Here is a 118178-nt window from a genome sequence, read left to right on the forward strand (position 1 = left end):
TGAGGAGAATGTGAAAGGAAATGTCCTATCTCCCCCTTCCACTCTAGGCATTTCAATCTCATCTCCAGATCATTTCTCTCTCCTTATCCACCGACCTCTTAGTTCTCGAACTTTTTAGTTGCCTGGATTTGGTTGCTCTCTGTTTATTGGTTTATGCAGTCAGGGAGCTCAGAGCCTAGTTTGTAGAAGGAAGACGTCGGCGACCCAATGAAGGTTGCAAGCACTCCTTATTTTTCATTTTTCTTTCACATTTTAATCCGTTCATCAATCCAAACTGATTGCGATGCTCCCAGGTAAATGAAAAGGTCTCGAAAGTGGGTGGTAAGAGAAAGTCAATTGCCTTGAGATTAGTACTATTTAATTGGAGAGAAAAAGAAAACAGACAGAATTTCACTAAGATGCCTGGCATTGCGGAACGCACGTAGTGAGTGCTTCAGAAACCTGCGTGACTCGCATAGGAACACTGAATCATCTTTCACGAACTGCCCAAGCGTTTGCCAAACAGGTTCCAGGCAGCGTTTGGAACCGAGGTGTGGCCTTTCCAGGACGCGGGTCGCAGGGACTCTGCAAACGCTGCCCCTGGGGCTGACCAGAGGACTCCGGCCTCCAGGGACCCAACCGCTCGGTCGCCCAATAGCAAACATTGACAGCCAGCCAGATCTGAAACATTTCCGCAAGTGTGTAACGCGTTTACCTAGGGGACCCCAATCCTGGATGACGGGAACCCGCACCCCCGCTTGTCCCTGTGTTCGGCTGCGCGCCGAGCTGGTCTCTGGAAGGGACCAGGACCGTGCTTCTCTTCTCTTCTTGGTTGGGAAAAGTGAGACGGAAGAATCATTACTTGAATAAAGCAAAGAAAAATGCGGAACTGGGGTTAATTATTGATGGAACACAGGCGGGACAACTAGACATGAAGTACTCAGGGATAGTATACTCGAGGGGAAGCAAGCACGCCGCCGAAATAGCTCAGTTGGGAGAGCGTTAGACTGAAGATCTAAAGGTCCCTGGTTCGATCCCGGGTTTCGGCAGTTAGCTTTTAATTTTAATCTGACAAGATTCAGCTTCCTAACATCCGTCCATCCAAGGGCTTTCACGAATTCGTCTCAAACACGCAGAAGTGGGGTTGTAGAGGGACGTGTGTGCGACTTTCACGACCACCCGCGGCCACAGGCACGCCGCAAACCACTTGCCACTTCCGGGTGTCGTCGGAGGCGCTGCTGCGCGTGCGCAACGCGGAGCCCTGCCCCACGAGGCGTCTCTGCGGCACTAGACTGGGGAGGTGGACCAGGGTGGGAGTCCGGGACGCGCGCCGGCCGTCGGGGATCCCTGGCGTGAGAAAGCAGGGTCCTCTCCTGTTGGGGAACAAGCCAGGTCTGCCCTGGAGGCGAGAAGGACATGCCCAAATCTCATTCGACTCCCCACATTTTAATGCGGCTCTATTGCGCACCCAGGTGGCTCTCATCAGGATTTTGCTAGAGATGCAAGAAAGCAGGCGCTGGGGTGGCCCAGGCAGGTTCACTTGCCTAATGCTAAAGGCGTGGTAGCTTTATAGCGCCTAACATTTAACTAAGCACACGTGCTTCTGGAAGTGTGTCCTGGGGACCGGAAGCCCAGCCTGTCCGCATCACTCTGGAGTTAGTTCGTAATGCCCTACACCAGGCTGCTCAATGGAGCCCAGCACAAGAGGAATAAACACCCTCCCTCCCAGGTGGGTCCCATGTAACTCAGATTTGAGCTCCACTGGGCTGGACATTCCCTGCAGAATTCTGATGTTATATATGGTCTGACCATCGTCCACTTCTAATGTTAGTCTCTCCGTATGTATTTTCCCATAAAAACCAAAGTCTGAAACCGTAGCCTGATAACTTTTCTTGTTTTTCCCTGAGGTGCTGCGTCCCCTCATAGATCAAACTATGAGCTGTCACTTCCTCGGAGTGGGGTGTTTTCCTGGAAGCCCTGCTGAAGCCCTCCGGACAGCGTTTGTATCTAAGGACTGGAGGGTAAAGGGTGGACCGGAGACTAGGCCCTTACTTTACAAAAGGCATGCTTTCAGAGGGATGCACTCCACCATCATTAAATATCCGTGAGAGTGGGTGCTCAGTCCTGTCCTTCTGTTAGTTAGCTCCTAGGCTGTGACTGTCTCCTCATGCTTTGAGGGGTTGATGAGAGGAAGGGGAGTTTCCTCACAGCTCCTCAGAGAACTGTTTGGAGAGAAAGCTGGGGCAGCTGTAGAATGTCCGAAGATTAAATATTTCTTTAATTGTTCTGTATACTCTATTCACTTGGGGCCAGAATTATGATAAAAAAAAGAAGCTATTATAGTTGTTACACTCAGTGAAACTAGATGAGCATTGAATATTTAATTATAGCCTTTCACCAATGAATATATACATGTATCATGCCCTTTTTATTAGTCTAGGACCATACTTTCACTTTTTCAATGGATCATGCTATAATATTATCATATCTCAATTTGTTTGATGTTTAAAACTTGACCAGAAATACACTTACTTGAATTTGTCTCAATTTATAAGTCGACATGGATCTCCCACCATCATCCTTAATACATGTTGTGACAGTGGATTGCCCTACTATGAGTTCCTCACTGAGGGGTCTCTAAACAGTGTTTGTAGAGTGCTGTTGGAGACTGCCATTTGGAAGAAGGCCAGCAGGTGGCCCAGAGAGTGACATCAGAATGCCAAGTAAGAACTGAGGTCCAACCAAATTAGTACCACACAGTCCAATGTTATTGTGAACAGTCTAAAGCTTGGTTCATAGGCCCCGGTATATTATACACAGCACAGTGAGCAAACCCATCCCGGACGTACCCCAGTTCAAAGCACCAAGAACAACGATTGTCACCAGTTATAGGGTCCTCTCTAGTTTCCAAGCATGCTGCTGAACACTCTTTGTGCATAATCTCATTTTGCTTGTCAACAGTCCTCCAAAGTTGAAAACAGAGCTGAGTAAATAAATAAATGAATGCAAGTTACAAATGCTTTGCTTGCTCTTGAGAAAAGCCAGCATGAGACACAAGCCTGAGGCAAACAAGTAAAGTAGTGCTTCTATTACATACACCACGGAGTCTTGGCTGGCTTGATCATGAGTAGGCAACTGCCAGTGCTGCAGCTTTATGAGTCCATTGGTCCTGTCACCTTCAGAATCCCCCCAGCTCGTGGTTCCTGCAGTCTTCCTACACATTCTTCCGTAAGAAGGACCAATCTGGCAAGACATACGTGGGTACAATGGTGGTGGACAACCAACTGTTTTCTGATTGGATCTAATGTCTGACTTGCAGGAGGAAACACGTGCCTAGGATAGAGAAATTTGATCAAACACCCATAGCTGGGGAGCCTTGCAGGCCTCCAGAGTGAACCTACTGCTATCATTTTGTAAATGAACAGAGTAGCCAACTACCTTCTAAATCACATCTCTGTAACCAAAGATTAGTGCAGCTCTCAGTCCCCACCAGAGAAACTTTTTTGGGTACTGAGTGGTGGGAAATGTAGAAACATATAATTGGTCAGAGTGCAGAGAATAAGTGTCTGTGGCACGTTCACCCGTAAATGAGCATCTTTATCACATGGAGGATTTTATTCAGGTTTGACTAATTCAGCTGTCATAGCTAGGGTTTTATTGCTGTGAAGAGACACCATGACTACAGCAACTCTTATAAAGGGAAGCATTTAACTGGGGCTGGCTTACAGTTTCAGAGGTTCAGTGCATTGTCGTCGTGACAGGAAACACGGCGGTGCCCAGGCAGACACGGTGCTGGAGAAGGAGCTGAGAGTTCTGTGTCTTAACCCAGAGGCAGCAGGAAACTGTGTGCCATACTGGGCATAGCTGAGTATAGGAGACCTCAAAGCCTGCCCCTACAGTGACACACTTCCTCCGACAAGGCCACGCCTACTCCAACAAGGCCATACCACCTAATAGTGCCACTCCTTAGGGGCAAGCATTCAAACACATGAGCCATTTCTAGTCAAACCACCACATCAGCCTAAAGAGGTTATACAGGTTAAAGAAGAGGAGATTCATTTTGAAATGTCACACTGAATGGGTATGAAGTAGATGACCCAGTTTTCGACAGAAAATATGTTTAAAATTGGGTAGAAAATTATGGCTGAATATATTTGATTATATTGAACAGGACTGCTATCTTATAGTATTTAAAAAATTTAAGTGTGATCTCTTTGTGGTCTTTCTTGCTGATGGGCAAGTTCTGGAAGGGAAGGGCTGGGGTAGCAGGATGTGTAAAGACTGAGGAGATGAAAATGGTATCAGCTCACTGGAATGACTCTTATTGTTGCATTAGGTCTTAATGCTAAGTACTACCATATGCTGTTGTATTAATTTGATAAAACATTGACCGTATAAAATGTGGAGAGGAATATGTTTATTTGGCTTACAAGTTATTTAGAGTCTATCACCAAGGGAAACCAGTGCAGGAGCTTAAGACTGAAATCCGACCCAGAATTCTAAAGGGAGTGTCCAGCCAGTGGAGCTCAAATCTGAGCCTCTCAGCTCTCACCCTTGCATTGGACAGACAAAGGGACCAAGCCCTAAAGCTTGAAATAAAGGCTCTTTGCTTTTACATGTGGGATTCTGTCGCGTCCGCCTCGACCAGCAAGGAAGACGCAACACCAGGCTCTTCTCCAAGCAGTTTATTCAGGAACCTTGAACAATCTTCTGACCCCGGGGAAAGCCATCTTCTTCTTCTCCCCTTGGGGAAAGCCAGCCCACGCCCTTTATAGCCACTGGGCAATCAACCCCATAGTGCCACGTGGACAATGCCGATAGGGTCAGACATACGCAAGCAAGCCAGATTAGGTCCAGGTGCGCGGAAGCAAGCCAGATCCTAGCCTTAGCCAAATAAGGAGCACCTGCCATCGGGAAGGCAGAAGCAGGACACCGGCGCCATCTTTGAGGCGCGGCCGTGCACGGCTCTCTACAGGATTCGGTGTCTATGGTGGTCTTTTGGGGGTCTCCAAAATCTGGGCATAACAACACACACACACACACACACACACACACACACACACACACACACACACACACACACACATTTTGTATCCTGGTGAAAATCAAAAGGATTCTCTGCAGGGCCATTCTGTGTGATTAGTCTCTATAATAGGGGAAGCCAAACAATTTTTATCTATGTTCACCGTTGATGTCTGAAGATAGGTGATGCTTGGCATGGACCGCATGGGGACCATTGCTGCTTGACAAAGTTCCAGCATTTCGACTTTGCAATCACATTTCTCCAGCACCCTTTTACTTTCATTTTTAATGGTTCTTACTATTATGCCTTTCCCTTTGGAATATTTTGTGTGGGCTTTGGTGAAGGATGAAAATGTGTACAATGGTAGCCTCTTTAAACAAAACAATTCTTTGGAAAAAATCCCCACCACCGTGGAACCATAGAGTGTGATAACTCTGCCTACTCCCATACGAGTTAACATCAATCTGCTAGAAAATTTAGATAAGTAACATATGCTTGATAAATAAGATATAATTTATAATCAGGCTTTATAAATTCCTGAGGTTTACTCAGGTTCACAGTAATGTTTGTCTATCTTCATCTTTGCACACTCAAAGTTTTAGCTATTTGGATTAACTAAGCCACACAAAAAAACTGCAATATTCTATAACAGAGTGACTGATCCCCCAAGAAAGTCATTTTCCCAAGGTCAGGCATTTAGACAATGTCTGCATTCCCTCAGGGGCTTGTAGAAAGTTCCTGCTTGCTAAAAAAGGAGAAATTTTTATCTCTGGCAAGAGAAACTTGTGGCCCTCCATTAACATATGACTGGTGCCTGTTAATTTGTCAAGGTCAATAGATTCCTCAGCCCTGATCTCAGGCCACACCCCAGCTCACATGCCTCCTTTTTCCCATTTAATCCTATGTGCAGCTGTAGAGTATAGAAGGTGTATTCTTTGTTCAATAAATTTGAAGGCAGCCATCAGAGTCTCCTCCTACCCTCGTGACTCCACACATCCTCTTTGGGACCTGGACCCCACCAAAACAGATCTCCTGAAGATACCATTGGAGATAAGATGCCATGACAAAAATTGCCCTTTTCCCATCACAAAGCAGACTGTGAACTTGATAACATTTCCTCATCTGTGTGTAGATGCCTTTGTGTTTGGTGTTGCATTTATTTATTTCAGGGATTTCTCTTTGTTTTTGTTTTGTGTTTAAACTAGTCTTTCAAAGGCTGGTGATCGAGGAGACACATGGGAACTTCCAGTAATAAGAGAATTAAAAACTGAGACAGAGAAAAGGACACCCAGGCTTTAATGGAGGCTAATTTTCAAGAAGAGAGGGCGAGTGTTTACAAAGGAGACAGCTTGGACAGAGGGAGGGATTAGTCTGTCCCACATCAGAGGTAGGAGTAACCCTCTTACAAGCTTGCTGGAACTGTGCAGGGTCCAGTAATTTTCCACTAGTCATGAGAACAGCATTTTTAAAGAAGTTGCTTCTCTCATGTTTTAAGGGGTTCTTTGTCATGTAAGATTAAAAATCACTGGCTGCTTTGTCCCTGGAGACATTGTTAATCTCACCAGTCAAGAATAAGACTACTACCACAATTTAAAGCCAAATTTGAAGCAAGCTTTAATTAAATACTGGCCAGGTGGATAGGCTCTGGCTAGGTCTATCTATTTGTGGTTCCCCCACAAAAATGGCCCTGAATCACAATTGCATAGGCTTAAGTATTTCCTATCATGTCCAATCAGGGGCAAGCATACATCCTGAGGTATTTCCTACCTGTGAAACTCTCACCCACATGTGATCAAGCACGTCTGGTGCAGATGGGTCAAACTGTTGTACCTGTTTCACAAAACCCCCGAGACCACCAAGGAGCCGGTTTCTGATGCAAGCACATAAGGGTCCTTTTATTCAGGTTCAACCTGGGCCACCGCACGACAGATAGAAGGAAATGTGGTGGTTGCCACGAGCCCAGGTGTAGAGAGTTTTTATATGGAAAAACCACAAGCCCGAAATTGTCAACCTAGGATTGGGTAGAAGGGGTATGGGGCTGTTGTGCCCAGATCGTGACCCCCAGAGAGACCACCAAGGACGAGCATGCCGGAATGCAAAAGCAAGGTTTAATTCTGGATATCCAAAAGCAATACAAATCTAGGCAGGGACTTCGTCCAATACATCCAACGCAGTTGTGGTTGGAGGAAGTGCCCGCCTGTCTGCAAGCTGTTTTTAAAGGGAAAAATCACAAGGTTACATCATTTAGGGGTTATAGTACGGGTACAATTCTGATTGGCTCGCTTCTAGGGCCTTTCTAGAAATCATGGCTTAATCTTACTTCTAAGGGAGTGGTTGCCCACCACCATTTCTCATTGGCTGCCCTTAGGTGGGGGCATTTTTATTGTCAGTTACCCTGGAAACCATAGTCCTGCAGGCATTACCTCGTGACTACCTTGTGACTCTGTACTTTTACACTTCCTGGTTTCTGGAATCTGAACTGACTGGTTTCAGTAACTAATGGCCTATTCCCAAAAGGAGAAATCTTAGGCCTTAGTTTTAGGGTGAAAGCATTTTGGTCTTATTTCTAAGATGGCTCATTTTGGTCTCACAGGGCAAGGTGATTTTTTGAAACTATTGGTCTAGACTTTGGGCACAAAATCACATATGAAACCATTGGGTTTGACTTTTGCGGGGAACCACAACCCACTGAACAGGATTATCTGGACTGCTCAGCAGGATCATCTAGATATCTTCAAAGGCCATGAACTGCAGACAGGACGTCTGCAGGAGGATACTGCCCTGTATCTGTTTCAGTTGTCATGGCACATTCTTGAGGTCCTTCCTGGAACTGAGAATAGCAGGTGGTCTGAGATGGTGGCCCTTTCCCTAAGATGCAGCCTGTAAAGTCAAGTCTAGGCCTTCACAAAACAAACTAGTTTAGGGGAGTGAAAACATGTAACTTGTTATTTCCCATAAACAATAGCCTCCAGCATTTCAGGAACTATTTTTCCTCAGGCAAGGGGCTTGCAGATCAGAGACAGTTTTGTTTCATGAATCTCTATGGCATAGTAAAAAAAACCCAAAAGTTAAAATGTAACTTTGGCTCTCACAACATCATGTGCCAACCCACACCAGCAAATTTTGTTGCTGTGGCATAAATAAGGGGACAAAGATAAGAAATTCCATGACAAGGGAGGGAAGGGACATATTTTATTTTTAAAGAATACGTACCTGTTGATTCTGTCCTTTTGTTGGCCCTTTAGTGACACCCCAATTTCAGAGAAAGACCACATGAATAGAGCATTGGTGTGGGAGTCTGTCGGAGTCCAGCTCCAACCTGTTGAAGGGTTCTTGGGGGGAGGAGAGAGGAATGAGGAAGTATTAGATAGAAAGATAGAAAGAGATGATAAGAATGACAGAGACACAGGATAGCTTCAGGAGGGCCCTGGGTCAATACCCAGCTGCCTCGAGACTTATTCCAAAGGGATTTTTATCCATTGCCCAGGGGAGAGGCAAAAGACCTCCCCCTTTCAAGATCAAAGCACAATGTACAGCCAAGTGTAGACACTTCAAAAACACCTGGTAACCACACTCATGGCCAAATCATCCCATTATGCAGCCCTGCTGGGTAAAGCTGGCCCAGATTCTCTGACCCTGAGTGGGGTCTCGCTAGGAAGCCTCTGTGGGCTCCACACACTGGTTCACCTTTGCTTCCCACAGCAGAGCTTCCAACCCACAATTTCTCCTCTGTTTCTTCGTCCTACCTACCTATCTTCTTCAGTTACTGTCTTTCAATTTAGAGAGTACATTCTCACATCTGAGAGTTAGAAAATTTTTAAAAATTAGTTTTGAAAAATTTACATTTTTAGAATTGACAGTTGAAGTACGTGGTGAAAATTCCATCAGAAAAGATGCTGTAAAATGAAAGAAAACTCTCCTCTTAGCTGTTTTGTGGAGACCACCTTTGTTCTTAGCATGCAGTATTTGTCAATGAATCTATCTATGTATGTATCTATGTATGTATGTACCCATCAATCATCTATCATCTATTTTTCTAATATTCCCTGGACTCTGATGTTGAAATAAAGATGATGATGAACCAACACCATTTACTTTTTTCACTAAAGCTGATGTCGGGGAGGTGTGATCCAGAGGAGGCAGAAGGGAGGTTGAAAATAACATGTCACAGCCATGTGCACACAGATGGCATGAGGAGAGGTCAAGAGCAGGGATTCTACAGGCAGGCAACCTTGGCCTGAGCTCAGCCTTCACTTAGTGCCTTCACAATTTCCTTAAGATCTATAGCTCTCTTCCTTGCCATTTCCTCATTTCTAGAGTAGAGAAAAATAAATGGGAAATTCCCATAGAAGCACTTAGCCGGTAGCCCTGGGCAAGCATTACCTGCTCAGAAAGAACTTTTCTGAACACTTCTCTTTTCCATCATCACCAACTGCCATTCCTCCAACCTCCATTGTGCACCTGCTGTGGTTTGGATGCTGCCTATCCCCCAAAGGCCTATGTGTTAAAATCTTAGCACCCAGGAGGGTTCCATTGTGAGATAGTAGAAGCTCTAAGAGATGGGGCATAACAACCTTAGCTGAAGGAAACCATTCTGATGGGGCTTATGAGTACCCAGATGCTTCCTCTGCTTCAGCTTCCTGGCTATGATTTGCACAGCTTTCTCTGCCATAAATCCCTGAGACTGACACCCAGCACCTCTACCACAGCCCTCAAAGGAAGAGATCCATTTGATTTCATCTGGAACCTTCAAACTGTAAGCCAAAACAAACCTGCTCTGTGGTGATATTTTCTTTGTGTACCCCAGTAAAGCTTATCTGAGTATCAGAGGAAAAAGCCAGCCACTATATTAGACATAGAGGTCAGGCAATGGTAGCACACATCTTTAATCCTAGCATTCGGGAGGCAGAGATTCATCTGGATCTCTGTGAGTTCAAGGCCACACTGGGAACAGAGCCAGGAGTGGTGGCACAAGTCTTTAATCCCAGCACTAACCATGGAGTTCTGGAAGTCTGTACAGACAGACAGGAAGTGATGTAGCTGGGCGGAGAGAGGAAGTAAGAGGGCAGCGACAGAAAGGCATATAGTTGTGGTTATACAGGAGGTAGGTCTCTCTTTGGCTGAGGATTTCTAGTGGTAAGAACGTGGCTGGCTTCTTTCTGCTTCCCTGATCTCTCAGTTTTTAGCCCAATATGTGGCTCTGGGTTTTTTATTAATTAGACCATTTAGCAATTCATCTTACACTTTTCTCTAAAAGTTAGTTACCATGTGTTTTGTTATAGTAAAGGAAAGCTGGTTGATATAGTCATGCTTATGCTTACAGGTCTAGGTATTTTTTTGTTGGTTGTCTTTTTTTTTTTTTCCAAGACAGGGTTTCTCTGCGTAGCTTTGCGCCTTTCCTGGAACTCATTCTGAAGCCCAGGCTGGCCTTGAACTCACAGAGTTCAGTCTGCCTCTGCCTCCTGAGTGCTGAGATTAAAGGCATGCACCACCACCACCCGGCTTGTTGGTTGTCTTTGACTGGTTACTATTATCCCTTAAAGATCAAGACCTGTGTACAGACCAGAAAACACAGATCAAACACTGAGTGTGTGTTTGTCAGTGATAATGCATCTGCTCAAATAGTGGCTCACCTCAGGCTGTCGTTCCTTTGCTGCGGCTGCTTTATTGTATCCCCAACGAGAGAATACAGTTTTCCCAGAATCTAAATGGAGGGTCCTGGTCTTTCTGCGTCTGATGCCACCTAACCTGTGCCACGCACTATCAAGAGTTGCTGTCTGCTGATAAGCATCTCTTTTCAGAACAACAAAGCTGCTTCTACATTTAACATCACGAAAGATCTTCAGCATTTTCTCTTTTTGTGTATATCTGCATCACTTTTTTTCCATTTGCCTAATAACAAAGAGGGGAGGAAAAACAGGTTCTATACTTTCTTCAACATTGCAAGAGGCAAACAGTAGTGCTAAATTCTTTGCTAGTCTTGAAAAAAACCCAAAAAAACAAAACAACAACAACAACAAAAAAAAACAACCATGGGTTTGTTTTAATCTAACAGACAAGTTGCGGCATTTTGGGGATCTTGAGCTGTCAGGACACTGACTAAGGTTAATTTAGGTCATGAACTTGTGAACCAGGATTGTAGCTACACATGACATGGTAGCTAGTCAATAAATATCCTAGTAACAGGAGAATTCTTTCCACCTGTCAAGCTACTTGCCATGTTTTGACTTCTATTTTTAAAATGTAAAGTTTAAAGAGCTTTCTAGAAAAACAAGTTTAAGAAAAGTTTTCAGCTGTAACTGAGAGATAAAGAACTAATAAAAGTTTTGGGTTCAGGGAATTAAAAACCTAACAGTCCAACACAAATAGAAACATGATGACATGGCGAACATTGTACCTAATCCCCCAATTATCCATTCAATTATTCTTGTGGAGTTATCCATTTACACAGGTGCTGCCCTTCTGCAGGTGTGCTGTGGTGGTGGAGAGTCCCCTTTGAAGAGCAGCTGTTGGCTGTCACAGGCCCTGGAAGCTCCCAGAACACTCAATATTCCATCTTCTGCCAATGCCAAGCCATCAGATCTAGAACTTTGTTGGATGGCATTCTTATGGTTGGACCCATCAGTCCTGAATACCACACTGTTGCTGCTGTCAGAGTGACCAGGGCCAGAGCCCAAGTCCTAATGTCCCCTTAGTAGGCTGAGTGTAGCCATCCATTCTCAGTAAGCCAATTGAGTAAACAAATAGCAGTGAAAAGCAGAAAAAGGAATGTGCTCACACTGAGAAGAGGGACCCAGTGGCACACACACACACACACACACACACACACACACACACACACACTCACACACACACACTGCCACCTCCCAAATCTATCTTTCAGGTCCCGAGTTGAGGTTTAGGTTTAAGCAGAGCGTTAGAGGAATGCGTAGCTGAGCAGTCCCAGTCACTCTGTGGTCCCATCCACCACAGACTCTTTGTTGTTGCAGTGCCAGTCTGTCCTGCAGGGTGTGCAGTATGCCATTACACTATGAGAATATATGTTGCCGTGATTGGCTTCATGAAGAAGCTGACTGGTCCATACTGGACAGGATAGCATTAGGCCGGAGAACCAGACTAAGGATACTGGGAAGAAGGACAGATTCAGAGGAGTCGCCAGCCAGACAGAGAGGAAAGAGGAGGTGAGAGATGAAAGAGAGGTAATCCCACATGGCAGAGTGTAGATTAGTATAAATGGGCTAATTTAAGTTGTAAGAGCTAATTAGTAATAAGACTGAGCCATCGACTGAACATTTATAATTAATATTAAGTCTCTATGTGATTATTTGGAAGAGGGCAAGATGGACAGAAAAGTCCCCCTACAGCAAAGTGGCCTGATGACTTGTCAGAACTGTGTGAAATGTCTTTCGAGGGAAACAAATTCCTCCTCTGGCTGCCACCAGGCTCCAGTTTTCTCCCAGAGTGAGATTCCCTTTCTTGGGAACCATCGTTTCAATAGCCTGACAGCTAAGAGAGGGGAAAGGCACTGGAGTTGGAGTTTTCTCCAGTCCTGCCGGGGCCTGCAGCCACTCAGACTCAAGTAAACACACAGAGACTTATATTACTTATAAACTGTATGACCATGGCAGGCTTCTTGCGATCTAGTTCTTATATCTTATATTAACCCATTTCTATTAATCTATAAGTTGCCACATGGCTCATGGATTACCGGTACTTTACATTTTACTTCTCACGGCGGCGGCAGCTGGCAGCGTCTCCTGACTCAGCCTGCCACTTCCCAGCATTCTCCTCTCTGCCTATCCTGCCTATACTATACTTCCTGCCTGGCTACTGACCAATCAGCATTTTATTTATCAATCAATCAGAGCAACACATTCACAGCATACAGAAAGACATCTCCAACAGGACACAAGTGTCAATTTAGGATATTCTCATTCCAAATTCTCAACAGAGGAATCTCAAATGGCTGAGAAACACTTTAAGAAATGTTCAATATCCTTAGCCATCAGGGAAATGCAAATCAAAACTACTTTGAGATTCCATCTTACACCTGTCAGAATGGCAAAGATCAATAAGACAAATGACAACTCATGCTATCGAGGATGTGGAGCAAGAGGAACACTCCTCCATTGCTGGTCACAGTGCAAACTTGTACAGCCACTATGGAAATCAATATGGTGGTATTAGGGGTCATTCAAGGGGACCAAGAGGCAGCATTGGAACTCATGGAACATGGCTGGGTGGTTGGCAAGGCTACACCTGAGTGAGCCTTTGAGAGGCAAAGCCCGAGGTCTATATGTCCTGAGACTTCATGCTGTTGTTGATCATAGCTCTGATTGTTGCCTTTGTGGTCACCACATCCCTCATAATCTATGGGTTGTATGAAAACTCTCAGGGAGTTTCTAGACCTTCAGTGGGCAGTGTTACTGGTGTTTACAATAATAGTGCTTGACTTTTTCCAAGCATTGCTGCTGGAGAAGATTAATGATTCAACCATCACCCTTAGAAAGAATTTAGACATGTAGATTATTATTGAGATTAGGTTAAGATGTTTTTGTTAATGGCTTTGAGGTAGAAAATCTTGGGGAACAATTTAAAGTTTAGAAAGACATATTCTTAATAGTTGAATGAGAGACTCATTGAGATCAGGGAACAAAACAATGTCAGCCTGGCTACTGCTGGCTGATGTTCCTTTCTTGGTAGGATGGGTTGGTGATCAAAGGTGATGATTAATTACTTGTACCCATTTCTGCCCTCAGCTTCTTGATATAAAAACTGTTGATGAGTGGGTATCATGATGGGAGTGGCACCCTGAGGATTTAAAGTAGAGATGACTGATTGTTTTTCATATATAAAAGTTTAGATTTGTGATTCTTTTAAGATTTTTTTATAAGATTACTTTTTGAGGTAAATAATAAAGTGGTTGATCCTTTCTTTGTAACCACAAAATGTAGCCTGCCAGTAAAAGAACTGGCTGAGAAGAATACATTGCTTGCTTACACTCTGTTCATCTATAACAAGTTGTTTGAACATGAATGCATGAGGGTTCTTGGAGATAATTTGTTTTTCACCTGTAATACATTTAAAAAATTAAACACTAAATTAATGTTTAATTAAATGAATTAAAAATTAAAACTTTAAAATTTTTTTAATCATTTAAGGGACATGGAAAACATGATGTTTTTTACTTGTACTCATTGTAATCATTCACTTAAAAAATAGAATGTAACCACATTATAATTTTTATACTGCTTGAAAGATTTTGCTGGGGTATATAAGCTATAAGGGGAAAATTAAGAATACACAGAAGGGGTACATCTAGATAGAAGTAAGACAAGAAATAAAGAGATGAGAGAGAGAGAGGATAAAAAGACCCTAAAAGAGTCAGAGGGGATGGAGGACACCAGGAGAACAAGACCCTCTGAGTCAACTAGGCCAGGCTCATCTGAGCTTACAGAGACCGAGGCAGCAGGCACAGGCCTCCCTGGGTCTGCACAGGTCCTCTGTGTATATTACAGCTTAGTATTTTTATGGGACTCCTGACTGTGAGAACGAGTGGGTCTCTGACATTTTTGCTTGCTTTTGGGATTCTTTCCTCCTGTTGGGTTGCCATGTCCAACTGTGATAAGGCAATTTTTGCTTGATCTTCTTGTATTTTATGTTGTCATGTTGATTGTTATCTCTTTTGTAAATGTATGTTTTTTTGGTTCTTTGGGTATTAAACATCATGCACACCAATCGCATTCATTTCCCAGTCCTTCCATATCCACACCTCGTCCCCATCTCGTCCTCCACCAAAGAAAATTAAAAACTTATTAATCAAAAACAGAAAACAAACAAACAAAAAAACCCCACCTCTCTCCTCCATCTTTCCTGTCTCTCCAACACCTCTTCATTAGTCCTAGCGGCATTGGGATCTCTGATGTGTCACGCAGTATATACCCTTTTATCCACTCAGCTTTACTTGCAAATGTTCGTTGAAGTGAGTTGTTGGTCTGGTTCAAGACCTCTGGCTTCTGGTACGCTATCAATGCTGGACCCTCACCGAAACTCCCCTCAGATATTCAGCAGTTGACTCGAGTCTTGGAGATCCTGCAGCTATGGTTCCAAAGGACCAGTCCCTTCAAGGTCATAGATGGGACAGATGTTGGGGTGGGCCTACTCAAAGCCCCAGATGTGGGTCTGGTTGGTAGCTCATTTGGGCAGTCCAGACTGCTGGGACTATCACCTTTAGGTGGGGGGTGGAGCCACCTCTTCTATGCCCATGCCATCAGGACCAGTTCTCCCATGCCAGTGCTGAGGGGTGGGACCATCTCTTCTGAGTGTTGTGTCAGCTCTCCTGTGAGGGGCAGGATCAGTGACTTTGCTGCAGAGGCCAGTGGGGGGCAGAGCCAGCAAAGGGCAGTGCTGGTTCAGGATTTCAACATACGTTGTTCCTATGACCTCCTGTGGTTAACATGAGCCACAGAGATCAACACAGACCTCAGCTGCCCCAGGACCATGGACCCAGACATGGCCCTTGGCAGCAGCTTGGGCCTAGACATCACCATGACCCTGGTGGCAGCATAGGCCACCCAGATCAGTATTGCTGCCACAGCACCATGGCCCTCGGATACCAACATGGGCTCAGGTGGCAGAAAAGACCCTGGGCATTGGTACAGTCCTTGGTGGTAACAGGAGACATGGACATCAACACAGACCCTGGCTGGTATAGGGCTATAGACCCGGACATGGCCCTTGGCAGCAATTCAGGACCAAATGACACCACAGCCCTGGGGTGATAGCACTTAGATTGGCATGGCCATGGCAGTGGCATGGCCCTTGGACACCGACATGGCCACAGGTGGAGGCCCAGACCTCAGGCATCCGTGTGGCCTTTGGTGGCAACACAGGCCACAGACATCAACATAGACCCCAGTTGAGGCAGGACCATTGACCAGACATGGTCCTCAGCAGCAGACTAGACCTGGATGTCACCTTGGCCCCAAGTGGTAGCTCAGACTCCTCAGATCAGCGTGGCCCCAGCAGCAGCAAGGCCCTCGGACAGCAACATGGCCCCATGTGGTGCCCTGATCCCAGGCATCCCTACAGCCTTCGATGGTCATAGGAGATACAAACATCAACACAGGCCACGGCAGTGGTAGAGTCATGGACCAGACATGGCCCTGGACTGCAGCTCAGGCTAGATGATGTCATGGCCCCAGGTGGACTTGGGCCCAGATGCCGTTGGCCCTGGGTGGGCTCTGGTCGGATGTCACCACTGCCCTGGTGTTAGCCCCCCAGAGCTGGTGCTTGGGAGTATTTTAGAAGCACAGACAAGCTGCTTGGAGTTGGAGTGTGGGATATTTCCAGCTAAAGTTTTCCTGACATTCCAATGAGGAGTTGGATGAACTTTAGTTTGTCCATATAGCCTCTGTGGGAGTGACAGGAGGTGTGTTTTCCCCCACCAAAGAAGGCAACACAGACCATGTTGTGCCATTTAAAATACTGACATATCAGCAGTGCTTATATGCAACACAACATACTTTAGTGGACTGAGGGAGTGGATGGGTCAGCTTGCTGGGAATAATTCAAGAGTTTTCTGGCTTTGGGCCCAGCATTTACTGAGGCCCTCTGGTCTGTCAGGGTTCCTCATCTGCTTGATCTCATGGACCCTGTCAAATTTCTGGGGTTGTCCCCAAACAACCTCTGACACTAGACCAAGATATGATCCTATTATTTTTAGGGCAAGAAAAAAAAATTGTACAAAAATCTCAAAATGCAGCAAATCTCATTCCTCATTGAAAGAGTCACCAAGCAGCCAGTAGCTCAACGTGGTCTCTGCTTGCACATTCTGACCTTGTATAAAACTTTGAGCCGGCCTGACTGTAGGGTCCCAAGGCAGTGGCTGGGCTGCTTCCACATAGCTGAGGTCAGGGACACCTGTCTCAAGGGGTAAAGCTGCCACCATAGCTGTGTGGTCTCGCTCTCATCCAGCGCAGCCAGAATCAGCTTACACAGCCAGTTCCTGAGATCCCTGCCAGGCTTTGTGCTGTGTAACCATTGGAAGGCGCTAGAGCGATTCCCTGCGCCATGTTAACCACAGCGTCTATTGAGAACTCTTTGTTGTAGATGCCAATTGTATCACTTTCTTTCTTGTTGCTGAACATACAACCCATTGCTGTGGGATGGTCTGTATGTCAAATGTGTTGCTGATTGGTCAATGAATAAATCACTGATTGGCAGTGGCCAGGCAGGAAGTATAGGCGGGACTAACAGAGAGGAAAATTGAGAGAACAGGAAGCTGGGAGGGGAGACACCGCCAGCCGCCATGATGAGAAACAGCATGTAAAGATGCCGGTAAGCCACGAGCCATGTGGCAGGGTATAGATTAATGGAAATGGATTAATTTAAGCTGTAAGAACAGTTAGCAAGAAGCCTGTCGCAGCCATACAGTTTGTAACCAATATAAGTCTCTGTGTTTACTTGGTCGGGTTTGAGCGGCTTGGGACTGGCGGGTGAGAGAGAGATTTGTCCTGACTGTGGGCCAGGCAGAAAAACTCTAGCTACAACCCATAAAAGCCACTTAAGGCAGGGAATATTTTCTCTGACTCACAGCCATGGACTAGAAACATGGAAGATATAACAAAGGAGTGGTTTGCTTCTCCGAGGAGTAAGTCGCCCCTGGCAGCAGCTGTGACACACTTGAAGCTGAAGAGTTAGGTCTTGGCAACAGCGTGTTGGGGGCAAATGGCAGTAATGGGAAGTGGCTTTTGTCACTTTCACTTTCTCACAGACAAAAACAGTGTCTCTGTATGCTTCATACGGTCACCCACGGGCAGGCAGTTTTGCAGTCACTGCAGTTCAAATGTAACAAGGAAAAGATGTGCTGGACTCAGATGCCGTGTTTGAGTCCCGAATCTCCAAACCACACACCGTCCCTCCTTTGCTAACACTTCTGACTCCTTTGGGGCCTCATTGATGGGGTATAAATATCAGCCACTCACAACTATTGTGGCATAGAAATGAAGTCACTTATGTTTAAATGTCAACACACAGTATGAGTTAGACAAAAGCTCTAGGCAGATGGGAATTGGTATGGTGTTCTTTCCTTTTTATTGTTTAGCATTGAATTTATATTTTATCAAAAAGCAAAAGATAGTTTATCTACATGATAGTAATGAAATCTTGATACATGTATGACTCTTTTTTAGTTGAAGATTTATTGTTACTTTATGTGTATGAGTGTTTTGCCTGCATGTATACCTGTGCACTGGGTGTCTCTGGTCAGAAGAGAGCATCAGATCCCCTGGAATTGAGTTTAAAAATGGTTATTAGCCACTGCGTGGGTACTGGGACTTGAACTTGGGACTTCTGGAAGAGCAGCTGGTGCTCTTAACTGCTGAGCCATCTCTCCAGCCCCATATGAATGAATCTTGAAGACGTTGTGCTAAGTGAAAGAAGCCAGCAGAGAAGACCATTTTGTACATGGTTTTCTTTCTATGAAATAATCCTGAATAGATAAACCTATAGAGATAGAAGTAACGACAAAGGGTACTGGACTTTTTTGGCAGTACACAACAGATTGTGCTTACTGTTGCAATGCTTTGAATATACTAAAATCATTGACTTGCAGTTTGAATGGCCGGTGTGTGTGTGTGTGTGTGTGTGTGTGTGTGTGTGTGTGTGTGTGTGTGTGTGATACCTCAATAGAGCCATTGGAGTTCTTTAGCCTGCCCTTTCTTATTAGTAGTTGGAATTCCTAAATGATTGATTTTCAACACAAAGCAGTCTTTCTTTTGAATCTGTTAAGGAACTTAGGTTCTAATATTGACAGAATAGCAGGTGTCTTAGTCCATGGCGCTACTCTACCTGAATACTGAAGACAAGAAAATTGATAATGACCATTTACTGGTTCATAATTCTAAATGCTGGGATTCAAGATCAATGAGCCAGTGACTGGTGAGGACCCTCTGACTGCATCGTCCCATGGTGGAAGAGAACTCATGGTGAAGAGAGAAAGCATGAGAGACAGCAAGCGCCTGACCATGTGCCCTTGAGCCCCTTTATTCAATATTAGTCCATATATGAGGGGGAAGCCTCATGACCTAAACACCTCTCCTTAGGGCCTGGGGGTTGATTCCAGCACATGCTTAGGGGATGAAAACTTACATCATAAGATTAGCTCATCTTATCAGGTGCTCACGAAGTACCAGGTGATGAGTCAATTTCTGCTTCGCCCTCACAACACAGGCCCTTATTCCATTTTAGAGGCACACAGAAGAAGCTCAAGGAGGCTCAGTACCTTTTCCTGTAGCACACAGCCAGTGAATCTCCCCTCCTTGTTGGTGAGGCTTGAAACCAGGCAGACAGACTTCATTCTAACATTATCTCAGAGTGACTTACTTCCCTGACAGTCTGTCTTGAAATGGCTTCACCTTCTAAGGAATGGGCTTGATTCTGCCCTGTGAGTTTTCAACTAAGTTGAAGGGGAAGTGGCTAATTCCCTTTAAATATTTATCATGTAATTTGCTCTGAAGAATTAAAAAAACGGGGCCTGTCTTCCTGGGAGAATGACTGTTAGAGAAAGACTTGAAATTGGTGCCACCAACTCCGTCTGACTTTAGAGCCAGCATCAGCTTTGCTTTGGAGAGCACACCAGGAAGGTGTGGGCTTCCCACCCCTTTCCTTCTCTACCCACATTTCCAGAGAATGAGCGCGTTAATGCAGTCCAAAGCCTAACGTGCCCGCTTTCAGAGAGAAAAGAAAGCCGAGTTAGGTGATTTATTCTGTGGACTCATTAAACATTTTCATTAGATAGCAGGGGCCCAATGTTTGTGATATAACTTGTCGAGAGTATAAAAGGCAGGAGAAATGCATGGTTCCCGACACACTAGACATCGCTGACCCCTTTGATGCAGGAGCTGATGCTGTTTCCTGCCCTATGGCAGGCCTCGCCACCAGAATAGATTAATTTTGTCATTACCCTTTCTCAATTTCTGCCTTTGACCAGAAAAAAGAGGTTAATTGTGTGCCATTTCTCAGGAGAATGAGGTATCAGCATTTTAATTCTTGATAGTTTATGAATTGTGGGCAGCTAATTAAAACTTAAAGATTAGAGGAGCTATTTTGGCTAAGAGGCCATTTGCAGGGTTGTGAAATGAACAGAACAAAGGGTTGTCTGTTCTTTTCATTCCCCCAGTTTAAATGGAACTCCGTGCTGAAAGAGTCCTGAATTGCTTTGCATGGCGAGTATTCATTGTATTGATTCTAATTATAATTTTGCAGCAAATGGCACACTATCTGAAAGCTGTTCAGGGGTTAACATGGAGATTATTGGGAATGTTAAATAGGAAGGTTTGGGTATTAAGGCTCCTTTGGACCCTTTCTGACCTCCACGAGGCATCATAAAGTCAGATAGGGAACATGTAAAGATTCTATTAGATGTCCTTCATTGTGTCTCAGGGTGCTCTGTGTATTTAGACCTTTCCTCTCACAGCTAACTGTTCAGTTTTTGTCTAGTAGATAATGGGCTTTGTCAGTGGACTTTTTCTAGGTTCTTCTACAACATGGTTGCTTTCAGACAATTGCATTTCCTTGGGCATATAAAACAAGGTGACCATTAGACCCCACCATGCCTTTGCAAAAACTCTGAAAGGGACATCGTTCAGCCCGTGTAGTCCTCATAGATTTGAAGCTAGGAAAGTTGAGCGGAGCTGGACTTCAGCTCCTAACTGCCTCCAGGCAATGTGGACCCCGCATAGCAGTAGCCGTGACTCAAAGAACAATTTCCATTTTAAATTGCTTAGACATTCATCTCACCATTGTGTGTGTGTGTGTGTGAATGTGGGCATACACACGCCATGGCATGCATGTGGAGGTATCAGGACACCTCCTGGTAGACAGTTCTCTCCTTCCACCATGTGTGTTCTGGGGATTATACTCAGGTTATCAGACACAGTGCCAAGCACCTTTACTCATCAATCCATCTCACCAGCCCTCATGTGAATCATTTAGAGTCCATCTGGACAGTCCATAATTGTCCTCATTTCAAGATTATTGATTAAAAATCTTATAAAAGATAGCATTTTCAGGATTCAGGGCATAAAACCTGATACTTTGAGCATCATCATTCAGTTGACATCAGGGTAATTTAAACAAGAATGCTGGGCAGATGGAAGGGTGTCATCACAGAGTTGGGTATTTATATGTCACAAATTTTGAAAGTGTCAGTTTTGGAAGTAAAATGGTTTCAGAGGGTATAATCAGCGATAGGACTGTAAAGTTAGTATTTAAGGTAGAAAGAGTAATTTCTCCAGCAATAGAATAGTGTGTGGGTGTCAACAAAGACCCCCAAGCCACATTAGATAGAAACCAGTTGTCAAAATCTTTAGAGAATGGGGAAAAGTAATTAGATAGGAGAAGAGTAATTAGAGGTGTTGTTTGGGGTGGAATTAAACAGTAGAAATGGAAGACAAATTATCTGGAAGCTGTTTTGAACCTACACTATTCTCTTTAGCTTTCCATACTGCTTACCCCATTATAACTTAGCATATGATCACACTGTGATGGGGGAGGGGTTTACAAGTGAAATAACTACTGTACCTTGAAGCACATTGTTTTAATTTTAAATATTTAGGCTTTTCATTTCATGTGTGTGTGCATACATCTGTATAAGTGTATCAGCACATGTGTGTACAGGTGCCTATAGAGGTCAGAAGAAGGCACAAGATCTAATGGAGTGGAGTTACAGATAGTTGTGAATCGCCTGGTGTGGGTGTCGGGATGTGAACTCAGGTCCTTATGGCTGAGCAGCAAGTGTTCTTAACTGCTGTGCCATCACCCCATTATTTCACATGTATCATTGTGCAAACTTTATTTCAGAATAAACTTTTGAAATTGGTTCATTTTGTCTTTCTTTTACTGACCTCAGAAATTACTTGGCTGGTGAACATGAGTTGCTTCTTAAAGATTTACTCTCTTAAAACTCCTCCCTCTCAAGTACACATCAACAAACCATGAGCTCATTAGCACAAAAGGTACTGTTGAGTTCCCTTCTCTTGAACCTTGTGAATTCTACTGGACATCCTCTCTTCTGGGTGGCAGCTCTACCTAGCTTAGACTAAACAGAGGAAAACGCTTACCCAGTTGTCCCTCATACCCTTATTTGGTCACTTCTTAGCCATCATCTCTTCCTACTTGAGCTAACCCAGGCTTGTAGTACCTGCCAAGCACATTCATCAAGTGGGGATCAGTTATACAGACCTGATTGATAAATTAGAGCCCGGCGCCAGCAGAACAAATGAATGCAGCTTCTACACTCCTCCTGGGAGAGGAAGGAGTTCTCAGGTTAGGGAACAGAGAGGAAGGAGTCCTCAGGTTAGGGAATGGAGAGGAAGGAGTCCTCAGGTTAGGGAATGGAGAGGAAGGAGTCCTCAGGTTAGGGAATGGAGAGGAAGCATCAAGAACCTGGGATCCGGATTATTGTTCCCTCGTCTGTTCTCCTCTACTGTTGACACTGTCTCCTGTTTGTCTGCAGTCTGAGGAACCTCAGTTTTGAGTCCCAGAATCCTTAAATTTTCAGAGATCTTCCTCATGATCTGGATGCATATCTTAAACACCCCACTTGGAGGTTACACAGCACACCCCAATACCACTCTCCACTCTCCAGCTACACTCTCAGGTGAAGACATTTGACAATACCATGGAAGTCTAAACAGCTAACATTAGGAATGACCTAAGCCCAGAGGTAATTTAAAACCTCCTAATGACTGCATTAAAAAGCACAAAGAAATAGGTAAATTTGATTTTAATGATGTATTACTCAAAATAACATACCCAAGTATCAATTAATCATTTTTCCAATATAAAAATCATGAAAATTATTTTACAATCTCTTCTTCAAAATCTGGCATGTATTTAATTCTTAAGAGTATATCTCCATGTGGACTCATCACAATGCAGTGCTACATAGCTGCACATGGCAAGTGGCCACAGACTAGAATACTTTTATACTTTGGCTGATCAGACGATGAGCTACTGAATATTCTGGTGTTTGGGATACATCTAAGCAAATATGCTAATTACCAAGGACTCCTATCATGTGGAGAAGAGCAAATATCATCATATCATCACCATGACAAACATCAGAAACAGGAGTCGAACGACCTCTGCCCAGTTGTATCCTAGGCCACTGTTAAGGTACATCATGGATTGCTTACTTGTTTGACTAAGTTTGGGGGGACAGATCACATCACACACACACACACACACACACACAGACACACACACACACACACACACACACACACACATGCACACACATACCTGTCATGCAAAGCATGTTTATTACTTGCAGATAGGTAGATCAAACATACACACACCCCTGTCATGCAAAGCATGTTTTATTACTTGAAGATAGGTCGCTAGAAGCCTAGGATCCACTGTGACCCAGTGGCCAAAGGCTCCAGAGAGCTGCTCAGGAGAATGGAGTCTTTACTGCTATGGCCAGCTTGTAACACTGTAGCAGCACAGGCGAGGGCCTTGCACAGGGGGCAATCTCATTAACGTATGTTCTGTCCTCTGGGGCTCACTGTTGCTTAGGGGTAGTTTTGGTCCTTTGTCATAAAATGTTTACCAATTAGATCTGTAATTCCAGGAATCCAATGAAACGATGCAAGAAAACAGCTAAAAAAGAAAAAAAAAAATTGAAAGAAGGAACACAGAGCCAGAAGGGGACAAAATCAAGTGAGATTTTGGTTGGTCTTTCTTTCACAGCCTTCCCTAATAGATGATGCCTGGCTGCTGTGAATGCTGCTCTCATTGGTAGATAATAAAGCTGTTTAGCCAATGGCTAGGTAGAATAAGGTTAGGCAATACAATCAAACTGAAGACAGAGATAAGAAGGGCAGAGTTGGATGAGATGCCAGCCAGCTGCCAGCTAGCCGCTGAGGAAGTAAGACATGTAAAAAATGAGGTAACAAGTCACAAACCATGTGACAAAGCATAGATAAGAAATGTGGGTTAATTTAAATGTAAGAGTTAGCTAGTAATAAGCCTGAGCCATCAGCCAAGCATTTATAATTAATATAAGCCTCTGTGTAATAACTTGGAAGTGACTGTGGGATGGGGCAGAACAGAGAAAAGCCTCCATTTACAACTGGCCATGGCCTTGAAATAGATGTATGTGTTCAGGAAAGTGAATACCTTCCACATTTCATATCTCATATTGGCCTCTGCTGGCCCTGAAGGACATTGACAGCAACCTAACAGATGGTGTGTGAGTCACCCTCTAATCCAAACAGCCATCAGATTTGCTTATCTACATTCTAAGCAGTCTATGACCATGGCACCAGGGAGTAAGGTCTGCATAGGATGTGTGTACAGGTCTGAGCCAGTGGCAAAGCAGAAGCCAGAAAGGCCCTTCGGGCTATTTTTCTTATCCTCAGCCTTTATCCTTCTTGAAGAGCTGATGGTCTATTCTCTTCAGCACTCCTTGGAACAGGAGTTCCCCATGTGTTTATGCAGCCAGTGCACTACCTGGCTAGACTGTGAACTTCTACCACAGGTCTTCCATGTTCCTTCTGAGAGTTTTTCTTCCATGTTGGAATGCCCTTAATTTAAAGCACTTCAAACTGATGACCCCATACTAATTGAGGCATTTCTTTCCTTTCTTTTTTAAATTTATTTTTATTTTCAAGTGTGTGTGTGTGTGTGTGTGTGTGTGTGTGTGTGTGTGTGTGTGTGTTCATGCAAGTGCAGGTGCCTATCAAAGCCAGAGGTGTTGATCTCCCTGAAACCAGAGTTATAGTCAGTTGTGAGCCACCTGATGTGGATGGTAGAATCCAACTTGGGTCCTCCACAAGAGCAGTATGTGCTTATGCACTCTTAATGGCTGAGCCTTCTCTCCGGTCATGTTCCTTCATTTCTTTCTTCTCTATGCTTCCCTACATCCTGTAGGTAGGTCGCAAGAATGCCAACTGAATTACATCAAACAAACTAGATAAACGAAATTAAAATATGTAAATAGAAGGAATTGAAGCAACAGATGTTGCTGTAACTAGTTGGTCACTTCTCTAGCACAGAACTTTCCCCGGGTTCAGCATATCACTGATCTTTCTCTGAAGCTGGATATATCTAGTGAATGTGTGCTGAGGTCTTACCTGCCCTCAGCTTATAGAATTATTGAAGGAATAAAAAATTCATACAATGGTCTGTTCAATGACTGATATGCAAGAAGAAGCTATTTGTAATCATGATAGATGTTAGAGCAACAAAAACAGCTTCTAGCACCAGAATACACAGTGATCTGTAGAAGTTGTTTTCTTAATGTCATAGAGTACAGCATGCTATGTGTGTTCTGGACCTATTTGCAGACTTGTGTGCTATGTGAAAACATGGTTAAGGAGCAGTATGGAAGAGCCCTTAATGTGACCTTTTTCTCCTCTGCTATTGATTCAAGATGAGCAATTTCTACTGTCAGTCATGATGTGAAGAATGGAGACTAAAACTTGTAGGCTCTCAACTCTTCAGATGAAGAAGGGTTGAATTAAAACTGAGCTGATGGCTTATGAGAGTTTTATATTAAAAAAGTCAACACAGCAGAGGTGCAGACTCTACTGTTGTTCAAAAGCAGTGCACCCTTTGATATGGGTTGACAGAAATCTACTAAGGAGACACTCTTTTGTAGCTTACATCAAAGGTTGGGTGTGAGGCTCAAAAGCCATTGGAGCTCCATTCTTGTTATAATGGTTTTCATTTCTAAACTTTAAAGTTTGAAATAACTTTTTATTTGCAGAAAATTCCCCCTCCAAAGAAAGCAATAAAATGTAGAGAGAATTCCCATCTGCTTCTCAATCCCCGTTTCCCTTATGTCAATATTTTCATAACCATGGTATTACTACCAAACCTTGGAATTAACATTGACCCAATGATAAGTTCATCTAGGGATTTTGTTTGAATCCCACCAACTTTCCTTTTAATGTCTCTTCTGGTTCCAGATTGCACTGAGTTGTTAGATCTCTGAATTTCCTCTTGTCTTTGTAGCCTGTAGTCTTTTATTTTTTTCTATGACTCTGATACCATTGAAGAATACTGACCATTCCAATCGTCTATTGTCCAGATAAACGATGTTCCAAGAGCACTTGACGGTATGACAGTAGTAAAATTCTAGTATCCAAATTAATGGATATTAAGTATTTTTGGCCAAGACATAGTGTGGCATTGTGCTCTGTTAGTGCATGGTGTCAGGTCATATATGATATTACAACATTGAATTCCGTTATTGGTTATGTTAATCACTTGTTTAAGGTAGTGTTTGATAGTTTTCCCCCATTTTAAAAAACCATCTTTCCCCTTCCAGTGGACAAGTGTCTTCTAAGAAGGCATTTTGAGACAGAGCTACTGTAATGTCTGTCATCGTACAACGACGATTACTGCAGAATTTGTCCGCAGTCTCTGTATTTAGTAATTACATTCTGTAGCCTCTTCCTCCGTGCTTACCTATAATTTCTTAATATCGGTTTAGACTGTGGAGTATTTGTTTTGTTGTCTGGTTTCTAATCTGTTACTATCATTATTTATTTTATTGCTCATATTATTTCAGATTTGGCCATGAGGGCTTCCTTCAGGCTGTTCCTATGCCCACTGGAATTGTCTCATGAATTTCACTCCTTATCTTCTGAAACCACAAGATATTTCCAATCCCGCTCCCCCTAATCAGCCAATCTTGAAATCAACTGTTTCTTCAACTGCTGTAGTTTGTTTTAATGGTGAATAATATCTAGAAACGAAGAGCCAAGGCTGGAGAGATGACTCGGTGGTTAAGAGCACTTGATGCTCTAGCGGAGGACCCACATTTGGTTCCCAGAACCCACATGGCAGCTTACACCTATGTATACCTCCAGTTCCAGGTGACACAACACCCTCTTTTTGCTTCCACGGGCACTAGCCATGCATGCAGTGCACATAAATACACACAGGCACCACACATACACATAAAACAAAATAGAACTTTGAAAAAGAAAAAAAAATCTGACACTAGGTGGCCAGATAGAGTTTTATGTGACATGGTACAGAAGACTCAACTTTCAAAAGACAGTTTAATAATGCAAATGAAGTATTAATGATCCTTACTTTTTAGGTGAGAAAAGCAGGACGTGGTAAAGTTCACAAGCCAAGAATTCAAAGCCTACGCTCTTCCTCTAAGACTAGACCAGAGCCCACAGAATAGCAAAGAGTATTTCTGTAAGAAAATGGATAATTTTGGGTACAGATTTTCTAAATCCTTTGGTATAACATGCACAACAAGCTTTTGTTTTTTTACTCTCCAAATCTGCCAGAGCAACCACTGTGTTCCTGACCCAGTACCTGGGATATGCTGATGGGTAAAGTGTCCCAGTGTAACATAGAGACTACAGAATGACAGACATAAGAAGTAATGCAGCTCAGCGACTTCAAGATCATAGAGAGCTGTTTATCAAGCTTTACACCTTGAGTGTGTAAAGAAGCCAGGTGCAAGCCGATGTAGCAAGAATCTTAAAGAGTCTTATTAACAAAATCAAACCTGAGGCCAGTTATTGGGGTGAACACTGGAAGATCAGAGGGATAGAACAAGCCACAGCTAACCTCACTTGGCCAACTTCTCAGCTGATCCTGTCTCCTCAGACTGGAAGCCTCTGAGTCCTCATCCAAATGGCTCTCAGCTGAACTGCTGCTCAAAAGCCTGAAAGCTTAACCAGCCAAATGCTTAACCATCCAAATGCTGCTAGTTCCTGGTCCTCACGCCTTATATACTTTTCTGCTATCTGCCATCACTTCCTGGGATTAAAGGCGTGAGTCACCATGCCTCCCTTCTTCCTCCACAACAGAACGTTAACAGCTGTTATCTCCCAGTATGTCTCTCCCAGGGTTTCCCCCTGCTCCTTTGCTTCATGAACAACCTGAAGGAAACAGCTGCCCCGAAGTCACACTCACAGACACTGGTGCAGTCACACTCACACACATTGGTGCAGTCACACTTACAGACACTGGTGCAGTCACACTCACAGACACTGGTGCAGTCACACTCACACACATTGGTGCAGTCACACTCACAGACACTGGTGCAGTCACACGCACAGACACTGGTGCAGTCACACTTACAGACACTGGTGCAGTCCCTTGCATCTGTCAGCTCTCATAGCTGAGTGTTTGAAGTGAAGTTTGAAGCTGGAGGCGGAAGGTGATGGAGTGAACGGGAAGAGAGCGCGTGGAGGGTTACAAGGCCTGACTGGGAGAGTGTGCCAGGAATATGGTTGTATCTGAGAGAGGGAGTCAACTCCTGCCCTCTCTGTACCCACACTAGGGCAAGCTGAGAACTCCAGGGACAAGAGAGGAGCGTGGGGAGAGAAAGGGCAGAGTTCACGGAGCAGAGGGAGAGTGGGGAGGACTGTCAGATGGCAGTACCACAGTGCAAGTCCTAACAGGAACATGGTGAGCGACAGTCACAGAGCCCGTGAGTCACCCTGGTGACTGCTCTGATCTTATTAGACCCGAACTGAAAACACGGTAAGTAAAGGGACAGCGGAAAGCAGGACCCACGGCCTCACCGTCGTCGTCCACGCTGGTAAAGGGTAAATGAATGTGGCTCTACAGCTAAGCGGCCAGTTAGACGCTTCCAATAGTACCACGTGACTTCTGGCCACATCGAAGGAACTACCATTGAAGTGTTGGGTAGTGATGGGTGACAGGGGAGTTCAGGAGGAAGGGGGGTGGGAAAGCAGCATTTCTCAGTAAAGGTGAGGAAGAGAAAACGTGGGCGAATGCCTGAATTCCTCAACAAAGGCCAATCTCAGGAGTGTGGGTGTAAATCTATGCTCCGGCTGAGGGAAGGAATGGAGCACAGTGGGGCCAGGATGATGGTGTGGGGGAAGGGCATCATTTAAGACTAAAGAAAGAACCCCGGGATGCAGGCTATCCCCCTGTGCCCATCAGCAGTCCCCGAGGCCCAAACCCTCTGTCTACTCTAATAAGTCACTAAGAAGCCGGAGGAGTGTGACAGGGGACAGAGGCAGCGGGATAGAGAGAAGGCTGACTCTGGCTATGCAATCAGCAGCAAGGTGACGGCGGGGCATATCTGCTGTCAGTCACAGACGTGCCTGACCACTCCTGACAAGAACTGACTCATATGTGCCTTCCTCATCTCGGAAGATCGGCTATGACAACCGTGCTTCCAACTGACAGGGTGACGTGGATAAGAGTTAGATCAGTTCCAGTATCTTAAGAGAGATTACCTCTGAGTGGGAGCTTCCTTTTCAGTACTTGGGATGCTACATGATGTATCTAGAAAATTTACTACTGTGGAAGATGAAGACTACTTAAATTGAACGAGTGTGGGGTGGTGGAGAGCATGTGATTTTTCTTCTTGATAGATTGCTGTTACACTGTCCTTCAGACAGCTGAGCGAGTTTCTTTCCTCTAGACATCAAGTGGCTGTCTCTGACTCCGTTCTAGTCTTTGAGTTCCTACAAATGTAAGAAATTGTGAGAGAATTTTGCTCTATCATTTGAGGGACAGTGCCTCGTCCCTCCCTCCCTCAATCCATCCCTCCTTCTCCTTTTCCCTCCCTGCCTCTGTCCATCCCTCCTTCTCCTCTTCCCTCCCTCCCTCTGTCCATCCCTCCTTCCCTCTTTCCCTCCTTAATTTTTTCCTTCTCTCTTTTATTTCATTCCTTGCCACACAGCCCAGGCTGGCCTAAAACTCAGAATCCTCCTGCTACATCCTCAATGGGATTACACCTGTCCACCACCATACCTAGCTTCTGTGTGATTTAAAAAGTGAAAACAATTTAAAAAGACAGCCAGTGTTTACTGCAACATTATTATTCACAATAAGCAAGGTGTGAACAGATGAGGATATGAAAACTGTAATATTTATGTCTAATGGATGTTATTCAGACTTTAAACCTGGGGAAATCCTGTTGTCTGAAGCAGCATGGGTAAAGTGGAAGACATGGTTGTTGGTGGTGTTTTCTTTGCTCTTTGGCTCTCAGCTCTTTGGAGGCCCACCACCCAGCTCCCAGGTAAATCACACAGAGGCTTCTTCTTTCAAATTAATGCCTGGCCTTAGCTTGGCTTGTTTCTTGTCAGCTTTTCTTAACCTAAATTAGTCCACCTACCTTTTGCCTTTGGGCTTTTACCTTTCTCTATTTCTGTATCCCTTTCTTTACTTATTTTTCTGTGGTTTGTTGTGTAGCTGGGTGGCTGGCGCCTGGAGTCCTCCTCCTTCCCTCTTCCTTCTTCTTCTCCCAGATTTTTCCTTCTAATTATTCTCTCTACCTGCCAGCCCAGCCTATCCTTTCTTCTGCCTTGAAATTGGCCATTCAGCTCTTTATTAGATCATCAGGTATTTTAGACAGACAAGGTTCACAGCTTCACAGAGTTAAACAAATGCAACATAAAAGAATACAATACATCTTTGCATCATTAAAGCAAATGTTTCACAACATCAACAAATGTAACACACCTTAAAATCATATTCCACAAGACAAGGTGCCGAGTCAAATGCCAGGCACAGAAAGAATAGAACTGCATGATTTCACTCATACCAAGCCTATAAGCATAGTGTTCTTGAAAGAAGCAGAGAGTAGAATGGTAGTAGAAGCAGAGAGTGGGAGAAATGGAGGAACGTTGATCAAAGTGTGCAAGGTTGAAATGTGCAGAGGAACAAGTTCTAGCGATCCCATGTACAGCATGGTGACAATAGTCAATGACACTGTATCATGTACATGGAACTTGCTAAGAAAATACATCTTAATTGTTCTTGCAAAAATGGTATATTAATTAGCTTGATTTGGGTACCCATTTCACCCCCATGTCCCATCAGTTGTGCATTGCACCATTCCATGGGCTAGGATCCTGGAGAAGTACAAAGAGAGCAGTGTTCACCTCTCTGTGGATCCCAGACTCCGGATGCAATGTGCCCAGTGCCTCATGCTCTTGCTGCCACCCTTCCCCACCGTGACACTATGACTGACCCTCAAACTGTGGCCCGAACAAATCTTCTTTAAGTTGCTTTTGTGAGATAGTCGGTCACAACATCAAGAAAAGGCCACCAATGCAGGGAGTGAGCACTTTGGTAGGACACTTACACAATGGCTTGCTTCACCATAGAAAGAACAACAAACAACTTCAGTATTAGCAGCCACAGACTTAGGCTACCACACCAGCTTTCTCCTAGAAAAGAGTCTGTTTTGTCCACAGAAATATAGTGACAGCATGCGGGGTCATGCTCCAGTAGACAGCAACGCATTGTCTATCCAAGACTTGAGAATATCATACTCCACAGAACTGGGATACTGTCCTCAAAAACTCTAGTACACTCTCTGATCGTGTTGGCAATATCTCATAGGCCTGGCACAAAAAGCCAGAAAGACCTTAGTAGTTTGCAGAAGAAAATATTATGCTTCAGATAGGTAAATAGCTCAATGTTTCAGTTGGCTGAACATGGAAAGGTAAAACAAAGTTTGTAGATGTTGCTTTGAATCTAAATGCACCTAAATCCAGCTTATGGATAGGGAAGGTAATTTTTCCATAAACTAACTTAATTTAAGATTCCTTTTTGGTAAAGCATTTTAAACTAGACAAATTGGGTTACTCATAGGAGACGACCACAGGAAGGGAGAACAGTGAACCACAGGGAGGTTGGCTGCACTTCCGGTGCTTCCCCAAGCTGCTCCTGAAGATTTTGCGGTCTCACTTTCTCTATCCTTCACATGTCTTTCTCTGTAGTCCCACAGGACAGCACAGAGCCGGGTGCATATTAACTTTTGTCATTTGAACGCATCAATGATAGCCTCAGAGTACCCAGAAAATGTCCATATTGCATCAAGGAAAATAAATGAAAAAGCACTTCCCCATGGTGTAACTTAACCAAGAGTGAACCCAGACTTGAATTCTCCACTTCTCTCTCCTTGTGGCTGCTGTCCTTCCTTGCCTGCTGCTGTGTGAGTCTGAATCTGTAGCTGCCCAAACACTGTGAGTCTGTCTATCCATGTGTCATTTGCTCTGTATTATTGAATGGCTCAGAAAGCATCCATGGGGAAGGAACGAGGGGAACGAGGGACATTTTACAGAACATTTTAACAGAGTTTTATAAAGGTTTAAATCCCTGACTCCACCCTCCCCCCAACTGACCCAGATAACAAACAATACAGCAAACATCACTGCAAACAGACCCATCAATCTGTATCCATCATGTATGGTGGCTATTCGCTTTATACGGTCGCTTTCAATCTATTTATTGTGTCCAGCATTTATTATCGTAATATATGTATTACTTGTGGGTTGGGACATGGAAGAGTACATAGCTTAAGGCTACAGCTATGCATTAGCTTAGTCTTTAAAACTTGATGACATGGGAAATTCAAAGCAAGTAAAGGTGGTAGTGACATTGTTCTCTTGAACAAATAGGCTGAGAAAAAAGTAGGATATGTCTTAACTCTTCACTGACTTCAAGTTGTATTACTAGTTTCTGTCAAGTCCAGGAAGAGTTCCAGTCACTTAGAATGTAAGAGACAGTTTTGTAATATTGTATTGCCACAGTACTTGAGTGAACAAGTGAGTCTTCAGTCACAATGGCAAGAGTCAATCATTCTCAGGAGGCATGGGATATTATTTTTAAAGTTTGAGAATCTGAATGTGACTGGTCTGCCCATATTTTGTTTATTGACACCAAAACACAATTCTTCCCTCAAAAGAGGATAGGAGACAGCTTGTTCTGAAACCAAAGGTGAGTAACTATGGCCCGGGAACACAGATTCAGGATACCCCAGCTTTCATGTTCTACTACTGTTACAGTATGATAAGTTTTATAGTAACAGAACAAAGAAAGCTATAAGTCAAGGCTCTTTTAAAATCAAAAATTGGTGAAAACATTAGGTGGGTGATTTTGGCAATGTGAGAAAATCTCTGATATGCGCTTTGTGGAAAACTGTTTACTGGGTGTGATGTTTTGAAAGAAAATGGCCCCAAAAGGGAGTGATATCATTAGGAGGAGTGGTCTTTTTAGAGGAAATGTACCACTGTGGAGGTGGGCTTTGAGGTCTCATATATGCTCAAGCTAAACCCAATGAGACAGACCACTTCCTGTTGCCTGTGAGTCAAGATGTAAGAACTCTCAGCTCCTTCTCTAGCACCATGTCTGTCTGCACACTGCCATGCTTCCTGCCATGAAGATAATGGACTGAACCTCTGAACTGTAAGCCACCCAATTAAATGTTTTCCTTTGTAAGAGTTGCCATGGTCATGGTGTCTCTTCACAGCAATAGAAACCCTAATTAAGACAGAAGTTAGTAGCAAGGACTGAGGTATTGGTGTGATAGGCCTGACCATGTTTTTTGTTTGAAGGAATATGGACCTTGAGACTGTGAATTAGAAAAGCAGTTGAGCTCTTTAAGTGCTACTTAGTGGGTCATTCTAGTAGGAGCATGGAAGACAGTGGAGCTGAATGTGATTTGAACTGTGAGTGCCTGACTCAAGAGGTTTCAGAGGAGAAGAACTTTAGTACGTTGCCTAGAGATTATTCTTGTGATATTTTGGTGAAGCAGCCACTGCTGCTTTTTGCCATTGTCCGAAGAGTCGATGCCTGAGGATAAAATGAAGAGGTTTGGATTAATTCCAGTGGCAGAGGAAATCTCAAAACAGCCTAGTATAGATTCTGTCATATGGTTGTTACTGGTAACTCTAATGAAGATTTATATGAAAAGGAGCAAGCTGAGGAGAATTGGAGCACCAGGAAGTGGAATGATGCTAAGTCCTGTGTTCAAAGAGATAAATAGATTAAGAAATGAAATAAAGGGAGTGGTGACCTCAGGGCAAGATCCCACCCAACTAAGTTTACAACTTGTGAAAAGGAGTTAAAGAGAAGCTTAGAGCCAGGTGTGGTGGTGCAAGCCTTTAATCCCAGCACTGGGAAGACAAAGGCAGGCAGATCTCTGAGTATGAGGTCAGTCTAGCCTACAGATCCAGTTTCCGGCAGTGAAGGGAACCATAGAAACCAGAAAGCTGGTGAAGATATAATTGAATGAGGGGACCATGTTCCAGCCTGAACAAGCAGCAGAACTTGGCAGCTGTGGCCACATGGCTCTGGCTTTAGAGTCAAGGGTAGAAAAAAGGGGCTGTGAAACTTGTCTCCATGACTAAGGAAAGCTGCTGAGGCCAGGCATGTATTGGGGTTGTCTCTGAATGGAGGCCTAGAGAGGCCATTGCTTAAAGCTGTGAAGTTGAAGCCTGATTGCCTTGGAGACCCCAAGATGTTGGAGATACCAGAGTCATGGGATACCTGCTGAGGAGAGCTGCTAACAGGGAGTGGAACCAGCCCAAGAGAAAGAAGTAACTTGCAGTCAACAAAGCTGAAAGAAGTTCAATATCTGAAGAGTGTTTTGACATCAGACATGGAGATGCAGAGTCTGGAGTTTGCCCAGCTAATTTCCAGTCTTGCTTTGGTCCGGTACTTCCTCACTATGCTCCTTTCCCTACAGTTTGGAGGGGTAATGTATATCCTGTGTAGTTATATTTAGGAAGTATGTAATCTGCCTTTTTATTTTTTTTATTTGATTTTGCAGGTGATTACAGTTAAGAGACTGCATGAATCTCAGAAGAGACTTTAAACTTTATATTTTTAAATAAGTTTGAGACTGTTACAGAAAATGGGGACTTTTGAAGTTGGCTTGAATGCATTAGGATACAGCTATAAGCCTTTGGGGGCCAGGGAGTGGAATGTGGTGGTTTGAAAGAAAATGGCCCCCCATATGGAGTGGCACTATTGGGAGGTGTGGCCTTGTAGGAGGAAGTGTGGCACTGACACTACGGAAGTGGGCTTTGAGGTCTCACATATGCTCAAGCCACTCCCAGTGAGACAGACCACTTCCTGTTGCCTGTGAGTCAAGATGTAAGAACTCTCAGCTCCTTCTCTAGCATGTCAACCTGCCTGCTTTCCACCAAGATAATAAAGGACTAAAGCTCTGAAACTGTAAGCCAGCCCCAGTTAAATGTTTTCCTTCATAAGAGTTGCTGTGGTCATGGTGTCTCTTCACAGCAATAGAAACCCTAACTAAGACACTGGGATATGGCCCGGAACCAGGACTCCAGGAGGCCCAACCCCAGGAGAAAGTCCTTCTATGTGATTTCAGGAACCAGGTAGAGGCTGAGGCCCAGAAACACATACACACACACACACACACACACACACACACACACACACACACACACACACACACACTATAGCCATGAGACTTAGGTTTTTGGGTATGGATTTGTGACAGAGTTGTTGGAGCTTCTGACCTTTTTGGGCAAATGAGATTGGAAATTTTAGATGGAATCCCCTGGGTTTAGCAGTGTTTCATCTTCAATCTTCAATAAAGAGCCTCCTGATATTGCCCAGTCTGGCTTTAAACTTGAGATCTTCCTTCCTCATCCTCCTGAGAAGCTGCTATTACAGGCGTTCACTGTAGTATCTGACTTTGCAGCGATTTTAAGATTATAGAAACTCTGAGTGGCAGGCAGAGACAGTTCCTATACAAGATCTCACCATCTCTAGCCCCAGTTTCCTGTCATTGCCAGGGATCTAACTCAGGTCTTCAGGTGGTGGGAAGCACTACACCACCAAGCTACATCCTTAGTGCAGTTGTCTCCATCATTGACTTTTTGACATGGTTCACTTACTACAGTGGATGAGCCAGTGTTGATACACTGTATGTGTGGTACTTACATTTGTGTATATTCTCCATGTTGTATAGTCTGTAGGTTTTGACAACTGCGTAATATGTATCTATTGTTACGATCTGGTGTAGAACTACTGTGAAAATGTCCCATGGGGCACCACTTCAGTCTTTACTTTTTCTCTGAGCTCTTGGCAACCATTGATTTTTTTACTGTCCCCATAGTTTTGACCTTTCTAGAATGTCGTGGAGTTGGAATTGTTCACTAGCACTCAGATTTTCATGAGTTAGAACTTAAATTCAGGACCTCACACTTGCAAGTTCTTTACCCACTGAACTACCTCTTTAGCCTAGGTGTTCAAACTTTCTGACATGCTTGTGTCTCTTGTTATTAGGACCAAGACAAAAGAAATTATATTAGATCATAAATTTCAGCTTGCTGAAGAGTTGCTGGTCTTCTAGAGTACCTGAGTTCAGTTCCCAGCATCCTGAGCCACCTGTAACTCAGGGATGCTTCTGCTGAAAAGCCTTTAGTTCCTGTCTCCTCGGGCCTTACATACCTTTCTCCACCCAGCCATTAAAGGAATGTGTGCTTCCTAGTACTGGGATTAAAGGTGTGTGCCACCACTGTCTGGCTCTATTTCTCTCCTAGACTGAGTCAATCTCATGTAGTCCAGGGTGGCTTTGAACTCATAGAGATCCAGACGGATCTCTGCCTCTGGAGTGCTGGGATTAAAGGTGTGTGCCACCACTGCCTGGCCTCTAGGTTTAATCTAATGTCTTGTTCTGTTCTCTGATCTTCAGGCAAATTTTATTAGAGTACAAAATATATCAGCACAATGGAGTAGTCCTTTCCCAGAACTTTCTCAGGCAGACCAATTTAAACACAATGCCTGGCACGTACTATAGATTATATCTGGGAAGCATGAGAGCAAGGCAGAAGGCCACAACCAGATTCAGTGTACACTGACCAGATTCAGTTTTATAGCTGTGTTCTGACATCCAACAAGAACAAACATATCTTATAAATTAAATGTAAATGTTTGTCACAGGAGGCATGAAATCACATCCAAGAACAATCCAAGGAACAAAATGCACCTGAGGTAAAGGCCCTCTGCCTTTTTTCATGGAGTCGCTCTCACAGTTCCCTCAGGCATTGTTCACCATGCATCACCCTTCTGACTATGTTCAAACAGTCTGTTACACTGTGTCTCATACCTCAAATCCAATCAGAAAGTGGTTGGTTACTTGATAACAGTCATGCCTCTGTTGCATCAGTGGGAACTTCTCACCTGGCAAGTCAGTATTGTATACTGTAGTGTTTAGGATCCAGTCCTGGGTAAGAAGACCACTGATGTCTTTTCTCCCACAGATGCCTGCACAACACTTTCTGGGAGTAGCAAAGCTAGCAGAGGGAGGAAGATTCCTGGTCATTTCAGACTGATTTCTCTCTGTCCCACAACAATGTAGTGCCATCAGCAATAGGGTCCTAAAACCTAGTTATACTGGGCAACCAAAAACAATAGCAGCAGCCTGTGTTGTTTGGGGGCCTCCGGGGATATCCTTGACCAATAACTCATAGGAAAATACCGCATACCACACTGGGTTTATTGAAGAATGGGCCAAGAGGGGAGTTCTCTCTCCCTCCCACAGATCTGTATTTTGGAGCAGAAGTCACTCAATTGCTTATCCAAATCACTTATTAAATTGTAGAGGTGCATGTAAGGAACCCCCAACCTAATACCCACGGACCAGGTGAAGGGTCAAACTCGGCGACAGACAGAATGAGCACCAGAGGGCCCGGAGTGGGGGTGCACCGAGAGAGGGTCGGGGGACGGGGTGCACTGAGAGAGAGGGTTCAGGAGGGGTGCGTCTAGAGACGACCCAGGAGAGTGCACCAGGGACTGAGGAGGGGGGGGTGTACCGGGGACTGAGGTGGGGGGTGCACCAGGGACTGGGGTGGGGGTGGGTGCACCGAGGACTGAGGTGGGGGGGTGCACCGGGGACTAAGGTCGGGAACATGAGCTGTGCCAAATTTGAAAGTAGAAGGTGCTCCATCACAGTCTCAGGATAGACTATCAAAATCACACTGTAAAAATTTACTTAACAGAAGCCACATAGCCCTTTCCTAACCCTTAATTTCTCTGGAAACAAAACAAAACACCTCACATCGCCAGGAAAAGAAAAGAGTTTAGACAGACAAAGCAAAACCATGTGAGGACAGATGTCCAGCATTTAGGAAACAATTTGGATACAGGAGGCAAAAGAATCTAATCTCACGTCCCCATGACACGGCAGTAGAGAATAGATTAAAAGACATCAGACAGAGAAGTCCAGCAGGGGCCTAAAAAATGGGAGGATTTTCGCATTCAGAGGCCTTTGAGCCAGGAGCAGGCAGCTTGCTGGCAGCCAGAAGAAAGACACGTATGTTTTCTCTGTGTTAATCTTAGCAACAACTCTAAGACGTTGACTGTCCTAGTCAAGGGCTCTCCCAGCTTCGAGCTATCTTTTCCTGTTTCAAATGTGAAGGCATGCCCTGTCATCCCAGCTGCCAAAGGTTCGCACCCTACCCGAACCATCTGTGTTCAAACGTGCTCGTCCTCTAACTCCCTCCCTTTGGCGTGGATTCAGTCCTCAGGCGGTGCGGTGCTAAGTGCTGGCAGCAAAAGGAGTGTGTCCACAGAACGTCTTTTTAAATGCACTCCTGCCTCAACTGTGAAAAGAAGCTACAATGGGTGGAATTCTCTAGAAAAGAGTTCTCCTCCTCTGAGATTACTTAGCTCTCTGATACACAATGGCCTCTCTTCACAGGGTTCCTTTATTTTCTTTCTTAAACAACTTTTAAGTTTGGAGAGGACAGAATTTGCCAGACTAAGCTTCTAGAAGAAAATATAACCAAAAGCACAAAAGAAACCCGTGTTCAAACATTGGCAAGTTTCACTGGGTTTCAGAACACTCTTTATAGGAATCCTTGGTTTTTATAGTTTTTATTGACAACAAATAGTTTCAGTACATCTCGTGCTATGTCCTCCTGGATTCTGGTATTCAATGCCCGGCAAACTTATCCTTTCGAAATGTCGTGGAGTTGTTGATTGCAATCACACTAGATTCTTTTGTCTTACATCTGCAATGTGAGATCACCTCCACTCACCTCTCAGTGATCTTTTTGAATTCTTTCCTAAGTCCTGTCTTGCTAAAAAATAACTCCGTTGTGTGTTTATCACACTTTGGTTTACACAGAAATCTCTCTCTCTCTCTCTCTCTCTCTCTCTCTCTCTCTCTCTCTCTCTCTCTGTATGTGTGTGTGTGTGTGTGTGTACGTACAGCTTATCTTTCTGTCTCATTTCCCAAAGAGTCTGAGACTGCTCCCACAATACACACATTTACAAAATGACAAAATAAGAATCTCTGAATAACAGACTAGATTCTGTCTGAGTTGGCTGTGCATTGTGAGGTCTATAGATTTGGAACTATCATCCCTGGCCAAGGCAAAGGAAGAAACATCATGTGGAGATTCACAAGGCTGTAAGTTCAGGACAGGCTGGCACCTATGAGGTAACACAGCTTTTCTGGGTACTAGGCTGGCAGAAAATTTCCTCCAATGAGAGAGAGGCGTATTTAATGATTTCATAAATATCAGTGCCACATGATACTTAATTATAACAGACTTTAGTGTAGGCTGACACTGTGACACCAAGGGTAGTTTAATTTATGCCAAGCTGGAGTGACTGATTCCTTATTCTCAAACTCATGAGCCTCCTGCTTCTGCTTCCTTCAGCAAATCCTACCAGCGTGTGCCACCACAACTGGCAAGACCCCTTATTTTCCATTGCAATCAGCCTCCTCCATTGGGGTAGCAATGTCAAAACCATGAATTTCTAGTAGAAACACTTACATATCAAAGAGGAATGTATTTGTATTTGACTTGCTATTTGTATTTGACTTGCTCTCCAGCTGAGGATGACTGTGAATCCTGCTACCTCCACACCCCAAGTGCTGGGTGGTGTGCACCACCACACCTGGGTTATGAGGTGCTGAGTATTGAACTCAAGGCTTCACACATGCCAGGGAAGCTCTCTACCAATGGAACTACACCCCAGGCCCCATTTTGTGGTTTAAATGAGTTAATGGAAGGTAGAGAAGCAAGCTTATTTCTGTACCTGGCATAGGTAGGGGATTAAGAACTCTGAGTTTTCATAGGGCTGGAAAGATGGTTCAATGGTTAAGATCACCTGCTACTCCTGCATAGAACCTGGGGATATCAAAACGGCGAGTCACAATTGTCTGTGACTCCAGTCTCAGGGCGTCTGATGCCCTCTTCTGGCCTCCATGGGCTCCTGCATGGAAGCAGTGCATATACGTTCACAGAGGCTCACACACATACACATAAAAATAAAATCTTAAGAAGAAATGTTTCCTTCTTTTCCTTTTTTTGGGGGTATTGCAACAAATTCTTTAGGGAAGATAAATGTAGCAACAAAGCCCATCGAGAAGATCAGGACCTTGAATCAGGGAAACACAGTTCTCCTACCGCCTTGTTAATTGAGGTCTCACAGCCTCCATTTCCTTTTCTGTAACGTTGGGATAATAATGAATGAGTAGATGATCTCTATGAAGAAAATGAAACGATGCACTGTGATAGTAAGGTGTCCAGGTTATGAAGTGGTAAAGCAAACGGCAAAGGACGGGTCCTCTCAGGAGTTGACACTCAGGCGATGGGAAGAAGAAACAGCAGTACAATGGCCAGGACAGAAAGAATGGGTCTGTCTGTGTGACAGTGACGCAGTGCTCCACCACCACAGAGGAAGAGAGAGGCAGGTAGGGGCAGATCCAGCAGGATCTTCTAGTCCGGTTCTTCCCAAGCTATCTAGGGTACAGAAGTTCTGAAAAACAGTTTGAAGGCCAACATGAGGTCAAAATCACATGGTCTCTGTGCAAACGACCCTCCACACTTGCACCTGACTGATCATGTACTTTAGCGTGTAGCAATGACAAGCCTTTAAGTATTGGGTCCCACATTATTGTGTTCATCTTAATGCAGGCCAGGAACACATGGGCTGTGATCTGCTGACCACTCTGTGAGTAGCATGTGGGGGAGATGTTTGATTTCACTCCAAGTGCTTCAGAAAGCATTGATCAGGAAGGAAGAAAGAGAGGAATCAAAGATTCAAAGACTGTGGTGTGGTCTGGTTCTAGGACTAGGGGAGCACAAATGTGATAAGACAGCAAAATTTGCTTTGAAGGGGTCTAGACCTTTGAGAGGACTGGTCTAGGAGGAAGTTGGATATGGGTCTGAGGTTCACAATTCAGAGCAGGGCCAGGGAAGTGATTCTGGGTTGTCGTAACAACCATCACGAAAAGCTTCAGATTACCTGGGTTATGTGGCATGTGTTGCAAAGAAAAGGAGACTGGACAATCTGATGTGATTGGTCCTGGTTTGACTTATCATCCTCCAAAAGACATGAATCCTGCAAATGTGGTCCAGTTTGGAAAAAAAATCTTTTTGTGGGTATAAGCATCTCAAGCTGGGAGCATCCTGAGCTAATCCCAGGTGGCTCATTATCCCATGATGGGGAGATACAGAAATGAAGAAGGGAAATGCTTGGAGACTGTGGCAGGAGTTGTAGTGTGGTACACTCAAGTCACAGATGGACAGGACTGTCAGCAGCTACCAGAAGCCGGAAGGGATAGGGTTATCACAGAATTGCAGATTGTTGATTGTGCTACCTTGTCAATGCCTGGATTTCAGACCCCGGGTCCCCAAAACTGCAAGGGAACAAATGTCTCTGTGTTAGCTTCCCAGTTTGTGGAACCTGACAGCAGCGTAGGAAAGGAATATACCTGGTCTCTTAGCTGGCACTTTGGCAAGCCTTCATCTGGAGCTATGTTTTATTCTCACATTGTGGTCTGCAGCTCTGGCTGTGCAGTAGAATCAGGAAGAGTTTAGACAGTGCTGATGTGAGTGTGAAAAGGTGGCTTAGTCAGTAACATGCTTCTGTGTAAGTGTGGCGGCCTGAGTTCAGATCCCCAGCATCCATGTAAGGAGCCAGGAATGGTAGCACATGCCTGTAATCCCGGTGCTGGGGAGACAGAAAGAGGTGGATCTCTGAAGCTTTCTGGTCAGCTAGTCTACCAAATCGTTCAGTGGGGACTCTGTCTCAAAAAACGAAGTGGAAAGTGATTGGGAAAAATAGTTTATGATAGTCTTTGGCCTCCACTTGCACACACAAACATGTATACATGAATGCCTTCCAAAACATACATACTGTAAGTGCACACACCTGCTTGCAGACATGCATGTACACTCACACACACACACACACACACACACACACACTTATACTGCTGATGCTCTGTGATATCATCAAGACTCTGATTCAATGTCCAGAACCCAGAGGCACACACTGCCATTGAGTTAGTACAGCTTGATATCATAGGGGTAGAACAGAACACACAGGGGAAGCTGTGTACTTTTCCTTCCTTTCTTTTCTTCTTTTTTTTGAGACAATGTCTCTCTACATAGTCACGGCTGTCCTGAAACTCACTATGTAGATTAGGCTGGCCTTGAACTCACACAGATCCACCTGCCTCTGCTTCCCGAATGCTGGGATTAAAATCATGGGACATGAGCTCAGCTCCTGAATACTTTTCTCAACCTTAAGAATTTCTCTGAAATTTAATACTAGGTACTTTATGTCCATGCATCAGGCATTCTTAGCCTCCAGCTGGGGCAATTTCAAGTCTGTAACTTGTATAGATCTCACAGCACCAAGACAGTCCTTTCTCCACCGTGAAGGAACAAGCACTCTGACAAACGGCCATCATTGCCCATCTGCACACTCCCATGCTGCCCCCAGAAGCAGCACGTAGGATCATTGCTTCCTAAATTTAAGCTTGATTGTGCCAAACTTTAATGCAATCAAAAGATTCCCTTGCAAACCTCATTCTGGTTTGTCCCATTGCCTTCCTTACAGCAAGATGATGATAATTGTGAATCGTTGGTAGCATATTCTTCCATGTAAGTTAAAAAAAAAAAAGCTCCTGTACGGATGTGCTAAACAAGAGAAGAAGAGGTTATTATCTGGAGGCAAGAGGATTCCTAATTGTACAACAAAGCAGTTCCTTGTACACGGCCTTAAATAAACGTTTCTTTATTTCAGGGGCTGCATGATCTCCTGTGGCGGTCTCTCTCCCATGTCAGTAAGCAGTCATGAGGGAGACGTGCTTAGCGATGCACAGGTCTGTAAAGGGCCTTTGACGGAATGCTCACTGCTTCTATTGACGCACTGGGAAGTCTGAGGTCACAAGCTTGGCTGGGACACATGAGCCCAATAAAGAGGCTGATTTTGCCCTCCTGACACAAAGCCAGACACTTTATCAGCTTCATTGTGCACTTAGGGTCATGTGCTAACAAAGAGGATTTCTCTAGTTATAATCCCCCTAATGACGGCTTCTCCCAGCCTTCCCCCAAACCCTACCAGGCCCCGTGGCTTGGCAAGCCAGAGAGAATAAAGGCAGAACGGTGCTTGGCTTTTGAACTGAGTTCAAGGCAATTAAAGTCAAGGGCTAAGGAGAGAAGGAGGGGGCTTAGGAAGGCAGCATAATAAGCAGTATGGCTGGAGCACTCTAAATTAACTCAATTAGACAGAGCCTGATTTAACGGGGAGAGCTGGCGAGAAGCGCTCCCCTCATTAAATTTGATGTTAGAGGAGCTTCTGCTGAAATTAAATTTGTGTTAGTTGTCTGAGTCACATAAAATAGCATGTGCATGGGCATGTACGCATGTGCACACGTGCAGGTTCTGTGATTCAGGTGGGAATTTTGAGAGGGTATTGGAAAGAGTTAGCACTAAAAAACGAAACAAAATAAAAGAAAAGGAGGTTTGAGTGAGCGAATGCTCCAGAACCCAGCAGTGAAAGACAAGGAGAAAAACTGGACAGAAAACAGGTGGGAAGCTTAGCCAGGTCTCCCAGTTAAGAAGACATGGGTCTTGCACAGTGGGGGCTTCTGCTGGGTTTCCTGGGTTGTGGAATTCTGCTTGGAGTTCGGGCTCAGTTTCCCCGAGTCTGCATGACCTTGGATGGTGTACTGAACAAAGAGTGCTGCCCGCCTCTGGGCCCCGAGCCGGCCAACATCTGTGGGTCTCAAGAGGGCCGGGGCCAGTGCACAGAGGTGCAGACAGACACCAGGCCCTGGAGTGGCCCGTATGTCCTTCGAAACCAGGATGACCGTGAGCAGTGGCCAAGAAAATTCTTCAACCGGACGTGCAAATGCGCAGGTGAGGCCCTGGGGCAGCGCCGCTTCACTCTGAATCTGCGTTGGTGGAGAATCCTCGCTGGGAAAGCAGTCCCTTCTGAGGGAGAGATGTCGGGTAACAAACTGCTAGGCTAGCTGTTTCCGTGGCCAGTCTGTTCGGTAAGGCTGATGGACTGCTTACATCTTTCACACCCCGTACAGGTGCTTATGAAAACTAAATCAACATTATGTGGGCCAAGCCTGAATTTCTGAACACTTGCCAACATACCTTTGGCTTGTTTGTTGGGAGGGGAGGCTACAGAGATGGAGAGCCTGCTTTGAAACTAGAACAAGTCCTTTCAAGATGGTTCGGGGCCTCTCCTGCAATGGGTTCACACTTGCTGAGGCGCTGGGTGCGGCTTGGCATCCGCAGGCAGCAGAGGAGGCAGGTGCTGCGGAGTCCTGGCCTCAGCAGTTCTCATGATGTGAAGAGACCACTAACAGGGTCCATCTGCCTTGTTCAAGCCAGGACTGGACTGTAGTTTTGGCAAAGTTGGGGAGACGGGGCAAAGCAGCTTCTTCAGTGAGGCGTTATGAGGGATCGGTGGCTTCCTTCTACCTGAATTCCCCCTGAGTTCACTGTCCTTTCTTTACAACCCTGTCTCTCCCGATACTTGTTTCTTTGAGATCTTCATTTTCTCTGCCTTTCTTAAATCTTCCTCTGTCTCACCTCTTCTGGTTTCCAGAAACCAGGCACAACTGTGATGAACTCTCAATGTCTGACAGGGTGTCTGAAAAACCAAAATCCTGCGAGCCGCAGCTCCACCAAGGCCCGCGGCCACTGTCCCTCAGTGGCCCGCTGCACACAGCCTTCCCTCCCGGCATATTTCCGCTTCCTCACGTGCTGCTAACACATAGGAGAGTACGGACAGCCCAGCTTTTTGTTTTGTTATGATGTACTTAGTGTTATGGTAGAAGAGAGATCGAACGTAGGACCTTGTGTACGCCAGGAGAGTGCTCTAACACTGAACTACATGCACAGTCCTTGTAATTATTTTAAATTATGTGAGTCAATGGCATTTTCAGGTCCTAGTTTGCCTTACATACCAATTGTGACAAGTTATGATAGCATATTGAATATGTATCATCCATTTTTTGAGCCATCGAAGCATTTGCTTCAATAGACATCGCTTCATAGGTTTTCAGTCCCATGGGGGGACACTTGTGGTATTGGAAACCACACTAACATGGGTAACCTTTGCTCCGAACCTCCAGAGCATCTATGGCAATCATTCCCTGTCAATAGATGACAAAATGCCATGTCTTTCAAACCCTGAGCATCTCTGTTTCAGAGCGGCAGAATGCTTTAGCAGGTCAGGTAGAACAGGTCGCTTATCTTACCCCATCTGTATAGTTTTCTCTTGGATAGTGAAGCACATTTGCTTTTAGAAAGTGGACGTGGAAACCACAGGACACAGCAGAATAGAAAGCACATTTGCTGTTTTTTTTGTTGAGGAAGTATTCTGAATATTCATCAAGAAGGGATAGCAGCTGGGGTCAGAGCAACATACTTTCAGAATGAAACAGGAACTACTGTTCCAAGAGGCAATGGGTCAGGAGTAGGGCCTAGCCTCAAGTTTCAGATTCACGAAAGACTTCACATTTCCAGAGGCCAATCCCTAGCAGCAGGGCTTCCTCAAGGTGCTCAGCCCCCATCTCCCACCACTGATTACCGGGACTACCCTTGAGGGCCCATCCTCTGCCTGTGACTTACCTCCTTTCTAGGATTCATTTGCCTCCAACTCCCTCACCACTGTCGCTCATTCTGTACTGCGTGCGCATGGGTTAAGGTAGCTTAAGATCTGCAGCTCCTAATATTTAGTTTGATAGATTATTCCTTTCATCTACCTTTAAGAAGTATAATTGCTGGGGGCTGAAGAGATGGCTCAGCGGTTAAGAGCACTGGGTGTTCTACCAGAAGTTCTGAGTTCAATTCCCAGCAACCTCATGGTGGCCCACAGCCATCTATAACTAGTCCCATGGGATCTGATGCCCTCTTCAGGTGTGCAGATGTACTCTCAGACGAAACACCCAAATACATACATACATAAAGATAAAAAAGCACAGTTGCCATACAGAGTTCTGCACACAATCAATATGTACAATTTAATAAGCTGTATGCTTTTCTGTTCCTCTTACAGTAATCAAGGTAAGGAACATATCCACCACTTCCAAGAGGTTTCCTCATCTTTCTTGACTTTGTGGGTTTGCAGGAATACATAACACGAGCTTTAGCCGGCTAGCATGTTCTTACGTGTACAAAACCTTTTCTTTAACCATGCTCTAGAGTGGATGTCCAAAACGTAGTCACCATGTGTCACTGTAACGGTTCTCATCAAATGAGCCTCTACGTTTCCTCCTCCGCCCTCGTCCCTGGGGACCACCATGCTTCTGTCCTTTCTGGTTAGCTGACCGCTTTATAGACTCCTCACTTAGGAGGAGCCTGGCATTATTGTACAGTGGGGGATTGTTTCACTGAGCACAGTGTCTTCAGGTCCATGCACAGGTTGTAAGAGGTAGATGATGGTCCCAACACCTCTTCCTCCTCCTTTTCCAACTTACTTAAAAAAAAACAAAACTTTTTTTTTTTGAAATTCTGGAAGTTGAACCCAGGGCTTACATACAGTAAGCAGACAATCTGCCACTGAGCTGCATTGACAGCCCCTTTGGCTCTGTTTTTGTCAGTTGGATGGTCTGTTTCCCTGAGTCTTGGGACACAAGACTAAGTCTTAGAGACTTTCGACAGAAAGCTGCTTTGTGTATGTGCTTGTCGTTCTGTGACATGTCAGATGTTTCAAAGACAGACACCTGATCTTCTATGTTTCCTCCTTAAAGAGTGAGTGATTTGCCTTCTTTGGGTAGCGTTTTCGTATGTTTCAGATACTCTGTGGAGTTTATATCTGACTTTGAGCATCCCAAAGGCCCTTGGCTCTGGGAGCCTTCAAAACCACTTGCAAATGGAGCACCTGGGACTCTCCTGGCCATCCTGAAGTTTCTAAGGCAGAGATGGAAATTAGCATCTGGCCAGCAGAGTGTTAGTGACTTTGCATTTGCTGATTCATTGAGAAAATTAATGACTCCAAACTTGCTACTATAGACTGGTAACGGAACCTTTTAGCCTCATAAGGGAAAACTAAAAAACTAAACTAAAATAAACAAATTCTGTGCCCCAATTCTCTACAGAGCATTTTTCTATTCTTTATTGTGAAACATTGGGAAAAAAATTGCTGAGTGCAATCGCAAGGAACTCAATGTAGAAGTCAGGAGACTTCAGCACTGGCCGTCACGATCTGGGGCTCACCTGACAGTTAGCATTGATGAGCAGATGCCAGTTGCAGCTGGATCTTTGGGCTTTTGAAATCCTGGGGCACCAAATAGTTTTTGAACAGTTGGCTGAGAACTTCTTGTTTGTACAAGTGACTAAACGCCTCATTTTCCAATCTCTGAAATGGGGATAATGATGAACCCACACTTGTAAAATCTTTTTGAGCTCTGCAGATGAAAGAGTCTGTGTGAGTATAAAGTATTGTTATTAAAATAATAGAATCTCTAATTAAAAGGAATAGGCTATTTAGACTTCCTTGTAAACTCACTAATCGGTCGGTCGTCGTTAAGCTTAGTTAGTCTAATAGCGTTTTGAGTTTGAGCCGTGCAGTGCATGTAGGGACATGTGGTGTGTGGATGTTTTCTCTCTCCTCATCTTAGTTTTAAGTCAGGAGAGGGTTTTGATTCTTTTAATGGAATTTTTGCTCAAGAACACACTCAATGTGAGATAGATTGGAATCATCCCCCCTTCCCTGTTCCCCAACAGCAACAACAAAAAAACCATAATTTTTTTCTTAATGTGTTCCATTTGTGTTTCTTATGACTGATGCATGAAAGAAAGGAGTGACTCGTATTAAGCTGGTGCAAGATACAACCAGAAAATCTGAAGAAATACGCACCGTGTGTGCCAGGCTGGTACATTATATTTTTCTAATTTTTAGTATTTTGATAAATTCTATAGGCCAGGTCTGTAAGCCAAAAAATGGAAGGGACCTGATGTACATATAGAAAAGGAATTTTTTTAACTGAGTAAACTTCTGAATTATACATGTCAAGTAGCAAGTGCTTTCTGGTAAGTGGTTGACCGTGTGTGCGTGTGTGCGTGCATGTGTGTGTGTCTGCTTCCCTTACAGTTCTGTGCTCACCTTGTCTGTGTAGCAGTGTTGTGTTCTCCTAAGTCAGGAACATTGTTTTGTCTTCTGTCAGATCACAACACTCAGTTTTCCGTTTTGACTTCTGCAGTTCCGGTTGTGTTGATGTCTCATGGTGCACACCTCTCCCATTTCCTCTACTCTGCAGTGTAGCCTTATTTGTATCTGTATTCCCCAGTGCCTAAAAAATGGCCTTTTCCAATTTTCAGTGCTCCCTCCATCCCTCAAGTGGCATTTGTTAGCACTGTGTCATCCCGTTTGGGGTAGAAAGAGGACAATGGACACAATGTTCAAGGGTTAGCAATAGGGATAAGTGAAGACAAGTTATTGCTCTGATATTTGAAAAGAGGAATTTCCCAAGACTATCAACATAACACTTAGAATGGAGCTTGTTGGGCCCCAGACACCATTCTCTGTGGTCTATAACAATACACTTATTTTTCACAAGATAAAATATAAAAATATAAAAAGCGGTGGGGACAGAGGAAGGCATATTGAAACTTGGTTTTTTTTTTTTTTTTTTTTTTTTTTTTGGTTTTTCAAGACAGGGTTTCTCTGTGTAGCTTTGCGCCTTTCCTGGAACTCACTTGGTAGTCCAGGCTGGCCTCGAACTCACAGAGATCCACCTGGCTCTGCCTCCCAAGTGCTGGGATTAAAGGCGTGCGCCACCACTGCCTGGCCAGAAACTTGTTTTAAGACTATTTTTAAAAGTAGAATATCTTTTATTTATTATTTGGCAACATCATACAAGTGAAAAATGCATGTTAAGCTTACATACCCCAACTTCCAGAAACCCCAACTCTCCATTTTTGCTCCCCCCAGGAAAGACTGTGTTTTAGAACAGTTTTAAGTTCAGATAAAAATTAGGTCAAAAGTATAGAGATTTCTGATATATCCCCTGCCATGTATGACCCACCTTCATGTCATGATCCCTTGTTTAGCATTGATGGGAATTAGGTTGTAGATGTTCAGTAAATTATTTGTTGCATAAATAAATGAGGAAGACAGTTGTTGATGATAGTATTTCCACCAACCAGGAGAATCATAAACAACATTGTGTAGATATCATAGCACAAGCTATGAATAATTCAAGTTCAGACCTCAAGAGTCAAAAGTATTTTTAGGTCTTTTAATATAAGAGTGCTATAAAATTTAAGTGTCTTTTTTCTTACTATTTAAAATATTTTTAGGATTGTTTTTAGTCCACAGAAATAACAGAATGGAAGGAATTGTGGGGATGACTCAGCTGTTAAAGCGTGTGCCATGCTGCCATGAGGACCTGAGGTGGGATCCCCAGCAACCACGCAGAAAGCCAGGCTCAATGTGTACTTAACAAAACCTTTGTATACCTAATTTTTAACTTTTTAATGATTTAATTTTAATATTTGCAGGAAAGTATTAGTGAGATAAACAGAACTTTGTTGACCTTCTGTTTTGACTTTATTGATTTATTTTATGAAAGAGACTGTTTTATTTAAGATAACATAATGCCAACTATCAACTTTGAAGTGTTAAAACTTTCAAGTTTTGATCCTAGTGCTTATCATTTGGGTCTCTGTCTGATTCATTAAGGTCCAGTAAGCATGATGAGCCAGGCAGTGTCTTCAGACAACCGGACTAACTGCCTTCCATTTCCCTCAGGGCTCCCCAAAAACTTCATTACTTCAAAAAATATTTATTTATTTTTATTTTATGTCTATGAGTGCTTGCTTGCATGTAGATGTGTGCACCAGGTATGTGCATGCCTGGTGCCCGGAAGACTGTGGAGGCAGAGGAGGACATCAGATCCCTTGGAGCAGGAGTGACTGACAGTTGTGAACTCCCATGTGCATGCTTGGAACTAAACCTGGGTCCTCTGAACCGTCTCTCCAGCTTCCATGTGCACTTGCAATTCCAGTGCTGGGGAGGTAGAGGCAGATGAGCTCTTGGAGCTAGTTGGCCAGACAGACAGTCTAGCTGAATTGCTGAGCCCTAGGTTCAGTGAGAGAGTGTTTCAAAAATAAAGTGGAGAGTAAGAGGGGACACTTGATGTCGACCTCTGCACATATGCACACAAGTACACAAACCCACATAAACATGTATGAACACAACAACATCAACAACAACAACAACACACATACACACACACTGAGAGCAAAAGGCACATGTATCCTTTGCCTTTGTGCATCCCTCCCTGTCGACCACTGCTGCCATCCCGCCCCACGCTGGTCTTGGGTTTTCCCGTTGAAGTGGTCCCATAGATGACTGTGCACTTTCTGAGCAGACTTTAAAAACAGCTGCAAGTGTGACTGAGAGCTCAACTGAGTAGTGAGTATTCTTCAGACATAAAATTTTATCCTATCACTTCTCAAAAAAAGAAGCTACTCCTGTAAAAGCTACCCCAGTGGGTGATACATATTTTCTTTCTCTCTTTTTGTCCTGATGATGCTGGGCTTAGAAACCAAGAGCTCCACCACTGAGCCGGGTCTCCTTGATGCTTAAAAATAAATAATTAAATAAAGGGAGTCCAAGTGGCTGATGAACACAGCTCAGGTCCTTCTGTCTTGCTGGGACTCAGGCTGGGAGTGCCGCTCAGTGGCAGAGCACATGCCCAGCATGTGCTAAGCTCTGGCTTCCACACCTCTTCAACCAGTTCTGCCAGAACATGGTACAGAGAAGATCTATCATGATGTTAAAAGGAGGGGTAGGTAACTCACACAGGGAAGGATTTAGGAAGGTTAGGAAAAGAGTTTCAGGCACAAGAAAGAACAGGTAATAGTTGTGGGGGTGTGAGATGGAGGCAGAGGCTGAGCAGGGAACTGGTCATCAGCATTACGTACTTGGAATCACTTTAATGTTCTGGAGATAAGCACCTTTATCTTCTTGTGGGAATAATAGCTAAACTTTCCCTCTCAGATGTATCAGCACCTAAGGAATGAGGAGCTGGTTATGTCCAAAGTAAACGGACAGGTACGAGACAGAAAAGGCAGATAAAGAACTTAGACTTAGCCCCCAGTCCTCAGGGATGTCTTAGAGCTTGCTCACTGGTTCTTGTCCCTCGGGTATGGGGAAGCACAGGTGTTCTGTTGCAGACAGCAGATTCTAAAGGATTTGCACCTCTTGACACCACGATCTTTAATTCACTTTTATGATCTGCCAGGCACCATTGATTTTTGTCTTAGTGCTTTCTCCTTTGTGAAATAAACCAGCATTTTTAAAGTTAGATGCCACTCAAATGCTGGACGTCAGCTTGTTTGTGATTATTATTATTTTCAAGACAGGGTTTCTAAGTATATCCCTGGCTGTCTTATTCTGGAACTCACTAGTAGACCAGGCTGGCCTCGAACTCACAGAGATCCACCTGTTTCTGCCTCCTGCATTATTAAGTCAATGGATCAGTCTGTGCTGGCCCAGTGGTGTGGGCTGCATGGACAGTAGAGCTTAGCAAGATCATGGCAGGTTGGGGTGCAGAGAGGGTGTTAGAAGAGAGAGGTCCAGGACACAAGAGGCAGGAGAGTGCCTTCGCTGGGGCTACTGCAACAAGTCATTGCAAACGGTCTGGCAGAAGGAACAGCAGTTGTTTCCTACGAGTTCTGGAGGTGGAAGCCTGAGAACAAGGTGTGAGCGGGGCTGGTGTCCTCTGACATTTCTTCCGTTGGCCTGGGTCTGCGTGCGGTCCTCCCTCTGTGAGCATGGTGACAGCAGTCATACTGGGTAGCGGCTGCTCCAGTACTCTCATTTTGCCTTAATTGCCATCTTGAAAACGTGATTTCCAAAACTAGACACACACTGAGGTCCTGGGGATGAGATCTTCCGCCTCTTTTTCTTCTTTCTCCTCCTCCTCCTCCTCTTTTGCTTTAAAGATAAGAAAGATTGGCATGTAGTAACGGAGGCCGCAAGTCCAAGAACAAGGCAGCAGCCCGGGGCCCGGGTTCTTGGAGGCCCTGTCCTGTCCTGCGCTTTCTCTCTGTGGTGGCATGGTCTTCCCTCATGCCTCAGGGCTCTTCTTGGCCCGTTGTAACATCTATTCTCTTCCCTTCTACCTGGAATTAAACTGAAAAGTTTCTTCCATAGTATATAACCTCACCCCACTCCCCATTTTCCCCCTTTTACAAATCAGGAAACTTTGCTGGTTATAATTGCGGAGGTTGCAAGTTTGGCTGGACCGGCCCCAGTTGTGACCAGAAGAAGCCTCCTGTCCTACGGCGGAATATTCATTCCCTGACTCCTCGGGAGAGGGAGCAGTTCCTGAACGCCTTAGACCTGGCGAAGAAGAGTGTACATCCAGACTACGTCATCACCACACAGCACTGGCTGGGCCTGCTTGGACCCAACGGAACCCAGCCACAGGTCGCCAACTGCAGCGTGTATGACTTTTTTGTCTGGCTCCATTATTATTCTGTTCGAGACACATTATTAGGTGGGTTTTCCCCATTGACTTAACATCCATTATTAGAGGTTTGCAACTGGGTTGGGTATGGGGTGGAAGTCATTTGATACAAGTTAATTAACGGGGAAGCAACCTCAAGCGAGGTTCCTTTTCGGACTGGCAGAAATACCAAACACCGCCTGTACTTCAAATGGGGCCGTTTCTTCCTTGTTCTGCAGACACTTCAAACCTCTCCTAGCTTATATTCCTGGTTCAAAGCCTAATCCTAGCTCTTTGTGAAACTTAATCCTCAAAGGCATGAGCTGGTAAAGTGGAGGCAAATTCCTTTTGATTCCAGAAAAAAAAAAAATCAACTTTGGCTTGAAAGCTGGCTCTGGCCTTTTCTTCAAATTAGAGAATTAACTGAACATATGCCAGGCTCACAGCATTTCCTTGTTCAGAGCTGCAGTGTCTGCGCTAGAATCGCGGGGGCTCCTTCAACTCATACATCTTCAGACTATCAGTTGGAAGCTCCCCCGAAGTTGCTTCCTGGTAGGACAGGCGGCTTCTGCCTACGACCACAGTTCTCCCCGTCCACTTTGATGTGGGTTTCGGGGCGCCTTCTTGCTGGCCATAAGCGTCCAGCATAGGCATGCTTATACACAAGGCTAAGCAAGAAGAACTCTATGTTGCTATGGCTTGGCGTAAACTTTTCCTTGACGACACAATTCCAAAATGCTGGGAGGCTCCTTGGGTTCCACAAAGTTGTCCTTTGACACCCACACTGACGCTGTAGCGCACGTGTTCCCCCGCTTCCGCAACAATAACAAAAAAAAATGCTGAATTGAGGACTCCCCCAGAACCTGAAACTTGGGGACTGGGTGGATTATGGCACAGGAGGTGGATGGTCATGTGCTTCATTAATCAAATAGCGACAGACCATCCCCTGTTACCGATGGATTGTGGAGAAGCCATTGGTTTGTTCCTGGAGAGTGGAAATCCGTTCCAGATTCTTCTCATAACTTCTCCTAACAGTCTGCACACTTGGCTGTCTCTGCAGCTGTCCCTACTTCTAGGCACCCCCTGGGGTCAGGGTGGACAAAATCAACGAGCATACTTGGGCTGGTGCAATTCTCACTTGGTGTCTCGCTCTTTCACGCCCATCACCAGTTCCCACCCTTTGATGTCTTTCTCACAATTTTGTGTAGAAAACTTGAAACTTCTCTTTAGTCAAAAGACATTTTTTAAAAAGGCTCTGTGGCTGAGAGCAGGGGTAGGGGCTCTGCTGTCAGTGTGAGCGTTGTTAAAACCTGCCTCGCAGGAAAGCATCCATCTTCCTTTATCGATAGCTGAGGGGCTCCTCTGGCTATAAGCTTTATCGCTTTCCTGTCCTTACTCTGAGGAATTTTTGCTTTATGAGAGGGTAGCCTCTCAGGAGGAAAGGCAAGCTGTAGTTTCTGGTCTTATCTAGGAACTAAATTTATATTCATATCTGTTCAGCTCTCTGAAGTTATTACAGGTACTTTGAAAGAACTAAGGAGCTGAAGCTTCCGCGTGCCATCAAAAGCTGCTCTGAAAGGCAGAAGAAGGATGGGGCAGCCACCAAGAAGGGCGTGAAATTGCCCAAAGCGCTTCGCTAAAATTCGCAGTTCCAGTGGCCAGCTAAATTGGTTCCAGCATATTTTTTTCTCTTCTGGTCTCAGTGACCACGCTTGTCAGCTGGTGGTTCTAAGTGATTGATGGGTGAGGCAGAATCCGTAAAAGTTCTTCTTGCTTGTATAAAGGCTGCATTAGCACGAAGTGTGGTTGAAGTTGCTACATTATTAAGTAATCTCTCTGTTGTAAATTTATTCAATTATAAAGAACAAGTCTGAAAATATCTTTAAAATACACTTAATTTAGGTCTTAATGATTGACACTTTTAGACAGCATTTTATTTTAATGTATTATTGTGAGAGAATTAAAGCATGTAACAGGACACTGACTCTTGGAAATGACTTGAGTTTCTGGATTCTCTGCTAAAAACTCAGACTTTTGAGAAATGAAAGCAACTATTTTGTGAAAGTGCTAATTGCTTGTGAAACTCTTTTATCATTATTCTTATTGTTGCTTTTTAATAGACAAATGTTTTTAAACTAAGACACCGTGGACTTCTTGGACACAGACATGCAGCTGATAAGGTTTAACATCTTAAATATCCCACTCTCTGATCTCCATTTCCCACTGTTTTAGGTCCAGGACGCCCCTATAAGGCCATAGATTTCTCACACCAAGGGCCTGCGTTTGTCACTTGGCACAGATACCACTTGCTGTGGCTGGAAAGAGATCTCCAGGTTGGTCAAAACCATGCACTCAGTATCTAAAAAGTGTTTGCATTTAAGGAATACATGATGTTTGAAATACTTATTTCTGTGATAACCAGTCAAGAAAAATTAATGCACGCAGCATTTCAGATAGCTTTCCTTTCTGTGTGTGTTGAGTAAACTATGCTCTCTTGACAAACTACCTAAGTTTGAGGATGCTGTAAATTTTGCCCCCTGTTGTACGTTAGATCTTTAGACTTTTTCATCTTCCCAGTTCTCCCTACGTTCTATGCATTTGATATTGTTCCTTTTTCAGATGTCACATGTGCATGAGATTGCGCATTATTTTTCTTTTTAAATGTGGTTTATTTCACTTAGCATAATGTCCTCTAGGTTCAGCTACTTTGTTGCAAATGGTAGGATTTCCTTCTGTATTAAATCAGAACAAATGCATATGTGAGATTTGCATATTTATGTGGACATATACGAATATATTTTTATATATTGACTTTTAAAAAATGTGTCTGATTGGTATTCCTAGTTTTATTATAAAATTGGCCAAGAAGCATGCCAGGCTTTGCCTTACACGCCTTTGGGTAGCATCTGACACATACATAAAGTGATGGGACCTACCTTTGCTTTTAGAGACTCATTGGCAATGAGTCCTTTGCTCTGCCGTACTGGAACTTTGCAACTGGGAAGACTGAATGTGATGTATGCACAGATGAGCTCCTTGGAGGAGCAAGACAAGATGACCCAACCCTGATTAGTCAGAATTCAAGATTCTCCACCTGGGAGATTGTGTGTGACAGGTAATACAATGGAGCTCTCGAGAGCTCTCTGTTTTTCCTTAGTTCTGGGAGATAGACACTATATTTCTTTATATTTCTCTCTCTATGGTACATAGAGTTATGTTTACATGATCTTGAAAGCAGTTTTTCCACAGGAGGCAGGAATTTAAACATTCAAAGCTCGCAAATTAAAAAGTGAAAGTATGGAAATCATGTTAGTAGGTTGAGTGTGCTTGGGCATCATTTTGAGACCAGGAGCGTGAGTTCACAATCAGGAGCAGTTCTGCATCCTGCCAGTGTGTGCTGAGCATCAAGCATGTTCTTGGTGATGCCACAGTGCTGGGAACACAAGGTGTGAATGATCCAGCCATTCTGTATTTACAGAGATCGATTTGTGGTAAATGAATTACCCAGCAGTCTGAGGACTTCTGTAATAGGTGTGTGGTGTGTGTGTGTGTGTGTGTGTGTGTGTGTGTGTGTGTGTGTGTGTGAAGCTGAGAACAGAGTCAGGACAAGTCCACAAGGGTATGGAGCTGATGGTTCTGAGACAGAAGGTGGTATAGACCCCAGCTAGAAGTGGGGAAGGCTAGGAAGCTGTGGGTAGATGATAGGTTCTAGGTGATGGGGCACCACACATGATTCTAGAGAAGCTTCTGGAAGTAAGCTGGTGTGCCTGGGTCACAGGTCCCTGAGGAGTTGTACGGGACAGAAGCACAGACCTTGGGATGTGGGAGGCTCAAAAATATATCTTAATCCTTGAAAGCCACATGAGCGAGTAGGTGGCCCAGAGTCCTGGAAGAATTCTTTCTTCAAAGCGTGCTTTCAGGTGCGGTTCACCAGCCCGTCTGACCTGTGGGGACCTGTTCCAAGACACCGCAGACGGTGCCAAACCTATGCACTCTGAGTCTTCTTACTTACGATCCAATTCAATTTATGAGCTAGGTACAGTAAGAGATAAACAATAATATCTAATGATAAAATAGTGCAATCTTAATAGTGTTCTGAGGTAAGATCGATGTGAGCATGGCCTTTCTTTTTCTTTCAAAATACTGTAGTTTCTCAGCACATTGTAGGAATATTTTAGACCAGTGTTGACAGCAGGTAACTAACCATGAAAAACAAAATTGTGGATAAGGGATAACAACTATGTCTCAGAAAAAGATTCTCCAAGAGGCTACTCCGCCTTCCTTTCATTTATTTATTTTCTCCCAAATTCCCACATTTTGATTGCACTCCTGGGCTTCCCTACCCTCCGTTATCCAATTACCTCCCTGGCCAGCACTGCTCCTGGACATGTGGCCATCTTGAGGGCCCAGTCCTGCCCCAGGGATCCATCCTTTGTGTTCTGCACCTCCTGAAGCTCTCAGGCCAGGCCTTCGCTAGCAGGATATTCTAGATACCTTTGCACAGTTTCACTCCGTCCCATAGAACACCATTTCTCACCATGCTTTTGTCTGTTCATAAGTGATGTGAAAAGAATCTCTGTCATCATGTAAGTCTGGAGAATACTGAGTTCAAAATGTGTGTGTGTGTGTGTGTGTGTGTGTGTGTGTGTTAAACTACTTGGAACATCTTGTAGCCTCCATACATCTATTATTCGTCTAGGGGAACCTAAACATGTCTGAATCTGGAACTCGTTTCACAGACTGTCTCACTGGAACACACTTCGGAATGATGCCCGGGAGGCTTTTTGTTAGCTGGTGTCTGGGTCCTGGTGTCCTCCATCTTTGCTTGTGTGGTTAGTCTGTCACCACTTGCCAACTATTCTCCCTCACTGTTTGAAACCCACGCAGCACTGCCTTTAAAATCTGCCTCTGTCCATGAATTAATACTCTGATGGTGAGATTTCAGGATACCAGAAGCATGTGTTGTGAACCCTCTCTCTCAGCCTCACATGTACCACCTAACTATTAATATCCAACCGTGTTCACATAGTTCCCAATATGACATTTATTTTTCACTTTAAAAAATTTTTATTTCATGACCTACAGAGGAGACACACTGGTTAAGGTACTTGATGACAAGCCATGAAAACTGGAGTTCCAATCCCGGCAGCCACATAGTAAGCTGGGCATCCCAGGCAGGTCTGCAAACCCAGATTCAAGGAGGTGGGACTTAAGAGGCCTCATGGTGCTTGATGGCTTCTCGCCAAGGAAACATAACCCCCAGATTTGTGGACCCCTACACACATGTGTGCTTACACTCACATAAATAAGTCTATGAACTAAAAATTATTTACACATTATAGCTAATTTATAAAAATTATAAAATTATTATTTTAAATAATTATTACAACAATTTTAACTGCATAAATTATGGGATATAATATTGATAACTTTATATGTGTGTGGGGGCATGTGTGCATGCATATGTGTGTATACATGTATGTATTCAAGGTAGGACACTCAAATCGAGGTGCTTGAGACTTTATCACTTTAAATATTAAAAAGTGTTTCAATACTGCATTTTATCTGTAGAATTTTATCTGTTTTTCTGGCTTCTCGTTTGTCTCCAGTTGACCTAAATGCTTTCCCCAGCTCTACACATCCATTCCTCCTCCCACACTGGCTTGGCGCAGTGGACCAAGGCTACTGTCCCACCTCTTTAACATTTTCAGCCTCAGTTATAGTTACAGTTGCCGTCATCTTGCTTGTCCAGCCTGTCACAGTCTTTTGAATAGAATGGTAATTATTATCACATTGCCCCTGTACTCATGTTTTGGACACTCACGTTTTTGAAATGTCTCTATCCATGGTAACTCTGAAGGGTAATGTTTTTACACCTATTTTTGACCATGTAAAGTAACTAATGACCATGACTCTCACTGATTTGCTTGGAACAAATTCGTGATACCATCCACAAAGTTAAGGCATATTGTTTTGAATCCGATAAATCTTAGCTTGGATGACTACAACCGCCGAGTCACACTGTGTAATGGAACCTACGAAGGTTTGCTAAGAAGAAACCAAGTAGGAAGAAATAGTGAGAAACTGCCGACCTTAAAGAATGTGCAAGATTGCTTGTCTCTCCAGAAGTTTGACAATCCACCTTTCTTCCAGAACTCTACCTTCAGCTTCAGGTGGGCACTGACCTCTTCTACCTTAGAGCAGTGGTTCTCAACTTTCCTGGTGCTGTGACCCTTTAATAAAGTTCCTCATGTTGTGGTGACCTCCCCCACCATAAAATTATATTTGTTGCTACTTCATAACTGTAATTTTGCTACTGTTATGAATTGAAATGTGAATATTTTTGAAGACAGAGCTTTACCAACAGGGTCACGACCCATTGGTTGAGAACCCCTGCACTGGACTATCATGCTTGTAGTTGTATGGGGCCAAAAGGAATCCAGGTATTGGCAGACACCTACAAATCTAAATATTGGAGAAAGGCATAAAAACATAGGCTAAGAGGGGTTGATGGTGGAAATACACTCTTACCAGCACTGTAGTTTCATTAGCTTCTAAATGCCATCCTAACTTCTGATTTCTGTATACATATAGGATTTGCCTTGGGAACCAAGGCACCTCATTAACTACCATACTTTAACAGTGTTTGTACTATTTATTATTGGCATTAGAAGCTTATCAGCCACAGATCCTGATACTGGGCCTGACTCTCAGGGGAGTTTTTCAGATTCACCTCAAAGTGTGCACAGATAATAACCTAACACTTGAACTTAAAGACCAACCGTCAGTTTTATCTCACCCCAAAAGAATTAGGAGTGTGTGTGCAAATAAGGTGCTAACAGAGACTCATGAGGCAGCCAAGCAAGGGAATGTGGCCGCCTCCAAAACCAGATTTCTTTCTCCACAATCCACCACACCCCACATACATTTCCTAACTTATATGGGGCTAGGGGCAGGGTAGACCAAACTTAGTTTCAGGAATTTTGCTGAATGTTGCAGGGTTTTGGAGCTGGTGCTAGAGTGGACATGGCTCTGCAACTGGTGTCAAAAGTAGGCAAAGGGCTGGCCACGGTGGTGCACACCTTTAATCCCAGCACTTAGGAGGCAGAGACAGGCAGATTTCGATGAGTTTGAGGCCAACTTGCTCTACATAGTGACGTTCAGACCAGCCAAGACTACATGAGACCCTGCCTGAAATAAACAAAGAAAAATAGGTCAAGGATAACATTTAAGAGTGTTTTTAAAAAGAAGCATTCATTTATTTTTCCTTATGACAAAAAATGCTATTAAGCCAGACTGCATTTTCTCTAGATTTGAGCTGAGAATGTTTCCCTAAAATGTGATTCTTGGATCATAATCACTAGCATCTTTAGAAGTTGGTAAGGAACATACATTGTTAGGACCCCACCTATCCTTACTGGGTGGGAAACTCTAAGAAAAGACCACGAAAAATTTCTTCAGTGGTTCCAAGATAATCTTACTTTTTATTATCACTGTGCCAGGATGTAGACATGTAGAATTTACTAAAAATATAGATGGAAAAGAGAGAAGAATAAGGGAAATGCTGGGGTATGCTTAGAAGGATAAGTGTCTTCCAGCCAAGCCAACAGTCTTTTTCACTGAGAAATATGAATATAAGATTCTATGTTGATTCAAAATTCATTTATTGAATACAGCCCATGTGTTGAGCAGGATAAAAAAAAACCTGTCAATAAAAATATAAAGGAAACATAGTCCCTGTCTTTCAAGAATGTAGAAAAGAAGAATAAAGATAAATAGCTATACTGTGCACAAAGAGAGCAATGTAACCAGCAGGTGCAGGGGCAGCATCCGTTGCATTCCTTCCCCTTCTAGAAGATCATTACAAAAGGTTGAAGTGAAAGAGCTCTCAGCAGAGCCTCTCCTATCCTTATCCAAAGTTGGAAGATGGTTGGATAACGCAGAGACCTTTGCCAATCTTCACTGAAGTCCCTGACACTCTGCTTTCTCTCAGGAATGCTCTGGAAGGTTTTGATAAAGCAGATGGCACACTGGACTCTCAAGTCATGAGCCTTCATAATTTGGTTCACTCCTTCCTGAACGGAACGAATGCTTTGCCACACTCGGCTGCCAATGATCCTGTTTTTGTGGTATGTTCAGAGACTCAGGTCATATGAAACTGTTTCTACGTAATCTATCAGATTCTTTGGGTTTTCAGTGCAGTGAAGGTTTGATGATATTTCATTCTATGTCAACAATATGATATCTGTACATATACACTGATTTTAATCCACATGGAAAGCATGGCTAGGTAGCATATGAAATCCCTACTCAGAACCAATCCTTTAGGGATGGTTGGATTTAGATAAACTCAACCAGGAGTTTACAGTCCAGAAGGCAGTTTATAAGTTATTAGAGTTCCATCAATAATCTCACAAAATGTATACCATAAATTAGCATAGCTATCAATTATTTTTCACTGGCAAATGAGTGATGTTGAAGAATGTTAACTGCACACACCACCTTCAGCTTGTCGCCTATGGGAAACAAAGGCTTGGTTAGCCAGAAAGAAGGCGGAAAAGGAATGCTGGCTGGGTGAGAACCACAAATGCTTTCTTTTCAACCGTGGTGGTGATATGAAACCCAGATTGATGTCACTTACTTTGGTGGCTTCATCCTTCTGTGAGAAGAGACAGCCATTAGAGTTGGCACTGTAACACCCCACGTGCACTGAACTTCTTTGAGAAACTTCATTTCAGCCTCACTTTAAAACAAAGGAATTGTGACAATACTTGGCAATGGGGTTATCAATTTTAAAATTCCACGCTACGCTAGTTCTTAAAGATAAGTTTCCCAAGGAGTTCTCCTGAGACAGCTCAAATGGGGACTGTGCCAGCTGGGGCCACAGTGTTCAGCTGCCCATTGCAATGAGTTTTACCTGGAGGTGGTTCTCTGGGAACACAGCTATAAAGCAGACCCCTTTTCTGTGGTTTAGTTACCTATGGTCAACCATGGTCTGGAGAAAGAGGAAAGATGAATAAGGTACAATAAGATATTTTGAGAGATAGTCAGTCCATAGTCATATCAATTTTATTACAGTAAGTTGTTACTGTTCTATTGTTTTATTAGTTTGTTAATCTCTTACCATCCCTGGGTGATATGTTAAACTTCATCATTGGGGTGCATGTAGAGGAAATATACAGTGTATATGAGGTTTGTTATTTCCGAAGGTCCAGGCATCCACTGAGGGCTTGGAACATATGGCATCTGTTTCCTTCTTCTGCAGATGAGCACACTGGGTTATTACAACACCTTACAGGGAAAAAATAGAGGATGGCTGAAAAGTCTTGGTCAATGGGCATTAGAAAAGACTGTTAAGCTTTGGGTCTGTGCCAGATGATTTGTGGAACGAAGCATGGGAGTTTCACTCTGGGTCAATCCTGTCAGGAAGAAAGGCTGATTCTATCACTGAGTACTCAAAGCACTTATCCATAGGGAAGACAGACTAGACACTGTTTATTGGTAAATCAGCAGCAGTCATTTGTAACAGACAGCAAAGAGGACACTGGGTATTTTGTCTGTTCTCAGACATGCCTATAGGGTTATATTGGCTTGATCCTGATCCATCGCAGTCACAGAGGACCCTGTCTGATGCTGAGGTTCCACGGAACAGCTTATGTCTGGCAGAGCACATCCAGGTCTAGCTTACAGTACCAGGCCAGCTCCTGGCTGTTGAGGTTGCTTTTTCTTTCTCAAGCATAGCTCATTAAATTGGCTGTAAAGATCTACTGAATAGCAACATTGGTTTTCAAGTGCTGACCTCCAGCAAGGTGTCTACTTTAGAGGACCTCAACTCACATTACATCTTTGCTGGCTCTTTTCAGAGCTGTGTGTCTTAGGTAGATGATTGAGGATCCATCACAAAAGGAAATGTCTCCTTTTGTGCTTTAAGTTTTTGGTAGTATTTTGGATTTACATTATTCCAGAATTTTTCATTCATTTGTTGAATTTTGTAATGTATCTTAGCTTGCTCAGATTTTTCTAGTAACGCACTGCTGACTTGTTAGTTTAAACAGCAGCCAGCTGTTCTGAGCAGGGGGTCAGCAGTCTAAGATCAAGGTGCTGACACACTTAGCATCAGATGTGGGCTTCTGTGTAAGGTTTTCTTATCTCTGTGAGCAATACACCTGATGAGAAGCAGCAGGAAGAGAGAAAGTGTTTATGTTGGCTTACAGTGTAAGGGGATACAGCTGATCAAGGTGGAAAAGCATGGCCAGAAGGATGAGAGGTCTCCAATCACACCGCATCAACAGACAGGAAGCAGAGAAAACAGGAAGTGAGACCTGCCTGTAAAACCTCAAAGTCCTCCCGCAGTGAGCCACTTCCCCCGGCAAGGTTCTACCCTCTAACTGTTCTATCATGTCTTCCTAAACAGTGCCACTAGGTGTAAACTAGGCATTCAAACACGGAAATCGATAGGGGACATTTCACACTGAAGCCATGACAGCTCTCCTCCTGGGCCTCCAGGCTGTATCCTTGAGTGGTGGAAAGGCAGGGGGAGTATAAGGTCTCTTATGCTATTGCTTAGAAGGTCACTAATCCTATCACATCAGGGCCCCACCCTTAAGACTTCAACAAACCTAAGTTACCCCCTTTTAGGTCACATCTCTAAATGTAGGCACATCATTGAGGGTGATCTTCAACACATAAACTTGAGTGAACTTGTCAGTTCATAGCTTCATCAGTTTATAGAAGTTTGTCTTCATAGACTGCCGGAAGGCTCCGTGACAGAAGAAGGACACTGGATTCTAAGTGAGGTTGACTTGATTTAGCCCCAACTTGTTCAATCTGGAGAGTATCGCTGAACAACATGGGGCCTCCTATCACATGTCTTGATCTTGTGGTGGGAAAAACACAGTACTTATTAATTATTAAAGTAAATTTACCTCAGGATAATGTAATGATGCTCTAGACACTCCAGAGATAATTTGAATGCTATCATTAAGAATAAGAAAGATTTTTGTGGTAGTCTGTGAGAGAGAATTAGAGAATTATGTGTTGGGTTTGAACTTCCAAACCTTAATTGAAGCTCCTTCTCTTGTTCTAGTCTAGTGCCGACAGTCATGTACTGAGGCACCTGATACACAGAGTCCCAGGGATTTCAAAGGTGACTCACTGTCTTTCACTGAACCCGTCATGCAAAAGAGAAAATGTCAGTGAAAGTGCAGTTTCCAGTGATGTTCAGCTTGCCCAAGGGTGTGAAGGATGCAATCTCCCAGGAATATATAGATTACTGGGCATCCTGGATGGATTCACGAGTGGCCAAGATGAGTTTAAGGAAATCCTGAGATCAAAGGTGATGGGTTGATTATTCCTTCTAGAAATTGCTTCTCCTGTGTAGCAATAATAACTGGTGGCGTTTTCAGGAGGGTGGGTTGTTGGTCCCTGTCTCTGACCAGATGGGGACCCATCTGTGATAATTCTGCAGCTATTTGTGCCATCTGCATCATGCCAGCTGTGGTGGTTTGAAAGAAAATGGCCCCCAAAGGACACTGTTAGGAGGTGTGGCTTTGTTGGAGTAGGTATGGCCTTGTTGGAGGAAGTGTGTCACTGTAGAAGTGGGCTTTGAGGTCTCATATATGCTCTAGATACTGCCTAGTGTCTCAGTTCATGTCCTGTTGCTGCAAGATGTAGAACTCTCAGCTACCTCTCCAGCACCATGACTACCTGCACACTGTCATTTCCCATCATGATAATAATGAACTAAATCTCTGAAACTGTAAGCTACCACTTCAGTTAAATGTTTTCCTTTATAAGAGTTGCTATGGTCATGGTGTCTCTTCACAACAATAGAAACCCTGACTAAGACACTGGCATTTCTTGCAGTCTCTTACTCCATGTTTCAGATCATTTCCTTGACTACCACTTCAGCCATTGGCTCATGCCCAGATTCCTGGTGCCTATCTCCCATCTCTGTTCTTCACTGATACTATATGTCTCTAGAACAGGCTTTGGTAAAGTGTGCACCTGCTGCCATACATTTGAACACACTATTCCCTATTCATAAGGAAAATGTTACAACTTCTTTTGTCAATATTTCAAATTATTTTCAGGAGAACCATGCAGTTCTCTAATGGATTGAGGATAATATCACAAACCTTCCTCTGCTCCTAAAGGAAATAGTAGCAAAATGCTAGTAAATCAGCTTTCTGTAGTACTGCTGTGTCTGTGAGGAAGCCCACGAACCTCATTAAAGCCTACAGGCACAGGCCACATTTTTCTATAAATGGCCAGATAGCAGAATTCTGGGGTTTCTGTACCTGAGAAACGCTGTTGCAGTTACCCAATGACTCAACTTCCCTCTCTCTCCTCTCTACCTCCTCTATGACTCTCTCTCTCTACCTCTGCCTCCCTCCCTCCCTTTTATTTATTTATTTGGGAACCAAACCCATGTTGTAGTGCATGCTCAGAATTAGATGTATCCCCAGCCCTTTCAATGAAGCATGAAAGCAGCCATAGATAACGTACAAACCTGAGTGTGCTGCCCCATTAAAAGTTACATGGGGAAATAGGCAGTAGGACCACAGTTGTCTTGTTTCACTTAACACTATGAGCTCATAGTTTCTTACTTTGCTGGCCCTTAAACTAAGGGAATTGCATTCTTCATTTGCAGTCAGGTTATAGGGTACTCTCTCCACCCCCTGATCTTTCCTCTACCTTTCTTATTTTCCGTTTTGCAGTGGATATTACCCATACTGGCCTTGAACTCATAATCCTTCTGTCTTAGCTTGTGGAATATCTCTTTAGTCATATTGTCATATTCTTTTCCTGTCTTGGCTGAGAACCCACATGGCAACTTTATTCATGAAAAACGCTGCAAGTTGCATTGAGTTCAAGGATACTAGACACTAAATTGTCTTGGTCTTCATTACTTTTAATATCTTCCATATTGAAAATTTGGGGGAGGGGTGATAATATATTATTGTATACATATGAAAAATAAAACAAAACAGAAAGCCAGAACCTTCCTTTGACGGTGGAGGGAATAGCATTTTGTCGCTGATTTCAGAACACGTGCTTACTTAAAGCTGTTTACAAAGAGGTTTATATGGAAGCCAATTCAGCTTTAAATGACTTTGCATATTGAGATTTAGGTTAAACTATTTTAGTTGACAGAGTTACAGCTTCAGGAATTACAGATTCGTGAGTCAATTTATGGAACTATGCTGCATACTGTTTTTATTAAAATTATTTTCATGAAATCTCTACAAGCAAGAGAATGACAAAGTTGTGTAGGGTTACAATAAGATGGAAGAGATGGCAGAACATTCACATGGAGGCAAAACTCTGAAGCAATGTCTGAAATTCTAATAATTCTTACGAGTTGCAGCAAATCCACACATTTATCATGGAAAACGAGGTTAGGCACCGGAAAGCTAAGCACTGCTCTCTTCTGTATCAGATTTAGACAGAGTTCAGAAAATATGAAAAACTTATATGGGGAAGCCAGTACACTGTAAAGTTAAACAGTTGACTGCTGAGAAAGGATCCATGCTAGAGCCTCAGGAGGCTCTTCCTGGAAGTATCTAACTAAGGACATGTAGATGGTCTCTGTGCCTGACTTATTCTACCTCCCACCATGTGTTCCAGATCACCTACGTTGTCACAAAAGACCACAAATCATCCTTAAGAATTGAACAGAAGCTGGGAGTGGTGCTACATGCCTGTAATCTCAACACTCAGGAGGTAGAGGCAGGAGGATCAGGAACTTTAGGCCATCATTGGCTACATAGTAATTTTAGAGCTAACTTGGCCTACATGAGACCCTATGTTAAAAAAAAAAGTAACTTAACAGTCTTCCATCGTATATCTACACCACTTTCTAATCCAATTTAGTGTTGCATTTCAAGACACAGTTTATGTGGCTCGGGATGGAATCCAGGTTTACGTGCAGACATGCACCCTCCCAACTGTGCTGTGCTCCTAGCCCTTGTACCACCTTTGAAGGTCAAGTCCTCTGAGGCAGTTCTTTCACTCACTGACTACCAGGAAGAGAGGACTGGCCACGCAGGAGGCGGGTCCCTCATGACTTATTCACTCGAAGTTCCCACGACTTCCTCACGCCTTTACACTGGGAATTAAAAGTCAACCTGAGTTTTGATGGGGACAAAGCACGTTGAAGTCACAGCAGGCATTTAATAGTTTCCAGTCTTTTGCTTTACAAATGGTGTCATGATAAACAACAAAGAGCAGGGAAGGTGAGCAGACAGGACAGGATCCTCGGGATGAAGGGCAGATGAAGCACTGACATTTGATAATGTCATCGGAGGGCAGCCCCTCCTAACTCCTGTGTGGCAGAGTCACCGTCACCGCTGGTCCCTCTGTTGGTCATTTGTTCCTTGTCCTTGTGCTGTCTTTCCTTTCGTTCTTTGCTAGTTTGGTGGGTGAAGAAGTTTTAATTTGAATTTCTAAGTGAAATCAGCATCTTTTCCATGCGTTTAAAAGTCTTGCTTACATTTGCTTTTATATGATCTGTATGCTCATTTCATCCTGACTTTGGTGTAATATTTTTAAATCCCAAACATCCAATAGAATCAGAATTAGTGAGAGTGATCTGTTCTCTGTGTGACTAACAAATTACAACATTCTTTGTGCTGATGTTTTTTTTTTTTTGGTTTTTCGAGACAGGGTTTCTCTGTGTAGCTTTGCGCCTTTCCTGGAACTCACTTGGTAGCCCAGGCTGGCCTCGAACTCACAGAGATCCGCCTGGCTCTGCCTCCCGAGTGCTGGGATTAAAGGCGTGCGCCACCACCGCCCGGCAGTGCTGATGTTTTTTAGTGGAAAACCTAACAACATGTTCATGTAATTTTTAAATTTTCATTTTATTTGTTTGTTTTTAGCTGATGCAGATCTAGTGTGGTCCAGCCTAGACTTTACATGCTCAGTGACTTTTTCTTAGAGTCAGGCATAGGTTGGTGGACTGTGTGCTTACCAGGTGTGGAGTCCTGGGCTCAGCCCCCCAAACCTTGATTTCCCCCATTTTATTTTCTGTTATTAAGAAGCTGTTTTATGATTAAGTATTTATCCAGTGACAGCTCCTATTCTAGTGGTGTGAACACAAACATAATACTTTAACCTCACAAAGCTCTCCATGCTAAACTACACTCCTCGTTTGCAATGCGGAGAACACAAGATTCAGAGACGTTGAGGAGCATGCCCAGCAACTACAAAGTGCCTGAGCAGAGTTTCCCACTCACAGATTTCCTCTGTTAGTCTCCCAACAATTTTACCTTTGTCAGTTGAGACGATTCTTAACTTGGTTCCATCACAATTGCTTTCATTAGAGCTGAGCTAATTTAGTGCTCTTAGGTCATGCTAAGCAGAGTGAATGCTAATTGGTGAAGGGCATGTCTGAATAATTTTTCATGACTTTTGAAAAGATGGGGCCATTAGTTTTACTGTATTTATGTTTCATAAATGTGGTGTCGACTTATTTAATATGCAGCTTTAATGTAGCAGACATTCAGTCACTGCCTCCTAAGGAGCATCATGTCTGAGTGAGTTCTAGAAAAGCTGAAGGACCAGGGAGGATGGCTGACCACCACTGGCCAAGGTCTCCATGGGTTCAGTCTGTGAGTGTTACTTTCGCAGATGCTAAATGCCTTTTCAACACTAGGCTTTATAAGTATAAACACATACTGTTGAGAACTAAGTCGCTACCAAGAACTGAATTAATGCACTTCCTTATCGATCAGATAAAGTAGGACTCTAGTGGCAAACCATAATTTATGTGAAAAATCTAGGATGGTCTAGCATCAACTTCAGTTCCCATCTCCTAGGACTTTGATGATTCTGCATCAAAAACGGCCTGGGGGCAGCTCTGGGCAGACTCCGTCCTAACACCACACTTCTCTCTCTTCAGCCTTCACCTAGGATGCATGCTGAACTGGCCACCCCTTTGACAAATGATACATCAATAGCAGAACCAGTTGCACTTAATCTTTGTGTTGGCTCAAAAATTTCAAAATTATGAACATTTTTCCCCTCAAGGAATTAACAACTGAATTTCCAGTGTTCACAATAGTTTCCTTTATACACATGCTATTTTATCTTGTGTGTCGTGCATATTATATATAATAATTCATAGGTGTATATGCATACATAGATTTTACATATAGAACTATTATGTACATTTCATTTAATGATGATTTCTTTCTTTTACTTTTTATGTAAACATGTGAGTGCTTGCATCTATGTCTGTGCACCATGTGCATGTGATATTCTTAGAGGTCAAGAGATGGTGTCAGAGTCCATGGAGCTGGAGTTATAGGCTCTCAGGGCTGCTATGTGGATGCTGGGTAGTGACCCAAGGTCCTCTATATGAGCAACACATGCTCTTAACCACTGAGCCATCCCTCCAGTCTCATCACTAGACAAATTTAAGCAAGAGAAAGTTTTTTCTGATGAAACTTTTTCAAAAGGACAGAGAAACTCTCTCTCTCTCTCTCTCTCTCTCTCTCTCTCTCTCTCTTGTGTGTGTGTGTGTGTGTGTGTGTGTGTGTGTGTGTGTGTGTGTGTGTGTATTCATGCATGTGGAGGCCACAGGTTGACATTGGATGTCTTCCTCAGTCACTTTATGCCTTAAAGAATTATTTGTCTATTTTATGTGTCCGCAAGCATATGTCTTGCAGAGTATGAGAGTCAGATGACAACTCGCTGGAGTCAGATCTCTCCTTCCACAATGTGGATCACAGGGTTTGAACGTACCCACTGAGCCATCCTACCCACCCTTTTAGTGCTCTAATGTTCTTTCTACTACAACTGTACATTAGTCCACTTAGGATGCTGTAACAAAAATACCGGAGACCAAGCTCAACCAACCAACACGTATTTCTCATATCTCCAGAAGCTAGGAAGTTCATGATTGAAGCATCAGAGAGTGATGAGGACCTGCTTCCTGGTTCATAGGAGGCTGCTTATTGTTGTGTTTTCATGCGCTGAAAGTGAGGAAGTGTTCCCTGGGGTCTCCTTTATAAGGGAACTAATCCTGTTCATAAGTACTCCACCCTTATGCCCTGCCATCTTGTAAAGATCTACAGCTTCCAACCGTCACAGTCAGTTACAGGGATTCAGTACATGAGCTAGGGGAGGACACATGCATCAGTCTGTATAAAGCTGTTCCTTGTCCCTCACTGAAATGTGTTCCCTGTGGCACAGCTCAGACACACCAGAAGAGACTGGGTGCTATCTATTTCATGCATATTCTATAATGCTTATTTAAGGAAATGTGCAAACAGCATCTTTACTATATATTGCTTCAAATCCTTGGTAGAACAAGGCAAGAATGAAAAAAAAAACTCCATGAAATAACAAGTTTGATTAAATATGGTTTTTATTTTTGAGACAGGGTCTTACTATGTCATGTAGCTCTGACTGTCCTGGAACTCACTATGTAGAACATGCTGGCCGAGAACTCATAGAGATTTACCTGCCTCTGCCTCCCTAGGGCAGGGATTAAAGGCCTGCGCCACTACACCTAACCTTAATAGGTTTGATAAGGAAGTGTCCTTAGGAATTCCTTCACTGAATCCGGTTGGTTCAACTTTTTGTTTATTTATGCTTTCACCTTAAATTTTAATTAGAGCACAGCACCTGTGTGTCCTTGTGCCCCTTGTGACTTTTCACAATCAGTCTGAATGCACCCCTGAGTTCAGAGTCTAGACCCCATAACAGTAACACATTTCCATCACAAGAGCCTCTCTGGTTACAAAGGATGTCTTCCAGGGGAGAGGGACTTAGCAAAGCCACAGCATGAAAAAGTATACGTCCTTCTGCAGCTGGGCTCAGCTCTCCATGGCTTCTTTTCTCCAGGAGCACAGTCTTCTCATTTCTCTACCATGGCAAGAATCTGAATTTACAGACATCTGAGTTCAAGCCCTTCGGTATCCATCCTTGTATGCATTCTTGTGTGGTATTTTCTTGCCAGTGAGAGTGTGTGTTGATGGATTGCTTTCTCCTGCAAGGGTTACATTAAAAAGGCTTTGAGCCATGTGCTCACATTTCCTCCAATGGTGCCTCTGAGATGAGACTTCTTGTACCAATCCTTATTTTGCTTCAACAAAGCAGAATAGAGCTGTGCAAAACTTTGCCACATTATTTCTTAAATGTTAAATTTTTAATACCAAAATACAGTTATGTCCCTTGGTAGTGGATAAAGGTCCATAGTAATGTACATTTACTTGACTTTTGCTCCTCATATTTGACCCTGAAATAACATTTGGCTATTACAGCAATAATACCCAAGTTAATTTTCAACTTGTGTCTAACAAAGATACAATTAATGTCCCAAGAACAACACAAGGTTTCTTGATGAGGAACAATGTCCACAGCCTTAGCAAAAGCATTCGTTGTATAGGCTAAACTTTGTCTCTTTGTAGCCTTGGATAAGTTATTACCCGCAGTATATTTATTATATTCTTTGCATCTTTTCAGAACACACTGCTCCCTCTTTTACTGCATTCTGTAAATTGGGCACTCTGTATGTAGTTCCTACCAGAGCTTTTACTGTATGTTTTATGGCCCTTATGAGACCTATTGTCTTTCATTATTTTCCTCCTTTCTTTTATCTCTGTCGATTATAAATTGCTTTAGAGTTTTTGTCTGCCTTTTTAATTATATGCTTTGCACTGGCAGGGTTCTACGATATTTCTACAGGTTATTAGCCTCTTGCAGCACTGACAGTGCATCCTCCTGTGTCTTGAGGGTCTCTTGTCTCTTTCCTAATCACAGCGATATCTCTGGCTTGGACTCAGAGGTCATAAGAGTTCATAACTGGCTTGAGAACTCCTAAGTCAAATTCTGTACTTCCTTCTCTTTGTCAAACTTGAGAATACACCTTAAAGCTAATTTCTTATTGTGGTTGGTCCTGAGAGTTAGATTAGTGATGGAAACAGTGTGATTTATTGTACAGAAAAAGAAATAGGTGGTTTAAGAACTCTGGCGTTGTCTTTAAAGGGATGAGGATGGGATGTAGAGATGGCTCAGTGATGAGAGTGTGTTCTCCTCTTTCTGAAGACCTGAGTTAACAGCCATGTCAGGTGGTCCACAGTTGCCTTGTAGCTGCAGCCCCAGCATCTCTGCAGGCATCCTAGCACACATGCTCATACCTCATGGCCTTCAGGTACAGATGCATGCATTGAATTTCAAATAAAATAAATATTTTATTGTAAAATGAACTCTGGCTTCAGAGTTGGGCTTCCTGGGTCCAAACTGTTACTCTACCGTATGCCATCTGTGTGCTTTTGGACAAATCTCTTTTTTTTTTCCCCAAAATTCAAATTCTATATTTTGGAGGAAAGTACATTAGTAGAAACAATAAAATGTCATGTACAAAGACATTTTAAGGTCACAGATGCAAAAACTTCCTTTTTGAAATAATGGTGGTAAATAACTTTGTTATTCCATATCCATATTTAAGCAGTGATTAATGGCAATTGCTAAAACAGTATAGATTAACTAACTCACAGAAATGAACTTGAAAGTTGGACAAATCTCTTCATCCTTCTGTATCTTCTGTTCTGGTTTAGATTGTGCCTCCTCTCACTGAATACTGAAATCCTAATCCCTAAGCACTCAGTAAACGACTTTGTTTAGACGTGATTAGTGCAGATATGGTCATATTAGAGGACTGAGGCTCTTAATCCAAACATGCAGGGCCTTGTCTGCTTCCCACTGCTATAACAGAATTCCATAGTCTTCGAGAATCATAAGCAATGACATTTTATTTTGTCTATGGTTCTGAAGGCTGGAAAGTCTAAGAGCATGGCACAGTCCTCTGGCATGGGCCTTTGTGCTGGATCACGTGGTGGAAAGGTGGCATGTGAGTGTCTTTCGGACAAAGGAGGGAGAACAGGCAGAAATCATTCCTTTTATGAGGAAATGGCTCCCATAGTAACCACACCCACAACCACAGCATTAACCCATCTATGTGGTCAGAGCCCGCATGACTATTTACCCTCAGTGGCAGCAGAATTTCAGCATGGCTTACAGAGAGACCTTGAACAGTAGTGACTGATGTCTGTACAAACGGAAGGAGTCTAGACATGGACACATCACATGGAGATGAAGGCAGAGACCCACAACTGAGCAGTGACAAGGATCACTGGAAGGAGCTAATTCTACCAATGTCTTACTTTGGAGCTCTGTCTTCCAGAATGGGGAGTTTGTAGTGTTTAAGGCACTCAGTCTGTGGCCCTTCCTTACAGTAGCCTGAACATCTAATGAAAATAGCTTCCATTAAAGCAGGCTGTCTTGAGGTTTCAATATGTTATTGTATGTAAAGTTCTTAGGGCAGTGTTTGACAGAGAACAAGCACTCACAGTATTAATTAGTGTATTTGTTAAGTGCTAATTATGTACCATATGCCTTCCTAAACGCTCATCTTTTTATTAGCTAGATCTACAAAGTTATGATGCCGGGGGAATAGTAGCCTGCATATACTCATAAAATATGAATTCCTTCATTCTTCTCTCATAAGTCATTGTTTCAGGTTAAACTAGTAACAGTGCTGATGCTACAGTTGAAGTGACCATCACCATTTGCCAACGTTTCCCACACAACAGAAGCTATTCAAATTCCTGTGTTGCCATCTCCATCTCCCCACTGTCACATGTGGTGTGGGGTGTCCTACTGGTGTCCACTGCTAATGTTTTCAGTGCTTTCCGTGGTCATCACTCATGAGCCATGTCCTCCTCAGCTTAAACCTTATTGACCCCTCCCCCTCAGTACCAACATTAGGGTTCAAAAGGTTCAAAAGGCAGCTTTCCTTCTGCATGTTGGAGTACGTCTAAGTCTGTCCTGGGTTGCTTAGATCTCTCCCCTTTCCTCTGGTTGTTTACTGCTGTGTTAGGGATGACCCAGCACTTAGGCCTGAAGCTTCCATGACCATGAGTTTGGACGGAGACTCTGGAATAGCTTTACTGAGCCAGTTTGCATCATGATCTCAACGTATTAGTCTGATGGCGATAGATACTGGAGCAGCTGTAGTCTGGCTAGCCTTTGTTCCCTTTGGCTTCTCTGTGTAATGTCCCTGTGTGACTGAGCTGGGCTTCTTCACAAAACGACTGCCTCTCCAGAGAGGTAGAGCATGGGTATGGTGACTCTGAGTCAGCCATCTCTGGGACGTGGGAGGAAAAGCAGATGCTGTCCTTGGTCACCCTGAACTTGCAGTCTAGGGATGAAAGACCAAGTCTCACTGCTAGATGTGAAGTCTCAGCTGAACTCTTGATTTTACACCCTGTTAAAAAAATCAGGGCTGTACATATGGGGATTGCTCTGGTGATGTTTTGAAACGTGTAACAGTTGCAGTGTTTGAAAAGGATTTTACAACTTCTTTGAGAAAATAAAAATGAGCATTCTGTGTATTCAAGCATTTTTAGACTCTATTGCTTTATTTTATTGCTGTGCAATGCTAAGAATTCAAGGGAAAGGTTTATAAAATGAGTAGGAGAAGGGTGAGGAAAATCTGAAAATCCACTTGTGATGTTTTTATTTATTTTTTATTGCTCATTTATTTTACAGTAATGGTAAACGCTACTACCTCTTCTTTTCTGCTAAACTAAAACATCTGAATACTGAGTAGAGCAGGTGTTTATCATATTTACCTTTCTCCTGAAAGTAATAATTAGCACAAAATGTTGAAGAGCTCAGATGTTTCCAAACCAGTGTGAAATCTGCATGTGAACTCTCATTTCTTCACTCGATCAGAGGATTTACAGTCTCCTTTGAGATGTGTCCGCATGTCATTGCGAAGTGAAAACGTCAGTACGTGTGTCAGCAGGGCTAGGCTGGGTACAGACACTCCCGTGGTACGCTCTGCATTCCACTGTGGAGAGGGCTCGGGTTGGGTCCGCTGATCAGTACCACCTTCAACTGTCTTGCAGGTCCTCCACTCCTTCACAGACGCCATCTTTGATGAGTGGCTGAAAAGAAACAACCCTCCCACAGATGCCTGGCCTCAGGAGCTGGCACCCATTGGTCACAATCGGATGTATAACATGGTTCCCTTCTTCCCACCGGTGACTAATGAGGAACTCTTCTTAACCGCAGACCAACTTGGCTACAATTATGCCATTGATCTGGCAGGTAAGGAATGCAGCTTCTAAGTGTGTGACTCACTCAACTCCTAAGGGAGCTTTCTTTCTTTTCTGTCTTTCTCTTTTAATGTCAAGCAAGACTGTTAATTGAAGCATTCAGGCTGCATTAAGTTTATTGGCTATTTTTGAGAATACCTCTCATTTAATAAGATAAGTCATTAAGCTACCAATTGAACATCAGACAGGGACTAGCTACAGATCATCTGGGAAAACTGCAGGTTGTTAAAGAGACCCTGTTCTACAGAGACGCTGTCTTACTCTCTTTTGCCTGATTTGACAGTTTTATCTGAACTAATCAGATCCATAAAACTGCCCTATGGCTGTTGAAATGTGTAACTGATAAAGTCAAAGTGACTTTCACACACCTGTGGACAGGGAGGGACTCGGGCTCTCATCTGTAGGCAGAGTTGCGATTATTGAGACAAACTTGAGATTGTTGCAAGATTCAAAGACCAGAAAATAGGAAAAACTCGGCTGTTGTGGAAAGCAACAGAATACTGCATTTAAAAAGGTATTAGTGCAAAGCCTTCCAAGATTCACTACCATGGTTTTGAAGGTCAACTGTTGTTTATTTGATTCCTAGAGTGAAATTACTTTGTAACTGCACCAGGTACTCTGAATCAGCTTTGACTGTACCAATGTTGTGGGGACAGGTCTACCTGGGACTGAGCCTCCTTCATAACATACTGGGATGCATAGAGGTTATGGCATGTTTTCACATCCATGCTTTCTCAGTCTTGCTTTTAAACTGTAGATATTTGAAAAACTGATTTCAACTGATTGAAAGTAGGGAAGGGTATCTTTCTAGAACAGAGGGAAGACTCAAAGAAGTCAATGACCTGGGAGCTTAGCTGCCACTTTAAACCAAGAGTAAGGAATCATGGAGATGTGACAGGACAAAGGACACAGATCTTGGCCTCTGAGAAGAGGCAAACTGTGGGAAGGAAGTCCTGGGGAAGTAACAGGAGAGAAGGCATTTTTGTATGTTTGCGCATGCTTTCACAGCTGACAATTTCTCCTAGGGGAATCTCTGGCAGTTCTTGTTTCTTTTGAATTTTTTCATTTAGTCAGTTAAGGAAATCTAGGAAGTGACATCTGCTGACTGTCAAATGCTTCTGTCTCAAAATGACCCTGTACCCATGGGCATGTCATGGGGAGAGATATTCCAATTCTCTTCTAACCAAAGACAGAAAGCAGTGAGGGACTTGGGAAAGATTTTGTGTGTGAGATGAGTGTAAAACTGGACTTGAGAGGACTGGTAGATGCCAAGTAGCTGAGCAGGTGTTTTAGACTGAAGATGGAGAAGGATGGACAGGACAGGGCACAGGTGGCTTAATCGAAGGCTGGAAGAGGAAAACTTGGTTTGGCTCAGATGCTTTCTCAGAATGCGGCATGTTGGCAGGCTGAGTGCTGTCAACTAAAGATGATCCAAAATGTGTCTGATGCCTCCTACGCCCCCACTGCCATCTTTTTGCCCTTTCTACACCCCCCCTGCCATCTTTTTGCCCTTTCTTTCCAGAGTGCAGGGAGGAGCTTTCTCTGAAGTCTCCGTTCACCTAAAAGCCAGATGCTCTAGGGATCAACAGAACAGACTAGGTTTGACGGACAAGGCCAGGGAGCTTGTCCCCAGAATACCTTTAATCTCCCCTGAAAAACCACATAGTCTTTCCCTACACTCACTCTCCAGTTCCAACCAGATGGTCCCTAGAATGTGACACTTTGTGGAACTCCCTTGCACTTACACACTCACGAGTTTGGATGCCTTTTCTCTTGTGAACATGCCTGTTGTTGGTCTGTTTCTTTCATGAGTTGAAATAATCTTAACTTCAGAGAGTGGAATGAAAGTCCTTCTGCTTCCACACCTTGCTGTACAGGAAGCGCCTAGGCAGAGAGTCATTGGACATTATAGAAGAAAAAGAATCACCATATGTTAATTACAACATCTCCGTTTTCTAAAACAAAAGGTGTTTTACAGACAATGGTGATGGCAGTCATATACAAATGTGAAGGTACTTTAATACCACCAAACTACATTTTAAAAAAGCTGTGATGCTAAAAGTCTATATTATATGCATGCTACCACAATTTAAAAATAATTTTAAAGAGCAAACAGGATTTGGCCAGTAAGAGGCAGTCATTTTTGGTGTCTCATTAAAGAAATAGCAGTATAAAAATTTATGGTTTGTTGGTTTGTTTTTGAGACAAGATCTCCTCATGTGGTTCTGGCTGTCCTGGAAATTGCTACAATACTTTGTAGACCGAGCTGGCTTCAAACTCACAGAGATCCACCTGCCTCTGTCTCCCAAGTGCTGGGATTAAAGGTGTGCGCCAGCATGCCTGGCACAACTTCCTGCTTTAAGAAGCTGTAACCAGCTCATACACAATCACCCATACAAGATCAAGGCAGTCGACAGTTTACCATTCAGGCAGGTAGCCTCATGATCCCCCACCCATGACTGAGGCACTGTCCACAGTTGATAGCTTCTGGGGGAGAAAGAGGAGAGTCAGTTTTCTTTAAGAGTGTGAACACTGGTAGATCCAGCATACTCCAGTAGATGACCCCGTGCCCAAAAGAATGAAGAGCACAAATTGAACTCATTGGGTTATCAAAAAAAAAAAAAAAAAAAAAAAAGACATGAAGTTGGAGGTGGGGACATAGAGGATGGATCTCAAAAGAGTTAGGAGAGAAGATGGAAGGTAAATACCAAAACACAGTGCATGAAATTCTAGAATAATTAATAAAAATATCATATTATTAAATGGAAAAGAAGTATAACTAGTAACAAGTGCTGCTGGATCCTACCAGGAAAGGACAATGAAATTCCTTTTGGAGGGATTCAGTCAAGATGGGCCATGGCCCTTGGTGGGACTGGAGAAGGATGAGAAATGTAATCTGTCCTTCAGATGAGGGTCGGGCATGGGAAGAGAAGATGGCTTGGAGGGGATGAACTTCTACAGTGGCTGATAAGTTGTAAAGAAATAGCACATAGCCATAATTATATCTTAAAAATGCATTAACTTCATGGAAGAGTGCTACAGTGTGTGAGTAGAAGATTAGATCTACCATGTGAGAGGCTCAGATTTTATTGACAATGATTTAAGTGGCTGCAGAGAGCTCTGCTTCTGCTGGTGAGTGTCCCTGCCAGGGAAGCCCATCTGACATCTTACATGGGTCTATCATCCATTACAGGGTAGACAATAGCAGAATTTCCTACTGAGGTTGTTCATTTAACAGTTCCCCAAAGACCATCTTAGCTCTTATGTCTTCAATGAGTTTCTAAGTTACAAAAGCAGTTCTGTGTTTCCTTAGAGGTGTTGTTCTGCATATAAACATTTACTCGAACAGATTTACAAAATGTTATAAGCCTTATTTAAATAATGGGATAACGTCCCAGCTTCCTTCAAAAACAGTGTGGATATGATAAACAGCAAGGAAAGAGAAGATAAAATTCTAGCAAGGGTAGTTTTGCTTTGCAAAGAAATGTCCATATGAAAGGCAAACATTCTTTTCTTCACTAGGAATGTTTGGCTGATGGAACTGTAATCAAAGAATCTTCTTGTCTGTTTTCATTTCAGTGGAAAATGCTCCAGTTTGGACCACAACCCTCTCAGTGGTCACAGGAACACTGGGAGCTTTCATCGGTCTCTTGGGGCTGCTGGCTTTCCTTCAATATAGAAGGCTCAGCAAAGGATATGCACCCTTAATGGAGACACATCTAAGCAGCAAGAGATACACGGAGGAGGCCTAGGGTGCTCTTGTCTTGTCCTAGGGAAGAGGCTGGCCAAGCCATAGTCCCGACCCAGGCAGTAACTAAATATAGCCTCATTAATGTGGCTTTAGATGAAAGTCTCCAGCATGTGCTCTTTGGCAGTGATGATGACCCCCACCCCCTGACAGAGATGCTTGGGTGTAGTTGCTGCTTTGCTTATTATACACAGGAGAAGATGCTTGGGCCTATCACCATCACCAAAGTGTGATGGGGCGAGTTATCTGTGATCTTGATTAAAAGTCTTTATATTCATTAAGCCTCTTCCTGTTCTGAAAGCACCACCACCACCACCACCATCACCACCACCACTACCACCACCACCATCACCACCACTACCACCACCACCACCACCACCTCCACCACCACCACCACCACCACCATCACCACCACCATCACCATCACCACCACCACCACCTCCACCACCACCACCACCACCACCACCACCACCACCTCCACTACCACCACCACCACCTCCACCACCACCACCACCACCTCCACCACACCACCACCACCATCACCACCACCATCACCATCACCACCACCACCACCACCACCACCACCACCACTACCACCACCATCACCACCACCACCACCACCACCTCCACCACCACTACCACCACCACCTCCACCACCACTATTACCACCACCACCACCACCACTACCACCACCACCACCATTACTGACACCACCACCACCATCACCACCACCACCACCACCACCATTACCACCACCACCATTACCACCACCACCATTACCACCACCACCACCACCACCATTACCACCACCATCACCACCACCACCACCACCACCATTACCACCACCACCATTACCACCACCACCACCACCACCATTACCACCACCATCACCACCACCACCACCATCACCACCACCACCACCGTCACCACCACCACCACCACCACCACCACCAACAACAACAACAGCAACAGCACAAACTCTGAGTGGATTCCTTTACACTTGCAGATAAGTGTACTTTGAAATCAAGATGGACCAGTCAAAACATCTGTGCAAATAATAGTGTTTGTGGGGGTGTGTTTGTCAGCACCTCACTATTATATTGAAATACACAAAGTGAGCTAACTTCATAAAGAAATATTTTTTTATCACTGTTTTATAGGTAATAGGGACAAGGTGCTGAATTTGGTGATTTTGTTGTTGAAAAAATCCTAAGGTGGTATAGAGCATCGCATGGATCACATGGCAAGAAATAAGGAAAGTGTATGTGTCCTATCTGTCTGGTCTCTGTCCCCTTTTATAGAACCCACTAGCATTCAGTCAGGGGCCTCATTCTGATGGCCTTATTGAATCCTAATTACTTTCCCACTTCTAAAACAGTAGTTTAAGTTTTGCCTTCTTAATTCTTCATAATGGGGGTTAGATTGTAATCCATGAAGTTGGAGTGGAGACTGGGGGGAGCACATTCAGACTACGCCCAGCCTCTGGGAGAGGAAGGGAGTGAGTGGAGCACACTCACAATACATCCAGCCTGGGGAGGTGTGGAGCACATTCAGACCATGTCCTGTTAATCTCACTAGTCGAGAATAAGACCACTACTACAGTTAAAGTCAAATTTGAAGCAAGTTTAATTAAATACTGGCCAGGTGGATGGACTCTGGCTAGGGTGATCTCTGGTTCCCCAGAAAAATGGCCCCAAATCAAGTTCTTCAGCAGCTTAAGTATTTTCCATCATATCCATTCAGGGGCAAGCATACATCCTGATGTATTTGCTGCCTGTGAACTTCCCATCCACATGTGATCAAGCACATCTGGTGCAGATGGATCAAACAAACTTGTTTAGGGGAGTGAAAACATGTGGCTTGTTATCTCCATAAACAACAGCCTCCAGCATTTGAGGAACTATCTGTCCTTGGGCAAGGGGCTTGCAGATCAGAGACATTTTTGTTTCATGGACCTCTGTGGCATAGTAAACAAAACTTAAAATGTAACATTGGCTCTCACATCCCCCCCTTAAGTTGTATCCTGAGTCAAATCCTTGACTCTCTGATGGGTACCTGTTTATATTGGGGTCTAATAACCATCAGCTTAATGGTACCCAGACAGAAATTATCATTAGTTAAGGCATCAATAATGCAAGATCCAACAGCAATTAGAAGCAGCAGAAGAGTCAAAGGCCCTTTAATGGCTGACATCTAAGTCACTATCTAAAAGGAACCTGGAAACAAGAATGGGAGCAGTTATTTACTTTATCTCAGGTGCTCTTTTTTGCAATGATTTTTTTTAGTACAACCAGATTATCTCTAATAATTCCTAAGTGGTTTATATAAAAACAACAATTTTCTCTTAAAGCTATATAATAACCTCTCTGTTTTACACAAAGCAGGTTGAGTACCCTATCATATTGTAGAACTATTTCAGCTAATGAATCAACCTGTTGATAGATCTGGATTTTTTGGTTTTAACAGGTACCTTTCCTGGTGTGCCAATAGGCACAATAGGTAGGTTTTCATCCTCTATGCCAGAGAGTTTTCTTTTGATCTAACATCCCAGCCTGTTTGGGGATAAGGGGCAATGTACTCTTCTGTAACTGCTTCCTGCTGAAACTAGGAAATAGTTGTCAGGGCCCAAGAAGGCAGGAATGATAGTCAAATGCAAGGAGGAAATTCAGGCAATGGGGCACTCATCAGATGCATCTGATTCACTGACTCAGCTGAAGAGACAGGGGGCATTCATATTGGCTGGATTGGTCTACATCAGCTTTCAGCAAGTCCAGGGCTCACAGTCATTTGGAGCAGGTTATAGTCAGCAGCCGATGTTCGAATGTGTCTGTCTGCCAAGTGGAAATATTCCAAAACAGATATAGATTAGGGACGAAGTAAAATTTAGGAACTTAAAGGAAAATCCTACATTTGGAACTTTTAGACTCATAGTCCTAGTAATTGGGGAAGGGGAAGAGTCCCAAGACCAGGAGAGAGAGAGAGAGAGATCCAATCCTCAGGAATAGACAGGTAAAGAAATTTAGTTTGTTCTTATCTGGAGTTCTTTTGACCTATGAAAGGTGGATCCAAGTCTTATGACTCCTCAGATTTTCTGAAGCTTATATGAATTTTTATTTTACAAAAAGACATAAAAGTTTTAGCTATATTGGCATTACCAATCTGTACAGAAATTCACATTGTAGAAAAAGCAGGTAACAGGTGTCTGTAAAACAGCTAGAGGAGACTCACACTTTTGAGTCTTATCAAAAGCTATAGATTTGGGTTAAAAAGCATGAACAATTTTTCCTCTGTCCAGAGAGCTAGATATAGGTTGGACAGAGATGTCTTTGGTGTGATGACAAAAACCTTTAAGTCTATACTTAGAGGATAACCAAAGGAAATTTAAAATCTTGAGCTTGTGACTAAACAGTAAGTAGTCACTGCTCTATGAGCTTATGAGCTTATCAGAATTCCATTGATCAATGTTAAAACTATGAACTTTTGAAATCTTAGTGTAACAAAAGCATAGAAGGGGAAAGAAATCTGAAACATTTCACATTTTCATATCCTTTAAATCACTTACTTATATCTTTACAACTTGGATTTACATCTCAGATCACTTTCTGAGACCCTCAGAACTTACTTAAGCTTTTATATCCTCAGACCTTTATACACCTTATAATGTTTTCTTAGACCCTCAAAACTTGCATAGACTTCAATACTTTTTCTTTCCATCTAATCATTTACCAGAGACACAAGCAGGTATTACTGAGAACAATGATGGCAAATCACGTTCCTTTAGTGGAAAGTTACATCTGAAACACATTCATCTTTTAATATGAAGCCTGTTAGCAAAGCAAATGTGTCTATCTTTTCTCAACAGGAGACCTAGCAGCTCTAGAAAAGTCAAGGCTTGATTTTTACACATGAAATAAACTAACAAGGTAGCTGCAGCCTTGGGGATTAACTTGATTGCCTGTTGCTGCTGCTGCTGCTGCTAAGCTGACAATGCTATAGTTAGCCTAGCCATCAATACCATCAGAGATCTAAGAAGGATAAATTATAGCAGAAAATATAACAAATGGCCTGTGTATCAATAAAAATGACAGAGACTAGTACATTACCTACATGGTCATCCCAGGCTCCTATGATCTCCATGGCATGGGGAGAAGAGGTACCAGGACAGCATCAGTCTTTGGCTGCCAGGTCCAGAAGGTCAGAGGCTTTCCTGTGGGAGAAGGAACATGGGGGTGGGGCTGACTTGACTTTGTCTAGGCAAAGTGGGGCAATGAACTCTCCAGTGCCCTTGTCCATAGTTAGAGCCAGATCCTGGCAGCAGATGTGGCATTAGGCAGTCTCACCAAGTGATTAGTGTTACCACAATCCAGGTGGAGTCATCATGGTGCTTCATCATCTTCTTTGGAGATCTTGGGGGTAACTGTTAGGAGCTGAAGGTCTCTCTCATAGTAAGCTTTTCCCATTAATCATTTTAAATATCATATTCATCAGACTTCTGACAAGTTTGAGGACCATTATATATTAAGTATATCTGAGCTAAACATACCTAGGCTTAACCTTGAAAACACATGAGGCTAAGTAAAGCTTTTTCCTGTAATTAATCACATTAATACTTAGCATGACTGCAAATACAGTTCTGAACACAAAGAATCTGACCATTTATAAGGTGACTGATCACTAGCATGTATTTCTTTATTATTCTTAACAGTTTACAGTAAGTTATTAGTTTTCATAAGACTAGGACTTGGGGTAAGGCTTGTAAACAGGGACTGAGGGAGCCTAAAGGCTACCATTGTCCTTAACAAGTTAATAGGCATTACAGTCATATGTTAATGGAAGGGCCACAGGTTCCTTTTGCAAAAGATAAGGAGAATGATGCACTTTTTAGCAAGCAGGCACTTACTTCAAGCTCTGAGGGAATGGGGGCTTCTGCCTGAGTGCCTGACCTTGGGAAAAGGACTATAGCTTTATGTCTGTTAAGTTTGAGCCTTAAAAAGAACTATTTCTGAACTGAAGCTCCCTTTATTATCAAAATAAAGCTTTTAACTCATAAACACAGTCCACAGATAGACTTGGAAGTTTCCAGATCCTTTTATAGTACACCATTACAGAATACAACAGTTTCTTATATGACTTAGTTCATCAAAATAGTTTAAGCTTAATAAAGTTAGCCAAGACAAGGAGGCTAGACATACTTTCTGAAGTATGAATAGACCTTAGGTAAGGAGAGACACTCTATGAGCCAGTGGTTCTCAGCTTCCCCAATGCTTGGAACCTTTAATACAGTGCCCCATGTTGTGATGGCACCCCAACTACAAAAGCATTCCTGTTGCAATTTTACAACTGCAGTTTTGCCACTGTTATGAATCTCAATGTGAACATTCAACATGCAGGTGGTCCTAGGCTATCTCTGTCAAAGGGTCTTTCAACCCCCAAAGGGTCAAGACTTCTAGGTTGAGAAGATACTTCAAGGTTTTTTTTTTTTTTTTTTTTTTTTTTTTGTCACACTGCTTAGATCACTGTCTTGCTTCATCGTAAGATGGGAACATCACAGTTTCTGGAGTTTAGTATTTGGTGCTCATGGCTGTGGACTGATTTTTAGCCTTTTATTTATGTTTAAGTTCAAATATTAATAATAGAAAACATTTTATAAAATTATAATATCCTATAGCTTTATCAATTTAAGTATTTTAAAAGGTGTTCCTTCAAAAAAATCCAGTTTTTAAATTTATATTTTCTGTAAAATTTCAAAATTTCTTCTTAAAAAAGTTTTAAAAATCTCTCAACTGTGTGTATCAAAAATAAAGTACTTTTTTTTTTAACTTCAAAAGGAAAGATACAGGGTACATGTTAGAATCCTGTACATGCACAGCATCTTACGTCATCAGTGGGCACTGGTGACTAAGTACCCGCCAGGTGGTCACGCAATCCCCACCTTAAAAAGCAGGACTCGGACCCCCCCCCCACCCCCCCCCCCCCCCCCCCCGCTCTCTTTTCTGTGTTTCCTCTCTGCTCTGCTCCCTCCCCCAGGCCTGGCTCTCCCTCCTGCCTTTCCCTTCTAATAAAGCTCTTTCTAACTCTAGTAGTCGTGGCGTGGCCATGAACCGTGACTTTTCTTCCAGTAACCAGTGCCACCCACCACGCCATTTTCCTATCAGTACAACCACAATCTGCATATGGTAAAACCAAGCTCCAACAGTACAACCAATTCAAAGCTCAGTATCTGGGATTCATTCACAATCCTTTGGGATTTCCCTGAGGGGCTTGGATCATCTCTTTGGCCCCACCCTTGGGAGCATATTCATAGCCTGTCTTCTGGACCTCAGTCCACTCAATTTCACTGTGGCTGGTGCTTCAGGTGACTGCCACACAGCAGTGGCATTTCCAAAACTACCGAGGTCCACCATTGAAACTGGGGTCTCTTTAGGAACTCTAGCTCTGTCACACACTGGCAAGCCTCAGCTGTTCCCCAGGGTTCCTTAACACCCATACAACCTGGGTGACTCTTAAATTACAAAGTCTAGTTGCCAGCACAAGGTACATTCTTGCATATGAAAGCATGAAGGTGCAGCTGTAATACGTTCTTAAATAAGCATTCTTATTAAACCCTATCTTTCATAAACCTTGTCTTTAGGACAGGACAGGAATTAGGATACAAAATCCATCCTAATCCAAAATACCTTGGAGACCTGTTGTTGCCTTCTTGGTAGGTCAACTCCTCATGGTCACCTTTAATCAAGATGGTAGTGAAGTCACATGGTATGCATCTTCTCCAACCCTAGCAAAAATGGCTGCCAGCCATGTGGCTGCCTAAGATCATGGTGAAGTCACATGATATCCACTCTCTCCAACCCTAGCAAAGATGGCAACCAGTCATGTGGCTGCCTAAAGATGATGGCAAGCCAAATGTTGCTTATATCCCAAAATGGAGTCATGACACATGATTCCTTTAAGATTACCTATGCATAGATTTTTTTAACTATAAACTCCCAGTGCGACTAGTTTTGAGTTAACTTTTTCATATATTTCACAGATTTTTAACCATATCCAATAAAATAAACTTATAAATCCTCAGGTACAGAATGTTCACATAAACCAAGTCTAATTTTTTTTGGCTCTTCTTCTTAGCTCTCATTTCCCCATCATAGTGTCAGGACTCTACCAACACAGGACATAGAGGGAACTTCTAAATATGCCTGGGTCTAGAGAAGGGAGAGCCATGACCCAACTGTAGAGCCGGCTTTCTGATAAAATAGAATAACATAAAACAACTTTAATGTTATCTACATAAAAAAGACGTCTGAACTCCTGCTAACCCAAATCCAGTGATCAGAGAGCCCAGAGATAAGTCCTGAGGCCCAGCTATAAAGGCAGCCCTGTAGGCAGCCCTGTGGTCACTGTGGCTGGCACACAGACACAGCACAAACACCTAAACCATTCCTGATAGGAGTCCGCCCCCACTCCAACTGCATGACCGCACATGCGCAGTTCAGCAGCTAAGTAAGCTAAGTGCACTGACATCATCAGTGCACTGCATGATTGCGCATTGTACGCAGCATAGTTATGCAATCAGCACATGCATGGCATAGCTCCATACGCCTACCTGCGCACGTGCACGGGAATCCTTAAAAAGCTGACACAGACTCCTCCTCTCTCTTCTCTGTTCTCTCCTGCCCCCACTATTCCTGTCTCTTTGTCTGTCTGTCTGTGTGTGTCTCTCTCTCTGCATGTGCTTCTTCCCCAGGCCTGGTTCTTTTGTCCCTTCCCTTCTTCCTAATAAAGCTCTGATACTGGGTTTTGTCATGGCTCATGCCTCATGACCTTTCTGCATGGTAACCAGCGCTGCTTATCATTTTTAAAACAACAATTTCTGTCTCAGCTCCACACTTGCAACAAAAATTATGGACACTCCAGAAAACACAGACAAAACTTTTCAACAAAACAAGCAAACACAACTTCCCATGGGAAACAAACAAAACTTACCAACCAGAAACAGGTGGGCAGGCGACGTCTCACTATATGCTGTGAATAAATGAATATTGGGGTCCCATAGATCCTCCTCCATGTCCCAGATATGGATCCCACAAAACAGAATCAGACTGACTCACCAGGAGACCTCCATAAATGCTTGCTGCATTTCTCAGCATGGCAGTTCACTATGATAGTCCATGAACTGAAAAAAGCCTTAGAGCCTTGGAATATCTCAAGGTACGTGCCTCCTGAAGCAGACCCTCAGCCCCAGAATTCTAGAGTGGATGTCCAGCTTTAGAATTTAGGTGGGTGATCTGAATCTCAATGGAGCCTCTAGAAAATGTTAATCCCATGGGTTGAGAATGAGACTACTACCACAATTTAAAGTCAAATTTGAAGCAAGCTTTAATTAAATACTGGCCAAGTGGGTGGGTTCTGATCAGTTCCATGTCTGGTTCCCCAGAAAAATGGCCCCAAATCAAGTTCTGCAGTGGCTTAAGTATTTCCCATTAGGTCCATTCAGGGGCAAGTGTACATCCTGATGTATTTGCTGCCTGTGAATTTCACACCCACATGCGATTAAGCACATCTGGTGCAGATGGGTCAAACAAACTTGTTTAGGGGAGTGAAAACGTGTGGCTTGTTATCTTCTATAAGCAATAGCGTCCAGCGTTTCAGCATTTCAGTGTCCTTGGGCAAGGGGCTTGCAGATCAGAGACATTTTTGTTTCATGGATCTCTGTGGCATAGTAAATAAAACTTAAAATGTAACTTTGGCTCTCACAGTCCAACTTGATGGTGGTGGGACACACACACACACACACACACACACACACACATACACACACACACACACAAACACACACAGATGATGTTCAGCCTGAAGATGGGTAGAACTACACCAGACCATGTCCAAGCCACAGCTGGCTGTTATCACTCACTCACTCCCCAAGATCCCTTTAGTTAAAAACTGGCCTAGATTCCCTCATCTTTATCTGTCTTGGGCTTCGTTTTACCCACATTTTTTTCTTCAGCCCTGGTGATTATGAAAATTCTTTATTTTCCAAATAGGATAAAGAATGAATAAATGAAGCTTCAATTAAGTCCTTTTTTATTTTTATTTATTTATTTATTTATTTTTTTGTTTTTCGAGACAGGGTTTCTCTGTGTAGCTTTGCGCCTTTCCTGGAACTCACTTGGTAGCCCAGGCTGGCCTCAAACTCACAACGATCCGCCTGGCTCTGCCTCCCGAGTGCTGGGATTAAAGGCGTGCACCACCACCGCTGGGCCAAGTCCTTTTTTAATGAGTTGAACTGTAGCTAGAGTTTTCCTGCCTGGCCCACAGTCAGGACAAATCTCTCTCACCTGCCAGTCCCACAGCCGCTCAGACCCGACCAAGTAAACACAGAGACTTATATTGGTTACAAACTGTATGGCTGTGGCAGGCTTCTTGCTAACTGTTCTTACAGCTTAAATTAATCCATTTCTATAAATCTATACCTTGCCACATGGCTCATGGCTTACCAGCATCTTCACATGCTATTTGTCATCGTGGCGGCTGGCAGTGTCTCTCTGACTCAGCCTTCTACTTCCCAGCTTTATTCTCCTCCTTGTCCTGCCTATACTTCCTGCCTGGCCACTGGCCAATCAGTGATTTATTTATTGACCAATCAGCAACACATTTGCCATACAGAACATCCCACAGCATTGAACCTTACAAAATTTAGTTTAAAATTGCCATTCTTGATGGTGGGCCTTCTACAAGATTCAATAGCTGCATAAATATTGACTCCACAGAATACATAGTAGATGAGGAATAATTCTAGTTTCCTCATGCATTAGCATACAATGCAGACCTGATGATGGATGTGGAATTATGTTTTTGCAGGGAAGGCTGACTGGAGGAGATCAGGAGACACGGGTCATGAGACAATTCGTTAAGAGCTTATGACCTTGAGGTTTCATTTCCCTAATGCTGAGTACACTCCTTTACTATGAAAAATCATTCCTTACAATGATTTCATTGGATTTTCTGTAAGAATTGGCTATAGATTTTTTAATGCAGTGCTGTACAGGAAATCACCCAAGAACACTAGACAATTAAGCCTTATCATTCTTTTACGGAGTGATGAGAAGAATCTGCCAAAAGCTGCCAACCCAGTTTGGTTGGAGCATGGAAGACAGAAGCAAGAGAGACTCTGCCTCAAAAACAAGGTGGGAGGAGAGAACTGACTCACAAAATTTATCCTCTAACCTACACACAAATGAATAAGAATAAATAAATTATAAAAAGAGTTCAAGCCAGGTGTCATGGAGCTCATGCCTATAATTCCCATACCTCAAAGGAAAAACAAAACAAAATTTAAGGTAAAATTCATCGATTTAATATTTGACATATGTGCATCAGACATGCAGCCCAAGCGGCTCCTCTGTGGGCATGCCCTGCCCTCTCTCTGCTGCCATGGGTGTGTGGAAGTAGAGAACAGGTGTTAAGTGGTCTTTGGAGTGGCCGTGGGTGAGGGCTGTGAGGTAAGCAGGTATACACTTTACCAAGAGAAGTACCATGCCCTTGGAGTGGCAGCACAGAGGGGCAGTGCCCAGCTGTGATGGAATGTGGTCCAGATCCCAGGGAAGACTCAGCAGAGTCAGCCCAGATGATTCCGGCATCCTTTGTGGAGTGAAGGTCACAGCCACACGTACACATCTGAATCCTGCCATTCACACTGTTCATGGAACCCAAACAATGCTCATTCATGCGGTCAGGGTTGTTGGCTATACACTTTCAGATCCTACTTTTGAAATGAAAGAAAAATACTAAAGTGAAGATAAAATTGTGCATGGTTGATACACTCTGGAAAAGTTATGTATAAATCAATTATATAATAAAAGTACCATGGGGAATCAGGTTTTTAAAGGTGAACATTTATAAATAATTCCATAAGGCAAATAACCATCACTATCTTACTTTTCAGGCGTATCAGAATTTTCATATACCATATTATCATAAGGGTTTATTAAAGCAAGTTGTATCACAGATAGAGATAAATAGAAATCATTTATACTTAGCTTCTTTTATCTAGAGCACGTAGGTCTTTTTTATAAATATTATGGTTTATGTTTTCCTAAAATAAATAATTTTCTAATTTTGTACTTCATATAAAAGGAATACAATTTCCTAACCTCATAATAAATCAATTAGGAATGCTTTTTAACAACTCTAAAGGTAAAATAAATTTACACAGTGAAGAGTTGGTATTTACTTATATTGAATATTATGCAAATAAACTCAGAAATGTCACTGAGCATTTCAGGGCTATTCTTCTCAATGACAGGGACGCATTCAACCTTAAGAAAAAGGAACAAATCACTTTATATGCTTACATGCTCAGTATGAGGAAAAGAGTGTGTATCCAAATCACAGTTTCCATAGAATGCTTTCATGAAGCTGGCATTCCAAAGTGAAATTAGATCCAGTAGCAAACACCTTTTGTGAACTCAATTCTCTTCCAAATCCAAAATTCTCTGACCTTGATTTATCTTGCTTAGGATTTAATAGTTAAGTACAATACTTTAAATGGATACTCTTATATGTATCATCTTATGTTGACTAACAAGTTGAAAGCTTTTGAAGGAGGAAAATATAAATAAATGTTCTCCAGTTCGTTGTTTTGCTTTGGAGGGTATTTTCTGATTTCTAAGTTGTGTACATTCATTTCCGTCTTTTGGGTGCCCAATGCAAGTATATTGAAATATGTACACATATAACATACATAATGGTTACTTCTAAAAATCTGCCCTTAAATGGACAGTTGACTTCTTGGGTGAGTTTTTAAAAATCTGAATCTTGGTGTACAGGTGGAAAGGGAGGGTCCAGTCTTCCCCATGTGAATTATTTCTTGCCATGCCTTCACAGTTCGATCCTGGGGTGGTGGTGTGGCTCCTTCCTCACTGCCCTAGGAAAGGAGATACTGCTGGAGTAAACTTGCTAATTCTGCAGGCAAACCTTCAAGGTCATGGATGCCAATAATCCTCCAAGCCTCCAAGAAGAATTCCAGAATGAAGTGAGACAGCGAGGTGATGGGTATCAGTCCTCATTTGGAGGTCAGGTTGGAGGTCAGGTGGTACACCCTTTAGTACCACTCTATTGCCTTTATAGCTAAGCATCTCGCCTTACTCAGAAAATGCAGGTTGTTAATTGAGACCTGTGCATAAAGAGCCACTGCCTCATGGGGAATGATTACTGTCCTCAACACAATGGGAAAAACCCAAGTTTAAAGTCTTCCAATTTCTATAGAGCTTTGCTCATCCTGAGACTCCTGTAAATATTTTCTGAGTGAATGAATGAATGCATCAACCTCACAGTGGAACTTTTCATTCAGGGCCTCTGGGGTATGTTTTAATACATATTAGATCGAACATGATACCCCTGCCATGAAGTGTCACCACTCACCCTTCAGATTGTGAAAGATGCCTGCCTGCGTGAGGTGGAATTTGACTCCACACACTCTGACACAAGAAGACGCTTTGGCCTTTTTTGGTTTCTAGATGAGTTTTCCTAATCTCAGCACTTCTTGATTCCTCTGCTGACAGACTAAGTAGAAAATTAAGATTTCTACTTATCTCTCCTCTAACACTTCACACACATCACTGGAGAGCCTTCCAATGTTTACTGTCTGAAGCTTTGCTAAGAGGATAAGTTAGTCACTCAGGCACATCAGTGCTGTGTTCACACTGTGAATCTAAGCAGTGCCACCCCTAAAGATAACTAGAGTCCCTGGCTAACTGTGGCAGAATACTTCCATGACCCTGAGGCCTCAGGGTACTACAGTTCCATGGATGCTCAAATCCCTTATATAAAAAGGTCTAGAATTGGCATAGCATGATCACACATCTTCAGGTGTGTCTTGTCATCTTGAGTGTAAATGTTGGTAAATAATTGTTGCACGGTATTCTTTAGGTAATGATGACAATGAGGAAATAGTGTACATATATTCACCACAGGACTCCCCCCATCCCCCGTAAAATTTCCATCCTTTATTGGTTGAATTTACTGGGGAGTAATGTAGATGTAATCGTCTTGTTAAATAAGAAACACAGAACCAAATGCAGAGTTAAAAGCCAAGAGGTCAGAGCAATAGCTAAGAGCTGAGATTAAAAACCTTACCCTTCAGCAAATCCTACCGGCGTGCACCACCACAACCGGCACTTTGTGGATTTTATCTTCCTATTGTATTGTATTAAAATCTAAGTCCTGAAGTACATCTTCATGTTTTTTTTTTCTAGAAAGTGGTCTCTAATAAAAGACTTTTTGGCAAAATGCAACAAAATTTTCATTGAAATAAATAAATTTTTCAGCCCTGAAATGGACAAAATATCAAAAAACAAAACAAACAACAAAAAAACCTTACCCTTCACTGCCGCTGCTGTCCTGCCTCTTCACAAGAGAACTACTTCCTGTATGTTTGTCTTCTCATTGGTTGTAAACCCAACCACATGACCTCCCTGTCACTGCCCATCTATACAGACCTCCAGATCTTCTATGGTTGGTATTGAGATTAAAGGCGTGTGTCTCCATGCTGGTAGTATCCTTGAAAGCACAGAGATCTGCCTGTCATGTGATCGGGACTAAGGGCATGTGCTACTACTGCCAGACTTCTGCTATGGCTTGCTATTAGCTCTGACCCCCAGGCAACTTTATTTATTAACAAACAAAATCACATTTCAGTACAAATGAAATATCACCATAGAGTAACCCAAAGAGGACAGACAATAATTTGACTTTGACTGTAATGGCAGTTAGAACATAACTCCTGTGAATTTAACTATGCTTCAGCAGGTCATTAAGTGAAATCTTGAAAATAACACTCAGGAAAATTGTGAGCCAGAGTGGATGTCGAGGTTTCCTAAAACAAAACAAAATAAACAAAAAGGTAAAAATTTCCCAACCTGGATGGGTATATTCTGTGTTAGTATGAGGACTTCAGTTACTGGGGAGAAGCCAGTAGTCATTTGTGGGTTTTTTTCCACAGCTATGCAAGTCTGACCTTTGGGATGTAACGTATAAACAATGTCATGTAGGAAGAAGGCTTGAGCTTGGCTTTCTTTATTAGACTAACATCGACCTCGCTGCCAAACTCGCCCACCCCGTGACTCATTAACTTTGCTTGCCGTTGGCTGTTTCTGAATTAGCAGTTACTGCAATGACCATTCATCATTAGCCGATGGAATTATGTTTACAATAAAGCAAAACCTGCCCTCTTGTGTTAGATTTGAAAATTGCACAACATTGCTTCAATGTTCTACAATTTTGGTCCTTTTCTGTTACTTGCTTAACCCTGGGAGTGGGTGTGTGTGAAATACTGGAAGACTCTATATGAATTCAGAAACTGGAATAGATGAAGTACACAGTTTTACAAAGGAAAAGGCTTCCTGAGCCGCTCTCAGAACTTCATTTTGTTTAAAGATTTATTATTTTGATGTGTATAGGTGTTTTGTCTGCACGTCTGCCTGTGAACCACATGCATTCCTAGTGCCTGCGAAGGCCAGAAGGCGGCTTCAGATACCCTGGGACGAGAGTTACAGATGGTTGAGAGTCACCGTGAGGGTGCTGGCAATCCAATTCAGGTCCTCTGGAAGTGGTCTTAACCAATGAGTCATTTCCCCAGACCAGAACTTCACTTTTCTAAAAATAACGTTTTCACTAATTTTTAAAGAATTTAATGTAATGTTTTATGGTCAGAATTTCATTTTCATCTCTTCTGGTGTTAAATATTTGCTAGTAAGCTATCAAAGTTTGCGGGGATATTTCAGGCTGCTGGAAAAAACTTTCATTCCTTGAAAATATGTACCAGACATAATGTAATTACTATTATTTATGTATGTATTCAATCTGGAAATTGAGAAAATGGTTTTTTTTTTTAAATTTTAAAGGTTTATTTATTTTTATTTTATATGCATGGGTCTTTTGCCTGCATGTATGCATGTGCACCATGTGTATGCAGTACCCATAGATTCCAGAAGAGGGTGATAGATCTCCTGGAACCAGAGTTATGAGCCTTCATTTGGGTGCTAGAGACTGAGACCTGGTTCTCTGAAAGATCAGCAAGTGTACTTAGCCACTGAGCTCCCTCTCCAACACTAGAAAATTAATTTTCTATTAAACACTGCCATCCATTACTTGGGATCCAGGCCTGAAATACCAGTTACTTGGAAGGGTGAGGTGGGAAGGATCACTGGGTCAAGCTTAGCTTGGGAAATTTAGAGAGACCCGGGGTCTTAGTTAGGGTTTCTGTTGCTTTGAAGAGGCACCATGACCAAGGCAACTGTGTTAAAGGAAAACATTTAATTGTGGTGATGGCTTACAGTTTCAGATGTTTAGTCCATCATCATCATGGCTGGGAATATGGCAGCCACTCCCTATGGGAGCCATTTTCTCTCAAACCACCACATTCCACTCCTTAGTCCCCAAAAGCTTGTAGCCATATCATAATGTAAAAGTGCATGTAGTCCAACTTCAAAAGTCCCCATAGTCTATCACAGTCTCAACAATATTTAAAAGTCCAACATTCAAAGTCTCTTCTGAGATTCATGCAATCTCTTAACTATAATCCCCTATAAAATCAAAATTAAAAAGCAGATTACATATTCCCAACATTTAATTGCACAGGATACACATTACCACTCAAAAAATGTAGGGAAGGGAGCATAGTGAGGAAATACTGGACCAGAGCAAGATCAAAAACTGGGGGGCGGGGGGGGCAAACTCCAAACTTTGCATCTCCATGTCTGATGTCAAAATACTCTTCAGCTCTCCAGTTCCTTTCAGCTTTGTTGACTACAACACACTTCTTTCTCTTGGGCTGGTTCCTCTTGCTGTTAGCAGCTCTCCTCAGCAGGTATCCCATGGCTCTGGCATCTCTAACATCTTGGTTTCTCCAAGGCAATCTAGGTTTCAACTTCACAGCTTCATGCAATGGCCTCTCTAGGCCTCCATTCAGGGACACCCCTGAAACATGCCTGGCCTCAGCAGCTTTCCTTCTTTCCGGGTGGCAAATTCCATAGCCGCTTTCTCCTGTCTTTAACTTCAGAACCACATGGCCAAAGCTGCCAAGTTCTGCTGCTTGCTGGGGCTGGAACATGATCCCCTTGTTCAACTACATCTTCACCAACATTCTGTTGTCTTCAATTGTTAGACCAGGCTGGCCTCAAACTCAGAGATCTGCCAGCCTGTCTTCTGAGTGCTGGGATTAAAGTTGTGCCCCACCACACCTGGCTCTAAGCTGTTCTTTAATTCCTTTTCACAAGTTGGAAACTTAGCTGGGTGGGATCTTACCCTGAGGTCACAACTCCTTTACTCCATTTCTTAATCTGTTTATCTCCTTGAACACAGGATGTAGCTCTGTTACCCTTCCTGGTGCCTCTTTTCTTAATCTGTACATTTTGTATTTTTATTTGCCCAGCTTGCCCCTTTTCATTATAAATCTTCATTAAAGTTACCAGTAATAACCACACAACAGTCTATTCAAGGCTATTTTGAGATTTCCTCTGCCAACAGAATTAATCCAAAACTCTTCATTTTAGCCTCAAGTAGACTTTTTGAACCAGGGCAAAAAGCAGCCGCATTCTTCACAAAATATCACAAGACCAATCTCTAGGCCTCATACTAACATTCTTCTTCTCTGTAACCTCTTGATCCCCAAGCTCAAATCATTCTCAGTACCATTGTCTTCCATGTTCCTATTACTATGGCCCATTAAGCAGCACTTAAAGCATTCCACTGCTTTCTTAACCCAAAGTATTAAAGTCCAAATTCCACCAAACAAAAACATGGCTGGCCTGTCACAGCAATACCTCAGTTCCTAGTACCAACTTCTGTCTTAGGGTTTCTATTGCTGTGAAGAGATGTCATAGCAACTCTCATAAAGGAAAACATTTAATTGAAGTGAGGTCTCACAGTTCCAGATGTTTAGTCCATTATCTTCATGGCGGGGAGCATGGCGGCATGCAGGCAGACATGGTGCTGGAGAAGGAGCTGCTACATGTTGATATGCAGGCAATAGGAAATAGACTGAGTGTCACACTGGGTGAAACTTGAGCAAAAGAGATCTCAAAGCCTGCCCCCACAGTGACACACTTCCTCCAATAAGGCCACACCTATTTCAACAAGGCCAGACCTCCTAATAGTGCCACTCCCTTTGGGGGCCATTGTCTCTCAAACCACCACACACTGTCTCACAATGAAAATAAGAAGTGGGCTGGGAATGTACGGCCCCGTGTGTCAAAGGGTTTGCCCGGCTTGTGCTCTGGCACCCTGAGATCAATCCCCTGCATCTCCAAGAGAACAAACAGAAACTATTGTCAAGGGAAAAAAATGGAACTGTTTTACAGTAGACAGTGAATAAATGAATCAACACTAGGCATAAGTATTTGAACTAAGCATTCAAGTACAACAGTAGAAAGTGTCCTTCAGTGGAAGGCTCACTTTTCGTACCTGGCCTATATGACATGATGGTTGGGAGACAAACTGTTCATTAGGTGCCTGCGGTGGCTTCACGTCACATGGCTGAGAAGAGGACTCATGTGACACAGAGAACAAGCTTCATCTAGTTTGTCTAAAGTTTGTCCTTTTGGAATAACATTGTCTGCACAAAACCACAACTTTCATCTCTAAGGGGATAAGAGGTAGTTTATTCTAGAAGCAGAGGCAGGAAACACAGATTCACACTTTTCCAAGCTCCATGTTCCAATGTGGTCACAGCTCCATCAAGTTTTTACAGTGACAGAACACAGAAAATCAGAAACCAAGGCAAACACATCATGCGGACGTCAGGTTAGATACATCATAGGGACCTGGGTATCTCAGCCATGGGCCTCAGAAGCTGACTGGAGGTGTTCTTAGTCTGTTGGTTGGTGGTGTTCTTAGTATTTTGGTTCGTAGAAACAAGGGGTCTGTTTGCACACCCGACCTTTACCTAGGGTCACAAAGTTGTTAGGTCACTCACAGAGGAGGGCAGTAAGAGGCTGTTAAGGAGGGTAAAGATGGCCCTGGTTGACTTGTCTCTGGACTTTAAATAGTCCAACCTCTCAACATCTTTCAATGTCTAAGGGGTCAATCAGTTTTTATTGTCACAACTTCTTTCTAGGAGAGCCCACTTATTTGTTTATTCTGGGAAATCCTGTATAAGTCAAAACATTTGGGACTTACATTTTAAATACTTTTAATTCTACTAGAAGATGCAGTCTTCCTTCAAGGAGACCTATTAATTGCTTCCTTAATTCATAGACATGGAATTATCTGGAACATTTTATGAAGACTTCACTTCTAAGGCAACAATTTACTATTGGCATTTCTAACTAAATTTCTAGTATTTATGAAATTAGTTTATTTTAATTATCACTAGCTGCCACCTCCTTTCCTTCCTCCTCTCCTCCTCTCTACTTTCTCCGTTTCTATTCTCTCTCTCTCTCTCCCTCCCTCCCCTTCTATTCACTCCTTTTTATTTGAAACACTGTCTGGCTATGTAGCTCAGGCTAGCCTTGAAGGTGTGATATGATCCTCTTGCCTCAGCCTTCTAAGTTCTGGAATTACAGGTGTGTGCCCCCACATCCTGCTTTTCTTTGGATTATCTTCACACCAATGAAAAATGCCCCACTAAAATAATCCATGTGTTTGTGTTGGTGATATTACCAGAGTCATAAGTGAGGGCAGAGGCTGTCTGAGCAGGCCAGGCTCAGCCATCTGCCCTCAATAAGCCAATGAATAAAAAAAGTAATCGTGAAAGATTGAAAAAGAGAATTTTTTCCATGTGGCCAGATCCAGAAGAGGAACGAGGAGGTCCACTCCCCCCCCCACAAGTCCATCTTCAGGGTACTCTGCGACAAGTGATCTGGCGGGCTGTCAGAACCCTGCAGTGTCTCGTCCTAGGGGACAACCTTGGGCTCCAGCCTTTCCCTCCTCTCCGTATGATGCTCCTGGGGAAATTCTAATTTCTTGGGAACTCTTGTTTCAGAGGCACAAGGGAGGGACACAAGTGTCTGTTTAGAATGTCTCCATTCTTGTCAGCACAGTGTGTTTTCGGAGCTATTTATAGAAGCAAATGGCCAGCACTGAAAACAGCAATGGGATGGCCTTGTCACCTGTGCCCTTAGCGACTGTGATGGTCCCACCCCTCGTCTTCCTCACCAACCCTTGGCCTTTCTGCTGGTTCAAAATCTTGTGTCTGAGCTGCCTGTTTCCTGTGACTTTCAGTCGTCTCACAGTCTGAGGCCTGGAACTTTTTATGGCTCCATATCATTTTCTTTCTTTCTGCACACTTCCCTCTTCAGTGGCGCCTTCTTAGTGAGATACAGGCTTCTTTGTGCTCTTAGTACTTTCACTTGAGGTCTTCCCAACCCTTTGATCCCCTGCCGACTACGATGTCTGCTGTCAGCTACACTGAGAGCAGATCTGGTGCGGTTGGGTGCCACTCCGTCTGCTGGGCTCCTGACAGCATTACCGGGCCTCTTCTACAACCAAAGGGCTCTTACAACCCAGGAACATGCAAATTTGTTCCTTTTCTGAGCAGCTGTCACGGCTGGCATTTCCCAGCTTAGCTGCACAAAAGCAGGCGTGATAAAAGTCATTCTTCCGCACTGCATGTAAAGCCATTGTTTTCAACGCGGTCTCTCAGAACACCTGAGCACCGAACTCACCTTACAGCTAGATGGCTGCCTTGGACTTCGGCTTTCCCTCTGCTGGGGCGATAATGTGACTGAGCGTCCTCATCGCAAAACAGTCTGCTCGATCCTGTTGTCACCCTCGGAAAGTAAACATCTGGTGTTCTCCGGTGTTGCTGAGGCTGTTGAGTATGTCCCACCTGTGTGTAGTCTTAGGCGAACAGTCTCCTCCGGGAGCCTTAGCCACACTGTTTCTGTCTCTCAGAAAATGCCCCTCCTCAACACCTACTTATTCCCTTTCTCACAACACTCAAACTGAATGCCACTAGAACATAACCAGTTAAGGAGGTTAATCCTGTCCAATCCATCTGAACTACCAATAAGTGATTTGATCTTAATTAATTTTCCATATGATTTCTCTAGAAGTCCAACGTAGCTAGAAGTTTCTGCAGTCCTACCTGGGCCCTGCAGTCCTGTGGCCAGCTTAAGATAATCGCACAGAGGCTTAATATTAATTAAAACTGCTCGGCCATTAGCTCAGGCTTCCTACTGACTAGCTCTTACACTTAAACTCAGCCCATTTCTGTTAATCTATATGTCACCATGTGTTCCGTGACTTTACCTGTGTGCCATTACATGCTGCTCCCTGGACGGCTGGACTGGCATCTACTGACTCAGCCTTCCTCTCCCAGAATTCTCCTTCTCTGCTTATCCCACCTGTACTTCCTGCCTGGCTACTGACCAATCAGCATTTTATTCATCAACCAATCAGAGCAACACACATTCACAGCATACAGAGCAACATCACCCATCAGTCCAAGATAAGGGTTCTGGGCTCCCAGGAAGAGGTCATGTGCCCTGAATCATGTGTCACAGTAGTGTCCAGAAGTAAGTGCATTCCTTGCTGACTGCTGACAGTGGGCAGGTGTCTGTCATGATCATTGACTCTGCACTGTTTCAGTGTTTCAGGAAGCTCTCTAGATCTGTCATTAAGGGGGCACGTTGTTCCAGAAGAATGGAGATCCTGATTACTTCACCTGCGGGGGAAGTGAAATATGTTGAGATTTTCCTTTTTGTTTTTTTTAAAGGACTTTTGTGGTAAAATAATGATAATGTAAAATTTGACGTTTGAACCATTATAAGCACACAATTTAATGGCACTAACTACACTTACACTGTTGCACAACTATCACCACCTTCTGGTTCTAAAACATTCTCATCATGCCTAACAGGAACTCTGCATTCTTTCAGTTCTGGGGCTAGTACTCAGTGCTCCAGAGCATGCTACATAAGTGCTCGGCTACCCATATATGTTCTCATCGTTCCTAACATGAACTCTGTTTTCTTTCATTTCTGGAGTGGTACCCAGTACCCTAGGGTATGCTGCAAAAGTGCCCTGCTGTTATGTATGTCTCAGCCTCCAAACAGGAGCACTGTACCTTGCTGTACACTAACTGTGCTCCTGCTCCTTCCGCAGCAGGCAACCTCTGAAAAGGCTTTGGGAAGCCCCTCCCACTTCTGCTTTGAGACCCAGAGCTCTCAGATTGCATAAGAATCTACTTATCTCAAAAGAACCTGCTTACCTCAAACCAGATATTCTGTTCTGTGTCCTTGGCCACAGCATTCCAGCTGTGAAATCTGAAACAGAAAGCTGAGGTGGAAAGGGGTCTTCCCTGAGGCTTCTGGAAAGATCACGCAAAGCCTCCATCTCGCTCTGAGTGGTAGGGGTGTAAAGATGGTCAGAGAGCCATTTTTTTTTCTGCCTCAGAGAGAATTGAAGCAACCAGGGAGAAGGGATAGTGGTTAGCTACTCTTGTCTTCAATTTCCTTTTTCTTTTCTTTCTGAAATTCATGCCAGTGTGAGTAGAGCTGTTTCTACCGTATAAGAATTCTAAATATTCTTATTGAAGGATAGAGGAAACAAAGGCTTTGTCCTGTTTGCTTATTTATTTCCAGACACTAATCCCTGCCTTCAACTAAATAAAACAGAAAAAACCTTTGTGTTTTGTTTTAAGATAAGAGAAATAAGCAATATGTAAACACAATGTGAAGAATTTTTCTGAAGAGAGGCACAAGAGTGTGTTCATCCTGTGGCCTCTGGAGGCAGGCAGAGTACAAGAATTAGAACTCTAGCTCAGCCACTTACTGTGTTATATTTTTAAAATCTTCATTCCTAACTACTGTGGGTTTTAATTTCTTTGCCTGCAAAAAGATGTTAGTAGAATACTGCTCATGTATTAGAGGAGCTGTAGACAATGACAAAACAACACATACATGTATATGTGTGTATACATGTGTCTATACATATACATACATATAGACGGACAGACAGACAGATTTTTTTTTCTCCCCTCTCACTCTTGAGTGGCTGAAAAGTCAAGACCAGGGAGCAGCACAGTCCCTTTCTCCTGTTTTTGTTTGAACCTACCCCCACTCCTTCCCACTATGTGTGGGCAAACCCTTGCTGTCTGCCTGTACGAATATTTCCTCTGCTAAGGGCATCAGTCAGTTTAGATTTAGTTCAGCAAATGGCCTCATTTTTACCAAATCACATATTTTAAAAGCCCTGTCTCCAGATGTTTTACATTCTGGCATACTTCAACACATGAATTTCTGTGTCTAAAATCCAGCTGATAACACCCTGAAACTGAGAAGGTACACAATAAATGCTGGTTTTATTTGTCAAATCTCTCTGGGGTTCCCGATGTGTAAAACTAATTTTGAAGTTTAAATTTACTAATTAAGACGGGAAATACTGGCTCTCAGATCGTATTGTATATGAAAAGAGATCAAGAAGCAAAGCCGGGGCTACAGAGACGGTTCCACAATTGAGTGTCTGTTTTTGCAGAGGAGTGGAGTGGGGTTCAGTTCCTGGCACCCCACATCAGGTGGCCCACAACCACCTGTAACTCCACAAAAGACTTTCTTCTGGTCTTCCTGGCAGAAGGCTTACATACATACACATAAACAAAACTTAAACAAGGTGGTCCTGAAAGTCTTTCCATTCACCCAGGAAGGATCTGTGTGATTTATTGGTGCTCAGTGCCCACTGTGCTCTGATGGTTTCAGGTGGTGCCAGATCTCACCACCGGTGTGGAAGAAGGCGCAGGGGTGGAGGAGGCACCTCGGGGAAGCTCAGTCCCGAAGGGCCCTCGCCTTTGGCTTACTGGACAGCGATGAGGAGGGCAGACAATGTTCAGTGGGACTGAACTTCAGCTAGCTGAGGTCTGCTTTATTACTAATTTCATTTACTTTTCCAGTACAACCAGAGAACCCCAGTTGCCAGTTCCCTCTCTCAGATACGGAACTCTGACGTTGGGCTCAGGGAGGGCGTAAGGGGATTACCTTTGGGTAATCAGAGCCTGGCTTTTCTTGGTTTGCCTTTCTTTTGCTCTGGACTGAGAGAGAAGCAGAAAGCGACTGAGTCAAGAGGGAGAGGGTGTGACAGGAAGATTCTCCATTCTGCTTAGCCACAGGCCCAAATGAGACTTCTATGTATAATTTGAACCTTCTGAGGTCATTTATTTGTCTTTGTGTTTGTGTGCGCGCATGTGTGTGTGTGTGTGTGTGTGTGTGTGTGTGTGTGTGTGTTTCTGCTGCCTTTTACACATTTTCACATTTTATTGTTGTGGCAGGACATATTCTAGAAATTACGAATTGAGACTTTGGCGTGTGAGAGAGATAAGAGCTTGAGCACTTGAGCACCAGTGCACATGTGTGCACACACACAGATGTGTGGAGGGACGGCAGTCTTGGGTATCACGCCACAGGATATCATCCATCTTATTTTTGGAGATGGGGTCTCTCCCTGTGTTAGAACTTGCAGATTAGGCTGGGAATATCTGGCCCAAGGGATTGTGGGGTGGTACTGCTTCCAGGGAGATGTAAAAAATGTCTACGCACCCCAGATAGGGAACCAACAGCAGACCAAAGCAAGGATGCCACTGGAATCTGACTTGCTGGACTTTTATTGGGGATACTTATAGAAATATAGGTGAGGAGTTACCTACCGGAGCAGAATGAGTCAAAGACAGCAGTGTGACCAAAAGCCTACCCCATCATGGGTGACAGTTTGTGGAAGCTAGAACTCTGGAGTGCTCTGTGCACCACGTAGGCAGCTCAACAGGTCGGAGACGGTTTTTTTCAGAAAGCTTAGGTGGTCTGAGCCTCCTAGAGGCACCTCAGCTGGTTTCTGCCTTGTCTAGAAGCCTTGGCCGGCCTGAGTCTCTTCTAGGAAGCCAGGCTCGTCTGGAAGTTTCTATCAGCAGTTCTTACTGCTTAGGTCCTCCTGGAGAAGGAGATGCATCCTAAAGTCTTCAGTTTCAGGGACTTCTGAAGTCAGTGTATGTTCGACTCCCTGAGCTTAAGAGCTTAAGGAGCTTCCCTGCAGGGAGAAATGTTTCACCTCTCCTTAGAATAGTCTGTTGTTTCTCCTTCCTTTCTTTTCTACATGCCCACCACAGTTTCCTCTGCCTCCCTCCTCTCCCCCAACGTCCCCCTGCTCCACCCCCTACCCCCACATTCACTCTTCCTCTGTTTCTCTCCAGAAAAGGGCAGGCCTCCCAAGGATATCAACCAAACAAGGCATATCAAGTCACAGTAAGACTAGGCACTTCCCCATGTATTAAGGATGGACAAGGCAACCCTGTAGGAGGAAAAGGCTCCAAACAGCAGGCAAAGAGTCAGAGACAGCCTGCGTTCCCACTGTTAGGAGTCCCACAAGAAGACCAAGCTACACACCTGTAACACATATGCAGAGGGCCTAGGTCAGTTCCATGCAGGCTCTCTGGTTCTTAGTTAAGTCTCTGTGAGACCAGGTTAGTTGATTCTGTGGGTTTTCTCGTGATATCCTTGAGTTCTCTGGCTCCTATAATCCTTCCTCCCCCTCTTCCACAGGATTTTCCGAGCTGCCCCTAATGTTTGGCTGTGGGTCTGCATCTGTTTCCTTCAATTGCTGGATGAAGCCTCACTGAGGACAACTGGGCTAGGCACTAATCTGTAAGTAGAGCAGAATATCATCCCATCTTAATGAACTCCTCCACCCCTCTGCCCCTGGATTTTCTCTAGGAGGAAACTGTTACACACCAGGGACCCACTGTCTCCACCTCCTACTGGGATTACAAGCATAGATCATCATCCTGCATGACTGACTTCCTAAAAAAAAATGAGTTCTGGTGACCAAACTCAGGTCCTCTGCTTATACAGTTACCTCTTTATTTACTGAGCCACAGTATTGACACTCATATGCTGTCTTACAAGTTGTACCCTTGAACCTTTGGAATAGGTCCCATTTCCTGTGTCCATCACCTGCCAATAACCCATCAGATTAGGAAACCATCAACTGGGTCAATCTATTGATGAGGTAAGAGCCCTCATGATGCAGTCACTTACCCAAATATCATTTCTGAGCATTGTTGCTTTGGGGACCAAGTCTTTGACAAAGGGGCTTTGGTAAACATTTCAGATCCAAACCATAACATCCCTTGATATTTAAGAGAGAAAGTAATATGTAATGAACAAAGGCAAATAAGGAGACAAAAAGAAAGATAAGTAGTACTAATAAGCTTCACACTTAGTACATTTAGGACAAATACAGAGGTCAAGTAGGGGTAGATTCAGCATCCGAAACAGAAGTAGAATAATTGTTGTGATGGTTTGAATGTCATTGGCCCCCATAATCTCATAGGGAGTGGCACTATTAGGAGGTGTGGCTTTGCTGGAGTGGGTATGGCCTTGTTGGAGGAAGATGTCACTGTGGGGGTTGGCTTTGAGGTTTTTTATGTTCGGGATACTGCCCAGTGTTCTAGTCGACTTCCTGTTACCTGCAAGATGTTCGACTCCCAGTTACTACTCCAGCGCCACATCTGCCTACAGGCCATCGTGCTCCCTGTCATGATGAAAATGAACTAAACCTCTGAAACTGTAAGCAAGCCACCCCAATTAAATGTTTTCCTTATAAGAGTTGCCATGGTCATGGTGTTTTTTAATAGCCATAGAAATCCTAAGACAATTGTAAAAGAAAACAATAGAAAGCACATTATGTAATCCTGAAAATATGTCATCAGAAATTATGCCAAAATGATGAGGTGGCATTAAGAGTTTTAGTTTTCTGAAGCTCTGGGAAATACCTACCTATTATGTTTTTATCTCCAATTTATTTGAATAGTTACTATCATTGGAATTATAGACAACCATTCTTGTGTATCTGGCATTTTACTAAGACTAATTATTATTATTATTGTTGTTGTTGTTTTGTGTGTTGTATTTATATGTGTAGACACATGAGTATGCAGATGTGCTAGCCCATACACATGTGAAAACCATAGGTTGATAATGGTGTCATTTTCTATCACTCTCCACTGTAGTTTTTGAGACAGCTCTCATTGAACCTGGAGCTCATCTTTTGGCTAGACTAGTGAGCCAGCAAGTCTCAGGGTCTGCCTGTCTCCATCCTCCTTGTACACTGAGGCCCACCCTGTATGTGGGTACCGGGGATCTGAACTGCCTACCTAGCAAGCAGTGTAACTGTTGAGCTATCTCCCTAGCCCTTGAATGAGGCTAATTTTAACCTGTAATCCCAGTCTGAATTTTCTGCTACAATTTATCATGCTACAAAAGATCAGACATTATTCACATACCAGACAAAAGTTTAGAAAGCTAAGGCATGTGTGAGCTGGTCCCATCATCAGTCATTACTAATACCAACCCAACACTTGGAAGCCATACTCCTGACCTCAATTAAAAAGCCTATTTCCATGAGATCTAAATGTAACATCTCCCTTTTTCCAGTTAATTAATATATGACCCATTTGCTATATTAGTAAGAAACCTAGAACTTCTTTCTTAGCCTTCTCCTTGAATCAGCCAAAACCACCTGGGGTTTATGTGCTCTTCAGTGTGACTTCCACATCCAGAGTAAAACCACTGGCAATTCATTAGTCTGCTCTTGCTGTGACTTCCCATTATGCAAAGGTGCTGATATTGAGAGATGATTATAGTTCAATAGGCTGCACGGATTCACTCTGTTCCAGAAAGATCCATGCATAGTTGTCTACCTCTGCATTTTGAGATGGCAGATGATGAGCAATGATGTACCCTGTATGAAGATGGAGTCTTACACATTTCCAGCGCTCAGAACAATGCCTGGAATAGACAAGGTACTTAGTAAATACTAAATAAAACATCAATCTCAGCTTTGACTACAGGCCTTATATTGACTGGCAGGTCAGTGTTACAGTTAGGAGTATTCACAGCTGATGACTTCTCACTCCAGCAGCCCGTATCACACCCTTGGGCACTGTGCAGGCCAGAGGTGGAGAGGCAGCTTCTCAGTTAATTCCAGCTTGGTTCCTTTATGTCCTGTGACCAAATGTGTGGTGTTTTCAGGAACAGAGTCTGACCATCAAGTTCTGGTGGGTAATCAAGATAAAAAGAAATGCTTTCTGGATCCCACACATACAATAAGGATTTCATGAGGCTGCAGTCAAGGTCTCAGTGAGAGGTGGGATCTCATCTGAGTCAGTGCGGGGAGTTCACATGGTTATTGGCAGCACTCGGCTTCTTTGCCCTCTCTGTTCCAGGGCTGCAGTTTCCTGCCTGTGGCTCTCTGCTCCTAGCCCTCAGTTCCTCACTACCTGGCCTTTAACAACACAACAATTAGGTAATTTCAAACCAGCAATGAGAACTTGAGTGTCAGGCACGGCTATCTTGTGTAACCTAATTTCATGTATGTAGTGACACAGCGCCTTTTTACTTTCACAGATTTCAGTTGGTTGGAAACAAATTATGGATTCCACCTCCACTTGAGTGGAGAAGGGCATGGCAGTAGAGGCCAGACCAGAGGGACCACGTGAGCGTCTGCTCCCCACCACCCACATTTATCAGCTGCAGCCCACTGTAAACAAAAGATGCACACACAGTTTTGGAGTATATGGTGGTTTGAATGAGAAATATGGCCCATGCTGCTGTGGGATGGTCTGTATGTCAAGTGTGTTGCTGATTGGTCAATGAATAAATCACTGATTTGCCAGTGGCCAGGCAGGAAGTATAGGCGGGATAAGGAGGAGAATAAAGCTGGGAAGTGGAAGGCTGAGTCAGAGACACTGCCAGCCGCCACGATGACAAACAGCATGTGAAGATGCCGGTAAGCCACGAGCCACGTGGCAAGGTATAGATTAATGGAAATGGATTAATTTAAGCTGTAAGAACAGTTAGCAAGAAGCCTGCCACGGCCATACAGTTTGTAACCAATATAAGCCTCTGTGTTTATTTGGTTGGGTCTGAGCAGCTGTGGGACTGGCAGGTGAGAGAGATTTGCCCTGACCGTGGGCCAGGCAGGAAAACTTTAGCTACACCATGCACTCATATATTGGAACACTTGGTCCCCAACTGGTGGTGCCATCTGGGAAGGACAGGGGACCGTTAGGTGGCAGAGCCTCGCTGGAGGACTGGTAAGTGGGAGTAGGATTGAGAGTCTCACCTCAGTTTTTATTTTTTCTTTCTCTCAGCTTATTCAGTGTGAACGAAGATGTGAGCTGCCAGTCTCCTGCCCCTGTCACCATGCTTTCCAGGACTGTCCCCTGACTATTGCCAAGCTTCCCTGTCCTGGTGTGCTCTGTCACGCTGCAACCATAAGCCAAATAAACCCTTTCTTCCTTACGTGGTGTTTTGTTTTTGTAATAATCAAGTCTGCAAGGCCAGCAATCAATTAATAACCGTTTCTGGCCCCTGGCTGCTGCCTCTCCCTTTTATCTACCTTCAGAGTCTTCTGCTGATGGTTCAGTCCCCCCGGGCTGCTCTCCCCTGAGGATCTGGATTCAGAGTTACTGGCAATTTCTTCCTCTCATTTTTCTGAAGTTTCAACTCTCAGCCTCACCTGCAGGGTTCAAATAGCAGCACCTCCCAGCCCCCCCTCATTCCCAAGGCTACCCCCGCTGCTGCTTCCAGCACGGGCTCTTCTTTTTCGTGTTCTGTTTGCCCCCATCTCATGCTTCTAGCTTTGAACATCTTCCCACCTTATACACTGGAGATTTTCTTTTTTCTTCTAGTCATTCCCTGTGGGCACCATTGGTTTTGAAAATCCTGCTGAAGCGCATCTCTTTGTAAAGGTGCGTATTTCATAGAGCTGAGCTTCCCTGCGTGACTCTGCGCTCAGATTCAGACCTTAGCTTGTAATAGATAAGTGTGTGCATGTATATGCGCTCATGTACTGGTGATGTTGGAGACCGAACCTAGGGCCTCACGCATGAGGCAAGTTCTCTACCCCTCATCTATACCTCATCTATACTCTCAGTGTGCTTTTCAGTGATTTCTACAATTTGTTCAGTTAAATCCAAGTTAAGGTCTAGAGTTTCTTTTTTGATAACTGGCAAATACCAAGGCTGAATGATGCCATGCCTCTGCTATTTCAAGGACTCATTATTATCTAGGAAGAGGACAGTTATTTTGAAAACTTGTTTAGATTAGTGAGTGTTTTCTGTAAGTAATCCTAGAAGCCACATATGAACTTCAGGTGGAAAGCTCAGCTGAGGCTGGGTGTCAGGGTCATTTTCACAGACGTGTGACCTATGTGCTCATGCTTCGGTTCACGTAGGGTTAATGTCCCCCAGAAGCCCTTGGGTTATAGACACAATTGGAAGTTGGAAGGCAGGGCTTGGTGGAAGGTCTGTAGGTGACTTTGCACATGCCCCCCAGGGAGACAGTGGGACTACAGTTGCACACTCTCCCATGGTACTCTGGTTCAAGCTGTAAGCACTTACGTAACATGTATGTGCAAGCTGCTTCTCTCTGCCACCTCCACCAGAGGCCTGATTTTTAGAGCTGAACCTCTGATGAGCTAAATGAGCCTTTTCCTTTATATGTTAACAACCTCAAGTGTTTTTCTCCAATAACATGAAATCTCCAAGTGTCCCATGCTCAGGAGGGACTTGTGTTACTGCTCTGTCATCACCATCCCAAAATTCTTGGTAATTCTTTCTTTGAGCTTGTATTTTAATATAAAGTCTGGTGGGACACTATAATTCATGAGCAGAGGATAGCTACAGAACGTGCGTGTCTGTTGTTCCTTGTGTGGCATTAGCAGTGTCCCATGTATGCAAAATTACAGTGGGCATGCTGATGTGTGGGAGTTCTGTGAGACTGGGAGCACCAGTGAGCGTATCCCTCCCATGATGAGAAGGCAGAGCAGCCAGCGCCCCCAGGGCCATGCTTCCATTTGATTGAGAAGTTGCCTGCAACTCGGGAAGACAACAGCAATGTTATAAACACAACAAATCGCCAGGCAAGCTACTGTATCTCCTCTTACTCACATCACTTCCCCGTTAGTCAATAACTTCCTCTCAAAATGATGACACAGCAGGAAAGAGCAAAGGAGAAACCTGTGGCTCCTCTCCCTTTCAGTTCGTCCTTTCTCACGCCAAGCTGAAGGTAGGGATGAAATAAAAACCGCCTTGCCTGTCCTGTGCAGTGTTTCATGGTTCTGGTAAGAACGGGGTACATGTACGTGGACAAGCAGTGGAATCCAGATCGTGCAATTTCAACAATCCTCTCATAAATTAAATGCAGCTGTATTTTCATGTAATGCTGACAGTACCCAACAGACACACGATAATTAAATTCATCCTAATGTTTTATTTGCTCATATACTTTCTTAAACAGCACATTAAAAATCAATTATGATGAGAGAGTACAGAAAAAGGTGAAAAGTTTATCATAACTACATAAATACATATATATTGTACACAGCTCCCTTCCAGGAGCTCTGTAACACCTCTGTCTGAAGAATATTTTCTTTGTAGGACACACTACAGATTCCTTTGAGTTTAGGGACAATGGACAGTTACTCAGAAATATGCTGTGAGTAGTTTGCTGGCTTGTCAAACAGCAATATCACTGACAAAAAGTATGAATAGTTGAGCAAAAGGTTACAAAGTGGACAGTAGAAAGACGCTTGTTGAGTGGGAGAGATGAGATGGAAAAGTTGAGAGCTGCCGTTTAAAACTCAGCTAGGACAAGACGGTCAGGAGAGTAGGATCTTTGATGCTCACACTCGTGCGAGCCTGTGCGTGTTGGAAGGTATGGCATCTTCCAAATCCATTCCAATGAACAGTTGAATTTTCATGCATGGAATCTATGAATGCCTAGTATGAAGTACAAACAAACAAACAAACAAGCAAACAATCCCCACCTCATTTTAGTACTTAATGTATTGTTTCAGACTAACGAAGTTTGGTCTGAAAATGAACAACATTATGTGAATGTATGGATGGCACAAGACACACTTACTCCATAGAATCCTCTTTGGAGTAGAAGGAGGAAAATCCTCTTTTTTCTGTTTAGTTTAGTCACTGAGGCTTGCAAATTAAACTGACGAAAGACAAGTTTCAAAGGGTGAAGAAGAGAGTGCAATTACACACACCAAGTGCTCTCTCCAGGGAGAGCTTGCACACTCTCCTAGAGAGTAGTGAGGGTGGATCTGTGAGTGAGGGAGAGCTTGCACACTCTCCTAGAGAGTGGTGAGGGTGGATCTGTGAGTGAGGGAGAGCTTGCACACTCTCCTAGAGAGTGGTGAGGGTGGATCTGTGAGTGAGGGAGAGCTTGCACTTTTCTGTAAATTGTGAGAAGGCGATTGGGATGCAAGATAACGAAAGCTTGTTGTCTGTAAGGTTGTACAGATAAGAGTGTTGTTTCTCAGAAGGCAGAGCAGACAACTTTACAGACAGAAACGATGTCACATTTATAATGGAAAAACGGATGACAGAATTTCATTAGAAACAGGGAGGCAGGAGAAGTTTACATCTGAAGTTTCTTGGTTAGCTCAGTCTTCAGGTGTGGTTTGGGTTGGTGTATTCTGATCTTCTGCAGGTGAAGCTGACATTGAACAGAGGAGCAGAGGTTAGCGTTGTCAGTGTGGGCAAGCATGAAGCCATCTGCATGATCAGTCGATCAAGATTGTTATCACATCCTATAAGATGATGACAGCTAAGACACAAATACAGCTTTCACAGAACTGGGGAGGATACAGCAGTGCAAAAGAGAGTTCTAGAATTCATTCTTAATGTGGACTCCAAATATGAATAAACACACAGGGAAAACTGGGTCCAGGTTGTGACTAGTTGGTATGGTTTAGCTGAGAAGCTTATCTGGTTTCCAGCTCTCGTCCTTGCTGAGGTCTAAACCAGAAATTAGATTAAGGGACTGGAGGTGTGAACCCAGGATTTCAGGCATCAGAGTTCCTTATGCCCTTTCATATTTACATTATTTTGTTGACTCCTCCTCCTTGCTGTCCTCCATCCCTCTGCCCCATCTTGTACTCTTCCATTCCCAGTATTCCTCTTTCCACTTTCAGATCGTGTGTACCCACTTCCTCCCCGCACCACGGTCCCCTTTCTAGTTTCATGCCCTCTCCTCACATCCACTCCAACAGAACAACACACACATGAGTTAGAGGCTATGCTCTTCTTAGAGATCACTTGATAAGCCGACTAGCTCCATCCAAAGGGACATCAAATGTCTTAGGGGTGCCTAATTTATCTTCATTTTTCTGGCTTTGCCATAGTGGTGATGTCAAGTCCTCCTTCAATACCTCTTACTTCTTAATTAAGAAATGCCCAAGCTTTTCCTTCCTGTTAGTTTTGAGCAGATTAGGAGGCAAAAGACATTTAATAGATGCTAAGGATTTTTTCCCAATGATTTAAAGATTAGGAGAATGCCTCTTTTAGAGATTCTGGGTGTTTCCTGGCAGCCTCAGCAGGAGTCGAAAAGAATTTAATAACTGATAACTTAGTGAAAGCCAAGAAGCTTTGAAAGTGAACCCTGTTGCAGATTAAAATGTATTCTTATCCCTTATGGCTGCATCAGGCACTGCAGGCCAGCAGGACTGAAACATTCTTGTCTCACACTTGTTAATACAAAGTACCTGTTCATTAAGACATCTGAACCAGCAGGAAGACAGAAATGACCTGCTCCCCTCAAAAAGCCAGACATTGTGTTGTCAACTTTGTAGGTGAAAGGAGGGGGTAAATACAATCCAAGTTTGGGGATAGGATAACTACTGTCACCATCTGGTAGAGTGTTCTTTGTGTAAACTCACACCTTCCCTGTGTTTTAAGTGCTAACAGGGTATCTTGCTCAGCAACCTAATAAAGGATTACTTTTAAAATGCTACCTTGAAAACGTTTTAAGACTGCCTTTGTCTAATCACACAACATCACATCTGGTGAGACTACCATCCTTGTAAAGCAAAATCTTTTAATAGTATTTATTAAGTACCTTTGGAAGATGCATAACCACTGATGTGAGCTGGTGCTAATAGAGAGTCATTAGGCAGCTGTCTTCAGTATTTGTGGGAAAGGCCCGTTTGGCAAGAAACACGTAATTGATTAAAGTGAATACAAAGCACAACAGCCCCGTCTCTCTCCAGCCTCTCTGGATGAGAACAGTGTTTACACATCTAACCACTTGGTGAACTGAACACCGGCTCTAGGGATATCATGAGCTGGATAAGCATGTCAACATAGCAGCCCAAAGAGCCCTATGGGGAGCAACGGCATTTACCTTAATGACCTTGGCTTAGGAGATTGCCACACTGGGATAATGAAGTGTCAGGGGGAAGTGGAAAGAAAGCATCCTTGTAGCCCTGGAGGGTGTGGGGTATGACAGGCACCTTCTTGTCCTTGTCACCAAACATCAGAATGCTCTTTTCCCCCTTTGTTCCTTGCCAGTCCTTCCCAGTCCAACAGCCCCACAGTGCTGGGCAAGAATAGCCTAGTGGTGAGGAGACTTCAGAAGCAGGGAAGGTGTCGCCACTGACACTCTGACCACGGAGTAGTCCATTGGGCACTACATAGGGAACATGTGATGAGAAGGTTACAATTCAGCCAAGAGGTTGGGTGAGCTCATTCACAGCCAACACAAAGCCACTGTGGTATTTCTAGGCATTATCAAGACCTTGACATGGGATGGAGCCTTGCTAGTCAGTGGTGTACCCTATGTGTTCATAGAGCTGGGGAATTGAGGTTAAAACCTTATCTCTATGCTCCACAGATATTTATGTCCACACATATGTGGCTCTGGGTGTCTCCTCCCAGAGGAGGGTGGCCTCCTCGGACCCCAGGACATGGACAAGAAACACATTTTTTCACCTTCTGGGAATGTTAAAGCATATATGGGAATGAGATGGTTGCTGACAGCTGTCCATCTACTTCATCTGCAGTGAAGCCTAAGGGAGACAATTGTCTCCAAAGTAGACTTTCCCCTTCCTTTATGGTTCCTCCTGGAAGACTGAGAACATTCTCTGTTTTCATTCAGAGAATGCACCCCCCTAGGGAAGCATGTCTGCTTCCAGCTCTACTGACTTTACCATCTTTTGGAAGCCAATTTTTAGCTATTGGGACTTAGATAAGAAATTTAGCTTATCTGTGCCTTAGCTTCCTCGCCTAATTAGAACAATAATAGCTATCCTTTTTTGGTTGTTTTTACAATATTCTGTTTTTACATTTATTTATTTATTGAAACAAGGTCTCACTATGTAGCCCTGGTTAGCCTGGAACTTACTATGTAGACCAGGTGTATTAGTCAGAGTTCTCTATAGGAACAGAATTTATAGAATGAATACAAAGATACATAGACACACACACACACACACACACACACACACACACACACACACACACCCACTATTTATTGGAATGGCTTACAGGCTATGGTCCAGCTAGTCAACAATGGCTGTCTACCAATGGAAAGTCCAAGAATCCAGTAGTTGTTTAGTTCACGAGACTGGATGTCTCATCTGTTGTTAGGCTTCGATGCCAGTGAATGAATGGAGCTGGTAGTGAGAGTGAACAGAGAGAGAGAGAGAGAGAGAGAGAGAGAGAGAGAGAGAGAGAGAGAGAGAGAGAGAAAGCGCCCTTCCTTTTTCCATGTTCCTTATATAGGCTGCCAGCAGAAGGGGTGGCCCAGATTAAAGGTGGATCTTTCCACCTCAAAAGGTCTGGATTAAAGGTGGATCTTCTCATCTCAGAAGCTCTGGATTAGAAGTGGTCTTCTCACTTCAAAAGATTTAATTAAGAAAAAATCCCTCACAGGTGTGCCCAGCTACTTGGGTTTTAGTTAATTACAGGTGCACTCAAGTTGACAACCAAGAATATCCATCTCATTGTGGCTTCAAATTCACAGAGATTCTCCTGTCTCTGCCTCCTAAGTGCTGGGATTATAGGTGTGCATCATTGCATCTGGCGAATGTTGTATTTTCATAACAAGATGAATTGATTCACATGTGGAAAACACTTAGCACAGTTCCTAGGCATTGTTATTATGGTGTTGCTTACAATATTTTTTAGTAGGTGTTATGACTTTCTCTTTGATGAGAGGGAGCATGTCTGGATGAATTATGTATCTTCCTGAACTAACGTAAGAGTGCAGGGCTCTGAATAATTAAATATATTTGAGGTGAATTTCCATCTCACATCTTATCTAATATTGCAAACTCTAGAAGAAATTTCCATCTCTAGTCTGTAGATCATGCAAATGTATACATTTCTGTCCAACTAATCCTTGGAAGAAAATTCTGGGAATAGGTGATCTTGCAGAAGCATGCCTGGGGCACACTATGGAGGGCTGAATGATTTAAGCAAATGGTTATTTTATATGCTGAGTATCAGCAGGTGACACTCTTTATATCACACTTTGCTCTCTCATGGAACACATCATTCCAGAAGATAAGTGGAACACCACAAGGGTTTTATTATTCCAATGTCGGCATTAGATGGGAAATGTTGCCAGGAGCTTTTTAGAACTGGTAACCGAATGGACACAGTTCTAAAATGCCTTTCTCTAAGTCCAAGTGGACTCGTAGCCGGAACACTTGGTGCCTCTTATTTCCTTGGTTTTCCACCCCTCTGAGGGGAAAGGAGGGAAACTGGGGAGGCCACAGTATTGCCTAGGAAATGACTAGTATCATCTAATGCAAATCTCATGTATCATGTGTGCTACGCCAGGATACAGGAGAATTCTAGGAATAGATGGCCAAACATGGGTCAATCCTACATGTGACTTAGAAGAAGAACAAAAGAAAATGCCTATAGTTGGTCTGTTCTTGCTAAGACTGGCAAATAGAAAAAGTGGAGCTCGGATTATATCTCTCTCTGCAGCAAATGGATCAAAACAGAGCTGTGTGAAAGCACTGTTGCTGGGTGTTTTACTTCCTGACATACCAGAAAAATTGCTGAGGTGCAGAAAGACCGCCCCCTGGGGTCATGTTCCAAGTGCAGTCCATTTTAGGATGAAAACAGGCTCATGTTCAGTGCCAGGCCTTTGTGGGTCAGGAATAGTGTACTTGATGATGCTAGAGTTGGTTCTGGATTCTTGATTCTAATTCCAAATGCTTTCAATGCAGCAAGTAGTCAGGATACATGTAAACACGGGAGTTAGTTTTGACTGAGGTTACCTACTTTGTTTCAGCTACACAAATATCTGGGAAAAAGTATGAGGTGTTATACGCATGTGAGTATAATTTTATCTTGAAAATGGGCATTATTAAGTCTTGAGTTGAACTTATAGTTTATTATCGAGAGTGAAAGAGGTACTGTCAGTCATTATGCTGGAACAGAAGCAGGGGATTATCTTAGAAAGTTGGGGACACATTGGCTTCTGACCTATACTTTGTGAGTAGATAAGAATATTCACTCACTGTATCGAAGTTCCTTCATGATTTTTTAAATTGATTTTTCTCACTGTGGGTGTCTCTCCCTGGAGAGTTGATACTCATGATGGAGGGCAGATTTCTACTCAATATTCCTTTTTCCTCCTCCTATGCCGTCCCAAGTCAAACCTTCCCTGCTCCTAAGACACAGGAGGAGAGTGATCACATCCCTATCCCAGAGGAAGCAAGATTTCAGGCGTGGGAAAGCTATTGTCAGTGTGTTCTAGAAAAAGTCATTTTTGTTTACCCATCTTTCCTGACTCAAGCTCTCTGCACAGATACAGATTGCTTGGAATGTAGATTTCCTTTAAATAAATGAACAAATAAAAAAGCTTCATTCTTAAAAAAACAAACACATGTACAAATGCCAGGTTTATCTGTGGCTCTATTAAAATAGTTTCCAAATGCTAATTTATATGAAATGGTTAAAACAAACAGATAAAACATGAAAATCATTCCTGCATTATTAACAAGCTTTTAACAGCATCTTTGCCTAAGACTTCATTGCTTATTATAATCTGGGGCATCTCATTTTTCACACACAGGAGCAGTATACTAGAATCCGCAATAGATGCTTCAGAGTTGGAGATGATTGGGAAAACTGTCCGGTGACTTTCTGCCAGCGTCACTTCAGAGCTGGTGCCTGGGATCCTATTGCTGAATGGCTGTGTCAGTTCCACACTTTAGGAAGAGGTTCACAGGAACCAGAATAACTCAAAATCCAATCCTTAGGGTGTGAGTGTCCTGAGGGGGCGGGGCGGGGGAGAGAAGTAGAAATGAAGATGGTCAGCCAAAGCCAGGTAAGAAGATCGAGGCTTCACCATGCAGGCTCTTTGCTCTGTAAAGCCAAGACAGGGACCCCTGCCTAGATCAGGGACATGCGGTGATGGTCACGACAGGAAGGTGAGTGTGCAATCTCCCTTTGGTATGAGCTGCCTTTTTTTTTACTAATATCAGGCATGCTGTGTCAAGAAAGAGGATAACCTGGTTTTGTAGACAGACCTCTCTTTAACTTGACGGTCCCATTTCTGAATGTTTAAAGAGAAAAGTTCAAGACAGACACGGCCACCAGCATCAGGATTTAGATGGACAAGTTTTCTGTGTCATAGTCCTTCTCAGGATGCTCTTACAGTGGTCAGCAAAGGGGCCGTGCCGATTTCCTACTAACTGACTGCTCAATTGTTTAAATTCATATCCTGAGTCACGTTGATCATTAGACCAGATAAATAAACTGCAAGTAAGACTGATGAAAGGCAGAGTCCCTGGGAAAACAAGACACTGTACATAATTTGCTTTTTTTTTGAATGTGATATCTAGGCCAAATTGACAGGCAAGGGAATGCAGACTTCATGTACTTCTTGTCCAAGTGTCATGCTTTGACTCACAGCACTTACAAGTTCAAAGGCATGCGAGCACCCAGAATCAGCAGTTTCTTTACTTAGGATTTTAATTAAGAAAAAAGTTTAAGAGAGAAGGCAGTTAAAAGACACCACGTTACAGAGTAAGCGTGTGGTAGGTATCCTCTGTGTGCTATCTTTAGTTTTTGGAGACCGGTGTGCCGTCAACTTCCAGTCAGAGGGTCATCTAGACCTTCTCATGGCTGTTCCTCTGCTTCATTAGGTAGTGGCTCTCCATGACCACCCAGCTAAGGAGAGTTTCCTCCCTAGTGCCGTTTCCCATTCAAGTCCGGTTATGGCACCTCACACTGTCTGAAGTCTCCATGTTCACCTGTTTACTTATATATTGGCTATCTCTGCCGAACTCTGGGTAAGATGCAAGATGCCTAGAAGCAGAACTCACGTCATCTGCTTTTATACCTGTAACGGTTGCTGGCACATGATAATGGATCATCACCTATCTCTAGAAAGAAAGGTCATTTACCTAAGTCAATGAAAAATTTCTTACAAAACAAAAACTCTCTGGGTGTTCTGAAGAGACAAGTTCATTTAAGGTAGAGGTTCTTCTACCTTCTTGAGTCCCATGTGTAAGCCTTCCTTCTGTTTCTCTCCACACTGGTGCACTCTTGTGATAACATTTCCTTTTTCTTGTTCTGGTTGTGCTTGAAGGTGCGCCAGAGCCCAGGCTCCCTTGGCAGATTAGGAGGAGGCTTCTAGTTCCTCCCGGCTTTGCTGCATGTCCCACATATAACTCAACACTGTATGTCTGGCTGCCTATTTGCACCATCAAATAAATGGCCGAGAAATACACCAACAACACAGGAACCATGCATGGCTGTTCATCTAGGCTCAAACTTGCAGCCATGCCTTTTTAGCTCTAAAGACACAAAACAATATTGGACCTCTAACTGGCAATGTTTCATAAATGGTATGTTCAGAGTGGATGCCATTTTGATGCACATGTTTGACAATTATTTTCCCAGACTATTTATTCAAAACAAACAGTCTTACCGCTTAATGGAAAGTACTGCACTTTTGATGCTTTTCCTTCCTGTTACACTGGGCTCAGTTTGCTTCCAAATCAAATCTGTTACATTCTGATTTTGTAGGGGCATTTGTTCTATGGCTCCCAAATTGTCTTGTGAAAACCACTTTGCTTAATGAAAACTGTGCTGATATTGTGTTCCCCAAAATATTGTGCACCCTAATAAACTTATCTGGGGTCAGAGAACAGAACAGCCACTAGATACAGAGGCCAGAAAATGGTGGCACACACACCTTTAATCCTATCACTCTGGAGGCAGAGATCTATCCGGATCTCTGTGAGTTTAAAACCACACTGGAAACAGCCAGGCATGGTGACTCACGCCTTTAAGCCCAAGAAGTGAGCCTTTAATCCCAGGAAGTGAGGGCAGAAAGCAGAAAGGTTCTAAGGCTTGAGGACCAGGAACTAGGCTGGTTAAGTTTCAGGCTTTCGAGAGGCAGTTCAGCTGAGATCCATTTGGATGAGGACTCAGAGGCCTCCAGTCTGAGGAAACAGGATCAGCTGAGAAATCGGCAAGGTGAGGTGGCTGTGGCTTGTTCTGCTTCTCTGATCTTCCAGCACTCACCCCAATACCCGGCTCCGGGTTTGTTTTTATTAATAAGACCCTTTAGAGATTCGTGCTACAGAAAACCATAATGGTGATAATAGAATTAAACTGTGGTATTCCTTACAGCTAAATGCCACATTCTTGATAACTTTATTTTATATAGATTCCTACATTTAAGGGTATTCATGAAACTGATGATGTATTTCTATTAAGGTAATGGTTAACTGTACTGAGGACTGAGCACCTCTACCTGATGGTGTCTGGACACCGGTGACACAGCCCCCACAGCAGGTGCTTTGGCGAGGTTCATACGGGTTTGTTAAGTGAGTCTCTAGAGGGCTGAAGTATTCATTATGAATGAGGGCATGGAAGCATCTCAGAAATATAAAGTCAGTGCAGTTTGCCCCATTTAGAGGAGTTAGTCCTTTGATAGGTGATCTTATTTTTTTCTGACCTGGTCTGTATGGTATTGA

At 43.4% G+C, this 118178-nt stretch overlaps 1 protein-coding gene and 1 non-coding gene across 3 annotated transcripts; both read left to right on the top strand.

The window, feature by feature from the left end:
* The first annotated feature begins 955 nt into the window (after positions 1-955).
* Trnaf-gaa (transfer RNA phenylalanine (anticodon GAA)) lies at positions 956-1028 on the top strand. The gene has a single exon. It is a non-coding gene; the product is annotated as a tRNA-Phe (tRNA).
* Positions 1029-43175: 42147 nt separating this feature from the next.
* Dct (dopachrome tautomerase) lies at positions 43176-106675 on the top strand. Of its 2 annotated transcripts, XM_052732492.1 has the most exons (9): positions 43176-43956; positions 52269-52568; positions 54750-54850; positions 55466-55632; positions 58511-58690; positions 60511-60646; positions 74438-74639; positions 102914-103015; positions 106525-106675. In XM_052732492.1, the coding sequence occupies exons 1-8, from the start codon at positions 43662-43664 to the stop codon at positions 102988-102990; spliced, it is 1458 nt and encodes a 485-aa protein (XP_052588452.1). In that variant the 5' UTR covers positions 43176-43661; the 3' UTR covers positions 102991-103015; positions 106525-106675. The 2 variants fall into 2 exon arrangements, with proteins under 2 accessions (XP_052588452.1, XP_052588451.1); XM_052732491.1 differs by lacking the exons at positions 102914-103015; positions 106525-106675 and adding an exon at positions 78227-78672.
* The last annotated feature ends 11503 nt before the right edge of the window (positions 106676-118178 follow it).

This window comes from Peromyscus californicus, unplaced genomic scaffold (genome assembly GCF_007827085.1).
Source record: "Peromyscus californicus insignis strain IS unplaced genomic scaffold, ASM782708v3 Scaffold_12__1_contigs__length_115047231, whole genome shotgun sequence".
NCBI lineage: Eukaryota > Metazoa > Chordata > Mammalia > Rodentia > Cricetidae > Peromyscus > Peromyscus californicus.

Excerpts from the sequence above, each read along its gene's own strand:
- Dct (XM_052732491.1), top strand. The coding sequence starts at position 43,662 with ATGGGTCTTGCACAGTGGGGGCTTCTGCTGGGTTTCCTGGGTTGTGGA. Across the intron at positions 54,851-55,465 it reads GGCTGGAAAGAGATCTCCAG|AGACTCATTGGCAATGAGTC; the intron begins GTTGGTCAAAAC and ends CTTTGCTTTTAG. Across the intron at positions 55,633-58,510 it reads TGGGAGATTGTGTGTGACAG|CTTGGATGACTACAACCGCC; the intron begins GTAATACAATGG and ends GATAAATCTTAG.